We start from the raw sequence: 144,179 nt of genomic DNA on the forward strand, positions 1-144,179 counted from the left end.
GTTTATTTTTACAATGATTCAATTTAACTATTAATAAGACATGTGACATATTGATAACAATGATTTATGCTGAAGTGAAGTGCCTATGAGGAGATATTTATCAGCTGATGAAGTCATTTGGGGTATTATTATGGATTTATTATTATTTTCTTTAAACGAAAAACAATAATGGGGCAAAAACATATTTTTCAAATATATTTTTTATTACGAATTAAGTACTAAATCTGAGGGAGTTAAAAAATTAGATTTCAAAAATCAAGCAACCTCCGAATCATTAAGTTGATAGATTATGGGATAATTAAATACTAAAGAAGAGGTTTATATATACGTTGATCCTTTGTTAGAATTAATTGATGATTCATAAGGTCCTAACAGTTCATCTTGCATTTAAATTAATGAATTTAGACCAAGTTTACTATTCCCGCTGGATGTACAAAAAAGCCCTCAAATAGGGGAATTTTAAGCTTTAAAACCATCGGCGGGCATTTAAGTTGACAATTTAAAAAAATTTGCAAATCCTCATTATACCATACAAAAAGACTTTTAAGAAACACTGTGTATTAAAATTTTGATATGACTACAAAAATGGCCCAGGCTAATATACAGTAGTGTACAAGAGTTTCTAAAATCTTTATAAAAAATTCAAAGTTTTATGTAAAAAAACATATTTATATAATTTTACTGTGCTTATACATTTATAAAGTTTACAAGATATTCTTTAACTTAAATTAATAATAATGGGAAAGTGAATACTATGTTGAGAGATATAGAGACAGGCCAAATATAACTGCAAAACCTCTAAACAGAGTTTTTTTAAGGCAATTTTTTAAGATCCTCACAAAAATAATAATTTTTTATTATTATAATTATAATATGGGAGAGGCCTATTGTTCTATTAAAGTTGGTGAATTAAAATTATTACGTATATGTGGTAAAAGTCACGTAGATAAACGTGATGAAAGTCACGCATTCATTTATGGTTTTTAATGACACTAACATGTTTGCCACCACAGATTTATTCTGCAATAGAAGATCTATGTTTGCGGGCATACCCAGATGTGACTTCAGTGACTTACGAAGACGTGACTTCAGTGACTTACGAAGAGATCGACAGTTGGATGGTTCTGATAATGTGATGGTTGCAGCAACATCGCTACTTCCCCAAACAACTGGTTTTGCCTGAACAAATAAAAAAACATGTTTTAATTGTTTGAAATTTGGACATTATGCACAGGACTGCGAGGTAAAGTGCATGAACTTTTCACACAATCATCAAGCCAAAGATTGCATCAAACGATTGCAAGGTTTAAAAGGAAAAGGGAGAATTTGGAAATAATGGCATCCAGTATTCTTCCTGAAACAGCGTTGCCATCATTAAAAGTTAAAATAAACGGAATGTTCCGAACAGCATTAATTGATTCTGGATGCTCAATTACAGTGGTTCACGCTAAATATACATGTGGACTTGTATCAAAAAGTGAAAAATTCATCACAACTTTGGGAGGAACAGTGCAGGTACTAGGTGAAATGTTAATCAAATTGGAAATTGATGGAATATATCGGATGGTTAATTCGTTAATTGTAAAAAATGCAAATTATATAAGAAGTAAAAAGAACAAAATAAACGAAAAGAACAAAATGAACGAAGATAACGAAATAAACGAAGATAACGAAATAAACGATGAGAAAGAAATAAACAAAAACAACTAAATAAAACATCAGGATTTTACGGCAAAGTTCGACGGAAAAAAGTGGATGGCATCATGGAACTGGAATAAAGAGCCCGCAATTAATAATACGATCCGCGAATACAAGATGAGCGAAGAGCATGAACGTAGTTACCGAAAAGAAATAAATGAATGGATCAACTCTGGCATTCTTGTGCTGTATAATGACCAAGCATTGGGACCACCTAAAGTATTGATATCGTTCATGTGTGTTGTGCAAGAAAATAAAGGTAGAAAGATACGCCCAGTGGGAGACTTCCGAGCTCTCAACGAATTTGTAAATTGTCACACAGCAAATGCCAATGTTTGTCAAGAGAAACTGCATCGTTGGAGGAAAATTGAAAGTGCAAAAATTCTTGATCTTAAGTAAGCCTACCTTCAAATTCACATTGACAAAAAACTGTGGCCGTATCAAACTGGCATTATAAATGGGGAACGGTATTGTTTCACCAGAATGTGTTTTGGCATCAATGTGGCTCCAACAATAATGACAACAATTCTTCGTCATGTGCTCAATATAAATTCTATTGTGAAGAAAGCATGTGATAATTACATTGATGATATATTTGTCGATGTCGGTGTAGAAACAGCTGTAAATGTAGCGAAGCATCTTGAGAAATTTGGGTTGCAGTGTAAACCTCCAGAAAACCTAGAAAAAGGATGTGTTTCAGGTTTGAGAGTCGAACAAAATAAAAATGGGGAACTGATATGGAAGCAGGACAATGTAGTACAATTTAAATCTTCAAATGCAGTCACACGATCACAGCTTTTTAGCAATTTAGGTAAACTTATTGGACATTACCCGGTGGCAGGAAGTTTACGTTTACAAGCTTCATACATCAAACGATTAGCTGGAAATATTCCATGGAATGAGTAAAATATTCCATGGAATGAGTAAAATATTCCATGAAATATTCCATGGAATGTTTCTGAAGATTGCAAAGAAAAAATGAATGAGTTGCTTCACCGTTTGGAAAAAGAGGACTCGGTTGGTGGGAAATGGCTGGTACCAGTGAATGGAAAAGCTGAGCTTTACTGTGATGCATCATTCATAGGACTGGGTGTAGTTCTTCTAATTGGAGGAGTAGTTATTGAAGATGCAGCATGGCTACGACCGATGAGTGATACGCACCATATTAAGTGAACTAGATTCGATACTTCGATTGTTAAATTTAGCCAGTAAATGGGATATAAAAAAACTCACAGTATACAGCACCGTGGGATGGTTAAACGCAGTTGTAAAAGGAGAATATCACGTGAAGACTCTGGGAATTTCTCAATTGTTAGTACAACGATGGCATTGGTCATTTTGGTGTCGATCGAACATTGCAACATTCCAATCACGTAAGGAGGTGTCAACAGTAATTGCAAGTTGTAACCAGTGCAACTCCATCGATCCTTATTCCGTAAAATGGAAGCATGGTCAGCTGAGTGTAAAGCAAAATTGGAATCGGGTTGCCCTAGATGTAACGCATGTCGGTGCAGAACTATACTTATCAATGATTGACTGCGGCCCATCACGGTATACAGTGTGGCGTAAACTGGTAACCAAAACAGCAGCTAAAATTATTGGGAAGAAATATTTTTCTTATTTGGACCGCCTGTTTGCCTTCTAATGGACAATGAATTTCGTTCACACACGCTAACAAGGTTTGCTGACAAATGGGGCGTTGATTTAGAATATCGAGCAGCTTATTGAGCTCAAGGCAATGGTATCATTGAACGCATACATAGAACAATTAAATGAACAGTGGCCCGCTTACGTTGCTCAATCGCTCTGGCAGTATTACTGTACAATAAGACGATATCATCAAACTGTAGTAAAAGTCCATAGCAGCAATTTAAGCAAAAACCAACGTCGTTTATTCCAGGTGTCGATACACGTAAGAAAGCCGAAAAATATGACGTAGACAACATATTCAAGGAAGATGACAATGTTTGGGTAAAACCAGCTCAAGAGACAAAATGTGATCAGTCTTGGATACCTGGTATCGTACGGAAGCAAAATACCTGGTTGTTTGACGTCGAAACCGCAAATAGGGTATTCCCACGACATATCTCACGCTTGCATCGCCATATTCCAGACTCTCATAATAAAAATGACTCATTAAATGATAGTCTTGATATACCAAAAGATGAAGTAGGTAACGGTAAAAAAAGATATAACGAGGATGCCGTTCAAGTTCGAAATGAGTCTCAAGAATGCAACGAACACACAATAACGCGCTCCGGACGAATAATAAGAGCCCCACAATGATTAGACTTAATTCACCAAGAGGGCATGTTCTATTAAAGTTGGTGAATTAAAATTAGTACGTATACGTGGTAAAAGTCACGTAGATAAACTTGATGAAAGTCACGCATTCATTTATGGTTTTTAATGACTATTGTAGTTTTATAATTGTCATGGGAATTATAACTTTGTATTTATACATGATTTTATGTAATAGAAGAGAAGGTTGAAAAAGGATCAGATAGTTGTTTTTAATATATATATATATATATATATATATATATATATATATATATATATATATATATATATATATATATATATATATATATATATATATAAACGAATACAAGAATGCAACACCTATACCTCAAATTTGTGTATCTTACAGGATTCAAGCTATTCATTATGCGATATGCTAAAAAAGCATTGTAAGATAAATCTAAATTGAAAAAAAAAACAATCATGATATGGTAAAAGAAGTAAAGGCATCACATATAAATATTAAAAATCAATTTACCTGTTGCTTTTGTTTTGTTAAAAAGAATAAAAAAATAATATGGTTTACCTATATTAATAAATTACACAGACATTATATGATTAGGTCAAATTATCAATCAAATATAATAAACGCATTTAAATTTAAAAACTAATTAGGCAGATATATGCATATTAATGAAGATATTAAAGAATCCCACAGCATGATATAAGTTGTAAAAGGACATTATAATATAATAAGGCCATGTGCAAGTAGACTCTGTTTAAAACTCTGATAGGGCCTGTAATATAAGTTATTATTAACGGGGGTATGATTGTAAATATGTTAAGGAGGTTTCTATATTAATGCAGAAAAATACCGACACACTTATATTAATTAAAACATTCAAAAGATTTTTTGCAAGATTTTGCAAATTCTCATAAAAATAGAACAAAATCAATATTAGAGAATATATATTTTTTTTTCTAATGCAGTGTTAAAAGTAGTCAAAGCTTGAAAATAAAGACTTATTGCATAGACAACAAACTATTACATATATTAACAAAAAAAAGACTTATTGCATAGACAATAAACTATTACACATAATAATAAAAATATAATTAAAAGTACAAACAAACTTTGTAATGTGACCAGAAAATAAAATTATATTTACCTTGATTGTGACAAGCTAAATTTTTTTAAAACTGTTAGCTATTGATCAACACAGTAAATTTTAAATCATTAGATTTTCTAAATTAAAACCTTTAGACAGAAAAATTTTAGACAGTGGAATAAATAAACTAATGATAATTGGTAGACCACCAAAATTGAACTAAAGAAATAAAATGACAATAATAAAAACTAGACATGTTTGTATTAATCTTTGCAGTAAAACATGAAAGACAACCATTCCATCTTAATTATAATGATTATAACCCTACCATCTTGAGATAACCCTACCATCTATATCATCTACACCGATTATATACTATCTTGAGACAACCCTTCCATCTTAATATAATCCTACCATCTTGAAATAATAAAGGTGTGGAAATAACTGTAAAAATAAAAAAATATATAAAAATAAAAGAGAAAAGAATATAATAAAAAATTAAGTTTTAAATTTGTAAACAAAATATAAAAAAACTTATTATTCAACATAACTAAAAACATAAAAATTTTATAAATTTTATCTCAATAACTTTTTACTCATGCGCTTTTCAAACTTTTTAAATATTTATTGAGGAAAAATGATATATATCAGAAATATTTATAAGTTTAAGTATACTATTAGGAAAAAATCAAACTAATGATGCCTCTATTTGAATCGACCAACTGATAATTCTTTTATTTGAATCGACCAACTGATGATGCCTCTATTTGAATCAACAAAAATATTTTAATTTAACTTAAAAAAAGCAGAAATACATTTATAAGTTTATAATAACAAATCTTATATAACAAGTAATAAAATCATATAAGATTTTCATATCATCAAATGAAATTAAAAACTTTTTATATGTATTTTCATTGGATATGTAGGTTAAAAAATTTATAACGCATTTAAAATGTAATATGCATTGGCAGCTTACTATTGTCATTATTATCTTCATGTCAGACAAAAAAATACAAACTACAACTTCACAACAACTTAGCAACGAATCCAAAAAGTTTTATTTTAAAACATTGCTTAAGTAACTGTATAATATCATAACATTAAATACAAAACATTAAGATAAATTATTAAACTAAAATTAAAGATAAATTGTGAATTAAATTAAAATTTACAACTTGTGAATAACTATAAATAAAAATACAAATTAAAATGTTGTTATTTAATTTTAAACATTTTGAACAAAAAAGTGTGTTGAAATAGAAAAAAAGCATATGTACAGTTTATGATTATTGGGTATTAAATTGATATTAAGTATCCTGAGATTTACATTAGTTTCATATATAGTTTACATTAACATTAACATTAAAAGTAACATTCATAAAAGTAGTGCTAAAAGACTTTTTCTTGCCATTAACTTAGCTTTAATGGTTGCAATGTCTGACATTTGACAATTTCTTGCCACTCAGTTGCCATGTGTCTAACATGCACAAGTGGGTAACAGCATTAAGTTTACTATTGAAATATTAAAGGATAGAATATTGCAGTTGCTGCTCAAACAGCAACTATCTTTAGTATCTCTAAATAAAACTCATTCTTGCTTGACTCGCAAAAGAGTGGATACTGTAAATAAAACTCATTCTTTCTTGACTCGCAAAAGAACAGATACTGTAAACGGATGCAAAGTTGCATATTTTTACTGTGTCTGCTCATTTATGCTCTAAAAATTTTTATTTATCTAGTTTCCTTTCTTGCACATCATTGTTTGGAACTCTCTCCCATTTTATGTATTCCTTTCTATTAAATTGTTTATTTTTTATTATTAAAGTTATAAAAAACCATATCATCTAAAGTTTGCTTTGAGTTTAGGAGTTTTTTTTAATTTGCATTTAGTTTTTTTTTTTTTTTTTATATACATCTTTGCTTCCAACAAGGCTGCAAGCAACCACTAATTAGAGTTGGAAGTTACTGGAAGTGAAAAGATAAAGATTGTAGAGCAAGATAATGATTGGCAGACGACTTAAAGGATTGCAAATTATATGAATCAAGAAAGCAAGATGAAGGAAGGGAATTCCAAAGAACTGGTGTTCGAAGAAAAAAACTAGACAAATAAGAGTTTTTGGAGCACTTATAAATAGTTACAGAAAAAGGATGGGACTTAATTGAATGACGAGTAACACGAGAATAAATTTTAGTAGATGGCACAAGAGACACTAGCTCTTTAGAGCAGTGCCCATTATAGTATCTGTAGAAAAGAGAAAGAGAAACAACATTACAACGTGATATTGGTTGAAGGTTGGCTGCAAGAGCGGGTCCAACTATGTTTACAATGCTTTTGCACCTTATCTAAAAGAGAAATTAAACACTCAAAAACCTTGCTTATGATAGGAAGAAGACTAATGGGGCGGTAGTTAGTCAAATCAGATCGCTCTCCAGAATTTTTGAAAACAGGGATAACAGATGCCGCTTTTCAGCAGGCTGGAAAACAAGACTCTGATAAGCACTTAAAGAGTCTAAGCAGGAAATCAGAAGCTGGAGTGATACGAATGTTAAGCAATGGGTCAACCTGTTTGACAGTTATATCAGGTAAAACGCAACTAATGGAATCAAGAGCTGATATTGATGAAAAGTTTTTAGTAAACAATTCCGCCTTGTCTTTAAGGTGAGGTGAAAAAGTCTGAACCATACAAGAGAGGTGGAATTACAGATTTGCCCTTATAATTACTAATAAAGATTCTCCAGAAGTCATGAGAGCCTAATTTTTGTGATGAAAGAGATTTCATGACCTGCAGACTTTGGCGTTAGACAAAATCTCTTTACAATGATTTCTAGCAGTAATAAACAGATGTCTGTTTTTAGGTGAATTGTTTTGCTGATAGATATGGAAGTAACGGTTTCGATTGGTAATTGCAGCAGCACAATGTGAGGAAAACCATGGAAAGAGTGAAGGTTGATTTGGAATCGTCAAGAGGGAATAAAAGATTCCATGCCTGCACGAATCCACAAAGTTATGTAAGAAGCACATTTGTCAACAGGAAGATGAAAGATTTCTACCCAAGGGCCATCACGAAGAAAATTATGGAAAGAGTCCCAGTCAACTTTAAGGTAGTTGTAATAGGTACAATGATAGCAAGATGCAGATGATGAAGAAGAATGAAATATTAGTTTTAAAGGGATCAAACTGTGATCAGAAGCACCTAAGGGTGAATGTGGAGAAACTGAGCACTGACTAGGATCAGAAACAAGACATAAGTCAAGTAGAGAAGGTAAATGATTTAGGTTGTCTGGAAAGCAAGTTGGAAAGTTGACTATTTGAGTTAGGGATTGAGAAAGACAAAAGTTATGGGCTTTAATGCCTGCAGAGTCACTTACACTAGAGCCAAGTCATTCAGTGTGATGAGCATTTAAGTCATCAGCAACAATATTGGCTGATGGATAAAGAGAGAGGGCTTGGTCAAAATAATCAGAAATAACATCAAAAAGACTGCAGTCTTGAGATGAAGGAGAGCGATATAGAACAAAGAGAAAGGCAATAGAGTGAAGTGGTGCTAAACGAGAGCACATAAAAGAATAGTCTGTAGATTCAAACCTAGTTTCCTGACAAATGGATGAGTTCTTACGAATGTAAATGCCCAGGCCAAGCATGTGACTATTGGAGTCTTTACGAATTAAAGGTAGATAACCATCAACACTAAGATCACAAGTCTAGGTTTAGTGAACTTTGCAAGAGATAAGACTCAACAGAAGAAAAGTTACTTCGAAGACCACGAATATTAGTGAATGATCGGTTTAGATAACTTGGTGATGATGATGGTTTTTTGTGTTTTATTGTTTTTGGTATTTTATTCATTTTTAAATTTGTTAAAGAACTTGACTCAAAGCATAGATAGTACTCAGTACACTGTTTAAAAGCCCAAGCAATTGCCTCATTACTATTAATAAACCCTAAGCGGTAACAAAGGGCTCCAAATGTGGCCTTGACAATACACACCAAAAGTACAAACAGGGACACCATCCATGGGCAACATGGCACTGTTAATACTTTGATATTTTTCAGCTGTTAATGGAATCAGCTTCTCTGAGAGCTACCACAGAGTTCAGGAAGCCTGACTACCAGCCGGCCTCAGAACCATAAAACTGAGTTTTAGAGCTGTACCCTCATTAGGAGATAATAGAATGAATTGCTTTGTCGTAAAAACAGAGACACAAGCAAAATGCATGCATTGAGTCAAGAAGATCCAGCATTCAACATCCTAAACTGGAAACAATGTATTAAAAATACATCTGTGCCAGCCTAATAAATGAAGAAGGGGTGCGAGGCTGGTCAACAGATAGAATCTGGTTACCCCTTAAGTCTTTGCCTAGGAGGACTTCTACAAGACAGTAGCCAGATGCATTTAACACCTGCCCAAGATGAGTATTTTTATAGAGACACCATCTCTAGCCTTTACTCAACCATTAGCCTCAAGGCAGGGGGTGTTTTAACTCGAAGTTGGCATCTCCTGGCCTTTGCCTAAAAAGGTATATCCTACAAGGCAGCAAGACATGAAGCAGATAGTACTGGGTTACATGTTACCAGGAACAGGATAACCTGACCTGACAAAAAAAAAGTGGAATTGTCAACTTTTTAATTGGTGCAACTTTTATCTTCGATTTAATTAATTTTGAAATCCAACAGTCCATAAAACTTTGTTCCTAAATTTGGATCATAAAAATTGGCTCCAACACTCAGTAAATTTCTTTTAGTTAAGGGTAAATTTTAAATTTAAAAGGTAAATCTAGTACAGAAAAGAGGGATTTATGTACAGAGTTTTATTTAATATTATTATTTATCTTGCTTGGACTATTAGTCAAGTTCTTTTACCAATTTAAAAAATAAAGTAATCTAAAACTATAAAGCACAAAAAGCTATCGTCATCACTAAGTTTTCTAAATCTATTGCTAACTAATAGTTGTGTTTTTCAAAGTAACTTTTCTTCTGTTGAGTCTTATCTTTTGTAAATTCACTAGACCTTGTCAGACCAATTTGGGTTCGACTATCTCGTCGTGTGATCGTTGAGTTAATGCTTATCTTCCTTCATAAAGACTCAAATAGTTACATGCTTGGCCTGGGCATTTTCATTTGTAAGAATTCACCAATTTGTAGGGAAACTTTTGAGGTTTTTGAGGAAAAAAGGTTTGAATCCACAGACTATTCTTTTATGTGCTTTTCTTTAGCACCACTTTTTTACTCTATTGCGTTTCTCTTTGTTCTATATCGCTCTCCTTCATCTCAAAACTGCACTCTTTTCAATCTTATTTCTGATCACATTGACCAACTCCTTTCTCTTTATTCTTTAGCCATTGTTGTTGTTGTTGGTGACCTTAATCTTCATCACGCTGAATGGCTTGGTTCTAGTGGCAGTGACTCTGCAGGCGTTAAGGCCCACAACTTTTGCCTTTCTCAATCTTTAACACAAATAGTCAACTTTCCAACTCGCTTTCCAGTCAATCTGAATCATTTATCATCTCTACTTGACTTGTGCCTTGTTTCTAATCCTATTCAGTGCTCAGTTTCTCTACATTCACCCTTAGGTGCTTCTGATCATGGTTTGATCTCTCTAAAGCTATTATCTCATTCTTCTTCATCATCAGAATTCTGCGATCAATGTACCTTTTACAACTACCTTAAAGCTGACAGTAATTCGTAATGACCTCTGGGTTGAAATCTGGGTTGTCTCTCTGCTGACAAATGACTGTCTTATATAACTAATTGGATTCATGGAATCTTTTATTCCCTCTCAACAATTCCAAGCCAAGCCTCACTCTTTTTCCTCTCATTCCAAGCCTTCACTGGTTTTCCTCTCATTGTGCTGCTGCAATTTCCAATCATAACCATTTCTTCCATATCTATCTCCAAAACAATTCTCCAGAAAATAGATATCTGTTTACTATTGCTAGAAACCATTGTAAAAAAGTTTTGTCTAATGCCAAAGCTTGCTATTTGCAGATCACTTTATCGCATATTTCATCTCAAATTGGCTCCAGAGACTTCTGGAGAATTTTTCACGTCTTTAATTAGGGCAAATCTATTATTCTACCTCCCTTGCATGGTTCAGATTTTGTTACATCACGTAATGAAAACGCTGAATTGTTTGCTAAGAACTTTTCATCAATCTCATCTCTTAATTCCACTAATCACATCCTACCTGATATAGCGAACAAACTGGTTGATCCATTGCTTGACATTCTTATCACTCCAGCTTCTGTATCTAAAGTGATTTCCTGCTTAGACTTTTCTACAGCTTGTGATCCGGACAACATACTGTCTTGCAGAAGTGTTCTCTGGAGCTATCGTCTATACTTTCAAAACTATTTAACAAGTGCTTATTAGAGTCTTGTTTTCCAGCCTGCTGGAATTCGGCATTTGTTATCTCTGCTTTCAGAAATTCTGGAGAGCAATCTGACTTGTGTAACTATCATTCCATTAGTCTACTTCCTATCATAAGCAAGGTTTTTGAGTGTTTATTTAAAAAAAAAACTTAATCTCTTATCTTGAATCTTATAACTTACTTTCTGATAATCAATATGGATTTCGTTCTTCTCGTTCTACTGCTGATTTGTTAACTGTAATAACTGATGGGTTTTATTGCGCATTAAATAGATGTAGAGAGGTTAAGACTATTGCTCTCAACATTTCTAAAGTGTTTGATAAAGTTTGGCTTGCTGGTCCTCTCCGTAAGCTTTCTACATTTGGGTAACATCTTTAAGATTATTGAATCCTTTTTTACCAATCATAATATGAAAGTTGTCCACAATGGACACCACTCTTCTTCATTTTCTGTAACTTCAGGAGTTCCTCAAGGTTCTTTCCCCTATATGTATATAAGTATATAAAAGTATAGGCTCTATACTTTTTTAAATTTAGATTAACTTTCTCCGAGAAATTCTCACATCTATGGTGGCCTTGTTTGCTGATGATACTACCATTTATTGGAGGAGACATTTGAAGTTGAAAAATATCTCTTCTGCTACAGCATGGGGCTTCCAGTGGCTGGTGAACTTTATCTCAGATAAAAACTTTTTTCAGCTCATTGTTATTGCAACAATTTAGATCTTCCTATATTTATATATTATTGTACTCGATACGGTATTGTACTCGATGAATCATCTACCCTTCGTCTTCTAGGATTAATTCTTTCTTCCAATCTTTCTTGAAAACCATATATCAAGTCTATTGCAAAATTAGCATCTGCTAAGGTTGCATTTCTTTATCATGCTTGCCACATTCTTACTCCGGATTCATTTCTTAATCTCTATATGTTTCAAATTCGTCCTTGTATGAAATACTGTTGCCGTATCTGGAGTGGATCTTCAAACGATGCCCTTTCTCTTTTAGACAAAAGTTGCAAATTGTAAAACATTATAAACATAGTTGGACCTCCGCTTGCAGCTAACCATCAACCATTATCACATCGTCATAATGTTGTTTCTCTTTCTCTTTTCCACAGATACTATAATGGGCATGGCTCTAAAGAACTAGTGTCTCTTGTGCCATTTACTAAAATTCATTCCCGTGTTACTCATCTTTTAATCAAGTCTCATCTTTTTACTGCGACTGTTGGTTTCTTCAAAAATTCTTATTTGTCTAGTTTTTTTCCTCAAAAAAAAACTCTTATTTGTCTAGTTTTTTTCCTTTTCATCAGCTCTGTGGAATTTGCTCTCTTCTTGTTTTCCTGATACATTTTTTTTTTAATTCCCAATTGCAATTTTTTATGACATAAGTTGCTTGCAGCCTTGTTGAAAGTGAACATGTAAAAAATTAAAATAAGAAAAGAATTGTTGTTCATTTAAAAAATAAATATCTTTCACATTGTCTTTGATTTAGATTATTGTTGCTGTTTTTTTATTTTTTTATTAATTTATGCTGTTGTATAATAGGTTTGGAATTTGGAAAATGGTTGTCTAGTCACTCGATTTAAAGGTCATGAAAGTTTTGTGACGAAATGTGCTTTTTTAAATGAATCCACTAGAGTTGTAACATCTTCGTTTGATGGCAAACTGAAGGTAGTTTTAAAATGTGTAGATATTTTTTTTATTTCTTAGTTTTTTATTAGTAAAAACAAAGCAAAAAATTTAGGATTTTTTTTTCTTAGATTTGGTGTTCTCAAACTGGATCAGTTTTTTCTACTTTACATGAGGACAAAGATGCTGTGATGTCATTCTTTATTTCTGAAGAAAAGAATCTCCTTTGTCTTTGTTCTGCAAATGGTTCATTTAAAGTGTGTTAATGAAAAGCATTTTTTAAGTGAAGAAGAATGAAGTGAATAAGTTGGTTTATTTTGAATTTTTTTTCCTTTTATAAAAAAATTGTTTCAATTAGATGTTTTATAGGTATGGTCAATTTCAGACTGCGTTTTAAAACTAACAGTTAATGATCATAAAGATGTTATTCGGTGTATTGAATGCTCTAATGATGGAACAATGATTGCATCTGGATCTGATGATGGATCAGTGAAGGTTTGTTTATTTTTAGTTACTTTGTTTTGTTCATAGGTTTGATAAAGATTTATTTCATAGGATCTCTAACTTTTTTTTAAATTGATTTCTTTAACCTTGTAATTCTAAAAGTTTTCAAAATGTTTTATTTGGGTTTTCAAAATTTCATTAATTGGGTGCCAATTTGGTTGCAAAGGTAAATTGTTTTAAACTAATTTCAAAAAATTCTGAAATTGAATAACGATGATGATGATGATGATGATGATGATGATGATGATGATGATGATGATGATGATGATGATGATGATGATGATGATGATGATGATGATGATGATGATGATGATGATGATGATGATGGTCATCATCATCATCATCATGATTATGATGATAATGATGATGATGATGATGATGATGATGATGATGATGATGATGATGATGATGATGATGATGATGATGATGATGATGATGATGATGCTGATGATGATGATGATGATGATGATGATGATGATGATGATGATGATGATGATGATGATGATGATGGTAAGATGATAAAATGATGATTTTATCTTCAAAAATTGTGTTATCTCTATTAGATATGGAATATTTCTACTGGAAAATTATGTTGTGAATGTACTCCACATGATTCCTGGGTTACAGATCTTAAATTTAGCAATCATAATGACTTAATCATGACAGTTAGCAACAATCTAAAGGTTGTTTTTTTTTAACATATGTTTAGTAATTTGTAAAAATATATAGAGTAAAAATGTCAATTTTAGCCATAGAAACTATGTTTCTGTTATTCTATTTATTTAGAAACTATGTTTCTGTTATTCTATTTATTTAGAAACTATGTTTCTGTTATTCTATTTAAAATTTGTATTTTAAAAAAGTTAAAAGAATAAACTATGAAAAAAAATACTTTAAAAAGTTTAAAATTAGTGAAATTTGTAAATCAGTAAAAAAGTAATAAAATTTCAGATAATATAAGAAGATATTAAAAAAAGAAAAAAACAGTTTAATAAAAAGTTTTTGTTTAATTTATTTTTGTATATGATAAAGTCTGGAGAATTCTGAATGCTTGAAAACTTTGTTAAAATGTTTTGCTAAGAGCAAAAGGTTTTTTGTTGTTTGTAGTTTTTATTTTGGAAGAACAGTATGCTTTAACTGGTTCATTTCTTATGATGGATGGTTTGGAAGCAAGTTATGATGGATGGTTTGGAAGCAGGTTATGATGGATGGTTTGGAAGCAGGTTATGATGGATGGTTTGGAAGCAGGTTATGATGGATGGTTTGGAAGCAGGTTATGATGGATGGTTTGGAAGCAGGTTATGATGGATGGTTTGGAAGTGAGTTATGATAGGTGGTTTGGAAGCAGGTTATGATGAATGGTTTGGAAGTAGTTAGAGAAATTCTTATCAAGTTTTTCTATTTATACTTTTATTTACAAACAAACACTTTTGATGATTTTCTCAGTTTTCCTGATTATGTGATGAAATAAGCGAAAACATTTTAATGAATGAGCTTTCAACGTGGTCAAGGCAAATTAGTCAAACTTTAATCGAAAATATTTATAAAAACTTCATCTTTGACAAACTATAACTTAGGCTTTAAATGAAATGAAATAAATGAAATTTTATTTTTGTTTTAAACGTTTATTTTTCTCCTTGTGTTTAAAAAAATTTCTTAGGATTTTTGTTGTTGTTGTTTATACAGAATTTAGGACTTTTATAGTCTCTTTTTAAATATCTATTTCCTTGAGGAGTATGCTGTTTTTTAAATATCTTTGCAATAGTTAGAACAGTTCCATATCTTTTTACTAACAACCGACTGATACCAATTCCCTGAAAAGCACTTTAACTACTTTGAACATGGGCACGCTTTTTAAATGATTATTTAGTAAATTAGAGTTATTTAAAAATTTAGGTATCAAACAGAGGAGAAGTTTAATTGAAAGAATTTGACATTTTCAAAAATTAAAATTGCTTTCACTTTATTAAAAGAAATAACATTGTTTATATATCAAAAAATAAACTAATGTCTAAAGAAACTAATCTGCGCAAACCAGACATTATCATCTGAATCATTTTCCAGACACCCTTCATGAAATTGACACTTTCTGTTGCACATTTTTAACTGTCTTTTCTAGCCACGATGAAGAAAGTCAATTTTATAACATCCATATTTATAAACTTTTATTAATTTTTTTTTTCTTTCTTAGTTCCTTTTTATTTTATTATTAACAAATTTAGATAGCTAAAATCTAGTAATTTTATTATTAACAAATTTAGATAGCTAAAATCTAGTAATTTTATTATTAACAAATTTAGATAGCTAAAATCTAGTAATTTTATTATTAACAAATTTAGATAGCTAAAATCTAGTAATTTTATTATTAACAAATTTAGATAGCTAAAATCTAGTAATTTTATTATTAACAAATTTAGATAGCTAAAATCTAGTAATTTTATTATTAACAAATTTAGATAGCTAAAATCTAGTAATTTTATTATTAACAAATTTAGATAGCTAAAATCTAGTAATTTTATTATTAACAAATTTAGATAGCTAAAATCTAGTAATTTTATTATTAACAAATTTAGATAGCTAAAATCTAGTAATTTTATTATTAACAAATTTAGATAGCTAAAATCTAGTAATTTTATTATTAACAAATTTAGATAGCTAAAATCTAGTAATTTTATTATTAACAAATTTAGATAGCTAAAATCTAGTAATTTTATTATTAACAAATTTAGATAGCTAAAATCTAGTAATTTTATTATTAACAAATTTAGATAGCTAAAATCTAGTAATTTTATTATTAACAAATTTAGATAGCTAAAATCTAGTCATTTTATTATTAACAAATTTAGATAGCTAAAATCTAGTAATTTTATTATTAACAAATTTAGATAGCTAAAATCTAGTCATTTTATTATTAACAAATTTAGATAGCTAAAATCTAGTAATTTTATTATTAACAAATTTAGATAGCTAAAATCTAGTCATTTTATTATTAACAAATTTAGATAGCTAAAATCTAGTAATTTTATTATTAACAAATTTAGATAGCTAAAATCTAGTCATTTTATTATTAACAAATTTAGATAGCTAAAATCTAGTAATTTTATTATTAACAAATTTAGATAGCTAAAATCTAGTCATTTTATTATTAACAAATTTAGATAGCTAAAATCTAGTAATTTTATTAGTCATTTCACTCGTTGGAATTCCAAAAACTTTAGAGTATCTCTTTGTTGTTAACGTACAGTAGATAAATCAGGTTATATAAACAAATCAGTAAATTAGAAAGGCTAAATAAGTGGGGTTAGAAATGGAGCGAGATATTTATCTGTAAATGTACCAGTCTAACTAAATTGTGATGTTAAAAGACTAAATTCAGCAGTATTTAAAAATGGTTTCAATGATCATCAGTTAATGAAACAATGCGAAATGTTGCATCTGATTTAAAATTTTTCTTGAAAAGATAAATTCTATTAGTTTTTCACAGCAATTTTATTAATACCTTTTTGAGTTAATTCCTTTAATATTTTTTTAAATTCCTTTAATATTTTAACTCTTTTTTTCAAATTATCAATCGGAACTTAAATTTAAATTGAGAATTTTTTTTCGTTCTTGTAATTTGAAAAAAGTAATTTCTTGGTTCGAGGAAAAGTTCTTTTTTTTATTAGTATTGTTTTTTTGTTGTTGTTGTTGTTTTTGTTTTGTTTTTTTGCTTTTTAGAGTAAACTATATAGTTTAAAAAAATATATAAAATTTTTAATAGAAAAGAATAAAACTTGTTTTGCGTTACCACACTTTAATAGTATGGCTTCTACATTAAGTGGTTAAACGTCCCGAGCATAATTTTTCAATGAATTTAGAAAAGTTGATTTAAAAACAAAATGTTTTGTAATATGTCTTTATTTGATGTGATTATAATTTTTATCAAAACTTAAATCAAATGTTGATGCGAATTATTAAATTGTTTTTACAATAAGTCACGACAAATAGGACTTCTAACTAAAACGCAATCTGATTATTTCGTAAATCACATGCATACAGAACTACAATCGTACAATTTGCGTTGCACATTAAAATCAAAAAGCTTTACTTAATTTTATCGGATTTCCTCTACTTTAAGGTAACAGCGTGCATTCGACGGTTTATTTGCAAACTTTGATTCCTAATAATTCTCGTAAATTTATTAAATTTCAGACTAATATTCCATTTATTTATCTCTATTTTAAACATTTCTATTGTTGGAGTGTTAATTTTAAAGAGTTTTTAACTCATGTTTGCTAAGTGAAAATTTGCAAGGATGGGGTCATATACATTTGATTAAATACGTGTTCTTCGTGTACTTTGATTTTGAAATAAAATACCGCGAATGATAATTACGAATATATTTAAAAAAATCTTTGTTAATACTTTTGAAAAGTGGTTTGCTAGCGAAAACTAGTTTAGAAAGTTAAAATTTTTGCTTTTTTCAGCGCTTTGTTTGAAAAGTCTGAAATTTTAAATGAAGTTGTTAGGCTGTAGTTTTGTTTTATTTATCAAGTCTTTTTGTTTATTGCGTCAGCACAGTCTATTTCTTTAGTCTGTATTTTTACATATTTATTGTTAACATTGAACATGAATAAAGTTTTAACCTTCTTCAATAACAAGTCTATAGTGCAGATATGCGGTATTATCCAATGCTTGTTACGCAGATTTGCACTATCCCGACGATATTTACTTTCCAGTTTTTTCAGTTCAATTATTCCGAGAAACTTCATAAAATGATGTTAAAAACTTTGAAACGTATTCTCTGTTGTAAAAAAAAATTATTATTCTATGTTAAAAACATTTTTTTTTAGTTGTTCAATGTGAAAGGAGTGAGATTGCAAACATTAAACGTTAAAGGAAACTTTTTACAGTATTTCAAAGCGACGCCAGATCTTTGCTGTTGCGTCACTATTGACAATTTAGGATTTCTCTATATTTTGCAACGATTAGAGAAGAGTTGATAATTGAATATTGTCATTATCGATCATTTCTCACCTTGGATTTCAACCCTCCCCCCCCCCTTCCCTTCCCAAGCTAATGGAGCAGTTCCTTCAGGCATTCCTTCCGTTCTAAATTTTTTTTGTGTATTTATATCAATTTCAGTGTTATACGAGTTTTGTTACATACTCAAGTGGTATTTTCAAGCTGCTGCGCTAGTAGCTGCATAACATTTTAAATTAATTAGTCATTCTGTTCTAATTTTATTAAATAATATTTAGTTTTAGATTTAAATTTAATTTGTGTATGAAAATTTAGTATAAAACAAACTTTTCTATTTTTCCTTCGATATATGTATTTTCTTTACTAATGTGTAGAGTGTTCTTTTCTTGTAATATTTTTAATTGAAAATTTATTTGTAAATTGTAAATACTTTTCTTATATTTGTTTTTATTTTTCTTTGACATTTAAACATTGATCATGTTATGATTATTTTTTGAGCAACGTATGATGACGTTTTGGCCACATAAAACTCGTTGGACGGTGGAGAGTTAATTTAAAACATGCTTATAAAAATAATTTATACACTGTAACGTCATAACGTTTCTTTGCGATATATAAATATATAAATAGTTAGGATCCGTGTTTAGAGATTTTGTACAATTTAGGTGCAGGTGAAACCCACGCAAATAATTTTAATGAAAGATAAAAAGAGTGTATTAAAATTTGTCAGAACATCCTGAAATTGGTTAAATTTCCGGCTCAATTTATGGCCAAAAACCTACTGATCTTAAAACCTTTGAGGAGTTTTAACTCATTTTTGAATTTATACATAAATTCAAAGTTGAATTCAATTTTTCATCACTTACATATAAGTGACTTTTATAACTCACTTTTCTCCAACCCTTCTCTCATACTTCTTCCCTTCTCTCATACTTCTTCCCTTCTCTCATACTTCTTCCCTTCTCTCATACTTGTTCCCTCTTCGTCACAATGTGTCCCAAAATCAAAACCTTCTGTGTAGTGCATTTGTGGCAATTACTAATGAATTCCGAGAAATGGTTAGGAAGTTATTACCTTTGAATTGTTTTTTGATACTCTGGGTTTTTATTCGACCCTCCGTCAGTAAGCATTATAACACTGGTTTGGGTTATCATTCAAATTCAATATTTCTCGAAAATGGGTTACCATTCAAATCCAATGTCTCAAAGTAGAAGTATTTCATATAATTTTGCATAATCTCTTGAATGAGAATAAGCCATTGATTTTGAGTGTTTTTGTAATCATTTGTGATGTACCGATGGCAAAGGCTGATTGTGGCTAATAATAGGTTTTAATGTATTTATATAAAGGTATGTAATAATATTAGGAATGTAAATTACATTTATAACAAGTACCTATACATCAACAGTGAATTAACCTACTAGCTTATGTCATTGGTAACTGCAACCAATTTATCGGCTAAAGATATCGTCTGATTAATAGACATTGGCTAATAAACCAAACCAAACTGGTGCATAGGCGCACCTTATATATGCAAATTGCATACCTAATGTTAATATATTACCTTTATACACAGACATTAAACCCTATCATTAGCTTTTGCCATCGGCGCACCACTAGTAACCATGCCAAATCCATCCATATCAATTTTTAGCCTATCATAGGCTGGTTGTGTAAATTTATGCTGTGGAGCAATGGCAAAATTGTGATCAAGTAACCTTACTTTATACTCCATAAACATGATCAAGAGAGCCTGTGAAGTAGCTGCTTCGAAACCACTTTTGCTCTTTCATCTTGGTTCTTTAAGCAACACCTTCTGGTCCCAATAATGAAACTAATTCCTTTAAATTTTTAATCTAAAAAAAAAAAAAAAATTTATTTTATTTTTTGTTAATTAATATCAGTATGTTTTTCATGAAGTCTTTGCCTGATAAGACTTGCATAAATAGTAGTCATCTATTGTGTAAGACTTTTTTGATGGAAGATGATTACCAACTGTTGATCTGCCAACTGTGAAGTCTTTTTTGCAAGACTTCTGTCAACTCATCAAGAAATTTAACTGTTCTGCAGCACCGTGATCGCAATCTAAATATTTGTTGATAGTAATTCCGATTGGCTTTCAATAACAGAATAGCATCCATCTATAACTTTTCAATTCAGCACCAGTCTCAGGATAATTTTTGACTCAAATCTTTCATTATTGAGTTATAACATTGAGATAGCATTCAACATTTCTATCAAAGCAACAGCGTAATAAGTTCTGATTCCAGAATTGGCCGAAAAGCCTTGTTTTGGTTGCAGTGTTTGTTGATCATGATAATACGGTACTCAAAATTTAAGATGTTTAAAGAGTGGAACTATTCATGAGAAACTGGGTTTGATGGTGTTTACAAAACTGAATAGTCTTACAATGATGTTGCTTTGAAACTATTAATGGGATAAGATTATTTTGTTCTAGAAATATAGAGTTCCAGAACCTTGATTCATTTCCAGAACCTTGATTAGAAACAAAAAACTGATCTTTACTTTTTTGGCAAAAAAAAGACAAGATTGTTGTTAATACGAAAATTTGTCTTTAGGTTTTAAACATTAAAGATTTTGTAATACATTTTGTGGCAAATTTTCTCTCCATTTAAAAATGAAACATAAAATACACATATTTAAAAAAAAGTTGCATTAATTTTTTCGATTACTATTTTGGTTTGCTTTGAAGGTGTGCTTCAGTCCTTGTGGTTAAAGATTCTTTTCGCTACAACTTTTTTCCATCAGATTCAAGTTGAAAAATAATAAAAAAGCTTTTAATAACTAATAATATCAAAATATTATATTTAATAGGTATTAAATGTTTAAAAAAAATTAATATAATCATTATACTCAGTTTTACGAGTAGTCAGGACACGTTCGTTAGAATTTAAATTTTTTAATAAGGGTGGAAATCGAAGGACTAAGTGATGAAATGTAGCACCTAGAGATAATTTTTCTGGCATCTATTTTGAACAAACTACTTGAAAGAGTAAATAGAATTGGTATGATCTTGCAACCTGTAATATACTTCAATCAAAAAAGTGAACAGTAACAAATTTCTTAAAAAACTGATTAAATAAAAACTTTAGAAACAGTGTTTTCTAAACCATGCAAAAGTAGGTCGAGGTTGTTGAACGTCATTGAACACCATCAGAATGCAACATTGTTTTGAAACATCATGAAGAGTGCAAATTTTACTCCTATTTCTAAAATATTCTCGGGTGTTCAGCAAGGACAATTTCAAACGTTATAAATATATAAAAGTTGTATAACGAGTTAAAAAACCTAAGACTACCGCGCAGGAAGACCGAAGAATTGCAAACTTTTTAAAAACAAATCATTTTCATCGGCCAAGCAAATCATAAATGATCTAAATTTAAAGATATACGACGTAAAATGTTTTAAAGGTTTTAATTTCACCCCCTTGAAATTATATGGAAATATGATCCCAGTGTAAAACTGACAAATAGATGAATAGAGAGATTAAAATCATCAATAAGTCGAAGCGTTTGAGTTAAGTGTCAAAAATATTGGGAAATGGTTAGAAATGTCAGATTATAAAATGCCTTTTAAAATGTCATTGTTAAAGATGATATTGTCAATTAAAGACGTTGAGTTTTTTGTTACCCTAGTTTAACGATTAAATAAAGGAACAGCTCCAGTTTTAAAAATTGAGTAGAAAGTACATTGACAAAAATTATGTAGAAAGTACATTGGCATGAGCACAAACTTGAGCTTTTTTTTTTAAAAAAAATGCTCAAGTTTGTGCTCATGCCGTCAGGTTGTCAACAGCAGGTGCTTAATAATATATTTTTAGATGTATTGTTTATAATTTCAAAAGTTTAAACTTCTTTATCGCCGTCAGAAACGTTTAAATCATTCCTAACTAGGTACGCAATATTTTTATTTACGTAGATAGAACTCCACAAAAATAAATGTTACATTAAGGTCGATATTTTCATTAGTCGAAAAATTTTCATTAGTTGAAAAATAATTTATTTCAGTAAAACTAGAGCTAAGGTGTTTAAAATTGTTAATTCTAGCCATGTTTGTTATTGAGAATACTTTATTAGCAAGATTTCTTTTTATAGCTATAGCGTTAAAAGAAATCTTTCTAATAAAATATTTTAGAAAACTATCGGTGGTATAGAGTTTCTAAGATCTCTGCAAAAACATTATATCATAATTTAAAATAACATACTTACCTTCTTTGTGAAATTTTGCTTTTACATCTTCAATTTGGGAAACTTTGATCTCATATAGACATATTGGATGCGAGTTTGATGAGCAATACTTTTTTGGTATTCCAATCTTGGACAATAAGTTTATCGTACAAAATTTAAATGTATTTTCCAGCCTGTCGTTCTTTTATACTGTCGCGTAGTTCCATTCGTATTAAATTTGTTTCCGTCCAGTAGTCTGTGGATATGTAGATGTTTTTGCCTTTAGCTTGAAAGAGTTCTTGAGAACTTCGGTTTTGTCTTTGAAATCTAAAAGTTTCAGGACAATTGTTTGGTGTTTTTTGTTTACAATATTCCCTGTTCTATGCGCGTTCAATTTTTATATTATGAACCCGTAAGAAGTTGTTAAACATTTTTTTAACTTTTAGTTTACAATCATTCCAGCTCTCGCAGTTGTTTTTGGGGATACCATCAATTCTAAAGTTGTTCTGCCATGATCGATCTTCAATCTCTCTAAGTTCGTTGTTTATTTTTAAAAGCTCTTTGCAATTGTTATTAGATTTGATACTTGAAATGTTATCTTTTGTAATGGAATCAATCGCGGTTTTATTAAATATTTTTTTATTAAATAGGTCTTCATAAAAGTTTATTATAAATCTGAAATCTTAAAAAGTCAAAATTTAAACGAAAATTTATTTTACTCAAAAAAAAGAAAAGGAATTTTAGATCTTTTAAAAACTGTACATAAAAAAAGCTATATAGGGTAGGTTCGTGTAATTCGTTTCTAAGAAGTGTTTAGTGAGGTTAAGGTGCTTTGTATTTTTTGAATTAAACTTAAGTAGTGATAACAGAAAGCAGGACAATTAATGTTAAATTTTATTTAATAATTAACGGTTCTTATCTAATTAAAACGCTATTCAATTTTTGCTTTGGTAAAATATAATCATTACGCGTAAAAGAATCTGTGGCGCGAAATTTTGATGTTGAAATATAAATATTTAATTTTTTATAAAGAAAAATATGTTTGCTAGAAATCCATTTAATAAGCAATGAACCAATTTTTTTTTTTTTATCAAACCCTCATCGACTCTATATAAAATTCCTTTTTTTTTTTTTTTTTTTTTTTAGAGTTTAATAAATTTTCATGCAGAAAAGCTTTCATTCTTTGCAAAATTATCAAATTTAGACGAAGCAACTGTTTGAACTATAATAAAAAATGAATGAATTTAAAAATGTGATGGGTGGTTATTCGAGAAGTGCAAAGCCTTTTTCCGAAGACGCATAGTGGGGTGTTAATTTAGACGGTCAAACCTCAATTTTTAAAATCAGTTTTTAAAAGTTAAGTTTTGGCTAGGGATGTACCGGATTGGAAATTTTTAAATCCGGTTGGAACCGGATTTGTCGGAATTGTTAAAAAATTCCGACCGAAATTCCTACCGGAACGAGAAATATATTTATGCAATTTTTTACCTTCAAGATTGAAAGTGAAAGCCTGCACCTAATAATATTTATAACCTATAATATATATAACCTATTTCGTTAATTTGATTCTTGTTTCATTTAAATCGAATATGTTGTTTTTATTTGCTTCTTATAATTTTATTTATTGAAAGTTTTAACCTGCATAATATTTATATTTAAAATTATTTCTTTGTTTTCTATTTTCCCATTTAGGTTAAAATTAAACTATTTGCTGCATTAGGCCCCCTTTCACTTTTTAATTATTTAAAATTTTAATAACATTTAAAATGAAACTATTCTCAGAGGCAGATAATATTTTAGATGAAAATAGAGCTAGTTTATTGCCGATAACTGGATAGCTACTCCTTTTGCACCACACTATTCCAAAACTTATAGAAATCCTTAACATAATTGCGAATAAAATTACATTGTGTTTTTTAAGAATTTTTTTTTACCTAGGTTTACCTATAGTTCTTCATTACAGTCAGACAATTATTTTTTATTTAATTTACACAGTCTGTGTCACATGTCTTAAAAAAAAGGTAAAAATAAATTCCGACATTCAGGCATGAAATATTGTTATTCCGGCCGGAACCGGAATGATCTTTGTTTATATGAAAGTCATAAATTCCGGCTGGAATTTATGACATATATACAAAGTTGATTGTTTATGAGTTTTATTTCGGTCGCGCTTTTTTTTTTTTTTTTAAACAAATATCAAAAACGAATATAGTTTAGGGTTAATAAGAATTAATTTCCTAACTTCCTAAAGAGTAAAGATAAAAAATATATTCATATTTGAAAAGTTTTAATAAATTTTAATACTATATGAGTGGTTTTTGTAAAAATTCTTTTTTTTCCTCTTGTTTATCGCAATTTTCTCTCAAGTTTTTATTTTATTTTTTATAATTAAGACATGGAACTGAATTTTTAATGTCACGTAAATCTCACGAGAGCCTTATCGTAAATTTACAAATGAAAGGGCTTGATGATAAGACTGCAGTCTTCAACTACAATACAAATAAATTTGTATTGTAGTTGTAATTTGTATACAAATAAATATACTTTGTATACAAATATACAAATAAATATACTTTGTATACAAATATACAAATAAATATACTTTGTATACAAATAAATATAATTTGTATACAAATAAATATACAATACAAATAAATTTGTATTGTAGTTGTAAATTTGTATACAAACAAATATACTTGTATTTATAAATGTATGTAAAATATATGGTGACGAAATAGGTTCCATATCAATTCAGTGCACGGACAATTCAGTACGTGGGCAATTCAGTACACGGGCAATTCAGTACATGGGCAATTCAGTGCATGCTTTTTTGTAACAATTTTTTCAATTGACAAAAAATTCAAGAGAAACTTATCATTTTCATATTGAGATAATTCTTAAAACCCTTAAAAGTAGCAGGCCTGATAATGTGCAACCACCACCATTATTATCTAAGACACATCTAGCATGAACAAAATGTTTACAGTTATTAGATATCACCAAATTTCCCTAAATTTTTTTATTTGCTGACATTCTGAGTCTCCAGTTATCTGGTAACGGAGGTATAACCTTAATGTCCTACCCATACATTCTGTTACACAGGCACTCCCACATATTCTTCCGGGGAGAAATTAGTTTGGAAATAAAACCAATTCCTCTTCCACACTTTTTTTTTCCTGAATAAAATGTTGCCTTCCTTTACTGCTGCTCAGGCAGAATTAAGTGTGGGAACGAAAAGTAATTCCTCTCTCACCCACTTTTCTGCCTGAATAGAAGGATGTTTTCTTTTACTCCTGCTCAGGCAGAATTAAACGTGGGAAAAGAAAGCATTTACTCTCCCACACTCTTTTCTGCCTGAGCAGAAAAGAGTGTGGGAGAGTAAATGCAAGCAAGCAAGGGAAGAGGGTAAACTTTTTTCTCCCACACTACAACCCTCCCAGTTATACAGGCAAGTGATTTTTTTCTCACATACATTTCTTCTATACTCTTTCTATTTGTACAGCGGGGAGATGACCTTGGTGAAACAGCCCACCTTCTGCTATAAAAGGAGGACTAAAATTTTAGTCAGTCTCATTCTTCTTAAATATTTTGACCAGTCTCATTCTTCTTAAATATTTTGACCTTCTTAAATATTTTGACCTATCTAATTAAGGTCCAAAGTTTAGAATTTAAATAAAAATATCATATTCATTTACAAAGTCAGAGAAGAACAAGGATGTTTTACAGCTTGATGGTTATGACTACCTGCTTCACAGGTCACATACCACTGGTGACATTAAGGTATGGCGCTGTCAAAAGTATGAAACTTGTCCTTCAAGAATGTCCGCAACTGGAAATCAGATTGTAAAGCCTCGAACTGAGCACACTCATCCTGGTGACCCAATACAGTCAAAAGCTAGAGCTGTCATAGCAAACCTGAGATAGGAAGCTTCAACATCCCAGGCGTGTACAAGGAATATTGTGGGGCAATATCTTTAGGGGCAGTTTAATGATGTTCTTGCCAGACTACCGAAACGAACTGATGTTAAGAGAAATGTTAGGCGGATCAGACAATATGCAAAAACCATTTTACCTTCTCCAAAATCAATGAATTTTGATATTCCCCCAGAATTTAATGACATTGTTTTAAATGATTCTGGAAAGTCATATCCCCCCTGCATCTACTTCTTGCTGCCAAACAAAACTGGAGGAACCTATCACAGAATGATTGTAACACTCAAAGGGCTTGTGCCAAATCTTAATCCACTCAAAATTCTTCTAGATTTTGAGCAAGCATCTATCTCCAGTTTTCGAGATGAGTTTGCAGCAGCAAGCATTTCTGGTTGTTTTTTCCACTTTTCTCAATCAATTATACGAAAGGTTGGAGAACTTAGTTTAAAGAGGGAATTTGAAACAAATGAGAACTTCAACATTTTAGTGAAATCACTAGCTTCCTGTCATTTGTGCCACTTGCTGAGCTTAATGAAAGATTTGAAGAATTGGCTGCAATGTTTCCAGACAATCACCCAACAAATGACTTACTTTCTTATTTTGAGACTACTTATGTCAGAGGTCCAAGGGTAGGTGGGGTGTTCTGGAGTTCCAGATTCTCACCTGCAATTTGGAATCATTATGCTGATGCATTAGTCTGTGCACCAAAAATGACTAACTGCTGCCAAGGATTTCATAATGCACTGCAGGCACTATTTATGTGTTCACACCCAACCATCTGGACACTTTTCAATGGACTCATCAGGACATGACAAATCATCGTTTAACTGCTCAGAATACAGAAGAGCTATTTCTGGAGAACCAAAGAAACAAGTATGTGCAGTTGGCAGAAAGAGTGGCATCCAAAGTTGCTGGTTATCAAAATAAAGGTAACAAGCTTTGCTACCTAAGATCAATCAGCAATATGCAAGTCAGATAGATGTGACAGCAATAAGAAAAAATAGCTAATCATAAATTTCATTAGAAAACATTTCAGAAAAGTAACCAGTTTATGTATAAGTATGTAAAATAGTTATTTTTAAAGAGAAGGTATATTAAACTGTAGCTTCAGAAGCTTTATTTTAAATTATGTGTTTCATTTAAACCAAAGAAAATTGGATCTTAATGAAGGGGATACATTTAAATGGTACATATAGTAGGTCATATAGGTTTGGTTCTCTTTTGCACCAACTCTGCTCGCTGTTCTTGAAGTTAGTTGTATATATCTTTAGGATGTAAAAGAGAACAATCTTCAAAAAGTAGTAGTAATTAGTGAAAAGTTTTAATACTGAGAATATTGCTAATTTGCTACCTTTGTGCCTAATGTATTATGAAAAACTATAACAAAGTAGAAAAGGGTAATAAGACCGTAAGAGGTAAAAAGGAAATTTTTTTGTACCTATATATAAATTACAGTACTTATTATCCATGTACTGAATTGCCCTGAACTGAATTGTCCTGTACTGAATTGCCCGTGTACTGAATTGCCCGTGTTCTGAACTGACCGTGTACTGAATTGCCCGTGTACTGAATTGCCCTGTCACCTAAAAATTTATAAGTAAAAATAAAATAATTTAATAAGTTGTTAGTAATATTTAATAAGTTGCTAGTAGTATTTAATAACTTAATAAGTTTTGAGTAATATTTCCAAGCATATCCAGGCTTTTTTTTTTAAAGTAACAGATAGGCTAAGGTTAAGACTTAATGATGCGTAAATCATTTGTCATTTTTTGCCCGTACTTGTTTTTTTATTTATCGTATTTTTAAGAGTACAATAGGAACAGACCAGGAGGTTGTTGTCTGCGTTGTTTTTATTTTATTTTATTTTTTTTTTTTTGCTTCTTCCTATGTTTTGATGAAAACTTACCATTATCAATAAACTATAAAGTATTTTTTTTAGTTATTACCTTAAAATAAACCTAAACTTTATGTTCATTTTTTATTTTTAAACGGAGTTTATCTCAGGTTTAAAAATAAAAAGGTCAAATGTCAGAAAAATGACCCGAAGAATGCTTTTTGATCTAATGCAGAGTCAAATAATATCAAATACTAATGAAAAATCAGAATTCTTAAAACACTACGTATTAGCAAAACATAATTACTCAGACGAACAAATAAAAGAAGCATAGTTTATTGCAAGTTCCAAAATGAAACAACGATGGGCAATAGCAAACAGAGATGGAAAAATTTATTTAATAAAAAATAGTATTTGGCTTGAAGAATTTATTGAAATGTCTGCAGTATTGCATCAAGGGGGTAGGCCAGCAAAGAGTTATAAAGAAATTAGCGAGAGACGCAAAAGAAGAAAAATAGAAGACATATGTAGTACCACAAACACTGATTTGTGCCGCTCAGGTGGAATTTAGTGATAAAGGAAAAAATATTGCTTCAAGAATTCTAATTATTGACTCTCCAAAGCGGGCAAAAATGTATAAGATTTTAACGTTTTACGGGAAAACAAAGCACAGCTATCGGTTTTAAGTACACTGGTCAACAAAGTGCAGCTTTTTAATTGAAAAATGGGGTTTCGACGGATCACTGGAAGAGAAAAGATCAAGTTTATAGAGCAAGATAAAGATTGACAGACGACTTAAATACTGCAAATTACACGAGTTAGAAAACAAAATGAAGGAAGCGAAATCCAAAGAACTGATGTTTGAGGAAAAAAACAAGACAAATAAGAATTTTTGGAGCACTTAGGAACAATCACAGTAAAAGGATGAGACTGAATGACGAGTAACACGAGAATAAATTTTAGTAGATGGCACAAGAGACGCAAGCTCTTAGAGTAGTGCCCATTGTAGTATTTATAAAAAAGAGAAAGAGAAGCAACATTACGATAATGTTATAATGGTTGGAGGTTGGCTGCAAGAGCAGGTCAAAATATGTTTACAATTTATTTTTGCACCTTGTTTAATAGAGAAAGGCATCATTGGAATATCCATCGCAGAGATGGCCACAGTAATCCATACAAGGACGGATTTAAGATTTATAGAGATAAAGAATAGAATCCCAGAGTATGAAAATGGTGAGCAAGATAAAGAGATGCAATCTTAGCGGATACTAATTTTGCAATCAATTTGATAAAGGTTTTCAAGAAAGATCAGTGGTAAGAGTGAATCCTAGAAGATGATGGGTAGATGACTTATCAAATACAATACCGTTTATAAATAAAGGACAATATTGATTATCGCGATAACCATTAGCTGAAAAATTGAGTTTTCTTTAAGTTAAAGTTCACCAGCCATTGAGAGCTCCATGCTGTAGCAGAAGTGAGATCTTTTTCAAACTGAGGCTTAACTTGGAATCTTTGGAAGAGAATAAGAGATTCCATGCCAGCCTGAATCCAAGAAGTTACGTTAAAAGTACATGTGTTAGCAGGAGGATAAAAGATTTTTACCCAAGGGCCATCACGAAGAAAATCACGGAAAGAGTTCCAATCAGCTTTAAGGTAGTTGTAAAAGGTAGATAATGAACAAACCGTGATCAGAAGCACCTAAGGATAAATGTGGAGAAATTGAGCACTGGCTAGGATCAGAGACAAGACATAAGTCGAGTAGAGAAGGTAAATTATTTGGATTGTCTGGAAAGCAAATTGAAAGTTGACTATTTGAGTAAGAAATTGAGAAAGGCAAAAGCTGTGGGCCTTAACGCCTGCAGAGTCACTGCCACTAGAGCCAAGCCATTCAGTGAGATAAGCATTAAAGTCTTCAATAACAATAATAATGGCTGAAGGATAGAGAGAAAAGGCTTGGTCAATTTGATCAGAAACAACATTAAAAAGAGTACAGTCTTGAAATAAAGGAGAGTAATATAGAGCAAAGAGAAAGGCAATAGAGTGAAGTGGTGCTAAACGAAAGCACATAAAAGAATAGTCTGTTGATTCAAACCTAGTATACTGACGTATAGTGAATTCTTACGAATGTAAATGTACAGGCCAAGCATGTGACTATTGGAATCTTTTCGAATTAAAGGAAAATAACAATTAATACTAAGTAGACAAGATGAAACAGCCGAACTCAAATTAGTCTCACAAAGAGCAAGTAGGTCTGGTGAACTTTGCAAGAGATAAGATTAAACAAAAAAAAAGTTATTTCAAAGACCACGAATGATAGAGTTAGAGAACTTGGTGATGACAATGGTTTTTTGAATTTTATAGTTTTTGGTACTTTAGCCATTTTTAAATTTCAAAGAACTTGACTTAAAGCACAGATAGTACTCAGTACACTATTTAATAGCCCAAGCAATTGCCTAAATACTAATTTCTTATCGTTCATAAATGGCAACAAAGGAAAGTTTGAAACCCCCTCTATTTGAGGGGGTTGTCATCTTTACGAGGTCATCACTTTAAAACGTTGAAATAGTTTTTTACTAAATGAGAATTTTATCGATGAAGCTTAGTCAAGTTTATAATGATAACGCTTTTTTTTAAGTGCAATTATTTTCCCCCTCCTTAACACATACTTGGATCTATGAGGCCCAAATCTTATTGAAAATTTTAAACAATACGTTAATTACGGTAAAAAAGCGTTTCCATTACAAGTTAAATGCATAGACAACATTCCTCTGTTTTGTATACTTCCTTGTGGTATACCGCAAAAAAAAAATTTATTAATAGATTCTGTGAACTTTTTTATCTGCTGCAATAATTAATTAAAAATTTTTAAAAATTGATTAAAATTTCTTATATCGTTTTAAAATGCCAAACATTAAAAACTCTCAAAAAGATAATAAGCTTTAGTCTGCCTAATTTGTTTATTTAAAATTTTCAGGAATGACAAAAGTTAAAGAAGGAAGTGTGACATTGAACAGAATACATAACTTCTTTTTACAATCATTTGATTTGAACAATGAAAACTTTTCAAATGGTATTTTTACTAAATGTAGAAAAGCATTAGAAAGAATTGAAAAAGGAGATAAAAACATTATTCTGAGTGAATCGTATGAGTTCTCGAATATCAAAGTAAGTATTCTTACCAGAAACCAATCATTCTGTGTTTGTGACATTTGTGAAATTGCTCGAACTACAATTACTTCAAGAACAACATCTGAAAATAGAGGAGGATCAAGTTGAGAAGAGTAAAAGGCATCATCACTTGGAAAAATAAAAATATGCAAAAGTTGTAGGGTTATCATTGGAAGAGGATTACCCCACCCTTGCACTCTCACAACGAGATATAAAAATTTAACAGAAGAACTTGACAAAGGTAGGACGAACCTATCATTTTTGATTTAATATTTTAAATTTCAAATGAAGAGATTTATATAAAATATTTGAAATATAAAAACTGAAAATATGGAATTAAATTTCTTTTGATATTAAGATATTAAGACGAGGTGCCGAAATTTAATGCTCAAAAGTATTGAAAAGAAAAGTTAAGGAGGAGGGTGATAAAATCAAGGTTGCTGCTAAAGGTAAAGTCATTGTCGTTGAACAAACATAAGCTCTTCAAAAGCGCTTTTTCCAGTTGAAAAAATCCTAATTTTGGAAATAAACAAATTTAAAAACACTTGTAGATTTAGTAATACACAGGGAGCCAAAGTTCTTTGTATATTTAGAAGCTGGAGAGGAAGAGAATTATTTCAAAGCAATGTAAGAGAGAAAATAAGTGAAGACTTTTAAATAATAATTTGAATGTTAAAGAAATGATTTTTGAAAAAGATTGCAGACAGTTGGTTTATCGTAAAAACATTAAAGCACTTGTTGAGACAGTAATAAAGGAAGAAAAATGTCAAAAGATTGCATTTTAAAGGTGGTCATTGATGTTGGAGGCGGAATTTTAAAAGTTTATATAAATGTTATAGAAAAAGTGACAGAATGTAATGTCAAAAATATTTTTTTAGCTATTAGGAAGGAACAGGTAATGAAAAATACAAAGATGGTGGCGTAAACAAATTGTTTACTATTGGCTTAAAACAGAAAACGTGGCTGAATCTCATTCAACTCTTGAGAAAATTATCGCTATTTCAAAGTAAATAGTTTAAAATACTTTTTGTGCATTTGATATGAACATTGGCCGATATTTTTTGGAAAGTGCAGCACCAACACATCCTTGCCTTTGGTGTAACAGCAAAAAAAAAATGCAAGATTTTCAAAATTATTATGAGCTCAGAACTCTAGGAAGTATCCGTTTATTAGCTAATGCTTACAAAGCTTTCTGTAAAGATTTTTCAAAGATCCAAGTTTTCAGCTTCATCTTATATTGATTGCGTTAACCTTCCACTGGTTGGTCTGCCTGATGACATAAAAGATATTGAAATTCTTGTTTCAACGGAGCTTCATTTACTTTATGGAAATGCAAACAGATTTTACGATAATCTTGAAAAACATTTGTAATCTATGGATAATACCTTATCGGCAAACCAGTGGAGCCAAATTTTAAGTTTTCAAAGGCCTAAGCTGCACAATAATCAATTTAAAGGTGGAGATTGTTCAAAGTTGCTAAAATATATGCATGCCGTAAAAAGAATCAATAAAATCTTCTAAACTGGAAAGAGATTAAGATATTATTTCTATAGTTAATTCCTTTAAATGTTTAAAATCTGTTAAAGTTGCATGACTTGGTTTAGTTTGCTACCTGAATATGTGTCTACCATTAACGAATACAAAGATGCTTATACTAAACTTGGTCTACGAGTATCACTGAAAATGCATGCTCTTATCAAGCTTACATGTGGATTTCTTTCACTTATGTAAAATTCCAATCCAAATAAAGGATTATGTTTTTGTTCTAGGCAGACCTCTGAATCTGTTCATTATGATTTTGAAACAGTTTTGGGAGAGTGAATACAAAGTTTCTAGTAGCCTTAAAGACTATCCACAAACTACCAAACAACTACCTAAATACCTTCTTTAACAGTTTTACTTTAATATTAAACATCTTATAATATATATGCGTATCTTTTATAAACTTTTATCGATTGTAAATGGGAATAAATATAAACTTAAGCATTAATTTATGTCGTTTAAACCATTCTCTAATTAAAAAACAATTGAATATATACTAAAGATGAATTTCAAGATTTTTTATTTTTTTAAATAAGTAGCCTCCAGATATGCATTTTCATATTAACACAAATAATATGTTAAAAAAAAAATTAAGGTGATCAGAGTTTGCGAAAAATATTATCCCCAAATAAGGGCCCTAAATTCCAAATATTTTTTAGGGAAGGGGGCAATAATAGCACTTAAAAAAAAACTCTACTATTATGAACTCGAATAAAATTCATCTGTAAAATTTGCGTTTAGTAAAAAATTCAACGTTCTAAAGTTATGACCTCGTAAAGTTGACAACCCCTCAAATAGAGGGGGTTTCATACTTTCCTATGTCGCCATTTATGTACGATAAGAAATTTTTTTAGGTGAATATTGTTCCCAGGCTCCTATCATTGTAATTTTTTGTAAAACATTATTTTTTGATACCAGTATCAATATTACAAAACTTAAAGTTTGCACCATCTCTGGAAGTTACCCATTTTGAATACCAAAAATTCATGACCAGTCCGTTTAACCCCCTTTTTTTTGAAAGACGTCGACAGAATATTTTTAAAATCTAGGCCTTAATAGAACAAAATACAATGGTTTTGAAAATGTAATCCGTTTCTGGTGTCCTTTTTTTTTCGTAAGAAATATTTCCACTATGGTTGCAATAATGAGATGATTAGTTGTGTTGAAAATAACGCAATTTTCGGAATAATAATTTTTTTTTAATGTACTATAATGTTCGATACAATATATTTCCATAATTTATATTGTTATACACGTACAATTAAAAAATAACGAAAATATTTTTTTAAATAAATATTAAAAAAAGGTCGTAAAGCACTGTTTCAATATAACTTTACCAAATATTCGTGTTAAAAGAGGGTCATCTATATTTTGATAACGCGCGTTTGTACTAAAACATATTTTGTAATCAGAAATTTTTTGTACAAAGCATTTTTTTGTTCTAAAAAATCTCATTAAAATTGTTTTTTAGTATTTATTGATTATCTCTAAAATTTGATTATAAAATTAACTAAAAAGATTTTCCTCTTTTTTTACCATCTTTACGCGCGGTTATAAATAAAAAAAAAAGCGCAAATACTAAAACTTATGCTTTAAAATCATTGAAAGTTTTATCTATTTTTTTTTTAAATATCTTTCAAACCACAATCCTCAAACGTCATAACATTCAAAAGGATATTAAACTAATTTAGTTTTCCGTAATAATACTTAGATTAAACTCCTATTCCGGAAACTTACTTAAGAATTGCAGCGCTGATCAAAACAACTCTAATATTTATGATTTTTTTGCAGGTAGGCTGGCGCTTACTTTTAAATCTTTAAAACTTTTAACTTTAATATAAGAGTATTGTTAAGTATAAAAAAAAGCGTTCAATTTCTATAACTTGACTTCTGTTTTTCTATTTGCAGAGTTTAGATGGCCAAATGTTCCAAAATAAAAAACTTTAGAAATCTTTTATTTGTTTCTACTTCCAAAAGAATGTCATTGTTTTATTACAAGCTTTTCTTGTAAAAATCAAATAGAAATAAAGACTGCTTATATTTTTTATTACGTGATTTATTTTAAACTTCTTGAAAGCTATCGTAAATTACAAATGGGATTCATAATGTACTTCCTGTGTATAAACTGTTTTGCCGCCTGAATGTAATGCAAGACGATGTATCCGGTTTCAAACTCACATACATATTTTGTACGGTTTCCGTTTGTAACCAAGAAACAATGTAAATCAATAACCGCCCTAATTTATAAAATCTAATATTAAAATCAGTAAAAGACTGGAGGAGTTTTGTTCAGTAATTATAATTAATAGCGATTATAAATATCGCATCAAACATTTCAGAAACTATGAAATCTTAAAACACTTTTTACATAAGAAAGAAAAAATAGTAGTTTTTTTTTTTTGTGCATCGTGTATCTGGAAGCTTCACTATTTAATGCGTGTTTGGTAGAGACGTAATTTCCGAACTATTAGCAAAATTAGTTAGTAACGACCGTAAGGTTCGTTTCTATGGATTTTTTAAAACTTTTTTCTTGGTATCAATGTTTATAATTTTCCCCGAATAACTATTTCTCTTCCAAACAATGTTTTGAATTTTGTGTTAAAGTTTGATTACGTTATATTTTGTTTTTTTATTGACATTTGACTTTAGTTTACTATTTATCTTAAAAGTTTATTATTGAAATCGAACAAAGGATTAAAACCAACAGAGCGTGGTAATCAGTCGGAAGACTTATATTATCTCTAATAAGGCAACGGAAGTAGAGTTAAAAAATTTAAGCGTTCATTTCAAAAATATATGTTCGAATAAATAAACAAGAGATTGCTGTCTTTAACGTTGCTTTTTTAAACGAAAATTTATTTTAAGAGAAACTAAAATGGTTGACACTATTGAAACGGATGAAACAGAGTATAAGCATGGAAACACAGAGGTGGAAGGAACATTGTCAGGTAAACCTACGTTATTTTCCTTATATTGATAAATACTAATAATATCATTTATAAAACTAACACCAGCCGAGTAAATGGTCGTGAAACATAGTGCGGCATTAATATGTTTTAATGTTTTTTATTTTTAAGTTGTTACGAAATAAGAAAATCAAAAGTATTAAGAAATGGAATTTACACAAAAAATTAGGAGAAAATGAGTTCTAACGGCAACTTTCAAGAGTTATAAAAAATGTAAACAACGCAAAAGTATTTTCTTAATATTATTATTTATTTTCATTTTCAATAAACAATTCAATAAATAATAATTTTTTTTATAAAATTTGCTATTTGAAGTTTTTTTTCTAAGTTAATTATAAAATAATACACACCATAATTATTTCTAACTTATATACACTAATACTTGCATAATTTACTTGCTCCAAGTTAGATTGTAAATTTATTGTAAATACTAAATATTAAAAAAGGTGAGTTTTAACATTACACATTTGTCAATGTGTCATACTTAACTGTCGTTAATAAAAAATTTTTTTTTGCTAAGTTATTTATATTTCCATATAATTCAATAATTTGTAAAAACGTAACTAATTATTTTTGATTTGGATCGCCATTCAGTGAATTTCGGGATGTGATCTTTAGGCCCGCTATTTAAACCTTGGGAAGAAGGAGTTGGGTATTGACAATTATTGTCTCAAGCCGTTAATTTAAATTTAGTAACATGTAATATATCATAATGTAATTACCAGAGTGACTGCTTCGACCTTTTATGTTTAAGTAAGTCAAAAAAACAAACAAGCTAAATTTGTTTTTTGAATATTATTAGTGCTTTTGAAAAAATTAACTACATTTCTTCATTTACGTCAAATCGCATTTTTGTATTTGACATGATTTTTCAGTCTTGCACAACTTTATATAAGATGACATCACAGCTATTTACGTTTATTTATTATTTGGAATTGATTGAAATGTTTTAAAAATGGAACAAAGTTACTATACTTTACAGTGTTGTTTTATTTGTGTTGGCATTCAAAATATCAGATCTGACCTTTATTATTATTATTTTTTTTTTTTTTGTAATGCTTATATGGTTTATTTACATTAAATAGATGTAAAACAAACTTTTTTAAAAATTAATTCAACTGTAAATATCCTTCTATTTTTTTATTTTTTTGTACAACAAAACGTGTGCTCGGCAAAAGTAGGTACTATAATAAATTTAAACAAAAATAATTTGGGCACCTAGAAATTTGAATATACAACAGTGGCAAAGAATTTAAATTCGGTATTTTTCAATTTACGGACATATTAACCCGGGGCTCAACCACCCAAGTGTCTTGTGTTTCGAAACGAATGTTGCTTCCAATTATACTATCTATTTATTTGTTGCTATTATTTATTCTGACTTAGGCACTCAACAACAGAACTTTAAATAAATGGCTTTTTTTCTTTTAATTATTTTTGTTTAACAAAGATCCTGAGCAATAAAAATTAAACACCGACAATAAAAAAATTTAAATTGCTGTTAACCAAGCATTAAGTTTGGCAAAAATAATAAAAAGACTACTTAATTCTTTTACCAGGTTGTTGTTTTTTTAACGTCAGTATTTAATTACTTTTTTCAAAAGATATCCGTTAAATAGAAAAATTATTAGCCCAATCCTATCCGAACTCAAATTTCTGCCGAAAACATGGTGCAAACTTGCATTTTTATACAAAAATTACGTCGAAATTATGAAAGTCTCCTAAAATATTTATCCTTAAATTCAAATAAACCGGAATTGTTTTTAAAAAACTTTAAAAAGATAGATTAATTTATGCACAAATGTATTAGCTTGTTTCACACACAATTATGTGAATTTCAAAAAATCTTCTATAAAATATAAATTAAATGCGTTGGCTTAATTTAAAAATAAATCAAATCTTATCTTTTCGGCCATTCAAAACGATCTCAAAGTTAGTTTTAGTGTTAAGAGAGAAAAAGTATTTCGGTTCGAGCGTTGCAAATTTTTTAACCAATCAAAATTAAATACGGGAATGTTAAAAATGTCGTTTGAAAAAATATCGGAAGCGGAAAAGAGGAAGCGGTTTTTGTTATGTACGTCAAATTAAATGTTTTAAAATGCCTTTTTAGTTTTTAATTTTAGCTTGTACCAAAATTGTTTTTATTCTTTAAAAACACGTTTAAAAATCTTTACAAGAGCTTTTATTTTTTGTAGAGAGATCTTATAATTTTTTGGAAATTTTAAATGTAAGATATTTAAGGTTGCTCTTATTTTAAAGATCTAAATATAACATTATAATTATAATGATAAACCGGGTTTAAATTTTTTTTCTAACTTTTTACTCGTTAAACTATGGGCTTCTTTTGCGCCACTTTTAATGGTAATTCTGCTCTTAATTCCTCTACTCCACACCATGCTGTTGTTGCAACCCGAAGTGTTTAAAAAATGGTTTAACCGCTTTGATGTGTGTGCGTACACGCACATTTTAAATCAAGTTTTTTTTTTTAATATTATAGTTTTAGTTTTTGATGTTATAGTTTTATACACACACTAAACTATAATATTAACACTAAATTATTTTGACTATATGTAATAGCCCGGTTTAACTTTTAATATAAAAAAGATATTACATAGATAAAGTTATTTTTGAGTTGTTTTTTTTGGTAAAATATCTCGCAGAGATTTTCAAAAAAATCTTTTACTTTTTGTACTAAAACAAACAAAAAGTGAAGAAATATTCACGAACTTTTTTTTAATTAACAAGTATACTCAAATAGCAAATTCTGTAAACATTTTTTTTATTTATTCAATTAATTTTCTACCAAGTTTGCGATAACTTTGAATAGGGGTAAAATGTATTCAACCGAATAATCGATAAAACAACAGTAACAGCAACAACAAAAAACAAAAAAAAAACAGCTTTAGAAATAAAGATTGAAATCACCCAAACAATTCAGATTTATTGCAAACGATCAAAGTTTTAGACTTAAGTGAATTATTCGCGAGAGAAAAAAAAAAGTTAAATTTAAGTTATTAGACAATGATAAAAAAGTATTATTCACATCGTTATCATTAAAGTAATTACTTTACATTAGTTGTTAACACTATTTATAAACATCCTTGAAATGAAAAAATATTGTTTCAAAAATATTTATATTGATTCATATTATTAATATGAACCAATATAAATATGTACCATGCGACAGTTTTTCTAACATTTTTGTTGATTTAAACGTTACATATTGTTGATTTTAACAAAATTTATTAAGTTAAAGAAGCAAAAAAAAAAGAAAAAATTGTGTGGGTGGGGGGAGTTTACATTCTGAACCACCCTTTTGGGTACTGCATTAGAATAACTATAAAAATAAAGGAAGCTATCAGAATCGATTTTTTTTAAAATTTTTCTCCATCAATCTAGTTTTTTAAAATCAGTTCTCAAAATAAAGATATCGACCTAAACTTATCATTTTTATGTTTCTACTAGAAAGCTGAATTTAAAACAGATCGCCTAAAGCAGTCTAAATATTTTAATATTTTTTTAAATTGAAGACATTTTTTTAAATGAAAATTTTTAATGAAACTAACTTTCTAATAAGATAATGTTCCTTTAGGTATTGCTTTTAAATTTTTAGATTCTTCAAAATTTCTGTCAACAAAATTCTTTACTTTTCCTGAAGACTTTTTTGAATACTTTTTTTGAGAGTGGACTAGCTGTTATGGTTTTGACAATACGGCCATCCAAGAAGTGAAAAGTTTTCACAACAGTAGATATGGGAATATTTGATACAATTTTCTTTATTACATCAGTTATTGGTGAAAGTGATTTTACATTAATAGGAGATTGAGTTGGGTGGCTGTTTTTGGAAATGGCTAATGGTTTAGGGTTTACTAATTTTTCTTTATGCTATCGAAGCATCTAGATTTAAACTTTACTTATAAATAAAAACACAAAGATACTATGGTAACAGACATATATCAAATAAATTTTGAGTAAAGTAGTTTACTGTGAGTAATCTACTTTTATAAATGTATGACAAAGTTAGTTAATTGTATATATTATACAGTATGTATAAATCCTTTTTATTGTATTGCTCATACTGGTAGTTTCAAAGAAATTAATATGACTATACCAGCTGACTTATTTTGTATATCTCTGAATGATACACCAAATAAATGAGAAATTTTTTATTTCTTTTGCAATACCAGTTGCTTGTGACATCAAAAATAATGTTCAGAATATGTGAAATGCAGCCATAACAATGAGGATGAGGTCTTTTAACAAACTTTTAAACGAATTAATGTGTTTTTTATGTTTATAGCATTGTCAGTCAATGGTTAAAAATGCTATAAAAATTCATAATAAAGTTTTTAAGTTTAAACGATCCTAATAAAGTTTTGAGCAATGTGACTAAATTGTCATAATGCTCAAAACTTTATAAGGATCAACTTTATAAAACTTTATTTATTTCATCTGCCGTTTATTCATCAGAATGACTTGATGTTCCTGTAAAATATTTAATATAGGCTATATATTATTTATATATATTGTACTATATAAATAAGTATAACAAACCTTGATTAATTGCTGGTATATATTATTTCTGATTTCTGAAATAGTTTCTAATGTCAGATGTTATATATTTAATAAGAAAGTTTGATCTCCACCATGTCTCTGGTAGTTCTGCACTCAACTTTTTTCTCTGTGCAGCAACTTTGTCGAGATTTGTGTTTCAGAGTTATAGAGTTGAGAGAGAGTTGTAACCACAAAAGTAGCCTCCTTGACTGTAGTGGCCTTCTTATCCTTGGGGAAGAGAATAAAAAAATTTAAAAAAATTTATTATATATATTTGGGTGTCCAAAAAAACAACATTTTTGAAAAATATATGCAGAGACCCCCTTAATGTGTTCTATCTAATACAAAAACACTAGATTTAAAATTTTTTTGAATAAAAAATATTTAAGGGGTCCCTCAAGACCCTCGAATATTTAATGGGTCCCTAATATTTTCTAAAAAAAATTTTTTTTAAATATGTCATTCTGGTACTCAAATGAAGCGAAGTTATATAAAAATTTCAAAAATAATATAGATTTCAAATATAGAATTGTTATTTTTGGTTTTATTACATGAAAAATTACGTTTTTTAACAAAAAACAAAAAAAATGCATTTTTTATGTATTTTATGACAATTTTGATAAATAAGTTAAAATTTTTCCAAATCAAATATTATTTTTGAAATTTTAATATAGTTTTGCTTCATTTGAGTACCAGGTTGACTAACTTTTAAAAAACTTTTTTTTTGAAAATATTAGGGACCCATTAAATATTCGAGGGTCTTGAGGGACCCCTTAAAATATTTTTTATTCAAAAAAATTTTAAATCGAGTGTTTTTGTATTAGATAGAACACATTAAGGGGGTCTCTGCATATATTTTTCAAAAATGTTGTTTTTTGGGACACCCTAATGTATATATTTCATATATATTTTAGAAATATACCAGTAAAGTAAATACATAATTTGTATAAAGTACTAGTAATATGGTTTTGCCTGTAGGCAACATCTTTGATAAAATGGGTGAAGAAGAAAGCAATGTCAATGCAAAGTTAAGTTTTTTTATGTTCCACCCACATTCCAAGAAAATATATCTATATATCTATCTATCTATCTATCTGTATATATATATATATATATATATATATATATATATATATATATATATATATATATATATATATATATATATATATATATATATGTATATAAATATATGTATATATATATGTATATATATATATATATATATATATATATATATATATATATATATATATATATATATATATATATATATATGTATGTATATGTATATATATATATATGTGTGTGTGTGTGTGTGTGTGTTTTTGGTTAGGACAGTTTCAACATTTTTCAATGTGCTATCTCATTTGAGTTTCATTTTTAAACATGTCATAACAAAAGCAACACTAAACTGTTTCCATTTTGCTAATTTAGCCTATAGGTTAAAATGAATGGGCAACAAAGGTTTTAATTCTGCCCTCTATATGGCCTGTTTTACTTATTATATCAATCAAAATATCTTCATAAATATCTGTTAATAATTATAATATCAAGCAAAATATCTTCTAAATATTTCCATCGACTAGTTTTTAGTTATATGAGTGGCACCAAACCTAATTTTATAAATAATAATCAAGTTTGTAATTTTTAATTTTATGGTTAAATAAATGGATTAAAAAAAAAATCTGAAGTTTAAATTAAATTAACTACAAATTTGCATTTTACAGCAAGGTTGGTGAAAATTAAAATAATAGTAATTTTAAAATCTTTTTTTGATTATCTACTATGATCATGTGTTATTTAATATATTACAGCAGCTAGGCCTAAATAATTTTTAATAAGATCAAGATATTCTATGTTTGCAAATCAAAGTTTGAAAAGTACGGTAGTATATATATATATATATATATATATATATATATATATATATATATATATATATATATATATATATATATATATATATATATATATATTTATATATTTTTATATATATATATATATATATATATAAATTAAAAATTAAAACATACCAAAACAATAAGATTATTAGTCAATTTGAATCAAATTGAGTCTCCTGTTTGTTTATGAAATTTTAATATAATTAAAAATATTATTGTAGTTAACTTATATTATTGTAGTTAACACTATTTTAATAGTGAATTTTTCACTTTTTTGAAAAAAAGTACTCTTTACCTGCTACCACTTTATGGGTATTTTTTAAAAATGTATTCTCTGATTGTGCAAACTATTGACAAACTTTGTTGTTGAGTCAACATAAGTGAAAACTGGCATAAGTTTGAATGAAGTTGGAGTAAAAACATACCGAGTGCAAATCTGCATAAATACATTAAAGAATATTAGAAACACCTTGCATTAGTGGAAACATCCAGAGGTACAATCTGTCATATTTTATGAAAAAATTGTAGGTAGACTCGTGTTAATGATTGCTCCTACAAAAATGTTAATTCACTTGCAGCAAAATATACATACATCTACTGTTGGGTTTTGGTTAAAGTAGGCTGTATTTTTTTTAAATATGTATTTATCGAAATAAATATTAGGACTTTTTTTCCAGTTCGACCTATTTGCTTGCATGCAAATTTGCAAAAAAAGTTTGCACATATGCAAATTTGTACTTATCCAGATTTACACTCTTGACTTTCACATATACACTTGTTTGCAGTTCACAGTTAGTCTTGACTGATGGAACCTAGAATTTGTAATATTAATACAATAGTTTAATGGGCTGTGAGAAATGACATTTTATTTTTTGATAATTTTTTGTTAAAAATATTTTGATTATTCTTCTTTTATTCTTCTGCTTTTATTATGTCACTTGTATTTCCTAATATGAAATTGTTTACAATTTTTATAGCTTCCAGACGTTCAGTTCATCTATGGGAGTTTTTGTTGGAACTGCTAATGGATGATTCATTTATATCTATGATTGAATGGACAGACGAAATTAATGGAGAGTTTAAACTAAAAAATAGCGAAGCTGTTGCGAAGAAATGGGGAGAGCGCAAACAGAAAGAAGGGATGAACTATGACAAATTAAGCAGAGCATTACGATATTATTACAGTAAAGATATTATTCAAAAGGTAGTTTTTGAGGCAATTTATTAAAATTAAAAGTTTGATCATTTACATTATTATCAAGTATTGTGCATATTTCTAACAATAGGTTGGTAAAACTTTTATCTTTCTCTAATTCTAACCTTTACTTCAGTAAATTTATACATGGATGCTAAATATTTTGTACCTGGACTTAAGGCTGGGGGGGGATTTTTTCATACTATTGTGTGGCCAACAATAAAATGAGGGGGGTGGGGGGAGGACAGAAAGAAAGGGATTAGGAATGTGATATTTTTCAAATTTTGTTCCTTATAACAATATTTTTATTTGCACAAAAAAAAAAAAAAAGGAAAATCTTTTAATATTTTCCTAATTTTGTCATGCCTGTAAGTTAAGTGCGTTAGTAATTGACCATGTGCCCCTAGTTGACCATTTAGAAGGAAAATTGTTGAAATAAACCTGTATCTGGTAGAATGATTTTAAAAAAAGGTAGAAACTACTCTCTTACCATTTGGCTGTACACACGTAAATGCTACAAATATTTGGCTGCTTTAAACAAGGATGGCAAAACGTTAATGTGCTATGCTCTTGCCAAATTTTTAGTCTTCCACAATTTGCTAAGGACACATCTCAAATAAGGTTAATTTAAAAAGATAAGTACCCTTTTTTTAAATTTAAATCATTAAATTTTGAAATAGATATGTTTGATATGGTTGATCACTAATTAAAAGTTATTTATTGTCTGTTTACTCTCAGTTACGAGGGTGGTCAAGTAATGGATCAGAGATTTTCAAATATTTAGTAATTGACCAGGGTGGTCAATTACTCAGTAATTCCTTTGCTCATCTTAAATCATGGTAATATGCATGGTTCATGTTTTTGATTTATTAGATCACCAATTTTCATAATTTTTTTAACAAGAAAGAGCAGCTAAAATATCAATAAAGCAAGAAGAGAAAATGAAAGGGAACCAGAAGGAAAAACAAAAAAAAAGTAAACTAAAAATTAAGAAAACATTATGAAGAGTCAGACTCATCAATTTTTTATTTCTGAGCTTAACAATGGTAAAGATTCTGACTGGTATAAAGATTCTTCAGATGAAGATACAATTACTCTGTAAATAGATTACTTTGTAACTGTAGAGTATGAAGGGAGCCATTTTTAGAAAATAAAATAAAAAGTTCTTGATGGCTACGAGAACCACAACTGTTAATGATGGCGAGTACAAGGGAATAAATACAAAGGAAAATCCGCTATTCAAATTTATGTTCTCGATGTCGGTCACACCTTGTATCAGAAATTAACGCCTTATTCATCATTTCATTTAATAAAAATGTATCTGTGTTGCATCACTTCAAAAGTATTTAATGTGTCTTTGCAATTTTTTAAAGAAATTAAACAATTAAATTATTACTGCTTTCATTTATCTCTCATTGAACATATAGTCAACTACTCTCATTGAACAGTCAACTGCTCTCATTGAACATATAGTCAACTACTCTCATTAAACAGTCAACTACTCTCATTGAACATTCAACTACTTAAGCAAAGGATGGCCAAGAACTGAAAGTAAATTTGAGGCTCAATTACTAACATAAAATCATGCTTTAAAAAAACTGCTAAAAAAACAAAGATAGTACCTTGTAAAATATTGCTTAACAGTTTGCTATAAGGTTATATATATTATAATAGTAAGCTCTTTTAACTATTTGAATCATATAATTTATATAAGACTATATAATTTGCAAAGCTATCTGACAGTCATGGAATTTTTTCTCTTAAGAGGTCACTTACTGGTACATTTACCTTGAGAGTAAAGTGTTTTTTTTTTTAATATTTACAATTTTACTTAATTTTGAAGTCATAAAACATTTCTTTAGAGGCCTCATACAACAAAAGTTAAAAAAAAAAAATTATTTATAAAAGCTAATTTTGTTGAAAAGGACAAATATTATTTTTTTAAGTATTAAGCTTTAATCCAAATGCAGGAATGGATTTCTTTTATTATAATATTTTTAAATACTTTTATTTCCTCATTATTATTTCTTTGCTAGATTTTGATTTTGTAATGTTGTAAATATTAATTTCCTGTTACTGTGCAGAAGTTTAATATTTACTTAACCAATCAATCAATGTTATACTATATGATTGGTAAATTTAATTTAATTACTTTTCAATCATGTATAAAAGGAAGTCAAATAATATGACACATCCAAACTAAAGAAGCATATAATTCATTTTTTACTAAATAGTGTGAAAAATGTTTCCAAAAAACACAGTTTTTATTTAGTTTTGTTAATCTCCTAAAAGAGATTTTTTTTAATAAATTATGGAAAAGTTATTGGATTATATTGTTGGCTGCCAAAAGAAATGTTTAACGAGAATACAAGGTCTTTTAAACCCATTAACATTTTCAAGTAACAAAAAATAATTTATAATCAAGAACTGGTTTCTTTGGTTGTGGAATTTTTTTGATTTGTTTACAACAGTTTGCTTTTACCAAAGAGAATACTTTGGAGTTACATTAAAAAGAAAGTTTTTTAAAGCAGGTAAATAGAGAGAAGAAGAAAAGCTTAACAAAAAGAAAAAGGCAATTTTTATACTATTTAACACTGGACTAATAATGATTCAAATAGTTATATTTTAAAGAAATAACAAGACAAATTAATGGTTCTCAAAAATACAACAAAAAATTTTTTATGAATTTAGAATAAATTTATAAACTAATGTTATACTCATATGTTCTTTACAATGATGCAGACTTGATATTAATTTTTAGAAATGATTGTTCCTTTTTTTATAGAAATGTGAAGATATCACTATCAATGGCAATAATTTTAAAAACATGAGATATTCTCTCGCTTATGAATATCGCTCTACTTATGAAAATTATGTAGTAGTTGTTACAAAAGCTTACAGAATATATGTAAAGAAATAGGATCAAATAATCAAAGCTACAGACAGATTGTATCTGAAAAAGAATAATATGCTTCTCTTAATAAAAGTCTTGAATCTATAAGCGTGTCACCTACTAAGGTTGAATCAGTGACAAAACACATTAACAATTACCGTTTGCCAAAAGCAAACTTAATCAACTTATTGAAGCAACAGCAACAAAATTAAATTATGATCCTATTATTACATTGACACTCATACAACTAACTTCTACAATTGATAAACGAAACAATTTAAACTAAATAATGTGATATCATACTCCCTAAAAATACGGATGTTTAACTAAAGCTAAAAAAATTAAGGAATTTTGTATAAATCATAATCAAAAAATAAAATGTTGTTTTCCCTCGAAACAATTGATCTTGTTCATAGCTTTTAATAAAGTAACAAGTACAGATGAATGATGCTTGGAAAGAATAGACTTATTCACTTTAGGGTATAGGCAGCACATACAAAAAGACTGGTATTGATAAATTTAAAAAAAGTTGATATAGTATTTACATTCGAGCACTTAAATTTTTTGTAGCCTTTGTTCAAGATGGTATATAACCACAAATTTGTCTGCATCTCACAGAGTTTGTTTTTGTTACCAGAATGTTAAGCTGTTAGCTGATACTCTTAAAATTGCCAAAGACTATAGAGATTTGATGGGAATGATTGCTTGCATTATGGAAAATGCAGAATGCATGTTATGTTAATGTCTATTATGTCCTATTATTAATGATTTAAATGAATTCTCAACAGTAAAGTTTGACAATATCAATAAAGAAATAATGATTATTCAATTGCAACATACAGATACAACTAAACAGATCAATCAAAAAACTATTATCGAAGACTTTATTATTTCATATAAGTTGAACTTATATGAAATAAAGTACATGAACTAAAAAATAATTCACTAATAGCTAAAAGTGAAGCCAAGTACATATAAAAACTGTAAAGAGTTATCACAATGAGTGTATATTAACTAAGTGAATAAGTTAACTTCCAATATGTCGTTCTGAATAATGTGCAAAGTCGGAATAAATAGATATGTTCATTTCATCCTATTATTATATACTATAAATCAAATAGTTTACAAATATATGTGTTGTTTTGCTTCCTTTCTGGTGATGCTGAGCTTGATGTATACTTGATATATATATATATATATATATATATATATATATATATATATATATATATATATGTATATATATATATATATATATATATATATATATATATATATATATATATATATATATATATATATATATATATATATATATATATATATATATATATATATATATATATTATAAAACAGTTTATTAGCAATTTCATCAAGGCAAACATTCTACAAATTAATAGTACTTTACTGATGGATGTGCAGCATGAAATAAAAACTTTATTAATCTCTACGATCACAAAAAAGACTTTCATATTGATGCTGAATGGTTGTTTTTTTTTTTCTTACAAACCATGGTAAGTCTATTTGTCGACACAGTAAAAAATAAATGCACCAGCCAGTTTAAAAAGAATTGTGACTGAACAAATTTTAGATGAAGCTATATATTTATTAATTTGGTATGAAATGATGAAAGTGTTACGTTCCTGGCAAGATTCCTCCCATTGTAAATTATTTATGTTTTTTGTCATGTCAACAATAGATATTTAGTGTTAAAATTATTAATACTCAATTATAGTAGCTAATGTTAGTTACACGGATTTGCACTATCCCTGATGATATATATCGCTTTTAAATTTTGTGAAATATAAAAAACATTTAGTTTATAATGGTTTATAAAACATAAATAAACTTCAATCATCATTACAACCAAGGTTTACAATGGGAGGAATCTTGCCAGGAACATAATGCTTTCATCATTTCATACCAATTAATAAATCTACAGCTTCTTTTAAAAGAATGAGTTAAAAAAAATGTTTACACATTTAACCTTGTGCAGATATCAAATATGGATTATGTAGCTTGCAAGTATGATAACTTTTGATAAAATATAATTAAAACCAAGAAAGATGAAGGAGATTATAAATTTCAATTTATGCATCCACATTTTTTTTCATCCAAATTTTTCTTGGTCCACATGAGAAGATATGTGTTGGGTGCCATTGAATCATGTCTTATATACAATCAATGTTTTATGTCATTTATGCAAGATTTCCAAAATTCAGTTAGTAAAAGTTATTAAATAAAATAATCAAGATTTACAGAAAAAACTTCTATTGCATAGTTGTTTTTAATTTTATATTTTATTTTTTCAAATGTAACTGTATATATATATATATATATATATATATATATATATATATATATATATATATATATATATATATATATATATATATATATATATATATATATATATATATATATATATATATATATATATATATATATATATATTATATATATATATATATAGGTGCAATTATCTAGTACAATATAGAGTAAAAAATTTGAACCACAAAAAAATCCTTTTAGCCACTTTATGAGTTTAAAATTTAGCAAAAAAAGTTTTTTGTTAATTTTGACCCTCTAACCATAAGTTTACCTCAGGTACAAAATAGTTATTGATGCATAAATTTATTATTGACCTCAAAACTAAGTTTTTACTACTTAAAATTAAGATATAGCTAATTTTGTTAAAAATAAATTAGCAATTAATTATATGCTAAATAAGCTTTACAGTCAGTTTTTAGAACAGACTGCAGTATTATTGTTTTTAATGTTAATAAAATATTAATAATAAAATTATTAATATTATTAATATTACTGTTTTTACTATATTTATCTTAAATTAGGTCAGTGGACGTAGATTTGTGTATAAATTTATTCCATCGACTGAAATGCATACAGCAGTTGACTCAATTAAGGCATGTATGGTTCGTCAAGGACGAAGAAACGTATCTACTGGACCATTTCCAAATCAACAAGCTTTAGCTCAAATAAGGTCTAGAACTATTCGGAATAATCCTGATATGAAAGGTTATATTCATTACCAGCCTTTAAGACAAGGTAGCGTATCTCCACCACACAAACAGTCTCGCGATTCCTTCAATTCATCTTCACCTTTGTCTCCACGCCGCGAATCTAACGATGTTTTCAATAGTAGAGATACAAATGAGGTTTTTGTTGAAGATAAAATGGATAATCCTAACTCACATAAAGATTTAATGTCTAGAAATGTTTACAGCAGAAACGGTTTTCACGAAGAACAAAATAAACAATCTAGACCACGGTTTTATTCCGACATAGAACATGCTTTACATGACAATAAAAGACGAATTATTCAATATAATAGTAATTATGGTTCATCTGTTGATGAGCGATCATATAATACCTTAATAAAAGGAGCTTTTGACAGTAACAACGATTTAACCATGCGGTTACACAGTCGGTCAGGCGAGAGGGATGTTTCACCTGAGCATTATGCTTTTCATAGTCGCGATCAACTTTTAAAAGATTATGAAGGAGTTCGTCGAAATGTTTCATTACCATGTGAAACAAAGGTAAAAAACTCTTCAGATGACCAATGTGATTCTTATTCTAATAACAGAAAAAGACCTCATATTTCACATGAGTACGTTATTCAAACTAATCAACAAACTCTATATGAAAGACGAAAAATTCCTTCCCTTGATATCGATATCGAAACAAAACCAAAACCTGTTAACTCAACAAATGAATATATTGACTTAAATGCGCATTCAAAGTTTTATGCGTCATCACCTCTTATAAAGCCTGCAATTATAAAACTGAGCGAAGCCCTAGGCTCACTTAGTGACGCTAAACTTGAGTCAGAACAAAACAAAAAGTATTATTCCCCTGGATTAACTAAATGCGAAGGGCGTTATTTTACTTTTCCCGAAAAAGATTGCCTAAGATCAGAGCACAAGTCCTTATCTCATTCATGTTCACCACCGCGTGTTTCACCGGATCCATCTACATATCAACCTCCTCCCGGCTATGTACTTCGCAAATACGTTTCTTTAGTTGACGTTTGGACTCAAACCACGCAGACAACTGAAGTCTGTACTTCTTCAGTTATTACATCTAGAAAAGAATTACTGAAAGCTTCAAATACAAATTTCAGAAACGGATTGTTAAGTAGTAGTGAGGGGGAAAAAACAATACAGAGCAAATTAGAAAATATCGAAAACGATATAAGTGCGACGCAGAAGACAAAAGATTTTTTTTCTATAGAGTCGTTAAACGCAGATAGTTCACCTGCTGTAAATGGAGATAAAACACACGATGATATTGTTCAAAGTTGCAATTGTGGATGCATGGACATACAAAATAAAGTTCATTTTCAAAACGGAAGTTCTGTTGTATATAAACATGAGATATATTAAATGCGTTAAAAGCATTTTGTTTTCTTTGTTAGTCACTGCGTATCGAATACGTGCAGTTTTTTGTCTGTAGTTATTATAATTATATTTATATATCTAACTTACGACATACAAAAGAAATATGTATAAAATAAAAAACAAATCGAAATTTATTAAATGTAAATGATCTTTGGATTTTTCGAGTCGATTATAAATAGGTAAAACTGTGGCTAGTTAGATTATAAGCAAAATTTACACTGATGCTTATTTTTTAGTTTTTTTCAGAAAACGGCTGCGATTGTTTTATACTTTTTGAGTTGTTTTGCTATAGGAATTTTAAATAAATGTTTTCGAATTCCAATGTTTTAAAATTAAAAGCTAACAGAAGTTAAATTTAATATGCTTGATAAAGCTATTTTCAACAGCTTGCGTTTTTTTTAATTTTTATTATTCAGTGATCAAATACAAATACAATTATCTATTTATAATTTGATGAAGAGGTGCTACACCAGGCTCCTCTATGCTGACGAACATGGAGATACAGACGCTACAGACAAAGCAGCAATTGTATCTATAAAGTTACTTTCTTATGTTGTTTTTGAAAGCGTAGATGGATTGAGCGTTCACTGCTTCTTGCGAAAGCGCATTCCATGGGACGACAATTCTATTTGAAAAAAGTTATATCGCTCCTCGCGGTTTTTTACCATCTGACGTTCTAGTTTATGGTTATGGCTTCTTAGAATATACTTATCTTTACTTTTTCAAATTTTTTGCGGGACGACAAAAATAACAAGCTTGAGTTTACGAGTGATTTTGAATTACTCGATAAGATCTGCTCTTTTGCGGCGTTCTTCAAGAGTTGTTAAACCGAGCCGTTGGAGTCGATCTTCATAGGTCATGTGTTTAATAGTCGATATTGTTTTTGTTGCTCGATGTTGGACTTGCTCGAGAATAACAATGTCTGATTTTAAATGCGGTGACCAGGCTTGTACAGCAAACTCAAGATGGGGGCGAATGTAAGTGAGATACAGAGTGCGCCATAAATAAAACTGCGACTGCGAAATGTTTTTTTGAGTCGCCCTAGCATTCTATTTGCTACTGATGCGGCTGGCTCTATTTGCGGTCTAACGTTAAGGTCATTCGAGACCATCACACCAATGTCTCTTTCGACTGCGGTTTTTTCGCGAGGACGACGGGTGCCGTCGACGTTAGACATTGAGTATTTGTACGTTGACTTGTTACATCCGCGCCCAACATGCATTACTTTGCATTTCTCAACGTTGAAATGCAAGAGCCAAATATGTGACTGTTCCACTGCTCTGTCAACGTCATCTTGGAGAGTGATGTTGTCCGACTCCTTTTTAATTATCCCTATTATTTTGCTGTCGAGTTATTCTGATTACGAATAAAAGATTACGAATAGCAATGGGCCCAAGACCGAGCCTTGAGGCACTCCACTAGTGACTGCTTTCCATTCAGAAGTAATGCCATTTATAACCACTCGTTGACATCGATTGCTTAGCCAAGCTGCGATCCAGTCAACAAGAGCGCCTTGAATACCGTACGCTCTCAGCTTATGAAGAAGGCGTTTATGTGGTACTTTGTCAAACGCCTTTGCAAAGTCTGTGTAAATGACGTCTACTGCGTGTCTGCAGTGAGTTGCTTCCGTCATGATATCCTGAGTTTCTAAAAGGTTTGATACGCATCCCTTACGATGAACAAAGCCATGCTGATTTGGAGAAATTAGACCATTGGTAGCGCAGTGTTCCATTATTCTTTTTTGAAAAATACTTTCCATAATTTTGCAAGGTTTGGAAGTGAGCGAGACTGGCCGGTAGTTGGATGCTTTAAGCCTACTTCTTAAAAATAGGTGTTACATTCAATTTTTTCCACAAGTCAGGAACTACACCAGTTGCAATCGAGCACTTATAGATAAGCGAAAGTGGCTTGGCAAAGGTAGCTGAACATTTACTAAGGATCCTTGGATGTAATCCATCGTAGCCGGTTGATTTTCTTTCATCAAGGTTGTTTAGGCATTGTTGTAGTATATCGATAGATAAACTTGCTAGATCGATGACACAAACTGCTTCAGTACGACTTTCAAAGCCTGGCATTGAACCTTCGGGCTCTAAAACAAAGACTGATTGAAAATAGTTATTTAACGATGGGCTCATATCGCCGGTATCAGTTGCGATGTTGCAATTGACTGTTTCAAGCGATGTAATGTTGTTACTGATGCTCTGCTTGCTTCTTACATATGCATGTAAGCGTTTAGGGTTGTTTTCGGAATCCCTGACGAGTAGCTCTTCGTATTTCTGCCTTCCAGCTTTGACCATTTTTTTAACTTTTTTGCTGGCAGTGCGATGCAATATTTTGAGAAATTTGTGCGTATTTCGACCTGCATTAATGTACTTGGCCCAAGAGGTGCGTTTAGCTTTGACTGCCTCAAAGTTCTGATGTTACCCATCGCTCCTATTTTTCTATAAAGGGAGTGGTAGTTGACGGAATGTGTAGGTTAGTGAAGCCATTATACCCGTTTGCTAGAAGCTGGTACTGATCCTTTGCTTTTAGTCCAGTGAATACTGTTTCCCATTCAACAGCTGCAATATTGCTGCGTAGTTTGCTCGACTCCAAATGAGCCGAGGTTTTAGCGGCAAAGTAGGCGAGTTGTTGAGGTATGCAACAGCAAATTGACCTTCGATGAAGCAGTGTGCTTGGCCCAAAAGAATCGCTTTGTTTAATGAAGATTACACGGTCTGGCTCATTTGTTATAATAAGATTGAGTGTGCTAGTAGGCTCGACGTGTCGACTACAACGGTAGATTGGGAATGTGATAAGCTGAGTTAAGTGACATTCATCAAGGCACTTCTGGAACCTGATGTCGCCTTGACGCTCACCTCTCACGTGAGCAACAGTTGCAATTCCGCCGTTAACTTCGATAGACTCATAAGATGTATGGCTAAAATTGAAGTCGCCATACAGTAGCATTGCAGAGCAGTTTATATCAGGCAGTATCTGTTGAGCGGTAGTGATTGATGTGATACACTGAGTAAGAACTTGATTATTTTCGTCGTGTGGACGATATAAGCAGCCGAGGAAAAATGATTCTTGACCAAGTTTCATTTTTCGCCAGATTTGCTCAATTGATGTTGAGTTGAGCTGAGTAGAACTAACTTCGCTGACTATGATATCGTCTCTCGTGTAAATTGCAACTCCACCGCCCCTCTAGTCTCTTTCTTTGCAATGTGGTTGGTAGCCGGGTACGGTAACGTCTGATATATCTGTGAAACAAGTTTCCGCAAAAAATATGACGTGTGGCCGGCTGAATATATGTAGAGGTGATAGTCTAACAAAGAGCTCTTGGCGTTTTTTATTGTTGAGTGAACATGGATATTTGCCCAGTAACATAGATGGCTAGGTGAGACTGTAGAAGCGTCGGGTTGTATCGATTTTATTTTTGCTTTAGTTTTTGGTCTAGGACGTCTAGTTGGCAGTGGAGATTTCTGAGTTAGGAGCGGCTGTGTGGTTAGCGTAGTCTGACAGAGCTCTGGCTAGGGATGAAAAATGTAGCACTGATTGGACGTTGATTCGATGACATCGATGCAACAGATGCGACCTGTTCTTCGATGTATAACATTCCGAAACGGATTATTGAGAATGTTAGCAGCGGCAAGTTTGTCGTAAAGCTTTTTGAGTTGGGTGCGTGTGGTGTTAATCTCGGTTTGTTGCTCTGGCGTTCTGTCTTCGCGTACGTAGACACCCTTGTATATCTCTTGTTTGTGATGCGCGCATTTTTTGAGTATTTCCGCTCGAGATGAAAGATTTGATAACGAAACCTGAATAATGTTCGAGTTTGTTAATTTTGTTTTGCTTTTGCTCGATTTGAGGCGGTTAACACGTGCGATAGCAGTAGCATCCTCCAATCCTGTTGCTACAAAAAAAAATCCTCAATAAGCTTTTTATCGTCTACAGTACTAGACTTATTAAGACCGACTACAATGACATTTAACTCGCGACTTCGAATATTTTTATTTTAAGCAGCGGTAAAATTACATAGCTGCTGCCGTTGCTGCATGCTCTCATCCGATTTGTCCTTAAGCAAAGATGCAAACGATAGTGTGGCTGTTGATTTTATTTCTTTCAACTCATTAATTTGTTTTACCAGTAAATCAATTTTGTCTTTCAGGGCTTTTTCTCTTAATTCACTAGATCGTTTCTCTTCCGCTAGTGCAACAAATAGAGCTGCCTTGATCATAAGAGCAATATCGTTCTGATAACTTTTCATGAGAGTAGCATTCAAATCCTTTAGATCTACTGCCGGTTTAAAAGCGTTGGTAGCTATTTCTTCGATTGCTGACATAATTAGCAATGAAATGCAATTAATAATTGCAAGTTTTTAAATTTTTAATATTTGATACAATTTATTACAAATTTTAAAAATTTAATTTTAAATTTAATAAATTCCGTTAGGAAATGGTTTATATGTTTTTGCTAGCATATGGGTTACCTTGAATGCTGCATTATCATCGGGTTCTTAACTAAGCTTTAATGTCTCCAATTTTAATTCTTGAAAATATTTGAAAATATAATGTTTCATATTTTTTTCTCTTTGGTGCTTAATATACGGTGAGGTCTTAAAAAAAGTGGAAAGTTTTACTTTTATAAATAAGTTATTTATTTTTAAAACCGGCCTATACTGAAAGTGTTTTTATTGATGAGATTAGTTTGCGCATAACAAAAAATAAAGGAAGGAAGGAGTCTTTATAAACTTGAAGTAGATAGGAGAGTTTTCCGAAAATTAATAAACGTCTCCTCCCGTGTGTTAAGATTATTTGAGGTTAAAAAATTTCTTTTTAAGTTACTCTTTTTAGTAATGGTAGTGATGGATTACGTATTAAGCAACAACATTAATCATTTACTACAATAAAAACAATTTTTTTATAAAAATTGTTTTTATTGTAGGGCGGATCTAGCATTTTAAATGGGTGATGCGAAATTTTTTTAATCAAAATTTATCCCCCTCCATCCTCCCTCCTCGTCCAAGCTCCTTAGGGTTTAAGTATAGTCAATTTAAAAAGTAGATGTCATTGAATAATAACTAAATTTGTTTTGTATTGCTTTGTAGTATCTATTTTTATCAGAAATTTTTACAATAACTATAAAATTATGAACGAAATTGCCAAGGCAACAACTATTGTTGCCTTGGCAATTTCGTTTATAAAATAGACATGTAATTGTAAGCCTAATTTACTTAGCAAAGTGCACCAACGAAAAGGTAAGCCATAGGACTTTGCACTTTATCTGTATGCTGTCATTTTGCCTATGGTTAGCCCTCCATTTCTGGATTCTGATAGAAATTTTCTTATTTTCCATTTTGAATTGCAATTTTTTTTTAAATAATCTTTGTTACATTTTTTTATTGAAGTTCAGTTAATATAAAGTAAATATATGCTAATAGTCTGTCTATATATATGCAAATACACACACACACACACACACACACACACACACACACACACACACACACACACGCACACACACACACACACACACACACACACGCACATAATATTAGTAGAAATTAAATTAGAGATAAGAAAAAAGTAAAATAAAAGCCATTATACTACTAAATAAAAAGCCAAGGCGTCTTTCGTATATGCGTCTTTCACCTGGCTTTGAAAGAATGGCAATGACTCTTTCAACATGTAGAAAAATTTTATACATATAGACATTGAGTGTTAAAACGAGACTCAATCAGATTACTTCAGGAGTATGTTTTTAGCCTACGTATGACTGAAATACTTCTTTCACATTCACGTTGTTATTGGAATTGTTTCTAATATTATAAACACTGCCCTTATATTTGAAAAACTTCTCATGTCAATGGCCTTTAAAGTACCAGCAACAGTTGAAGGAATATTTGTCTGTTTTTTCCAAAATAATTTCCGTAAATCTAACTCAGCCTGTACTGAAGTAAAATGAGGCATATCCGATTAAAAGAAATTTAAAAATTCATAAAAATAAAATTTCCATGGTTACCATCAGTGCCTGAAGAAATTCGGACAGATAATGATTCCGTATTCAGAAGTGAAGAGATCGTAAAATTTTTAGAGAAATGGGGTGTACGTTAAAGGCATCAAGCAACGTATTGTTCGTCGGGAAATGGTATTATTTAAAGACATAACCGCACTATTAAACAGACAGTGGAGCTATCAAGAATCTCTATAGTGGAGGCCATACATTGGTATAACTTCTTGACTAACAAAACAGGATTGAACTTAATTGACGAACTGCTTAACTATGAGGGAAGATTCAAAAGATTGGAACAAAAAATCAACATTTCAGCGAGGTAACAAAAAACTTCTCAAGTTAGCTAACGTGTGTGGCTTTAGCTATATTATTATAATAACATCTTAAACAATGTAGCTGTATATAACTTGTACTATAATTGGAATTTCTAGAGCTTTTGATATTTAAGTCGTACGATTTTTTCTTTACTTTAAGAACATTGGAAAAAAGACAGGTGTTAATCATATTTTAGCTGGTATAGTTATTTGTCCAATATATCATAATTTTAACTTAAAGATATAGTAAATTTAGTAAATTTCATGATTTGAAATTTACAACATTGATTATTACTTTATTGATTATTAGCGTCATGAAGCCATTTTTAGCGTCATGAAGCCATTTTCACCGAGCCGCTAACAAACCGATTTTAACAAGCACGTCAGATTCTACAGTTTCCAGTAAACTTTCTACTCAACATCTACAAGATATGAAGGACGCAAGAAATGCTCTCAACCATATACTTTCTAGTCTGATTTTTCTCGGCTGTCAAAACTTGGTCATTAGAGGCAAAACAAAGGAGTCTTCAAATCTATTTCCAGCTCTTATAAACTGAGGTCTATGGATGTATCGGTTTTGAAAAAACTGATTAATCGACCAGACAAGTACAAGTAGATATCTCCAGATGTCACAAATGAAATTTTGTTGGATATTTCGTTAGTTATTCAACGTGAATTATCAAACACAATAAAAAAAGGGATTTCACAGGAAAAGAGCAGGTACTATCAGCCGAACCAACAATTCATTGAACCTTTATTTTCCTTTAATAATTTTTATGAATTTTTAAAATGTATAGGTATATGTATCCTTCCGTACTGTGGACAATGAGTTTCAAATTAATGAGAATTTTTGTCGATTTTATGAGACAGCCACAACTAAAAGCAAGGATCTGTTTTCAATTATGAAACAATTACGTCCTGAGTTATAAAAGGATTACGTTATGAAACGATTACGTCCTTCTTCGTTTCAGCTTAAAGCTCGAGAACTGTTGGGGACAATGCAATGATGGAACTGCTGCCATGTCTTCTGAAATAGCTGGTTTGCAAAAACTTGTTCTTCAACAAGAAAGCAGGAAAGCAGAGCTTTATGTTTATTGCAGAGCTCACAATTTAAATTTGGTTGTACAAGATGAAATAAAAAACATAGCTAATAAGGAAAACATCACTCGTTCAAAAGTTCATCGTTGTCACTCGTTCAAAAGTTCATCGCTTTTACCAGAGGCTCACCAAAGAGGCTCGCTTGGTTTTCAAGCCTAAAAGACCAAAATAAAAGCGAAGATAAACAATACAATGGAACATCATTTAGACATTTTTGCCCAACCAGATGGATAATGCGCAAGCCATCTTTAGTATCTATTACCAGTAATTATAGATCACTTCTGGTCTGGCTGGAAGACCTTACCACTTTACCAAATGCCGAGTGGAAGCATTGGCTTTTTTGTTTTCTTTACAGGTTTCTGACTTGGAATTTCTTCGAATCATTTTTACCATCCTAGAAAATTCAAGCATTCAACATCAGGGAAGTCAACTCAACTTATGTAAGGCTGAATCCATCATTCCGACCCTGAAACAAATTTTAAGATCTTTGCGTACTGAGTCACTTTAAAACACTTTTCGCTGCGGCAACTGAATCTGCTAAAACGATGGATTTAGACAAACCAGCTCTATCCAGGAAGAAAAAAATACTTGCAAGATTTGGGGATACTTATTATCAGCCAAATGACCCAAATGAGATCTACAAGCAGTTATACTTTACTAGTTTAGATGCAGTTTTAGTTGGCCTCACCGATAGATTTGAATTAACTGAAACAACTTGTCATTTAACAAGATTCGAAGAGTTTGTGATTGAATCAAATAAGACTGAATGCTTTATATACTACATAAAAAATTTATACAAGGACAATTTTTCTAACTATCAAAGCGTGCAGCTTCACCGGGACATTTTCATTGACGAAGCTAAGAATAAAAAGTTTAACTAAAAGATTTTCAATCAGCTCTAGATTTCATCCGCGCTTAAGAACAAATTGGGTTAAAAAGCATTGCCTCCGAAATCGTCTGTTTTATTAAAATAATTCTGGTCTATAGCTATATTATTATAATAACATTTTAAATAATTTATTTAAGATGTTACTATAATAATATAGCTTTAGGAAAGTCTGAGCGCTGTTCCTATAATGAATACCCATAAAGAAATTAATCGGAGTCTTGAAATAGATTTTTTTTTAGATATGTTTATTGAAAAATTGAAACGCGCTGTAGAATGTTTTATTTCGAAACCAAGTAAAATTCCATTTCTACTTGTTTTACTTTAATTTTTAGATGCTAGTTATCCAAAATCAAAGTTGTTATTTTTTTATTACTATATCAAAAATAATAAACACTGGACAGTAGACATACATTGCTCAAAAAAATCTTAGCATTTTTGAAATTCCTCTGTCAGTGAATGAAGTATTCCTCTGAATAATTCCTCTGTCAGTGAATGAAGTATACAAGACTTAGCTACAAGTTTATTTGGTAATGCGGTAATGCCAATGCATATTTTGGTACCAATTTTGCAGTAAATTCATATATTTTGATGCGAAATCAGGGGCGATTAATTACGGATGTGATATTTAGTTAGGTAACTGCATTATTTTCATAGAGCGATTCGCTGGGCGATTTATTGTGAGCCAACTTTTGTTGAAAAAGTGCATGTGATTCGATGGAGTTTTTTATCTCTTTTAATAGCATAATCAAAAAAAAATTTGCTTTTCTGCAAACCGCCAGTTGAGTAACCTCTTTGCTTAGTAGTGATCCCCCTATGCCTAAAAAAAAGTTGAACAGCATTATAAAAATCTTTGAGATTGGTGCATTGCTTTATCTGTTTAAAAATAGCAACTGTAATCAAGTTAACTCATTAAATTTATATTATTGTTGACAGAGACGAACTTAGACCTTTATTTGTACCACTGAAGCGGTATGGGCGCCCAAAAGTAAGCGCCCAAAAAAATAATTTTTCAAAAAAAAATTTCCTATTTCTTTTTCATTGAATATAGGAAAAAAGCTTTCGCCTTCAAATGCAGTACTATATAACTAATTTTCTGATTATTTAAGCTACTTCATTTTTTCTTCAGAACAATAAAATGAATTAAAAAGTAATTACGCAACGTAACTCGTTTGACGTTTAAAACTCGCCAGCCGAAAACCAAGAGGCCGTACATCCAGTTTTGACGTTTTTTCTGTTTATTACTAAAAAATGTTCTCTATGACGAAGTCTGTGTTTTGAGTAATTCTAGTCCCAAAAATCATAAAACTTATGGTAAAATTAAAAGAACCAGAAGGCCGTATGTACAAAAGAGATTGTTATTAGCTGACCGTATGTCTTTTGACCTTGTTTAGGCTGTTAAACAACCGCTAAAACTCTATTTGTTATCAATAAAATGATGTACCATGAAACTACTACGAGTGGCTATTTCCTGAGATCAGCTTCCTGTTTTGATTGGATGAAAAACATGACTTTACGCTTCGTCCGAATAAAATTTCTCGTTAGCCGGATTTTTATAGGTTTTGCAATAAGCACGTGTTTGCGGTAAGCCCAATATTTTTTGTGGTTAAAAACAAAGCTTGACAAATTTAGTTTAACTTGTTAAACGTTTTTAAAATGTTGAATCAAACAATCAACAATGAAAACCGTTCAAGGATAATTGAATCTTACTTAAATGCAAATCACTCACCATCAGAAATTGCAAATACTCTTGTATTTGTTTACGCGGTACTCTTTCCACGGAAAGAGTGCTACGCAATTATTAGTGACGAATAAGCGGTCAAGAAATATTTTCGTCTGTTGTGCAATGAACAAAAATGGAATTTTGAAATATAACACAAACAAGAGTATTTAATACAGAAAACTTTTTATATTTTATTCGTCTAGTATTAGCATAACTAGCTGTTAATGAAATAGTTAGAGCTACCTTAATTTAAGGCAATGTTCGTTTTCATAAAGCTTGTTCAAGATAAGATAGTACGTGCTGAGCATTCTTTGATATTTTTACCTCCATATTTTTCCTTTTTAAATCCAATTGAAAATGTGTTTTCTGAATGGAAAAAGTTTATCAGAAGATGTTCGTCTAGAACTGAAGAGGAACTTCTTGCAAATATACAAACTGTAACAACTATTTTTGTCACGTGCTCAGGTATATGATTCCGTGTTCAAGAAGAGTGTTTAAAACTATAGTATACATAAAAACGTTCTTAAAAAAAATAAAAATTTTTCAAAATTAGTTTGAGTAAATGGTTGCTAAATTAAGTTATCATTCCTTAAAATATATTTTTTCTATCTCTTTGTAAGTACAAGTTACGAAAAGAAACAGGTGATAAGTGGATTTTACATTCATAGGGGAGAGTGGGGAAAAGTGGGACACGTAAATTATTTTTTAAGGCAATTGCAATATCTTTTTTATTTGATGTATAAACTGACCCAAGCAAGTTTTTACGAATAAACCTTCTTTTTAGGCGCCAATTCAATCCCCTTTGGTTTCCAGTCAATTATAACTAAGTACATAAATTTTTGCTTTTAGAGAAACCGTGTCATTGGGGTAAAGTGGAACAAATGTGAGTAGAAGTGGGACAAATAAATTTAAAACAACATCTTAACACAAATTATTAAATAGTAACTAATAAAATTATAAAATCACCTAATAGATATAAAAATGTTCAAGACCTTTCACCAATCGAAATAATCAAATGGCAAAAGGATGAAGCGCGGCATAATTATTTCTTTTTTCTGTCCCACTTCACCCTTCATGTAAACACATTTTTAAGGTACATTTCGAAATTAGGGTTTGCAGCACACGCAGGAAAACAAAGCAATATCTGCTAAATAGAGGGGAAGAAATTTAATTGTTTACATTAAATAACAGTATTTAGGCACTACTCCTAATTAAAAATATCTGGCTGTCCCACTTCTCCCGCGTACCACTTCTCCCCACACTTCCCTACTGATATATAAACACATCTAACTGATATATATTACCCAGTAGGCACAGCAACGTGACAAAAACGTGAGTTTCACGTTATTTTGGCACGTGACAATTAGGTGACTTTTTGGTCCCCATGAAATGACCAATTCACGTGATTTATGGACGTGTTTTTCACGTTACTTTTGGCACGTGATGTTTAGGTGACTTTTTGGTCCTCATGAAATGACCAATTCACGTGATTTATGGAAGCGTTTTTCACGTTACTTTTGGCACGTGATATTTAGGTGATTTTTTGGTCCCCATAAACTGTCCAAAAGACGTGCTTTTTACGTTAATTTTGGCACGTAATATTTAAGCAATAATTATGCTTTATAATTACAATTATAAGTGTTTGGATTCGTGTAAAGAAAAAAAACTCATCGTCGAGGAAATATTTAATACGTATTAAAATACATGGTTTTATTAGTCAGTATATTAGTTCTTGACATAAAAATTTTTAATTTGTAATAAAAGCTGCACTTTTGTTAAAATATCCTCCTTATATCCAATAAGTAATAAGTACGAAGTCGTAGATCTGCAACTTACGAAGAGCACGCTTCAAACTTATATATCTATTCTCCCATAAAAGCACGCTTCAAACATAATCTAACGAATCAGTCGATATTTTCTTCTATAAGAGCACGCATCAAACTTTATCTAATGAATCAGATTTAGCTGAAAAGAAACGAATAAAATCTTAAATAATAATATGATTATTTAATAATTATCTTAAATCACAAACTTTTAAAACAAATCTTACTTTAAGAGTTGCTAACTACTTTTGGCAACAAGATTTTCTAGTGTGTTATTTGTTTTCTTTAATCTAAATCATTAAATAATTTTAAGAAAACAATACTACATACAGTGTAAAAAAATAAAAGTCATTTGCCTTCTAATTTTATACTCTGATTGCTAAAAAAGTAAATAAGTATTTAATAAAAAAAGATGTAACAAAAAAGTCGACAGATGATTAAAAAAAAAGAATTACATAATAAAAAATACAAGTTTAAAAAAATATTTTTTATCTATATATATCTATATCTAATATCTATCTATAGATTTATCTATATCTATATCTATATAAAGTTAATAACTGATGGGCGTGATTAGAAAAAGACCTGTACTCACCTTATGTGATAACATCTGTGTACTATGTGATAACATGATAATTTGTTTCCTTAGTTTTCCATCTTCTTATATTTGCATCTGTTTCTGCATTAACTTGTTCATACATTAACTCACTAGATGCAAAGGTGACAGCCCACAAAGTTGCTTTGAATGAGTAATCCACAAAGTTGCTTTAAATGAGTAATCTACAAAGTTTTGAACAGCATTAAATGTCATTTTAGAATGCACACAAAAATTAAAACAATTTATAAAAATGTAATAGTTATCACATAACCACAAAGCATTATAGTGGGGATTTTATATCATGATTTTCCTTATCCATGGTCAGATTTTCACCTTGAGGCTTCTTTTGCTGTGGAAATATTCACCACGGCTAAGGAGCCTCATCTACCCCTAATTATATATAATATATTAAGTATAAAACTAAAAATATGTATAATAAAGTATTATCAAATTAGGTCACCAATAAATACAGAGTGCTGAAAATTCAACTCAGAATCAAGTTGCATTCTCCAACAAGATATGAATTAAATCAAATTCTTACTACAGAGTGCGATCACAAAAGAAGACAAAGAGAGGGAAAAGTGAAATTTAAAGTCAAACTTTAAAAGTTAAAAGGTTATTGGGTCTTACTACAGAATGATATTCCTTGGCAATAACATAACAATACCATTGGGTCTTCCTAGTCAATAATATTTTATGCAGAACTTATCATTTGTCATGTAGCTTAATAAATTTAATATTAAATAAGTTATAATAACTTATTTATTATCAAATTAATTACATTGACAAATTTGACAGTCTAAAATAATATACAATATGGTAGAAAAAAAAGTATACCTTTTAGTAGGGTTTGATCTTTTGCGTGTTGCAATATGATAATTATCTGCCATAACGTTACACAATTTTGAACTAAGCTTTATAATATATTTATTAAACCTAAATTGATAAAACTTAGTTATAAGATAATATGTTTGGATAAAATATTATATGTGACATTTTATTTTTGTCAAAAATGCATTGCGAAGTTATAAGATATCTTACGCCCTACTTTTTAAGTTAATTATTATAAAATTACAAGGCAAAATAATTACATTATTATAAAAGTAAAATAAAAAGTAATTTCAATAATGAATATATAAACTACATATTTCATGTAATCATTATATTTAAAATATCCTGAAAAAATTTACGGAAAATATCCTGAAAAAATTCAGAATATTTCCCCCTCATTTTTCCCTTAATTTTGCATTCAGCCAAGTTGTTTCTCAATTTTTTAAAAACTTTTCTTAATTTTTGTATGAATGATGACTAAAACAACATAAAAACAAATAGATGAATAATATATACTTGTTATATGTTGTAATATAAGTTGTATGTATGGAACTTGTAATATAAGTTGTATGTATGGAAAACTTTTCAGATATTTGGAAAAAGATAAATTTCAGAAAAATATCTGGTATTCCAGGAATATCCCGAATAAGATAATCCCTGAAACTAAATTATAAATAAATAGTAAATAAAGAATATCTTTCCAAGTTTCTAATCACAGGTTTTTATTATGAATAAAAAAAGTTCCAAAATACACAATATTTTGGCAGCGTAACATTCACGTTTTAGTCAAGTAAAATTGTCACCTGGACAAGGTCACCTAAAATATACATGATTGAAACATGAAGAAGGAAACGGGGTAAGAGCAGGCATCAAACTTTATCTAATGAATAAGTCGATATTTTCTCCAATAATAGCTCACAACACCAAATTTAGCTCAAAAGAAACAAATAAAAACTTAAATAATAATATGAATATTAAATAATCATCTTAAATCACAAATTTTTAACACAAATCTTACATGGTGAGTCACCAACTGTTTTGGCAACAAGATTTTCTGGTGTTGCTATTTCTTTGATCTAAATCATTAAACAATTTTTAAAAAAGCAATGCTATACTTGAGAGAAACTTGCTTTACATATTGGAAGGTCGTCAACATTGAAAGATAAGTAAAATGCAGTTTCAAATACAATAGCATCATAATTATCTTTTTGTGGGGAAAACATCGAACAAATCCGCGTTAATAACCTGTTTTATATTGTACATAATAACAATAGTAATAAAAGTCATATAATATATATAATAATAATTTCATATAACCAAATATATATATATATTAATCATATAATATTCAAATAATATAAAAAAAGGAAATAAATAAGTATTAACCCTTATTAACTAGTAAAGCACAAAATCAAGATTTCATATATTATAAAAAGATAAAGTATTTAATAATAATATATACATATATCAATAATAAATAACATAACACATTTATTTATTGATATTATCTTGGATAAATTTTTTACCCTTGTTGATAAAAACCAAATAATAGAAGAAAATCTATTTTGGGTTTTTATCTAAACGACTCTTGAGTAATAATGTATGCAGAAGTTCTAGAGACATTATTATTGCTCAAGAATCAAGAATAAGTTCTGCTAGAACTTATAATTTGTCCATATAGCTTACTTAATTTGATATTAAATTCGTTATAACATAACTTATTTTGTACTAAATTAAGTAAGCAAAATGGACAAATTCGCCAGTCTAAAAAATTATATCATAAATTAGAAAAAAAGCATACCTTGTATTTGAGTTTAATCTTATTTGTGTGGCAAATAGGGACGCTTGGTACTAATTTATTTAACTTAATTTGATGAAATTTGGATATTAGATATTACAACTTAAAATATATTGGACTATTTAGTTTTGTTTTAAATGCATTGCGTTATAAGATATTATATAGACCAATTTTTTTTTTTAATTATGATTAAACTACAATAAAAATTAATTATATCATCATAAAAGTAAAATAATTATAACTAATATAATGAATACAAAAACTATACTATAAAAAAATAAATAATATAATAAAAAAAATAATTTTATATTTCTTATCACAGGTTTTTATTAAGAACAAAAAAAGTTCCGTTAGACGCGATATTTTGGCACGTAACTTTCACGTAACTTTCACGTAAAATAGTAACCTGGACGAAGTCACCTAAAATACACGTGATTGAAACGTGAATAAAACGTTGCGTGCCTACTGGGTAAGAGCTTTTATTTCAAATTAGGTTATTTTATTAAAAAAAAATATTTCCTTTGAAACCACCTTAATTTAAAATAATTTGTAGAAATGTTATAAAAAAACAATTTCGAAAAAAAAAAAATCAAGAAGTAAAAAATTTTCAATACTAAGATTTTTTTAGGTTTCAACTTACTTTTTACTATTGTTATTAACCATGAGCGAGATCTCGTCTCGTTCTCGTTTTTGGTGAGAAATGGGACTTCTCGTGAGAAACGAGAAATAGAAAATTCTCGCGAGAAGTAGAACGAGACTTAAATATCATATTACTTTCCAAATTAAAAATTATTATAATTTACAAAATGCTTAATAATTTGTTTTTTTTAATTAATTAATATTTGGACTCCGTGATTTTAATAAATCTAATTAAAAATTTAATTTGTTTTTGACAAAAACAAATTAAGTTTTTAATTAGATTTTTAATTAGATTTTTTAATTAGATTTTTTTTAAAAATCTAATTAAAAAATTTTAATTAGATTTTAAATATTTTAAATTAGATTTTAAATACAAAAACTTTTTGTATAAAATGGTGCACTTTCGACTTAATTTCATTAGTTTACCAGTGTAATTCAGCTTGACACATATTGTTCATATTGAAAAGAAATATTCTTGCCTCATTTCAACGATTAAAAATGTCACCAAGAAAAAACAAAATCTGGAGATATTTTCAAAAAACAAGTGACGGTGCTGAATGCAAGGCGTGCAAAAAGTCTTTGTAAACAAAAGATGGAAACACAAGCGCCGCTTGTTTTTTTTCGAGGTGACGATGAAGTCCGCTTGTCAAGTGGACTTTATCGTCACCTCGAAAAAAAACACAGCCAAGATTACGTTAAGTATTCTGAAAAAATCCTAAGAAGAAACAACGAACCATGGTCGAAATGCTTGAAACAAAGTCCAAATATGACAAAGACAATTCCATTCAAAAACAGTTTGACTCTGCAATGCTGGATTACTTTTGCACTGACCTGGCATCCTTTTCAGCAGTCGAAGGAAGAGGTTTCAAGAAATTGTTTGACATTGCAAACCCTAAACTGAGCCTTCATCACAGAACAAATTATTCAAGAAAGCTTTCAATTCGGTCAAGAGAAGTTCAAGCTGGAATGAAGAGCATAATAATTGAGATTACGCAAAATCTAAAAAGTGCTGCATTTACTTCTGACCTTTTGACTTCTGACCATTTTTGGACTTATTGATGTGTTTTTTTTTACTTGGATTTTAATAAATTTGTTTTCAAAAATTGTTAAATTTCTCGTCTCGTTCTCGGTCTCACGAGAAGTACTAACTTCTCGTCTCGGTCTCGTCTCGGTTTGGAAAAACCTAGTCTCGCTCATGGTTAATTGTTTATAGTGTTATTTTTTTTTTTTTTACAGGATATACAAATATTGCCATAGCTACATTATAATGTAGTTATGGCAATATTTGCATATATACGCTTCTTAGTGAACCGTTTCTAAGTTAAACATAAAAACCATAATCATAACAATGACTTTTTATAACTAAAGTTTTTTGTTTAACTTGGAAATGGTTTACTAAGAAGTGTAAATATAAAACGGCAATCGAAAATTTACAATAATAGTTGTATAATTAAGTTCCCTTTTTTAATAATTTCATAAATATTTTTATAATAACCCTACTATTTACAGTAATGGTTTTCTTTTTTTTTTAATATTAAAAAGTGGAAACTATTTGTAAAGAAATTGTCCCCAAATCATTTAATTATTATTTGTACCCTATACGCGCCCTTAAAATCTTTTGGAAATGTAACTCTAGCCTCTTAATTAATTCTTGTCAGAAGCGTTAGAAAAAAGCATCTGTCTCTAACTTCATCAAATATTTTCAAAATACAGTACTGGCAAAAAAAACAAAAAAACATTGATATAATTTCATATCATGTTAAACAATGATTAAATGTTATCAAACAAAACTTTGTTCAGTACGACGCACTATGCATCGCTTAGCGGAAATAGGACTTTGTACATATTTTTCGTGTCGCATAGCTCAACCTACAAAAATCTGCTCCAACAAATTTGATCTAAAAAATAAAACATCTACTAAAAAGTGAAAATAATTTTTAGATGTCCTACTGAGGCTACTGAGGTTACTGAGGTTACTGAGGTCTGAGGTTACTGAGGCCTAAATTGTTTTCAACCCATTATAGTCCTTTTTTAATTCGACCGATTTATGACGTTTTCATTTTGGACCGATTTTTTCTCAACCAATTTTAGAGACGTATTTTCAACCGATGTGAGCTAATTTAATTTTCAACCGATTATAGCAAATATTCATTTCAATCTACTAGTCTATGTTTTTACCATTCTCCCCCTCCCCACTCCCCCACCTTGTATTAAGGGCTCGAGAGTAATTTATAAAAAAAGAGGTCAGACAAGCGATGTACGAGAGGAAGCTTAAACATCCTTTTTAAATGTTCTTCTGTTTTCTACTATAAACTGTTAAGTCTCCTTGGAGAGTAAAATACTGCCATTTACATCAAATGTTAGAAAATAATTTTTTTTCTTTTTCTTCTAATTATTAAGATCCAAACAAGACCTAACGGTTTTGTCGTAGAGCTGCGCGGAAGAGCATTTAAAGAGAAATATCACACTGCCTTACATACCTAGATCAGGCATCAAACCTTGGACCTCTCAATTATAAGCCATTAGGGTGCTCCAAATATTTTTCTCTCAAAATTGCTTTGCTCCCCGGGTGTTTTCCCATTCCTTTCAGTATTTAAAGTGAAAAAAATCATACTTCAAGATTTTAAAATAACTCTAAACCTTGCCACCATGACAAAAATGTTTGTCACATTGTTTAACATTGAAAAAGTAACATAAATTGTTCGAAGTGAACTAGAGTTATTAAAAGTTGAATTTAAGCAATCAAAATTTAGGTGAAAAAAATGATCTAGCCTAGCTACCATGATATGGTAATGTTAGGCCTAAGAAAAGTACTGATCCAGCCATATTCGGAAAAACAATTATGTAAGTTTTTTCATAGATTTTTTAGTGTTTTTTTTTCCTGAAATCTGGTACATTGTGCCAGTGTTGTTCCACCACTTGTAACATTTATTGTTTTTGTGCTTCGTCTTTTATTAAAGTATTTGCAAAGTCTGTGATCAGCTTCATTGCCCTATTGGCTAAATCATTGACAACCTTTGCATGACGTATAAAAATTGCCGCTTTTTGAAAGTTATTGTCGGTTTCCCACTGCTTTGGAGGCAAGTGCAACCAGGCTGTTTCAATTCCAAGTAAATTGAACAGGAGCCATGATTTCTTGCCAATCAGATATATCAATTTTGTTGAGGATATTAGCTGTGGGAAGACAGGAACACCTTTATCTAGTAGTTTGTCTTTTTTGCTTTGATAAGTTGTCTGGCAATTTGTTTTTTACCGAATCTTACACCAAATTTGAAAAGTTCGAAAATGTGACCGTTTCTTCTGCCAGATACCACATATGCCTGTTCAATGCTGAAATTGTCGCTCCAACTACCTCGGGGTCAATTTTCTTGAACAAATGTAGATCATGCCAAAACTGAAGATCATTTGATGGTGCATCGGCTGCAGAAGGGCGGCAATGCACGCTTTCACATAAAATAGGGCATTGAATGTGCAAATGCGACGCAACTTTTCCATTTTTTCAGGATCATATTCAGCTGATCACCAAAAGCATACATTTTAGCACTGCATATAACAGTTGCCATCCAGCGTGCATGATGGTGTGCACCAGGCTTGAACAAGTACACTCCACGAGGAGGTGTTTCTCCTAGAAGTATGAGCACAAGTTCTGCACATTCTCTGTAGTCATCACGAGGCATGTTCTGAGGCCAAGACGTCAATCAGTAATATTAAAAATTTTGAAATTCAATTGTTGTTTTATTGTATCCCAAGAATTTTTACATTTCAAGAATTCAGGGGTGTCTGGACTGGATGTTGGACCAAAATCTGTTGCGGAACACAAAATTCTCTCTATCACATGATGACGACAAGCAAAATATAATACTTTCTTGTTTAGCATCAATTCCAACAGTACACATGCACCATTTTTCCATCCTGAATTTGATGCAGTAGTATCGAAAACAAGACCAACAATGGACTGTTCTACTTTACACTACTTTTGACTACAAGAGAATAGCTACTATTAGCCATTGTAGCACCAATTCCATCCGAGATAACTGGAACCCCAAGAAGTTTACCTTCTTTATAGTTTGGCATCCCAACCACAAGAACACCTAGCCGTTCAGCATCCTCAGGAACAATTTTCCCATCCCAATGTGATGTTACGTACTTCGGGGAAACAAACGTAGTTTCAACCTGCTTTGCATTCTCTATTCAAAGCTTTTTAGCAGCCGTCCTACTGCTTGTTTTCGATAAAGTCACACACTTCAAATCATCTCCACCCTCTGCGAGTATAGTCACCATAAAGGTTGTTTTATTTACCAGCTGATAAATTCAAGCGGTCCGCCATTGTTGAAATTTTGTCACTGTTGAAAGGATTTCTTGGAAGATCCAGTGTAATTTTGTCTTCTCTGTCAGGTTTGGTTTTCCTTGTTACAGTATCAGCTTCCTGACATTCAAAATCTTCATGTTCATATTCGTCTGAACTACATGTAACACTAATATCCTCTTCTGATTCCATGTCTGACTCGGGGGAGTCAACACTTGTCGTTTCAGGATGGTCATTGTTGCTGCCAGATTATTTTGACTTCTCAGTTCTTCAGCCATTTTACTTGCCAATTAAATTCTTGCTCTCTGTATTTTTTGAGAAACTTTTTGTTTGTACTTCTGGTTTTCTGATCCCAAAATAACTCTTTCTTGAGATGTAACTGCTGTAAGAAATTCAACAACTTCTTTTTTTTTGCTCATTATCACGAAGCCGTTTCCATTTTGTTTTGAGCATCTTGGTAAAAAATATATAAGTATTTTTTCATATCTTCAATAAACCGTTTTTCCTTTGCTTCATTTGATTGACATCCTTTTTTCATCTGGAGTGTTCTATAAATATTATAGAGATCCAATATTTTAGCTTTAACTTTGTCTTTGCGTTGTATTGCAGTTCCAGCTTTATCCCAATGATTTTGAATTTCCACTACAACTTTTTCAGTTATAGCACCATTACAACTGACATGTTTGGTTTGTTTCATCGGCTCGTCCTTCAAAAAGAAAAAGAAACGCAGCACATCTCCCTTCGAAGGAATTCTTGTTGGTACTAATTCAGTTAATGGTTTTCCTAATAACCAGATGTCAATATCTTTCCTGAGGACAGGTCTATTCATAATCGTTTTTAACAGTTCCTTCAAAACTAATGATTCCGTATTATTGTGTAATATATACACTATACATAAAGATGGTCGGACATGGGCCAAATTGTGTCCGATGTGCGACCGAGTAAAAAAATTTTACAAGATGATTGATCGGTTTGAATTGAAAAATTTTCAACGGTGTCCGTAATCAAAATGTTCGGTTCTGATTGAAGAATGTTTTGTCCGATGTCCGCCATTGTTAGACTTTTTTATGGCCGCCATGTTCGGCGTCCGACCGGGCCGGCATTTCTGGGCCAAATCGATTAAAATTGATTGACTTTTCCGAAAGTGTTCGACTGTTCAGTTGTACGACTTGTTCAGCATTATTATCTCTCTTGAATTTATTCCATTTTAATCCAAATTATTCAGCACATCTTTAAATTATTTCAAGACTTTTGCTATTGTTTTGCAGTGGAAGCTATTAAAGTTCCACCACTTATTTGGAACACATCAGGCCGTTGTAGTTCTGAGGGAAGAGAAGAGATATTTTACATAAGTGCTAGAGAGTGCAAGGTAAATTACCATATTCGGACAGCTGTCCAGTATTGAGAAGTGAATTTCAGAGGGGAATATGATTCAGTGTCCAGTTCTGTGTACAGTAAGTGTCCTTTAAGTGTTCTGTACGTTGTTTTGATTATTGTGTTTTGACGTTTCTGGGGTGATTATTTAGTTGACGTTTACCGGAAAATAAATGCGCTACAATTAATAGTTAATTGTTATAATGGAAATATTCATTTTTTCTGGAGATTCTAAGTTATGGTTACTGTATATTTTAGTTTATAGTTGATATCGTTTTAACCTTTGTTTTATCCTAGTTTAAGTTTTTTTATTAAAAATCACGATGTATGCGAAACTATGCTACGGTTGTACTCTTGTTGCTTGTGAACAGATATCTGAAGAGCATGAAACGTGCGCACATATAAACGTTAAATATTTTGTTTATTTCGATTCTATTGTTATCTTGTTGTAAACTTTTAATGGTCTATTGTTCTATATACGCATCATAGCTTTGTATGTGACCGCAGAAAAGTTGAGTAATTCTCCAGGTATGTTTTTCATGCTTTTTTTCATGGGAATTATTTTTTGTTTGTGGTTTTATTTTCGATTATTCACCACAGCTTTAAATTATTTCAAGAATTTTAAAAGTTTCATTCTCCTTGGACTACAGGATTTTGGTGAATATTAGTTTCACATTTTCGAGAAATTATTACACAAAAATACAAAATGGCGCATGTTATAAAAGATATCTATGAGACTTCAGATGAAGTCATTGAACTTAATGCAATTTTAAATGAAAAAATTTCCAGTGGTTCTGTTCTTTTGAAAGCGAAAACTATTGGTGTAGGCAAGTTAGAAGTTTGGAGGAATTTTTCTTTGCTCCTCAAATTACATGCCACCAAACCTGTCAAAAATATTGCAGTTTGTAACACTTGTAAAAAAGCTGTTCACCAAAAGCTAAGTAGCACTACTTTGATCAGACATTTAAAAACACATGCCCCAACAGCTTAAGATCTTTCACAGTCTATTTTTCCAGTAATAAAAAAGGAAAATTCTACCTTCAAAACATCTGTGCAAGTTCATAAAAACCACAAGAATGCGATGTTGAATAGTTGTCTTGCGTTATTTAGTACTGATCTTCGTCCATTTGTAACAATTTATGGGGAAGGATTTGAATCTGTCATAAACACTGTATTCATCTGGGTGCTACTTATTGGGGATATATTACTGCTAAAGACATTCTTCCTTCCAAACACAAAGTTGCTGAAGCCATGAAAACTAGTGTTTCAAAGTCTAGAATCACAATCAGCCGAATACTCAAAGCGAAACTAGAAAGAAGTGGTGTAGGCATAACTACTGACATTTGGACTGATGATTTTCACAGAAACGCATATCTATTGATGACGCTGCATTGGATTGAAAATAATCAAGTACAGGAGGCGGCAATGGGTTTTTCTGTGTTACCTCCTATTTCAAAAACTGCCACTGTCGTCTCTCGATACCTCATTGACAATTTTAAAAAGGTAGATGCCTATACTGCTGGCGGACTGAGACGAATAATTTTCACTACTGATCAAGGTTCTAATATTTTGAGTGCTTTCAAAGATAGTGGGTTTGTAGTAGCAATAGAAGATATAGACATTCGTCCAGAAATCTTGCAATCGACAAGAATTTCATGTAGCAGCCACATCTTGAACAATGTTTTGACAAAACTTTTTAAACCATCTGAACTGAAAATTCACTGCTTATCTTTGCATGATCTTCTTCACAATTGTTATCAAGTTGTTACATTCGTGAAGAGTGGAAATGTGAATGCAAAATTAAGCCGGACTCTAAAAAAATATGTAGCTACGCGTTGGAATTCACATCTGGCACTCTTTAAAGGAGTCCTTCTAATGTATGATGAATTGTCGATTCATTTACGAGGAACTAATAAAATGGTAGCAATTGAGGCAATCGACAAAAATCAGTTGGAGGTTTTGGTTAAATTTTTAAAAGTTTTCAAAACTGCAAGTGATGATTTGGAAGGGTCAACCTATCCAACAATTTATATGCCAATTTTGTTAAATTTTAGTATGCAAGATTATTTCAAGTCATTTCTCCTCATCTTTTGCACAGATTCCTTTGAACATTACTCCTGAATCAGACAATCCTGAATCTTATGTAATTGATGATGACACTGAAAAACCAAAAAGATTTTATTACGTACTTGTCAAGTTTTGCAACTGACATTTTGTCTGATAAATTCAAAATAAATCATATTCATTGCATTGGTTTGTTTCTTATTCCTTTTTGCAAGTCTTTCAAAGTTTTCGGACAAAATGCTTCTACCAACCTGGACGTCTTATACAATATTGTAATTTTGAAAAGACAAACTCATCATCGACCAATTCTCCACCTCAGAAAAAGCAGCACTCCTCTACCAAGCCTTTTTCTAACCACATTTTGTCTTCACTTTCTTCCTTTATTGACTCAACAGCCCCTGTTGAGAATAATGAAATTGAACAATATAGTAGAACTGAAGTTGTGGCACCAAATGTTCAAGATTTAAAAAATTTGGGGAATGAAGCACTAAAGTGGTGGGAAAAAAATAAAGAGACATTTCCAGTATTGTTCATTGTATCTAGCTTTGTTCTTGCTATTCCTGTTACCTCAGCCCCAAGTGAACGAATGAATTCCATTGCAAAGCTGATTACTAATGACAGGAGAGCCAATCTTGCACCAGAAACAATTGAAGTCTTGATGCTACTTCGAATGGACAAGGAACTGCAAAATTCCCATTTCAATGCCAAGGACAAACACTAAGAAAACTTATTGAAAACTTACTCAACTTTATTTTTAAATTTACTACCGGTATATACTTCACTTAAATTTGTACTAGAAATTACTACGAACCTGTAAATATGAAATACCAATAAATATGAAGAATTACAACAACAACAAAAAATTGTCCAATTCTTGTGACATTTTTTATTTTTCATTTATTTGCATGTTCGACGTCCGACCGCGTTCGAGATTTTTAGTTCAATGACTGTTCGGTGATCGATCGATGTTCGGTTCGACATTAGTTTTTCTGTCCGGTGTTTGGGGTGTCCGAGTTGTCCGGGTTGTTTGACAAAATTATTGTTGCTCGTGTTCGACCGGCTCGGTGGTTCGGACCGTACGAACACGGGCGAACAGAAAAACGTCAATCAGTCCGAACATCTCTAACTATACAGCGCTACAAAATTTCACATAATATGTTTTAATCAAATCTGTTTGTCATATATTTTGTTGAAAAATTTTAAAATAAACAAAATGTTTTTCAAGCAAATAATACAGTCTGATGAGTAATTCTTGTTTAACTTCTTTCATTAAATTTTTTTTTTTAAATAAAATTTAGAAAAAGTTTAGAAAAATATTTAGATTAGTTTAGAAAAAGGACTAACATAACTTTTAATAAGAAAATTCAGGGAGCTGGTGGCAAGGCTTAAACATGACTAAACAACTTGATATTTTGTATTTTATCACAAAATAGATGAACGAATGGGAAAATTGTCTGGGAGCAAAATTCTGAGAGAAATATTTTTTCACCATGCTTCTCTAGAGCGCCCTAACAAACCATCACTCCAGTTACTGTGCCACGGCTGATTAAACTCAACTTTGATTCAAATCACCGACAAAGAAATAAAATACATACCGTAAAAGACGCAGTTATAAAGTTGATCGAAAGAAAAATTGGTCGAAAATACAGTAGGTTAAAAATACAGTAGGTTGAAATTTCAGGTTGAAAATACAGCAGGTTGAAAATTCAGTAGGCTGAATTTGCAGTTGGCTTAAAAATTAGTAGTTCATATTTTAATTAGTAAGTATGAAAAATCAAAAGTTGAAAATCAAAATTGTCATATTCTATGATTTTAGAAATTTCAAAATTCGGTCCAGTTATAGGCCACCATATTTTTTAGTGATTTTTCATATTAAAACTTTTTAAGTTTATTTTTTTGCATTCAGTTTTTAATTCTATATAAAAAAAAAAAAAATTATTTTTAGTTTTTTTAAACTTTTGATATATAAGGGTTTTTTCAAGGTTTTAAAAAACTCGCATTTTTGTTAAAAACCTTTCAAAGTATACGATAAGTGTTAAGCTTCTATACTATTTGCGAAATTAAAATAATCATATATTTAATTGAATGTAAAACTAGAAATAGAAAAAAAAAGGTTTTTGCATAGCATATTTTTGCTGATTTTTTGATTTCTTAAACATTGATTGATTTGAGCATGTAGTCACAGAGGTCGCCTAGTTTTTTTGAATAAAATATAGCTACTGCGAATCGACTTTACTGTCGAGCAAAAATATTCAGGCGATCTCTGTGACCTCATGTTTTAAAATCATTATTACTACTGTGAGTTTTATTCAAAAACCGACTTGACACTTTGTTTTTGTTTTTTTTAAACATCTTTGCTTTTAACAAGGCTGCAAGCAACCACTAATTAAAGTTGGAAGTTACTGTAAGAGAAAAGATAAAGATTGTAGAGCAAGATAACGATTGACGGACGACTTAAAGGATTGCAAACTATATGAATCAAGAAAACAAGATGAAGGAAGCAAATTTCAAAGAGCTGATGTTTAAGGAAAAAAACTAGACAAATAAGAGTTTTTGGAGCACTTAGGAACAGTCATAAAAAAAGATGACACTTAATTGAATGACGAGTAACACGAGAATGAATTTAAGTAGATGGCACAAGAGACGTTAGCTCTTATATATTTTATATATATTTTATATATTATATATATATATATATATATATATATATATATATATATATATATATATATATATATATATACATATTTATATATATATATATATATATATATATATATATACACACATATATATACATATATATATATATAATATATATATATATATATATATATATATATATATATATATATATATATATATAATATATAAAATATATATATAGATATATGTAAATATATGCATATATATATATATATATATATATATATACATATATATATGTATATATATACATATAAATATACATATATATATATACATATATATATATATATATACATATATATATATATATATATATATATATATATATATATTTATATATATATATATATATATATATATATATTTATATATACATATATATATTTATATATATATATATATTTGAGATTTATAGAGATAGAGAATAGAATCCAAAGTAAGAAAGTGTTGAGCTCGATAAAGAGATGTAACCTTAGCAGATGCTAACTTTGCAACTGATTTGAGATATGCTTTCCAAGAAAGATTAGAAGTAAGAGTTAATCCTAGAAGATGAAGAGTAGATGACTCATTGAGTACATCACCGTTCATAAACATAAAAAGGTCTAACTTATTGCGATAACAATTGGCTAAAAAAATTGAGTTTTATCTGCATTGAAGTTCACCAGCCACTGTAAGCCCCATGCTGTAGCAGAAGTGAGATTCTTTTCAAGCTCAAATGCCCCCTCCAAGCAATCAGAGAGTGTTGGTTTCTTATCACGACAAGAATAAATAGTAGTATCATCAGCAAACAATGCCACCTTAGATGTGAGAGTATCTGGAAGATCATTAATTAAATTAAAAAGAGTAAAGGGCCAAGGATAGAACCTTGAGGAACACCCCTGAAGTTACAGAATAAGAAGAAGAGTGCTGTCCATCGAGGACAACTTTTATACTACGATTGGAAAGGAAGGATTTAATAATCTTAAAGATTTTGCCAGATACACCATAACAAGAAAGCTTATGGTGAAGACCAGTATGCCAAACTTTATCAAAAGTTTTTGAAATGTCAAAAGCGAAGGCCTTTACCTCTCCACCTTTATCTAATGCACGACAAAACCTATCGGTTATTACTGTTGGCAAATCAGCTATAGAACGAGAAGATCGAAATCCATATTTATGGACAGAAAGTAAATTATTAGATTCAAGGTGAGAAATTAAGTGTTTGTTAATTGAAGATTCAAAAACCTTGCTTATGATAGGAAGAAGACTAATGGGACAGTTGTTAGACAAATCAGATTGTTCTCCAGAATTTTTGAAGAAAAGGATAACAGATGTCGCTTTCCAGCAGGCTGGAAAACAAGACTCTGATAACCACTTGTTGATTTGTTTTGAGAGTATAGACGACAGCTCCGGGAAACACTTCTGCAAGACAACAACAGGTATGTTGTCCGGACCACGAGCTGTAAAAAAGTCTTGGCAGGAAATCACTTTAGATACAGAAGCTGGAGTGATACGAATGTCAAGCAATGGATCAACCTGTTTGACGGCTATATCTGGTAGAACCCAACTAGTGCAATCAAGAGATGATATTGATGAAAAGTTTTTAGCAAACAGTTCAGCTTTGTCTTTAGGTGAGGTGACAAATTCTGAACCATACAAGAGAGGTGGAATTAAAGATTTGCCCTTATTATTAATACTATTAAAGATTCTCCAGAAGAAGTGAGAGCCTATATTTTAAGATGAGATACAAGATTTCATGACCTGAGAATAGCGGGCTTTGGCGTCAGACAAAACCTTTTTACAATGGTTTCTAGTAGTAATAAACAGACGTTTGTTTTCTGGAGAACTGTTTTGCTGATAGATATGGAAGTGACGGTTTTTATTGGCAATCGCAGCAGCACAATGTGCGGAAAACCATGGAGGAGAGTGAGGCTTGACCTGGAATCATCGAGAGGGAACAAAAGATTCCACGCCAGCCTGAATCCACAAAGTTATGTAAGAAGCATACTTTTCGACAGGAAGACGAAAGATTTCTACCCAAAGGCCATCACGAAGAAAATCACGGAAAGAGTCCCAATAAGCTTTTAGGTAGTTGTAAGAGGTACGATTAGAGGGGAGATTCAGGTGATGAAGAAGAATGAGATATTAGTTTTAGAGGGATCAAACTGTGGTCAGAAGCACCTAAAAGTGAATGTGGAGAAACTGAGCACTGATTTGGATTAGAAACAAGACATAAGTCAAGTAGAGAAGGTAAATGATTCGGGTTGTCTGGAAAGCAAGTTGTAAAGTTGACTATTTGAGTTAGGGATTGAGAAAGGTAAAAGTTATGGGCTTTAATGCCTGCAGATTCACTGACACTAGAGCCAAGTCATTCAGTGTGGTAAGCATTAAAGTCACAGACAACGACTATATTAGCTGATGGATAAAGAGAGAGGACTTGGTCAATATGATCAGAAATAATATCAAAAAGAGTGCAGTCTTGAGATGAAGGAGAGCGATATAGAACAAAGAGAAAGACGATAGGGTGAAGTGGTGCTAAACGAAAGCGCATGAAAGAATAATCTGTGGATTCAAACCTAGTTTCACGACAAATGCATGAATTCTTACGAATGTAAATGCCAAGACCAAGCATGTGACTATTGGAGTCTTTACAAATTAAAGGAAGATAACCATCAACACTAAGATTGCAAGATGAGACAGCTGAACTTAAATTAATCTCAAAAAGAGCAAGTAGGTCTGGTGAACTTTGCAAGAGATAAGACTCAATAGAAGAAAAGTTACTTCGAAGACCACAAATATTAGTGAATGGTTTAGAGAACATAGTGATGACAATGGTTTTTTGTGTTATATAGTTTTTGGTACTTTTTGTTTTTATCTTAAATTTTTAAAATTTTAAAGAACTTGACTACCAGCCGGCCTTGGAACCATAAAACTGAGTTTTAGAGCTGTACCCTCATTAGGAGATAATAGAATGAGTTGCCTAGTCATAAAAACAGAGACACAAGCAAAACCCATACATTGAGTCAAGAAGATTCAGGATTTAACATCCTAAACTGGAAACAATGTATTAAAAATACATCTGTCCCAGCCTAATAGATGAAGAAGGGGTGCGAGGCTGGTCAACAAATAGAATCTGTTTACCCTTTAAGTCTTTACCTAGGAGGTTTTCTACAAGACAGTAGCCGGTGGTATCAAAAATGCTTAAAAAATTTAGCTCCTCAGTACTGTCATGTATGTCAAGCACGTCCTAAGGAGTTTAATTTGGAAACTATTTGGAATAAAGATAAAATTGTAAAAAAGACTATATTGAAATTTGGAACTTGCAGTCTTCATTTGTGGATATGCAGCATGGAGTGGGTCTTCAATATGAAATTACTTATATTTCAATTATATCTACTACAGTGAATACAGTTTTTTTCTTGAATGTATAATTATTAGAATTAGAATTTGATAATAGATAATTTCTATAATCTTAAACTATACTATTTATTACAATAATGAAACTTTTTAAAATTTTGATGTTTGTTGTTAAATAATTTTAGGAAGTCAAAGAGTAATGGTTCGTATTAAGAAAAGAAACCAAGGAAGTATCATTAAACCGTGCAACTGTAATTGATTAGCAAGTTTTAAAAAACGGTTATTTTCACAGCCATATATTGTTAAAAACCTATTTTAGCATCAGAAACTTTATTCTGCAATTGAAGGGAATGGAACTTCTGGAGTATTTATTTTATTTTTATTTGTTATAAAATACTTATGTTATTTCCTTTTTTATTTAACATGAAAATATAAGTAGGAGACAAAAAATGCCTGTAACCCTTAAAAAAGATAAATTGATATATCAGACTTAGAGTTTTAAATATCAAAAACTATCGGTTTTGTATCTTTTTAATCAAAAATCCGGATAAACCGCCTAAAAAACCGGAATGAAACCGGTTTTAAAAAAGACCGGACTTTTTTATAAATATATATATATATAAACAAACAATATCTCATAGTTGATGCTTTGTTAAAAAAATTACTTCAAAGTGTTAAACAGTTCTCTAGTTATAAGACTATTTCCTTTTTTTTCTATCAGCGCGACGCATACTGCGATGTTGGCAAAAGTTAGTAGGCAATTAAATGTTTTGCGTAACTTTTCAAAATTACGTAAGTTACATATTACGTAAACTAAAATATTAATGAGTTTAAACGTATATTGTATCAAAATATTTAATTGTTAATAGTTAAAAGTTGTACTAACTTCTCTCTTTTTGTTCATAAATCCGTTATATTGTATTAATCCTTTATCCGCATTTTTATGAAAATCCTTTAACGTTAAAACCTGCCACTTTATCAGAGAACGCAGTATATTGTCTTACTTTGCATTCAATATAATGCATATCTCATATGAAAAGAGTATAAATTAGGATTTTAACTTATTATTTGTGCCAAAAAAAAAGAGGTGTTAGGAAAAAAAAAAAGATAGAAGAGGGTTTTTTTTAACAAAAAACAACTTAAGCGCTTATAAATTTATCACGCCGTACAAAGTTAAAACTGTAATTATTATTTAAATTTTGTTACTTAATATGTTGGTCAACATTTTTGCCATTATCATTGGTTTTTTGACAAGTATTGAATATATTCAAGCACTTGAGATTCGTGAAACAAAAATAAAGTTCCCAGCAATTGAAAAAATAATACTTTCATCAGCTGCAACAGAAATCCTTCCAAAACTTGCAACAGGAGTTCTTCCAATGAAAGAGTTTCGGTAAGTTAAACTAATTAAGATGATTGCCATTACCTTTTACATACCTTTTTTATCAAGTAGAAAGTTACGATAAGTAACAAATAAAATTAAGGAATCCAAAAAAAATTGTACGAATCTTTAAAAACGTATAGATGACGTCACGATGTTTTTGACGTGTTGCTTTGATTTAGTTTACTTTGTTATTGTTCGACAGTTATAACTAATTTTATTCTTAAATATAAATTTATATAAATAATAGTTTTTGAATTATTTTATGAAATATATACTAATTTCTAAAAATTATTGGTGGTGTCAATTAAGTATAGTTCTATTCTTATAGAGTTTTATTCTAACGCTAAAAAAATACTTTCCTTCGAGATTTTTCACTGCAAACAATTAAAACTTTTGTTAGCTTCTTGACTGCTACAACTTATAAAATTTTTATTATTTACTAATAAAGCAAAAAATATTTTTATTTTTTACTTATTTTGTCATTAAAAAAAAAGAGTAAAATTCCGTGTTATATAAATAAAATCTACATGACGTGGGCTAAAAGTAGACAATATTTGCCTTATCACTACGCCCCGAAGTGCTTTGCAAGCGTGTACAACCATTAAAAGGTAAACATAGAATTACTTTGTACCATTTAAAAATTATATACAAATATTTACAAGTATGTTATGATCAGTTATTAATTTAAAATTAAAAGAAAATCGTAAAAAGAAAAGAAAAAATAATCACACTTAAAATACTAAAAATTTAAAGAAAATTTAAAGAAAATTTAAATTAGAGACAAGTTAATAATTAATAAAGTTAATAAGAATTTAATTAATTATCTAACATTAATTAATTATTTAATTAATTAACATCGTTTTTTCATTAATTAACATAAGAAGTTTTGGTTTGAATAGAGAAAGTGAAGAACAATTTTTCAGCTGGTTATTTAATAAAGTGTTCCATAATTTAGGACCTCTGATGGCAATAGAAAATTTAGTAACCAGTAACAGTACATTTTAGGTTGCTCATAATTGTAATTTAAAAATTTGTGGGTACACGTTACTAATTTTATTGAAAAGTGTATTAAGTATTATAGGAGTTATTTTATTATGAAGTTTTTGATAAAATTTTTTGATTAAGAAGAGTTTGATAAAGGTTTAACTGAAAAACGTTGATTATGTGATGATTTATAAATAGTTCTTTAGAATGTGTGAATCGACATGCACTTGAAATAGTTCTGACAGCGTGTTTTTGTCTACTATTTTTTAATTTTACTTACATTAAAGCTGCACCATGCAATATTTGCATAGTTTATATAACAATGCACGAGGGAGAAATATAAGATTTTCAAGCAGTTTTGGTTTAATTGGCTTAGGTTTGTATAGGTAAGCCAATATTTTTCGAAATTTTATCTTCTATTGTTCTTATGTCTTCTCTCCAGGTCAAGTTTTCATCAAGTATCGATCCTTAAAACTTTAGTGATGACTCTCTAATTATTTTAAAGATGCCAATTATGCATCTTTAAAATAATTACAAATAATGGAATATTTTCTTTATCGTGAATTCTATGTAAAAAGTATTCTTAGTTTTATTTAAATTTAAAGACAATTTGTTTGCCTTAAACTATTCCGCTAGATTTAAAAATATCTTGTTTACTATTTTAAATAAAAGGTTGATACCTCCATTAGAATAAAATAAATTCGTGTCATCTGCTAATAAAACTGGGCTTAAAATGTTTGGAAACTTATGGATATTGTTTACATAAATAAGAAATTAAAGTGGACCCAGAGTTGAGCCTTATGGAACACTGCAAGTTATAGTCATGTAATCAGTTATTCCTTCTTCATGTGATATGTATTGTTTTCTATTGTTTAGATAACTTTTGAGCCATTCAAAATATGTGCTTTTAGTACCATAACCTTTGAGTTTTTTTTTTATAAGAATGATATGGTCTACTGTAAGGCTTTGCTAAGATCTATAAAAACTCCGAGGGTTAACTTACTTTCGTCAAGTGCTTTAAATATATCGTGAACAATATTAATAATGACATGGTCAGTTAAATACCCTGGCTGAAATCCAAACTGTTTATTATATAGAATATTATTTATATTTAGAAAAGTCAAAATTCGATTATACATAATCCGCTTTAAGATTTTAGAGAAGCAATGGAGAATTGAAATCGGTCTGTAATTTTCAGGATTAGAAATGTCTCTTTTTTTGTAAATGACCCTCGCAACTTAATTGCTCGCAATTTAATTACTTGTAATTTAATTGCAATTTAAATCGCAAAATAAAATATAAAAAAAAGTAAGCACACTATAATATAGAGATAAATACAGAAAAACTCTATCAAAGAGAAAATACTCTGTCTTGATAGTTTATAATTTATAAATCCAAACTAATACTTTTTACGACGATTTTTAAAGCCGATTTTTATACTGAAAGTTTTTGTTTTTATCAATGACTGAAACAATTATTTTTTTGTTTAACTTCGTTCGTTTTCCGTTGACTTCTTTCGAAGTTTTCCATAAAGAACTCAAACTTGCTTAAGTGTAATAATAGCCACAGAGTAATCTGTTACCTTCCACTTTTAATGGTTTCGGGTCTTTGATTGTGTTGTCCGATAGTAAAACTAAATTACCAAATGATACCTCTTTATTGAATTGTATTTTAGAGCTTAGTAACTTGACCTTCCATTATTAACTTTTAAAAAAATCTAGATATCTTGTTCAGAGATCTTTTATTTTTGGAACTTATAATTCTTTTGGTAAATTTTGAACTTCTTGAAAATAATGAATGTATATGAGATAAGTATATTTCAGCACAAGATCTTCATGTATAATGGTATTGAAAATTTCACGCCAAAAAAGTTTAACAAAATTTAAGATAAAAACAATTGCGATTCAGTAATCAATTATTGATAAAGTCGTCATTAACAATCAATTCATCAATTACGATCTATCGATCAATTATCAATTAGTTTATCATGTCAATCAACTCATCAAATATCCATCAACTATCAATCAATTACAGATCTAAACAATTACGGCTCCCTGAGATCAAATGAGGAACTCACATATACACCGTCGCATATAAACTAACTAAATATAAAGAATAAAATATTAATATATAAAGAACCTAAGATATGGAACAGCTTTTAAAGTAATCATTTCAACATGGCGAAATCATTTTAGAAAAAAAAATTAAAATAAAAATAAAAAAATAGATGACCGCCCTAAAACTTAGTACAATGTATAATTGTTATTTTTCTATGCTTAATTTCTTAGAAGTTAATTCAATTAATATTATTCTTTATATTTAACTGAAAACATAATGATTAAAAAAAATAATTCAACTTTTTTTTCTTCTATTTTACTTTGATTTTATTTTTCTCAGTTTAATGTAAATGTTTATTTAGGTTTTTATTTTTTCATATTTTAACAGAGTTTTATATAGTTTTTATTTCTTCATATTTCAACAGATTTTTATATAATTCTTATTACAGTTTTGTCTTATAACTTGTTAAAGCCCGCATTTTCTATGAAAAGATTGTGATGACTGTAATCACCCGTATCTTCTTTGAGCCCCTGTCAGAGGGGTTCAATGAAAAAATTGTTTTTTATCTTTACGAAAGAAGAAGAAAAAAGAAAGAAGAAGCTAATTATCTAACGTTTAAATTCTATGTAGATATTTCTATGCAAATATTTTTGAAGTAAACATTACTTTGCTTAAGATAATAGCTATATTTAAAGCAAAACTATTTACTCCCTTAATAGTATATTTTTTAAACTTTTAATAAAAAAATTTGGCTAGTTTTTAAATTATAAATAAAAATATTTAATGTATTATTATATTGTATATTCTATGTTTTATTGGAGAAGTTTAACTAGTTTTGAGGCAAATATAAATATATTATGCATATATTAACATTTTTGAACTAGTTGCTAAAAATAAACTTTGTCTGATAGGAAACTCGGTTGCTGGAAAGACACAGCCAATCGAACTCTATTTGAGTTAGAAGAAAGGTTTTCGTTACTAGACGGATTACCTAACCTACGTTTAGATTCCTTAACCAAATGTTATGAAGCTGCCAAAGTATATGGCTATAAAATTTTTTCTTTACAAAACGGAGGGCATTGTTTTGGAGGAAATGGAATATCTTACCAAAAGTATGGAAAATCAAATGATTGCCAACCAAATGGAAAAGGTGGATTATGGGCAAATGAAGTTTACACAGAAAACGATCGAAGCATAAAAGTAGAAAAAATAGTGGAATTTAGGTAATTATTATTACTTAGGTATTTTTTCTATTTCTATATTAATTTTTATGAAACAAACAGAGATAGTATAACATTAATTATTTCTATTTAATGTACATTATATAGAGTTATACTTATACAACAGGTATGATACTAAGGTTTTTATAGTTGACTAAAAAACATTAATAAAGTGATATTTATATCAATTTTTAAAAAGGAACTTTTTACCTATTCATTGTTATCAAAATAAACTTTTTGATAGTATTTAGTGGTTCTTCTAGCGTGATTTAAAAATTGATTAGATTTATGGCGTGATTTGAAGGCAAAAATATTTGGTATTTTTGGTTACAGCAATAAAATGCAAATTATTTAAATTGTCAGGAGATGGTGTCTCAAACAAATTTGATAATATTAAAGCAACCATACTAATAATAGACCAGCCTTCCTCCAATCCTCAATCTTTTTCAATTTTTCAATAAGTTTACTAATAGTCTTTTTAAAATTATTTTTTTTCTATCTATAACATATTTTCAATTTTATTTAAAAAACTCTTACTGCTGAAAGTTGTAAATGAAAACATTATCAACTTTAATTTGATCATTGATGTTTTTTAAAAATAGAACTGAAAAAAAATTTAAAATACAATAAAATATGAATCACTTAAATATTCTAAATATATTTGTTATTAAGTAATCGTAGTTAAATTTTTTTTGTTCAAATAAAATAAACCCATATTTATTTATATAAGATTGTGTGAGATATGTAAAAAAAAAACAATACTTTATAGGAAACTTGGTTGCTGGAAAGACACACCTATTCGAGCTTTGTTTGATTTGGAAGGAAAATCTCAGTTACTTGATGGATCACCACAGCAACGTTTAGATCCGTTAATAAAATGCTACAAAGCTGCAAAAGCTAACGGATATTTAATATTTGCTTTACAATACGGTGGACAATGTTTTGCAGGAAACGGACTTGCTTATCAAAAGTACGGAACTTCAAATGCGTGCAATGTGGATGGAAGAGGAGGTGCTTGGTCAAATGCAGTTTACCAAGAAGACTTTAAATATGGAAATTATTCTGAAACACTTGAGTTTAAGTTAGAAAATTTGAATATATATATACATACATATATATACATACATATATATATACATACATATATATATATATATATATATATATATATATATATATGTATATATATATATATTTATACATATATATATATGTGTTTATGTATATAATATATATATTTATATATATATATATATACATACATATATATATATATATATACATATGTGTATATGTATATAATATATATATATATATATATATATATATATATATATATATATATATATATATATATATATATATGTATATATGTATATATATATATATATATATATATATATATATATATATATATATATATGTATATATGTATATATATATATATATATATATATATATATATATATATATATATATATATATATATATATATATATACATATATATTTGTCAGTAATTAATAACTTGTTTGTTTATAGAAAACTTGGGTGTTGGAAAGACACACCTGAAAGAACTTTAGTTGAACTTGAAGCTAAGTCCTCTATTCTAGATGGATCACCTCAGCAACGTAGTGGTTCTTTATTAAAATGTTACATAGCTGCAAGAGAACGTGGATTTAAAATTTTTTCTTTGCAATACGGCGGACAGTGTTTTGCAGGAAATGGAGTATCTTATCAAAAATTTGGAAAATCTAACGATTGTAATCAAAACGGAAAAGGTGGCACATGGGCAAATGAAGTATACACATTAAACGAACAGAGTTTAAAAGAACAAGTCGTTGTTAATTTTAAGTAATAATATTTTTCTATTTGATTATGCTAATAATGAAATGCGTCACTCATAATTACTGAAAATTTGGAATAAAATATAGATAAAACTTTTTTTGCCAGAAAAGATTTTTTTTCATATAATCATGTGACAATAAATTTTATAATCATGTGACAATAAATTTTATAATCATGTGACAATAAATTTTATAATCATGTGACAATAAATTTTATAATCATGTGACAATAAATTTTATAATCATGTGACAATTAATTTTTTAATCATGTGACAATAAATTTTATAATCATGTGACAATAAATTTTATAATCATGTGACAATAAATTTTATAATCATGTGACAATAAATTTTATGATCATGTGACAATAAATTTTCAGTATTTCACTAAAAAAATTAAAAACTTTTACGATACTTTTTTTCGAAACTTCGTAAAAATTTTTTAATTTTTTTAAACTTTTTTTCGAGCAATCCCCTTGATTAATCGTCCAACAAGAGTAACAAAAAATCCAGCGTCTTTGATTAATAATATCATTACAACAGATGTATCCGACAATGATATCCAATCAGGTATCCTAAAATCGGATATATCTGATCATTTTCCAATTTTTTTTTTGCTTAAATCAAACTCTGAAAATATAACCAAATCAGTATTCCAGTAATAAAATGAAATTTTGTTGAAGAATTAATTCAAGAGGATTAGGTCAGGTGATAAAGAACTTTTGTTTGTTTAGTATTTAAGTAATGCAATTATAAGTGACGCTTTTTTAACGTTTTATGTACATTAAATGCAATTATAAGTGACGCTTTTTTTACGTTTTATGTACATTAAATAGAAAAAAAGTAAAATTAACTCCAAACTTAAACTCCAAGTAACTTGAATATTTAATATCTATAATTGTTTTCAAAGTTTTATCTTTAAAATTACAATTACCTTGCTAACTTGAGTAAGACTTTTTAAGATTCATTTCAGATCTTTAAGATATCTTTTTAGAATCTTTAAAATGTTTTTTGGCAGAACTTAATATTTTTAAATAACTACAACTTTAGAATAATAAAAATAATATATTTTAAAGGAAACTTGGTTGTTGGAAAGACACTCCAAGCCGAACTCTATTTGAGTTAGAAGGAAAGTCTTCATTACTTGATGGATCGCCTCAGCTACGTTTAGATCCTTTAATTAAATGTTACGAAGCCGCAAAAGCTAATGGGTATTCAATTTTTTCGCTACAATATGGTGGACAGTGTTTTGCAGGAAATGGAACAAGTTACAAAAAGTATGGACGCTCAAGCAAATGTAACGTAGATGGAAGAGGTGGAACATGGGCAAATGAAGTTTACAAAAAAGATTTCCTTTTTCGTATTAATCGCAGAAATCTTATGTTCACGTGAGCGATTAAGTTTTTAACTAAATAAAGCTTTTATCTACCTTATATTTTATCTACCTTATGTTTTTATCTAACTTATGTTTTTATCTACCTTATGAAGTTTGAAACGTGTGTATTGAAAAACATTTGTTATCATTTATAATATGTAACGTAGTTAACATGTTTGCATACATTAATCATTAATTAACATGTTTGCATACATAAATCTATAACATTATCAGTAATATAACTTCAAATTTTTAGTAATCTTGGCTGTTGGAAAGACACACCTAAAAGATCTTTAGTTGAACTTGAAGGCAAATCTTCTATTCTTGATGGAATACCCCAACAGCGTGCTGATCCTTTAGGTAAATGTTACAGAGCTGCAACTGAACGTGGATTTACAGTCTTTTCTTTACAATACGGTGGACAATGTTTTGCTGGGAACGGGGTGTCATATAAAAAGTTTGGAAAATCAACAAATTGCAATGCAGATGGTAGAGGTGGAACGTGGGCAAATGAAGTTTATGTATTTGGTGTTTCAAAAATTGTTGCAGCATTTTTATTACTTCCGCAACCTTACTGATAAACATTTTTGAATTCGTACTTATTTAAATAATAATAATAAATAACTATAACCTGCTAGATTTTTGACATATTGACGACCATTATTAGTATAATAACTGTGATGCAAAATCAAATATGATAATATTTGAATCTTATTTGTTTTATTTATTTGTGGATAAAAATTTAAGTGCTATATCAGCACTTAAATTTTTATCTACAACCTACTAATGCAAATTACACAATGTGAAAAAAGGTTTTTCCCGCTTAGATTTTTCAATATTTATTTATGTAACTTTGTCATTGAATTCAACTATCATTAGCCCCCCGAAATTTTAAAAAATCTTCCATTATTAGATATTACAAAAAAAAAGCTCCGTAAGGGCCCGAATTTCGGAGTAGTGTTGAATATATTAAAAAAGGCATAATGTCGCAACAAAAAAAAAAGTAATAGTGTCGCAAATAGTAAAATGAATAATGTCGCAAACATTAAAATCAGAATAGTGTCGAAAGAAAAATAAAAGAATAGTGAAAAAAGAAAAAAGGAAAAGTGTTGCAAATAATAAAAGGAATAGCGTCGCAAAGAGTAAAATCTGAATAGTGTCGAAAACATAAAAAAGGAATTGTGTCGCAAATAGTTAAAATGAAATAGTGTCGCAAATAGTAAAAACGGAATTGTGGTCGAATAGAATTAGAAAAAAATAAGGTCAAACCCAGACAAAAATAGTATAATGCTGAAATTTAACAGAGAGAATGTGCACAGTCTTTAGGTGGGGGTAAAAAAAATTCAGATCATTGTGCTGCGTAAAATATCCCTTATGGGGCAATTTTAGGAACAAGAAAGGGTCCATTTAAACACCTCTAAATTTTATAAACTTTGTACGGTTAAATAGAAAATTTTATCTTGATCAATATTTTTATAAGAACTAAGACTTATAAGCAATTAATTGATAAACTATTCACGTTTAAAAGTGTAAAAGTTTTATTCGACGTTATTGCTGCGATAAACGTTTTCTCATGGTGTTGTCAAAATATTGTTAACATTTTTGTTTGATATACTACTGTGATCAAAAAGTGTGAATTTTTAATTTAAACTTCCCGCCTTATTCGAATCGTCCAATCTTTTTTATTTTTAAGTTGGTAGGAATGTCATTAACATTTGCGCCAAATTACATGTCAAACTCATAATTATTTTTTTTTTGTTTACGCTTGTTTCTGAAGTACCAAAAGTGCATTCGGCGATTTTCACGATGTCTAATTTTGTTGAGCAAAGAAGTGCTACTAAATTTTGTTTGCGCAATGGTATTTCTGCTGCTGAAACGTATCGAATGTTGCAAAAGGCCTTCGGTGAAGAGACTATGTCTCAAAAAAATGTTTACAAGTGGTACAAAGACTTCAAATAAGGCCGAGAACGTGTTGATGACTTGGAACGCTCCGGACGACCATCGACTTCGATTGATGATCGCCACATCAACAAAATCAAAGAATTGGTGCTTGCAAATTGTCGGTTAACCATTCGAGACCTTGTTGACATGGTTGGAATATCATTTGGGTCGGTGCAAGCGATTTTGAAGGATCATTTGGGCCTCAAAAGACTCAAATCACGTTTGGTGCCGAAATTTCTCAATTTCTTTGAAAAAGAGCGTCGCGTTAAAACGTGTGAAGCAATGCTTTTTGACTATCAAGACGTCTACAAACAAATTATTACTGGCGATGAGACTTGGGTCTACGCATACGACCCTGAAACAACCGACCAATCGAGTGAATACCGTGAAAAAGGCGAGCCGAGACCGAAGCAACCACGTCAAAGTCGCTCAAAAATCAAGGTCATGTTGACTGTTTTCTTTGATTATTGTGGTGTCGTGCACTACGAATTCCTTCCAACTGGCCAAACTGTCAACAAGGAATATTATTTAAGCGTTATGCGACGTTTGCGTGAAGCTATTTGCAAAAAGAGACCGGAATTATGGGCCAATAACTCTTGGATTTTGCACCACGATAATGCGCCTTCGCACACAGCACTGGTTCTTCGTGAGTTTTTCGCCAAAAACTCTACCCATGTTGCTCCATAACCACCGTATTCGCCCGACTTAGCACCGTGTGACTTCTGGCTGTTCCCAAAGCTCAAGAGACCACTCCGGGGAAATCGTTTTAAGTCCATTGAAGAGATCCAACGTGAATCGGCACGCGCATTGAAGGCTATCCCTACCGAGGACTTTTCGGCATGCTTCGAAGACTGGAAAAAACGTTGGCAAAAGTGCATTGGGGCCGGGGGGGATTATTTTGAGGGGGACGATACAGATTTGGAAGAATAAATAAAAAATTTTCATTTTATAAAAAAATTCACCTTACTTTTTGATCATAGTAGTATGTATATATATATATATATATATATATATATATATATATATATATATATATATATATATATATATATATATATATATATATTTATATTTATATATATATATATATATATATATATATATATATATATATATAAATATATATATGTATATATATATATATATATATATATATATATATATATATGTGTGTGTGTGTGTGTGTGTGTGTGTATATATAATTGAAAACATTTAATACAAATATATATTTATTTTAATTTTATTTTTATTATACCTATTGTTTCCTAAAAACGGTAACTTTGATTCCTTTTTTTTGTTTTCGACACTATTCATTAAACTCATTTGCTATATTATTCCTTATTCTGTTAATCGACAAGTCATGCGACAATATGCGACACTATTCCTTTTTCACATTTTTGAATTGTGAAATTATTGCATTATATATCCATTTTTATTTTTGTGTTATGATATTAGGATAATATATTTTTTTAAGTTCAAAAAATATATTATCTTAATATTATAAGTTTACATTTCACTATCTGAGTCATCGTTGTCAAAAAAATCATTTAAACTTTCAAAAAGGTTTAAGTTTACTTTTAACAATGAGCGACTGATAATCAGATCAGCATTCATATTGCCAGAAGTACTAAAGCATCTCTCTAAAAAAGCTGCTGCTGATGGAATACTTGGTAAGATGACAAATAGCTTTCGTAAAGTTGTCGTTTTAGAATTTTCTAACCAAAAATCATAAGAACACAGATATAGCAAGTCCTTTATCTTCGATTTGCTTAAAAAACTGAATTTTTTTCTTTTTCGATTTCAAGTAAATAAAGTTGTAAACTAGGTTGCCGAGCTTCTGGGTAATAGTTGTCATCTAGCATAAATCCGCTGAGCGAATCAGTTTGCTGATCATTTAAAGACAATCGTTCTTTCGTTTGTGGAAGCTCATATCCTGGTTGCAATTCTGAAGCCCTTTGATCAATAATACTTGGCGTAAAGAATATTAGGACATCGTGCAGCTTTTCTAATGCTCCTAAACAATTTTGGGTTGTAATTCAAACTAAAATATAATAAATAAATATATTAAAATAATTAAATTTATAAATTAGGTTTTGAAGAACTATTTTTTAAACTAAATTTTAAAACTTTTTTTTTTGTTTTAATTAAATAAAATTACTTAGTAACTAAATACCTTTAACAATAAATTGACAATCAGATCTAAAGAACCACAATTGAAGCTTAGAGATATTCAATAGTGATGCTACTTGATAAATTTCTAAATTAAGTTCGTACTGAATCTTTAATTTAAAAGATGAAATTAACAAGTTAGCAAATTTTTTTCCATTTCTTTGTAATTCCATTTTGCCCAATTTTGAAATCATAAAAAGTCAATGCAGGCAAAACCTCAGCAATCAATGAAAAAATTCTGTTGTAAAATTGAGTTGAACTGATATGCGGAAGAAGGATTTGTAGGTATAGTTTAATCTTATCTAATTCGATTGAACCTTTGTTTTCCGGATCGAATGCATTTCTTTTATAAGCACTTTGAAAACATTGTAACATTAGGAAAGCAGCAGACTAACGAATTCCATCACAACATGTTTGTAATTTAGCTTTATTTTTTTTGTGGTATTGAACGCTATTTATAGATTGGTTTGTGCTTTTAGCGTACTTTCATAGCGTTGGAAGTAGGGATGGCTCTTTTACTTAAACGTTTTATGTAAATTTACATTTCCGTATAAGTAATTAATTTTTTTGAAACAACTTTTACTTTAAAAGCTTTTTTCACTTTCAAAAGCAAGTTATATAAAAGAAGATTACATCAAAAAGTATTTACTTTTACATCTAAAAGTAAGTCGTGTTTACTTTTACATTTAAAAGTTAATTACTTTTTAAAATTACATTACATAATATAAAAGCTCCTCAAACTATAATTTACATTTGCCTATATAAGCAAATAATTTAAAAAAAAACTATATTAAAAAATAACTTGCATATGAAAGTAAATTACATAAAAGTAATATGTTACCCAATGTAAATTAAATTTACAAATAAAATAACATTTTATAAGTAGGAAATTTTTATTTTAAAAGTAATAACAAATCTTTATTAAAAATAAATTATATAAAATAAAATTTAAATTAAATAAGCTTACATTTTATATAATTTGTAAAGTAAATTAAAAGTAATTTATATAAAGTAAGTAAATAAATTTACTTATACAATAACTTTGACAGCATCTTGTACAAAAGTAATGCAAAAAAGTTAAACTTTAAGTTTAAGCAGTAACATTTAGTTTGCCGCAACATTTGATTTGCGCGGTTTTAGGTATTTCTTCCCTGTAAAGTTTGAAAATATCAAAAAAAGTTTTCTCCCCATGATTAAAACCCTCTCTAGTTCCGGTCCATGAGTTTTAGCTATAATACCCATTCTCTGAATCAAACCGTCTCAAAAATATTCACTCTCTGGCCAACCATTCGAAAGGTCTGGAACTTAGACAAAGCTGAAACAAGGTAGTTAACAGAAGGCGCATGTACCCATGGGAGACTCAAAGAGGGAAGTTTATTTGAAAGTAAAATAATTGGCATAATTTTTAGTTTTTTTCACAAGTTTTTTGCGTAAATGTTTTTATTAAACTATTGGTTTTTCATAATTATGTTAAGATTATATCTCAGAATTTACGCAAGTAGACATCATTATATTATTGGTTACCATAAAGTCTTTAAATGAGTTTAATATGCTTTTTAATAACACATTAAAAGACCTCATTTGTACGTAACTATTAATATATGATTAGTTAAAGATGTTGTTGGCTAAGTAATTCTAATCGGTTTGGTGAAAAAAGGAATCGCCGCATTTTAAAATTATGAAACCTTTTTACATTGCTTTTAACGTGGTATAATACCACACAATACGTGTATTTAAATCAACTTAAAACTAAATCTTGCATTTTGTTTTATTTATATTTTCATGGATAACATTTTTTTAAATCATTTTATTTATATGTTAAAAAAATAAAATTATTCAAAATTTTTGTTATTTATGCAATACTTCTTCTGTTTTAGTATGTTATTTTAGAAAAAGATTTCACTTTTTCTAAGATAACTTACTAATACAGAGAATTTGGTTGGTTTTTTATGTACATTCCCAAAAAATACAAAATACAACTACAGCTAAAATAAACATATTAAACTCAAACTTCAGAAAAACACACAATCATCAGTTTTTAATGACTTTATTATGTACGGATATTTAGGGCTTGGTTATAAGACTATTTTTGTCTTCTTCTTGCCACACTATTTGTATATTTTACAAAAGAAAAGTAATTATTTTGTAACGGAAACTTTAGAAAAATTAGTAATTAATAAATATTGAAAATCAGCCCCTGCATTAAAGAATGTCTTTATGTCATAAAAAACAATAATCAATGGCCAAATTAAATTAAAAAAAAAATTAATTTGATATTGTTTGAAAAATACAAATGATCTTGTAGACTAAAGTCGCACGATTTATGAATGTTTGGAGTTTGCTTCAACCAGTTACATAAAGTTAAATTCTCAAACAAAAACAAAAAGCTTAATACGGGCCTGATTTTAAATATATGATTGGAATCTGCTTGTTTAAATATTGTGGTTTGCAACTTTTTTACTTTAAATTTTTGAAAATTTAAAGTTAAAAAAGTAACAAAAATTTACGGAAAAAAAAGTACTTGATGTTATTTCATCTATATGATAAAATAACATCAAGACACTTTTCTTCACAATCGACCGTATAATTTTAAATTTGAAAGTATGCTTTTTTGAACCATCCTACTAAATTCGCTATATTAAATAAATTAAAATAGGCGGTTGTAGTGGTTATGAAAAGTTATAAATTTTTTTTAAGTTAAGGTAGTAGGGCACAATTAAAATACTAACTTTTGATCAAAATATGAAAATACGTTTTTTAAATTTATCTTATTCAGAATTTTATCCTTTTTCGTTTGATGTATGTATGAAATAGAATTCATTTTTGAAAATGTGATAAAAATCTACAATTGCAATATTATTTACCTTAGAAATGCCGTAGCAACTACAAACATACCTTCGTTTATTATATGATGAGCAAAACTTGCTAACTAATTTGGCTTTTTTGTTGTGTCTACCATGCTTTTAATTGTTTATTTATCAACTTTGCTAATAAAGAAATTTGAATGTGAAGAATTTTGTTAAAATACAATTCAAAGATTCATGTTGTAGCTGTTGTATTAAACCCTTTTTGTATTGGATTAAAGATTTATTATTGATTAGTATTAAATTATAAGATCTATTATAAACAATAAATAAGAAAGAAAATAAACTTTAAAATACTAAATAAACAAAAAAAGAAAGCTGTTTTTGCAATAGTTTTTCTTTTTACAGATATTGCAAATACTGAACGACACAATTTATTTTAAATATTTGCATCAAAATGATTCATTTTGATGCAAATATTGGACTCATAAACTTATAAACCAAATATATCTGTTCCTCTATCAATTAAAAACCAAATATATCTGTTCAATCAAAAATCTCATTATACCCATTTTTATGAATTTACAGATTTACTGTTGAAATGTTTGCATGGTCAAACACAAAGTTCGAATGAAGCGCTCAACTTATTTATATGGTCCAAGGTACCTAAAATCGCATTTGTTAGTAAAGATGTTGTTAAAATGGGTGTAATCTCTGCTATTTTGTAAAAGGTCATATCTTTACATATAAAAGGACTAATTAAAAATCTATCAGTCAAATGGAGTAAAATAATGTCATCAACAGATCTGCAAAGTTTGATTCATGGTTCTTAAGTCTAACTTAAGATAACGTGTCTTAAAAGCATAAGAATTAGGTCTTTATTTACACTGTTTTTGCGCCATTATCGATCTTTCGTAAAGTTTTTCAAAAAGTTTTCTGCAAAAAACATTTCATTTTTCTTAGTGAAGCATTTCTGCATATTTTAAAAACTTTTTTGTGCTCTAATTACTTTTATTTTTACTTTTTTAACTTTAACTTTTTTTTTCAACTAATCTTGATGTTGTTTACGTCAGCTATTTAATCTTGATGTTATTTACGTCAGCTATTTAAAAGTTGTCTGGTTTATTGTTATAGAAGACTGTCTGGTTTATTGTTCTTGCTTTGGAAATGGTTCTGCATTTTGCAACTTTATTACAAGTTTTGTATTTTGGCTTCTTTTATTCAGCGTGGTTGTTGTTAAAAATCAATCTAACCAAAATGAAAGTTATTTCTGGAAATGACTAACTAGAATAATTGTTAGATAATAGAATAATAAAGGAATAATTGTTGTCTGGAATAGACTAATTGAAATTGAATCATTCCAGACAACAGTTTTATAAATAGCTATAAATAAATAAACAAACAAAAAAATAATTTTCATTTCTGTTAGAGTGGTTGTTACAACCAGGGCTGACCAGGGCCGTCCCGAACGGGAGGTGAAGGGAGTATCCCCCCTTCCCACAGCTGATGTATATGCATTTGAATTAGCACATTTGTACATTTAGTATTTCAGTTGGCAAGTTTTGAAGTATAGTTGGCAAATGTCAAATATTAAGGACCCTTTTTTTGTGTATGTGCGTGTGTCTGGCAAAAAACACATACGAAGCCCCCTCCCAAATAAGAGACCTCTTCGAAACGGCTCTAACATCAGCCACGCGGATTAAGAGAACAAATATGTCCGGCTCCTTTACGGTAAATTTTTATCAGGGCCACTAACTTATTTCCTTACGACAAAAAAATTAATACTAAAACAAATAAATCAAAAAAATGCCTTTTTAAAGCTTTTTTGCAAAATATCTTTCTTTCTAAAAAGTTATAAACCCCAACTTTAAAGAAAAGTAAAATATTAAAGAAAAAAAATAAGGGTACATCCCCCCTTGCCCAGGAAACTAGTTTAACATGAATATTCATCGGGACTACACAAATGCTGTCAAGATAAAGTAAAATCAAAGTAAAGTCTAAAAGATAAAGTAAAATCAAAAAAAAAAGAGATTTAAAAAAGTGGAGTTCTCCAGTTGCTTCTGAAAACAGAAGCAACTGGAGAACGGGTTGGACACCAACGAAACAAAAAGAAGGTTATTAGGGTGCCCACAACCTATAGTAGAAGATTGAGCAGCTTTGCTTACCGTCTTTTTTCAAATAGACTATAATGATAAAACGCATTAAAAGATTATATCTGATAAACACATATCATAAGATCATATAAATTATATCAGATAATTTAAATGACTTATAATTTTTTGAAAATTGTTTTAGCAGTCGATGTCCTTGGGATACAAAAAAATGTTATATTGCATCATATTACCATAACAAAATACTTGATTGAAAAGGCAAATACAAAGAAAAAATACTGGACAAAAAGTGCTCTCTAACAAATAGTAACGAAAAGTGCACAGTAACGAATAGTAACGAATAGTCAACTGTTATCCATAGCTTAGAAATTATGCCCCCTTCCCCCTTTCCTCCCTCGACAAGTTTCATTAACTGCCACTAACTTGTTTCTGCTCAACAAAAAAAAGAAGTAAAAAATCAATGATTATTTAGTAGCCCCTATTAGCACTCATGCGGTAAGGAGCCCGTCTCTACACTACTGATATACCCGCAAGTTGACTATATTTGCCACTAATAATAATAGAACTATCCTTTATGATATACGTAAAAAAAAATCATTTCCCAATGCCCCACCACAACCACTGTCCACATACATCAGAGTATTACCTAAAGTATCACTTTGTAAAGTAAGTGTTATGTTTTTTTAATATTATATTTACGTAAGTTTACTTCATATATAACTTTTTTTACATATAAAAAGTAAATTACATTTTGATGTAAATTTTTTACATAATTATAACCAAAATTACTTTTCAAATTACTTTACACGACTTACCATTAAAAGTAAGTTACATTTACAAGTAAAAGTAAAAATGCAAATAACTTTTACTTGTAAATGTAAATTACTTTTTTTAAGTAACAGTTACTCATTTAAAAAACTTAAGTTTTACATGTTGTATAATTTATGTAAAAAAAACAAAAACGAATTACTTTTAAATGTAAGTAAATTATATATTTTTATATGAGTTATGTAAAGTAATTTATACTTAAAAGTAATTCGCGCCTTTATATCAAAATAAGTATAAGTGTCATCCCTAGTTGCAAGTAAACGAAACAAATATTGTTATTTCTTAATAGCGATTCGTACAGCGATGTTTGTTTTTTGAGCTGCGCAATAAAATCGCGGTAGTTTCGATGTTCCCAACTCCATTTCGATATCTTTATTAGCCTCAGCACTATGAAAATTGTATTCATAATCTTCGTTAACGTCATAAGTAATGTTTACTTCCACAGCTGTTTTGGCTAACTGAATAACATTTGTAAACGTAAGCTTCCTTGATTCAATTAAACGCACCTCAAGAAGTTCATCAAAGGTTCGAGTTTCAATATTTAAGAATTCATGTTCACCAATTTTTAACTGCTCATTATCTGCTTCTTCAATATAAAGGACAACCTCTTGGTTCAGCAAATGGATCATCTTTCTATGCACTATTGCCGCCTTTCGTCTTTCATCTCTTCCTTCTTGAGACTTTTCAAACAATTGCTTAAACAGTCTGAAGAATGAGCTCCCATCATCACATGCTTTTAAATAGAATATAACTAATGTAATCAATAAATTTATTGTGATTCCAGTAATTAAAGCTATAAGATTAAAAAAAAGTACCAATATTTTGGATTTATTAAAAGTATTGATAACCTTTTTAACTCAGAATTTAATATTTTAACATTGTGAAGTCATCTGTTCTATACCAATAATGATGATTTCTTTTTTTAAATCACTGTTCGTTAATGTTGTACCAACCGCAATAAAGTCCAACATTTCAGGAGATGTCCATATATCACTAAATAAAGTAACAACCAGGGCATCATCTAATTTTTCGTTAATTATGTTTGATAATTTTGCCATTGTTTCTGGTATCAAGCTTTCTCTAAAACTTTTTGCACAAGGAAGTGTAACTTTGACTATTTTCCTCAGAAAGGAATTATTAAATGCATTAATCGAGCAGCTCAATGTAACAAAGAACTTGATAGCGTTCAAAGTATCGGTATCTACCACTTTTATTTGATTTGTTTAGTGTGTCATATATTAGTCAAACCACTTACCCAAAATGTTGTGACGTTTTTTTTTTGTGAATGCTTCTTAATGTTGGATGTTAGACCAATACGAGCTGTGAACTTTTGATTAAAAAATATGCAGAAAAACTCGACATCATCTTGTAATTTATTTATTCGAATATCAGATGTAACGAAATGAAGATATGAATTATAATCCTAAAATATATGAAAATCATACGCTACATTGTACTTAACAATATTTTAAATCTAAGAAAAAGTAGTTTAAAAAGCCGTTCAATTAAGTTCATGATAAACTTCTTTTTTGGAAAAATATTTCTTTGACCAAAATCTTGCATTTTATTTATCAAATTAAACGAGACTTCTGATAAGTTTGGCGAAAGACTACAACTCTGAAACTTTAATCTCGGGTCTTGGTCTTGGGTCTTGTTGAATAGGAGGAATTGAAATACTGGAAGTTGAAGTATTATTCGAAGGCTTTACCGATAATGATGTCAACGCTGCACTTGCTGCCTACATAAAAGATTTTGTCGTTTTTGTTGGATTTACAAATCTTGTTCTTTTTGAAATTGTTTCTCCAGATTTAGATGCAGACGAACTTTGAGATAAATAAGGTTGTAATTGCAACTGTTGTGATTGTGAAGTTTCTTCATGTCGCTTTTTTGAACTTTGGGATATTCTCATAATAGATCTTACTCTTGCGACATTGATGAGTCATATTAGATTAGATATTTATGAAAAAATTTGGTTAGTTTAGGAAGTAAAACTTGGTTTTATTTCCAAAACTAATTTTTTTATATTATATGTATATGCTGCATATACTTATATCATAAGGAAATGCCTATATGAACTGCCTTTTGCTATATGGAAATGCCATTAGACATATCCTTTAAAAAAAATGATTACCTAATTTAATATGATTCAGGTCATTTTATAACAAATCAAAAAGTAATTATTGATTAACCTTGTTAAAAATGATACTTAATTTATCATTATAATAATTTCTTTTAAAATGAGTGTATAATGAGTTTAAATTCAGTGAATATTGTCAGATTTTTTATAATAATTGTATTAAGCCTACTAATTATAGATATTTTTTTTATAATTATTTATATGTTTCGTATTAATTAAAAATTAATTCGCGAACAAATTTTTAATTGCATCTTCTAACACCGCGTGCAATCCTGTCCGTTGTCTTTATGTTATCTTTCTAAATCGACTACTTCTATCTTTCACTCTAACATATCTTCGTTCTTCCTAAAATCACTTTACTCTTGGTCCGTAGAGCGGGTTATGCGGTCCTTGGTAATGTGGCCTCTATATGGCAATTAGCCGGAGGAGGATAAACCACAGTACCAATTATAGATATTAAGTAATACTTTTTTCTAAAAATTGTTTTGGTTAAAATTATAGTAACTTAAACAACTGAGTATTATTGTGTTCATTTTGTGAGCGGAAAATAAATTTTTTCTTTATTCTAAACAATTTTTAAAATGTGCGTGTGCGCTGACCAATCACATAGTATTTTTGTGGTTGATTGCTCGTTTTAAGTAATCCTTTTTATATGTAAAAAGATAGTTTAAAAAGATCGACGCTCGCTCATACTTTATGCATAAAGTACCCGCGTGCGTTCATCGCTCCTAAAATAAATTTTTAAACAGTTAAATTATGAATTCGATCTCAAATTATGTGGGGTAATAAGTTTGTGACATTTGGAGAATGTAGTGGGAAATTTGTGACCTCACAGCTAATTTGATCAAGTTCTAAAACTATTTATAGCTCTAAATTATGGCAAGCTTAATTTTACGTATGCATTGTTAATGTAATGGGATTGCATTGCACTGCATGTTTTTGAAAAAAAATCAACAAGTAAATAATGAACGGTAAGAAAAAAAAAAAAAAGAAAACAATAAGAATTTTTAAAAGCGGAAAAAAAGACAATGAAAAGAGAAACAAACAATTTTATTTAATAAGTAGGCTATTGTGGGCATGATGCCCATCTTCCTTATAAAACTTAATTGCGCACAACAAATAAAAGTTAAAAGAACGAAAAACACACTACGGTACAATTATACAAAGGAATTAATGGAATCTCAAAAAAAAAATTTGAAGAAATAGAATCACCTAGTATTTATGAAAAAGAGGAAAATGCAGGGCCGTACCAATTAAAAAACAATAATCAGTTTATGAAACAAATTTTCACGGAGTTGCTGCTGTTGATAAGAAAATTAATTAAACTTCCGCCCCTTGACACAAACTCCTAAATATTAAAGATAATTTTTTAACACAGGGATATATATATATATATATATATATATATATATATATATATATATATATATATATATATATATATATATATATATATATATATATACATACGTTGACCATCTTATTAAAGGGAAACATTGACACAAGATGGACTGCCAAAAAAAAAGCAATCACACTATTGCACAGACAAATCAAAGACGTTCTTCAAGTTTTTGGAATCCATTATCCACAATCCCATGACAAATGCTGTCACAGTTAGCAGTGAAAAAGAACTTATCATTCAAATTGATTTCAGTTTTTTGTGTTTGTTGGATTTCTGGTGTCAAATTCTTTCTCTAATTGACCGGGAAAACAAACTGCTTAAGTCAAAAACCGTTTCAATTTACATTTCCGCAAAAAAATGAAAGGATTGAACGCTTCCATTCAGAATCTTTGAGATGTTAGGGTGGACAACATTATAAAAGATGCCATAGAAAATTTTTTCACTTTCTTGGCGCTGTTTTTTATTCTTCTTAAATTCAGCACCAGATAACTTTTGGGTTTGACCCCTAATAGAATTATAATGCTCAAAAGTTATCAAAGGTATATTAGTGTTATAGGGCGCTTTTTTGTTCAGTATATGAGCTTTAATATTTAAGAGTTTGCGTCAAGAGGCGGAATTTTAATTAATTTTCTTATCAACAGCAGCGACGCCGTGAAAATTAGTTTCATAAATTGATTATTGTTTTTTTAATTTATCAAAGTTTGCGCCCTCCCAATTTTGGCGCCTCAGGCCGCGGCCCGGCCGGCCACGCTCTTGGTGCGGCTCTGGTTAACATATCGAAAAATAATTAGTAATTCATACAAGTGTTTATATTTTATGTAACTGCAAAAAATGAAGACAATTGTAGTTGCGAAAGAAACTGATCGTGAGATCTTGGTCTTTTAAGTCATGGTCTTCATTTTTTAATAATGAAATAGAGTTAAAGAATAATGAAACAGTCTAAGGATTTGACGATAGCAAAGTTAAACAATAAATTCGGGATGAAAAAAATTTCAATTACACATTAGAAAATGTTTTTAAATTACATAAAGCATTTTATGGACATTTTGACCTCCTCTTTCACTCTTATTACAAATTATAACAAACCTAGATCTCCTCACTGACCGCCACGTTTACAATATCAATAAAAAAGTCCAGAGAGAAAATTCTATATTTACATTTAAATCATTGAAATTTAACAAACAAACAAAAAACATGATGAACTTGATGCTCTTGTTATCAATAATCTAAACAGGACAGACGGCTAACGTTTTTAAATTTCTTATGTAAAAAATAAAAATAATAATAACTTTCAAAAGTTAGCAACCTGCCTTGCTCACTCCAATTATCGCGTGAAATTATTTGGGGAAAAAAACAAATTTGAAAAATGTCAATTTAAAAAACATTATCACCCTGGCTTGTTTTGAATACGTCTTCTCTTTTAATCTTTTTTTATTGCAAACTATCTTTATTGAATTAAGATTAATGTTAATCTAAATAAAAATTTTAAAATAATGTTTTCCAAATAAAAATAGAGAATCTATAAATTACAAAATCGACTAGTTTTTCAAAATAGACTTTAATTAAATTGACATTAAGGTGCAAAAACGTGCGCCGAAGCACAACAATTTAAAGACAGACACATTATAATATAAAGTATTTGTAACATTTCAAAAACTCTTATTTTAATGAAGTTTATTTTATTTGTTTATTTATTTATTTCGTCATTAAAAAAGAATACAATGTCGTTTTATATAAATAAAATCTACGTAACCGAGCCTAAAAGAAGACCATATTTGCCTTACCACTACGCCCCAACGTGTTTTCATCAGCAAGCAAGTACAACAATTAAAAAATAAAGATTACTTTTTACCAATTTAAAATTAAATACAAATAATTTATGATTACAAAAATTTACAAGTAACTTAAGATTAAATAGATCAATAATCAAAAGAAGTAGGATAATTTAAAGAAAATTTAGAGACAAGTTAATAAGATAGTTGTATAGAAACAGAAAAAATAGGAAAAAATATTTTAATTAAGTTTAATAAACGTTTAAATTTCAGTTTATTTCAAAATAATAGCAAAGTTTAAAAAAAGGATCATTAATGAAGTTAAAGAATCAGTTGAAGTGTTATGAAGTTTTGGACAGGAGTGCACCGTAGGGGTGATCATTTAACTAGCAGCTATGACAAGTTTAAGAAAACAAGACTTAATCCTCCATTAGAAGTAATAAGTAAAATTCAATCAACATTTAAATAACAAACTAAAACCAGAATATACTTAAAGCTATTCCATGTTTTATCTGAGAGACATAAGCAGTTTAGATACAAGCCATTAATGGGCGGAAGCCAATGAGGTTATTTATGCACTTGCAATAAAAATAAGCAAAGATAAAACTAATATAAAGATATCATCAAACAGGTTGTCCAAAAGTATTGAGAGCAGTAAAAAGTAATAAGTATTTTTTTTCTGAAAAGCATTAGCAAGTTAGACCAGGGCGAAAAGACTGTAAATAAATGTAAACAAAGCAAAATCATAGGTTATTAATAAAAAATGGTAACGACATTTTTTGAGGCTTACAAGAACTGCTATCTTATTAAATACTTCATAACTATTACTGATAACATAGTTAAAAATAGATCAGAATTATTCGTTTCTGAATAATGCTGATCTATTATATAACTGACTTGTATCCAAAATAGTTTAATGAGCATCATTAACTATTTTGGATTAGATCGCATCGTAGGCGTCGAAACTCAAGTGATGGTAGATGTAATCTTCTTTGTCTTTCGGAACATTGAAGATGTCTCAAACTGAAAGTGCAATTGGAAAGAGCTAAAAGCTATTTTTTAGTCCAATTGGAAAGAGCTGAAGTTTTTTTTAGTCACTTCACACAGTATAACTGGTACTGATTTGAGTAAGTTTACTATTTTTTTATTTATTTTTATTTCAATTTTTTAAAAATATTTTATAAAATCTACATAATCTTTTTTCTGTTTTTCATTAACGAAATCTTTAATCAATAAATCTATAATAATTGACTTCATTTTTTCTGTGTTGCTTGATAATAATGCAAAATTGTTTAAAGTTTTTTGTGACATAGTTGATCGCAAATCATTTTTTGTTAATTTTAATTTTGAAAATGACCTTTCTCCGGAGCAACTTGATATCATGAAACATTTGAAAATCTTAAAAAGGATTTCAGTATTTAGAAATGTAGCCTCCATTTGTTTTTCCTTTATAAGTTTGTACAAAAACAAATAGGATAATTCAGGAGCTTGAGTATTAAAATATTCTTTCAAATACAGATGTAGATTTTCAATTTCTGCATATAAATTATCATCAATATCTTCCGTGTAGTCTTCCATCAGACGATTAATGCCTGTCTTCAGCTTATGTTGAATATTGTTGAATCTCGTGTCTATTAGAAATACAAATTTGTCATTCAGTTCCTGATAGCAATAAGCTTTTTCTTTTAAATTTGTAGTAAGATTATTGATAGTTTTTAGAAAAACGTTTGTCTTAAACTCTTCACTTGGACTTAATTAAGGTTCTTCTGATCGGTTTTCACCTAGTAGCGCTTTCTTATTACGGTGTCTCTTTTGTAAATAATCTATGTCTGGTAACAGTAATTTTGTATCTTGTTCTATTAAATCGAATGTGATAGTTAATCCAAGAAGATAATCTTCAAGAGATGAATAAAGAGTGTGAAAGTTTTGAAACATAAAACAAGAGCTGCGGCTGGAAATATACTATCGAAAATGGAAACTTTTGAATTTGCTTTACAAACAATAATATGGGATCAAATTTTGAAACGAATGAATGCTGCTTCCAAATCATTGCAAAGTGCAACTATTACTCTAGAATCATGAGCTGAACATTGATTTTGACCAATCCTTCCATTAATTTATTGTAGTTCTGGTGAATGGTTTTGACCGAGTCAGCATGAGCGCTCCACCGAGTATTCGATAGTGATTTCAATAAACTACTTGCAAACTGTTCCAAAATACTCCATAACTTTGTAGAAGCAGAGAAAAAATTGTACAGTTCTTAAACAAAACCAAAAAAATTGATTCCCTCGATGCAGCAATCTACAGCAGCATCTCCTACCAAGTTAAGAGAATGACCTGAACATGGTAAGAATTTTGCCAGCTTATTGAACTCCAAAATTCTAGTTTTCATTCCTTTATATTCTCCAGTCATGTTGCTTGAGTTATCATACGACTGGCTTCTGCAGTTGCTGATTTCCAAGTTTAATTTTACGTTTAAAAAATCCATGGTTGCATTTGTTAAATTTTCCCCTGTGTGATTATCGATGTGAATGAAGTTAACAAATCTTTCAATAGGCTTTGTGACTCGCATCAGGTGTTGAATCTACTGATAATCCATAATACTTAGATTTAAAAAAATTATCGCTAATTGATTGTAAAACTTTTCTTGCCATTAATTCAAAACATGTATTCTTTGAGAGGTAGTTTGCTTTTCCAGAACCACTGTCACCATAATTTTTTATGTGTTTGGCCAATAAAGGATCAAACTGAGCAATCGACTCAAGCAGACCAATAAAATTCCCGTTGCTCTCAGATCCAAACTTTTCATTTGAACCTCTAAAAGCGAAGTTTCTTTCTATCAATGTGCAAATTACAGCTATAACTCTTCTTACAACCTCTCTCCAGTTGTTTTTTTTCTTGGCAAATTTTGTTAAGAAATTGATCATTTAAAAAAACCTTGTTATTTTTTCTGTGAAAGTATGCTAATGAAGCTTTTCTGTGGTCTGATGAGTGTTCATGCCCCTGAATTGATGCCAATCTTTATATCCTGTTGAAGCCAAAGCACATTTTGAGGGTTCAAAAAGCTTTCAGACAAAACAGAATACACAACCTGATGCTGGGGAATATAAAAGCCATTCTCTATTAAACGTTTCACCATTTATTTTTTCCCCATTAACAAGCTTTTTGAGCAACATCGATTGCGATCTTGATACATCATTTTAGAGGATTCAAAGTCATAATCTGCATTTTGACATTTTAACGGACCGTTCTCTATCCAAAATTGTATATCCTCAGCAGAAAGAATTTCCTAAAGCCCTGGATCTTTTCCTATTCAATGGCAAATCGATAGGGAAACATGCTCTCTCCTTATTGAGTTCCGATTGCTTGTTTAAAGTTTGAGCTTCATTAATTGAGTCCTCTACAAAATCCAATATTTTACCTCTTACTTTTTTTGCAGCTTCACTTTCATAGCTTCTTCCCAAATCTGTCAAAAGGTTCTGAAAATGAACACATTTAATTAATTTAATTGCTATTGGTTACGAGGACTGATTTTACTAATAGATAACACTCAACTATTTTTTATTATAAAAATTAAGTAAAACAGCCTACATAAATTAGCGAAAGTTTGTTAAAAATAAACAGGAAAACAAAGGTTAAAAATTTATGATTACTTTTTTCCCAGCGCACTTATTTACTTTACTTAAAAGTGTCTAAAATATCGCTTCAGTTTAATGCAATTTAAAGTTTAAAATCATTACTTTCTTCAACTACTAAGATATTTTACTTAAAAGCGTGCAAAATTTTTCTTCAAATAAACGCATTCATTTTATTTTAAATAGAATTTTTTTAAACAATATGCACAAATAATAAAAAAACAAATTTATTAAATACCGTTTTTAATATCAATCTGGAAAATTAATCAGGTTGTTTTGCAAATAAATAATGCTTACTACTATTGTAAACCTTAATTAATTAGAAAAACAGCCCTAATTATAATTATTTTCTTGGTTTGATAAGTTGAACAAAGTAGTTCTAGAAAATAATATTTTAGAAGATTCTTGGTTGAACTTTTAATTAAAAAACGTAATGTTATTAAAAAAATGTTAAATGTTAAATAAAATTGTTGAGTTGATTGTTCGTTAAAGTTATTATTTATACTAATCAACAAAATGTTGCAAAATGCTTTTTGTTTAATTTTCGTCTTAAAATATTTTATTTTTCTTTAATCATGAAAATAAAAAAGTAAAATTTTTTACACATTTACTTTCTAATGAAAATGTATGCACTTTCCAAAAATTAAAATTTAATTTTGTTGCAATTTGATTTTGGGGCCCCTTTTTTGCAGGGCCCCTAGGCCATAACGTATTTGGTTACTGGCAGTATGTTTAATGATAATAGTGAAATTGAAGTGGATAATATTAGGCTCAAAGAAGTTGTTAATGTAAATATTAATTGGCAACTTGAAAATAGTTGTATTTAAGTATAAGAGATAGGTCTAGGCAAGATGAAATTAATCGTTGTGGAAATGTAAGAAATAAAAAATCTGGCAAGTGAGTTTTCTACTCAGCGAGCAGAAAACTTACCAGAATTAAGTGTCAAGCAGTGTTAATGTCTGTTAATTTGATTTTACTTTAGACAATTTAGAGCAAAGCAAAGTATGAATTTTACTATTTATAGTAACAATAACAGTTTTGAATTTAAATTTTTTTATAATTTCAAACATAATTGTGTTCTTTTTTTTTTTTAGTTGCCTTTGTCATCACTTGATTAGTTTGCTTACTGTTGAAACATGGTTTTAATTTTGTAAATTTAATATGATGTGAAATTTACTCTATTAGTCATTAGTCAACAGTTAAAGAGAAGCTGAAGCTTAATTAAGAAATGCTGGAAATTAAAACAAAAGTAAAAATAATTTTGTTTACTGGTAACATAATAAAACCAGTTACTACTATTTAATGCGTGTTTCTTTCCTTTTTTTAACATGCTGCTTTGGAAACACTTTCTTTCTCTCCCTCTCTCTCTCTTAGATGAGAGGGAGAATTAATAAAAAAAATTTTAATTACTCGGGAAACAGTATTGTGTGCTTACAAATATTTTATGCTACGCGCTATTGTTGCTATGTTTTGTGTTGATAGACCTAGGCTGTTTTAGCTATTTTTTATTCTTTATATTTTCTGTTATATTATTATCCTAATTCTACTAACAATAAAATGCAAATAATACTTTTTTAATTAAAAATTGTAACTTTTTTTTAATTTCTTTTTTTAGGTTTTTGCAGACTTTACTTGACTTCCTTTTTCTGGTACCTGTGTTGTGACATTTAAAAAAAAACTTGAGTTAATGCGGTCTTTATGTCGTTAACTATAAGCAATGATATTGCTGATAGGGAGTCAAATAAAATATTATTTATAGATAAATTTGTATTTAATTTTTTAAATAATATATCAAGTTATTAATGTGTTTTTGTTATTAATGACTTAAATACTCATAACCCCTATTAAGGGTTGCTTACTGCTAGTTTTTTTTATTATTGCTACTGTTGTAAATTTTTACTGTTATAATTATAGTTGTAGTTGTTATTGTTATTACTACTGTTATTATTACAATTATTATTACTGTATTATTACACAGGTCAACAAAAAAAAATTTTTTTTGGTGCCTAGCAAACAATTTGTTTTTTGTATAGCATTTCTCATTTTGATTTCGAATATGCAACTCATTTTTTACCATCACCTCAAGTTGTAAAAATAGTTATAATATTTATAACATTTGCACGTAAATTAAAGTGCAAAAGCGATTTTAAAAAATCGCGAAAAAAATCATATAGTTGGGCCAGTAATGGTACGAACTGTTAGCCAACTGTTTTATTACTGATGGGCCGTTAATGTACCATTAACGGCCCAACACTTAGCCAACAGTTTATAAAACAGTTGGCTAAGTGTTGGTAAAAGCGTTATGTTTTTTTCACGGTACCAACTAAATAGCCAACTGTTGGCCCAACTGTAGCTAATAGTTGGTTATTAGGATCGGGCCAACTATTTACCAACTGTTCAATGTTTACTGGGTAACTAACAAAAGAAACTCATCACAAAAGATAAAAAAGGGAAGAAGTTAAAAACTAAAGAAATTGCAGCTTCACGACTTGACTTTTTATATTATCATCATTTGTTACAAATGATGATAATATAAAAAGATAATTTTGTAAACTTTAGTCTTAATAAAAGTCTTGTATGAATCTTATACATTTTTTGTAAACAAAAGTATTGTATTCTTATAGACTTTATAAGCTTCAAGTTTTGTAAAACTTTACTCATATATTAGTAGTATATAACGGGCTTACAAGAAGAACGACCACAATTGTATACATATAATTGTATACATACAATTTATTTTAAAACTTTATTCACTGGTGTGTAATAGGTTGTAATGACATATATTTTTTAATAATAATTTTGCTTTTTTTTAGATGTGTTGTATAATATACACTGATATCCTTCAACTAAAGCATTTATAGCACTTAGGTATACAGTGCTGGTCAAAAAAATCCGACCACTAAGGCTTTTAGACAGGAACGTAATACCACTTCAATTTAATGATAATATGATTGAATTAAACGCAACAAACAACATTCACATAAGTCAATGATACACTTTCGAAGAAACCAACAAGTAGTTCACATCAGAAAAGAGTTTCTTGTACCTCGAATATCTTCCTCCGGCTTTGAGGACAGCTTCTATTCTTCGAGGAATAAAGGCAACGAGAGAGTCACAGTAATCAGGCGTTATTTTTTGGGACTACGCCTCCAGTATAGCCTCCTTCAAAGTTGACGCCGACGTCGAGTTTGCTTTTGCCACTTTTGCTTTCAATTTTACCCAGCAATTTTCAATTGGGTTTAAATCTGGCGACAAGACAGGCCACGGAGCAAGAACATTGATGAAATTGTTTTGAAACCATGTCTTGACAATCTTTGCCTGATGACATGGCGCGCCGTCATGCATAAAGATGTCACAGTTGCGAGTTCTGAGCCAAATAGGAACATTTTCCTTTATTACTTGCAAATAACTAACAGCTTTGATAGTTTCACCTGGCGGCATGAGATGGATTCTCGCTCAACCTCTGGCAGTAATTGTTCCCCAAATCATAATTGCAGGGCAATGTTTTACCGCTGGAGTAACATAACGGACATTGTAGCGTGTGTTTGGTGGCCGTCGAACATTCACTTTATGCGTAGCAAAATGTTTCACCTGCAATTCGTCTGAGAACATGACACGTCACCACATTGCCACGGTCCAATTTTTATGTGCTTTACAAAATATGAGGTGGTCACGAATATTTTTCTGAGTCGTGGTTTTAATGCAGCGCGATAGGATCGAAGACTGAAATTGTCTACAAGACGTCGCCAAATGGTACTCACATTCACATCAGGAGGCAGTTCGTTGAGAATTTGTGAAGATGATGCCAGTGGGTCCTTCGTGGCTGCACGGCGGATCATAGCATCAGTTTTGATGTGTTACATCTCAGTCTGCCACTGGATCTTCCTGCAGCGCTGGTGCCTGTTGACTTGATGTGCTGATGACGTCGTGAACAGTTGTCTTAGGCATTTGTAAACGTACGGCAATCGCACGTTCAGATTTCTCGTCTTCCATCAAAAGTTGTATTTTAGCACGTTTGCCAGGTGATGTTGTCGCCATAGTCAAATGCAAATAGCAATTCACAGCCACGCATGCGATGGTATATATAAGAATGGTACAACTGTTTTGATTGGCTGATAACTAGTCAATCACGCATGCAAAGCGTGATGGTAAAATTCCGAGGAAAGCGCCTACACTACAATGTATATACTGTATATATAGATAAACAATGCGTGGTCGGATCTTTTTGCCCAGCACTGTAGCAGTATTAAACATGTAAATAATGTTACTTATATATAAGATCAAAGCGCCCTAAGTCTGAGATCATAGTACCCCCATTGCATAGGGTGCATTGATCTTTTGCAAAGGTTGTTGTAATGTTGAAATATTTCATATTTATCAATTTTTTAAATTAAAACATTTATTTTTACTTAAAGACAGATTGTTCTAGTTTAGTTTAGTAAATACGGCAACCAATGCACCCCCATCTCCCCTTCAACGGATAACTTCTACGGGTAGCATATTTACTATACAGCTCTAGTTTATATATTGAGCACTCTTTTAAGTATACAATAATGTATATGATAGTATAAAGATATCTTTTTTATTTACATATATACGTATATATATATATATATATATATATATATATATATATATATATATGTGTGTGTGTGTGTTCAACAGAACCACTGAATGACTTCAGAAGAAACGTCACTAAACCATAAAAGAAATAGTCATTCGCCCATTTTCTTACGTCAGTTTTGATGTTACCTAAAAATAAGAGTAATTTAGCAAAAGTTTTGAACCAGGGAATTCTAGTATACAAGAGGTTGACAATACTCATAGTCAAATTGATAGAGCACTCTATTGATCCAAAGAAATTTCCTTTGATTAAACCAACGGTTTAATCAAAACAACTCCTGCTCTTCAAAAAAGAAATTATTTTCCTGTCTACCAAAGGAAATTGGATTTCTATCATTTTTCGGCTATTGCAGGCTATTTTAATTTTAAACTTGTTTCCTATATCTAGATAAAGCATTCAGACCATGTATACTACAGACAGAAAGTCATTTTCTGGTGTTTGTTTACAAATATGAGTAAAACCTCTAAAAATTTACAATCTTTATCATATTTGATAACAAGGCCTCTGGTAGTTATACTAATGGGTTCTGCCATGAATCAGTGTGCTCAAATTTCAAATAATAAAGCCAATGTCCTTTAAAGTATGTTCAAGTATGTCTGCTGTAGACATTGCCTTTTATAAGAGTATTTTAAAATAATTTATTTTATTGTCAAAATATTTATGTTTTATATGTCATGTTGTGAAATGGGCTTCTTGCTGAAATTTTATGTTTTTAATAGATTAACCAAAGGTGCTTGACCTGCTTAATTTGTTCTTTGAGATATCTTTTTACTGTGCAATGTATTTTAGTTGTTATGGTATTGGAATTTATAAATAAGGTTTTATTTCAATGTGAAGATCTTGGTACATACTTTAGGTAATATATTATTTATCTTCTCTTTTGAATTTAATTTTTGACAAAGTAGCGTGGTTTGTTCACTAGCGTAAAATAATATTTTTTTCAAATAAAACAGATATGTACCTTACAGTACTTTAATTGCCAAAATATACATTTAGTCGGCCAAGAACCAAAAGGTTGTATGTCCACATTTAGTGTTTTTCTGTTTATTATCAATAAATATTCAACAATCGATGGAGTATGTGTCCAAAAAATCTATTTTCTAGAATGATACAACTTTTAAAAATATTTAATAAACAAGTCGGACATTTTGGCAATAAGTCTTAACAAATTAAATTTTTTAAACTTGATTTTCTTGGAAACACAAAAAAAGGACATACGGCCTCTTGGTTCTCGGCTGACGATTTATCTTGCCGCAATTTATATAAAAAATATTAGTTTTTATTATGTTTTTTAACAGAAAATTGAGATAAAACAAAATAATATTGTATTTTAAAAGCGCTTATCACATTGTTCTACCTCCAAATTAAGGTGTAGTAATTCAGACACCTGCGTTTTAAGCATTTAAAAATAATTTATTTTGAAATGTGGTATCCTGTATAGAAAATAAATACAAATTAGTTTTGTTTGCGTTTTTTATTTGGTCTGCAAGTCCATTTAAAACTTTGAACTTGATTTTCTCAGTTCGGAAAAACATGGAGATTTAACAAAATAATTTTAACTTTGCAATATTTCATAGTTAAACATGTCTATAAGATGTGTCGAAAAAATTAAGTTATCAACTTTATTGAATTACCTTGCGCCTAATGCATTTTAAAATTTAAGCAAAAATAGCGCGCGCTTAACCAAGCAACATCTAAAAAGTGTCGATTATGTTGCAAAGTGTTGTGACTGCCATAGAGACCTAAAACTTTTTATGCAAACTTCTTTAGAATATGTAAGATATAAAACATACGTATTTTAATTCTTTATCACAGGGGCCTAACTCCCCGGCCACATTTTATAAGAGTAAGGTCTCATACTTAATACATCTTGTAACTCCAATATTTTTATGTTTTGCAAATAATATTGGAGTTATTCAGAAATAAAACTTCAATTTTCTAGTCAGTTTATTAAAGTGAAGTGGCCATGAGATTCTTATTATTTAAAGGGTATTTGACAATAATAAGTATCACTGGATAGGGGTAACTAAATTTTCTCAAAACGTTCTTTCTTATTGATAAGATTAAGTTTTTATGCTGATGATAGCTGTTCAGTAACCTTCCTTTATGTTGCTTTAGTTTGAGAAATTGGTTTATTAATTTTGCTGTTGACGAGCATCTTTAATAGCTATTTTATCTTGACATGTCATTAAGAACGCTTGTTGGACGGACTACGCAGCTCTCTCGGCAACATCGTTGACAACCACCAGGATTTTTAAAAAAAGTTGAAAAGCTATGAAGTCAGAATCAACTTTTTATGTGAAAGAAGGGAATAAGAGCCAATTGATTTGCTGCTTATGATCACACGACCTACGAAATCCGCAAAGGTAAATGGCATTTCGAAACAAACTCTTACTTAATTCTTATAAACCCAGGATCGTTTTTCCTTACAAAATTGTAGGTTTTGGGTTAAGGGTATTGCAACAGTTTTGTTAGAATCTCTTTTTTCATACTGTTGGTACAGGCTCATCAGAGTTGGCCGGAGTTAAAATAACTATTGTAAGATCTAAGACCAACTACGTTTTTCCCATCTGCTCAAGACTACTGCTACAGCAGGTTCGATTCTCTCCTGATGGGTTAACTGCTAGTGAAGTGCTGGTGCTGAAAAAATAAATGTTAAAAAGTCTATACTATTATGCAGTATATAAAAAGTGATTTTTTTATATTTGAAACAATCTGGATTTCAGCAGCGTCTGATTTTACATAAAAACTTAGGAGCATGAAAGTTTGACATAAAACACACAATCTACCTATGTAATCCTCTCCTAGTTCAAAAGCTCCTTAATCTGATTGAGAAAAAGTATTATTTTAAAGTAAGATATACTCTTAGCCATTAACCGTGCGTGATGAGCTACATCGAGCTTATTAATGAAGATTGCTTTAACTTTTCGATCTAAGAACAAAAAAGCTAATTTGGATAGTTCATGATAATTAGCTCTTTTATTTAGACACAACATTTTAATATTATAGTCTATTATTTATTTTCCTAATACCTTTTCTTAATTATTCTTTTTACCTCAACTTTACTCATTAAAGAAAAAACTTACTAAAGAAAAAATAACTGACCAGAAATAAAAACTCCAGTTTTGACACCATTTGTTGATTTATTACTTTCTCAGTTTTTCTAACCAAGATCCATGGTTAGATTGCAACTTAACCAAGATCCACGGTTAGATTGCAAATTAACCAAGATCCACGGTTAGATTGCAACTTAAAGTGGGCGGTGACACAGTTTGCAGTATCAAATCATGCCAGTTTTCCTTTAGACCCTAGAGGAGAGATTTGTGGAACTTTGGTCTGTTCAATAATTTCAGTCATCAAAAAATATTTAATAATTATTTCTATCACCTTTCTTAACCTAATTTAACTAGAGGCTTAAAATTTCAATCCATATCAAAGCTACCTGTATATTCCGCCCCGAATCACACCAGCGTTATTTGCAGTAGTATCAAAGCAAACAATTCTAAAATGATCTGTAACATCAATTGTTCTACTTCAGGAGCACCTAGTAAACGACCTTGCTACCCTGTTTTAAAAACAATGTAGATGTGTTAACTACTTTTTCAGCTGCAGTTTTTCCATTACCCCGCCAAAAATATTTACCAGGTTAATGGGTAGTTTTAAATTCATCTGTATTAGTATTACCATACTTGGGTAAGTATTACCATACTTGGGTATTACCCAGATAATTTTATCTATTAGATGTTTACCCAGATAATTTTATCTACTAGATGCAATCATTAAATAACCTATGGGGTGTAAATTTAGCCAACTTCAATAAAAAAAAAACAAGTTTTTGAAAAAAATGAAGAAGTTTTATAACTTTTATCTTTAAAATACATTTTTCTAATAAGTTTTTTGTAGAACTGACGCGTTAAAATCAATGCATCAAGGGTATCATCTCCCAATTTATTTCTTATTTTCGTGGCAAAAAAATCTATGGCTTTAAAAGCTCGTTCTGGCTCCACTTTTGAAAAGCTCGTTCTGGCTCCACTTTTGAAAAGCTCGTTCTGGCTCCACTTTTGAAAAGCTCGTTCAGGCTCCACTTATGTTGGTTTAATAGTTAATAAAGCTTTAAAAAGTTTTTAAAATTTTTAGGCCTTGAACGTGTAGCTTCAAATAAACTCATTTTTTCAAAATCTTAGATCCAATCTCATCTAAGGTGATAGCTTCATGCTTTATTTTTTTGTTGAATAAATGAAGCAAGTTCATCAGAAAGAGATTTTTTTTCATCAGTTTTTAATGTTTAATTAGCTGCACTATCAACTTCAAAATAACTGATAGCTCTTCACCTGCTTTATGTGGACAAGTCTGTTTAAAAGTGAAGTAGCTAGAGATATTATTTTACGTTTTTTTATTTTTAGACCAAACTGATCTTTTTGTTCTTCCAAAGTGTCCGGTGATTTTAAATGTTGTGTTAAATGTACAAGATCGGAGTTTTTTTTCTCTTGAATTCGGACTTCAAATATTTCTATGAGAGCAAGGCTTATTGATGTCCCTTGATCTTTCAGCTTCTCAGCAGCAAATTCAGTAATTTTTTCAGCAAGCAAAAGATTAGCATATTCTTTGCATAAATATTATATACAGTCATTTAAATGGGAGTAAGAGCATTGCATAGTTCTTTGTTCTTCTCCAATTCTTTATCGGAAGCACCAAGTTCTTGTTTAAGTTGAATTATTGCCACTTTAACTTCTTTGCGAACTTTATAAAATCTTTGTAGCATTTTAATAAGGCTATTCCATTGCGTTTTACAATGCAAAAATCCATTCCATCGCGTTTTACAATGCAAAAATAAAGCTTTTTCTTTTCCAAAACACCGAGTATTTTGAGGTTGAAGATTGTTATCATTTCTGACCGGGGACTTTGTGAAGACTTTAACAATTTTTACGAATTTTAGCAACAATAGCACCAATATCAGAGACTAAGTTTGTCTCATTGCATTAAGCAAATTATTCATCATGAATTAATCATCACATTTCTCTATTGTTTCTTCATAATCCTCTCCCTCTTTTTTATCATAAATTAAATCATCGTTTATCTTATGAGGTTTATAAAGAATATTGCAAACACAAAAATGGATTGCATTTGCAAGACAGCCAACATGAATGGGATTGGTCTTTTTTCCGAATTTCATTTAAACACTCGCACCATTAGGGATTGTTACTACAAAGTTGTTGTCCAAATCCACCTGGAATTCAGGCAATCTTGACTTAACAAGCTTAATAGCTTTATCAGTGGTCATGCTTTCGTTGACACGGATCATTCCAAGTGATTGAAAACTATCTAAACCATGTAAGTTCAGATTCATAAAACGGCGGTTTCTGACTGAAATGGATTCGTTAAACCTAATAAAAAAACGACCTTCTTCTTTATGAATTTTTCGAATGTCTTGTTTAATTATGGTGGTATTGATGTATAATGATGGTTTTACCATATTTTGCCATCAATTGATTTCTGGTATTTTGAGGGCTTTTTGACAAAGTGTAACCATCTGGTTTAAATGTGATCAATTTGCTTATCACTTCACCAAGAGTTTCAAAGCTTGTCTTAAAGAAAGTATCAATGCGAGAAACTTTTGATGGTGTTGATGATTGTTTTTCTGGTGACAGATCTTTCTCAAGTCAAAATTTACTTTGAATCTTAAACTTTGCTTGAAAGCGGTATATAAAGCTTTTGTTCCATACACTTTCAAATCTGATGAACTAATTTAGCACTTTGCACTACCTTCTGTTTTGCTATACAAAAAATACTCCCAAACACGCGATTTTCTTTAAGAAAATCACGTGTTTGGGAGTCTTTAAAATCGGACATTTATTAAAAAACTATTTTCCTCTATTAAATATAGTGACAAATAATGACAAAAAGTAATATGTTAAATAATAACTATGTATATTTAAAAAAATATTTACGCTTTATTAGACATGACAAAAAATAATACGTTTTATTTGACATGACAAAAAATAATTACGCTTTATTTGACAAATAATTACGCTTTATTTGACAAATAATTACGCTTTATTTGACACTAATGGCGAACAAAAATATGTTAAATAATAACTATGTATATTTAAAAAAATAATTACTCTTTATTTTATTAGAAACCAAGAAAATTAAGTATTACTTAAAAGTGTCTCATTTTAAGCCCTCTATTTTCATGATCTGATACTAAAAATTTATTAGAGCTTATTAAGAGTTCTATTGCAATATAAAATATTTAAATTTGTATTTCCGTAAATTATTTATCTTATGTGTTTTCATATGAAACAATGCCTTTTATTGTTATTATTTTTTGTTGTTGTTGTTATAATTTAAAGTATTATTTTTGTCATAATAATATTTTAGAATTTTGAACGTTGACTGGTTTTTATTAACATTATATTGAGGCATAAGCAAAACATATTATCGCTAGCACTGCATATAGAAAGAATATTAATTAAATTTATTTAAAATGCTAAAAATAGTATTTAAAGAGAGAAAAAATATTTGTAAAAAATCCCAAAGAAATTTACTAAACAGGAAATATGATTTAGTCTTTCGTAATACCTAATAAATAGTTTTTTCTTTTAGTTTCGCGTAGTTTAAATATTTTTATATCAAAGTTTTTGTTGCTTTGAAATATAAACAAAAGGCTTTTAAATCGATGGTTCTCTTACAACAAACTGATTGGTTTGAACTAATCCGATTTTTTGACTGATTATGAAAAATTATTTATATATATAGGATTTTCATTCATTGATTGTATGAGTGGGAACTATTGCATTATTAATAATACCGTATGAATAAATTCGAGTTAATTGGTTTTGATTGTTTGATTCACCATTAATCAGATTTAATAAGCTTTTTTTCTAATTTAAATATTTTTATCTTTTTCATTCATTACACATCTAAACTACTGAAGTTTACACGTTTATTATTAGAGATGTCAACGTTAGCATCAGTATTGAAACGTAAGTATTGAAAAATCTATATTTTTAGTTAGTTGTTTGTTTCTCTTAAATTTTAGATCGAGTAAAGGAATTAATCCAGAATTCAACAAAAAAGCCTTTAAATATTGTTTCGGACAGATTTTATATGTCATTTACCTTTTTTTTTAGACTCGCATGAATTGGATTTGCAGATAGAGGGATTTTGGTAACGCAAACATGTACCCATTTCCTTAAAAACAACACAAATTAAATAATGCAAAGAAGATTTTTACATTAAACTTACGTTAGAAGCTTTTTAAATATAAAGTAAGATTTTTTGTTCATGATAGTTTATGATTTAAATAAAAATTCGTCTAAAAGTTTTCATTTAAATGTCGTTTGTTTGCTGGCGTAGGTAATAAAAATTTAAATTATAAATTTAGTTTTAAAGGTATAATATTTGACTAAAATAAATTCTAAAGAGCCATAGCTATAACCCAGATCACAGTTTTAAATGTAAATTTTTCATAAAACTTTTCTCCACTAAAATAATGTAATACAAATTTTTTTTATTTTACCAAAATATGTTGACAGTCAGTTATAGTTTAAACATTCTGCTTTTTACTACAAATTCATAAATACAAATACCACGATTTTAGCAAAGCACTTTGTGCTTCAGGTGTATCGTTGTGTTCTTTTTTTATTTTAATATAAAACTTGTGCATACCATTAACCATTTTAAATATACATTGAATGACTTATATGATTAGCCATAAATAAAGCAAGCTTTTTGACTGATTTTTTCAAGTATATGCGCAGTATACACACACACACACACACACACACACACACACACACACACACACACACACACACACACACACACACACAAACACACAAGCATACACATATAATTATATATATATTTAATCTCTCAAAATCTTTGTATATATATATATATGTATATATATATATATATATATATATATATATATATATATGTATATATATATATATATATATATATATATATATATATATATATATATATATATATATATATACATATATATATATATACTAAAGACAAAATGCCTCGAGGAAGGATGTTTTAGAAGGACAATGACCCAAAGCACACTTCAACCCTTGTGAAAAACTTTTTCAAAACCAATGAAATTCGATTAATCGAATAGCTTTAGGAAAGTCCTGACCTTAATTCTATTGAAAGTCTATGTAACTCATCGATCAACAAATTTAAGGTCAAAAACTAACAAGTTAACGTGATTTATTGAATACTCTGAAAAAAGAATGGGAAAAATTAAAATTATTGTGATTATGAAGCTTGTGGACTCAATGCCTTGTCACTATAAAACAGTAACTAATGCTAAGGGCTACCCAACAAAGTAGTAAAGTAATACTTTAAAATAAAGCATTTTCAATTTTAAAAATGTTTAAAAAAAAAATCTTATTCAAGTTTTTTTATTTTGTCCGGATACTTTTTTACGCGCATATTTTAATTAAATGAACATTTAAGATTAAATTGGTAAAATTTAGTAAAAATTCATTTGTTTTAAGATTTGTAATCAACTTTTTGACATTTCAGTGAAAATATGAAAGAAATTGGACTTTTTATTCAAAAGTTATGCTCTTTTCCGGTTACTTTTGCACGCTACTGTATATAGATATATATATATATAGATATATATATATATATATATATATATATATATATATATATATATATATATATATATATATATATATATATATATATATATATATATATATATATATATTTAAAAAGTTTTCGTAATATTTCTTACACTAAGGAGTGTTTGATTGCAGTATGAAAAAATACAGCATATATACAGTAGTTGTTAACATTTTAAAGTGTTTTAGTTTTCAAAGTAATTTTTGAATAAAATATAAATAGCAACAACTTTTGGCTACTATTTCTGCACCCGTTTTTTGCCACACTCTTTTGCATAACATATTTTATAAACTCCCTTTTTGTTAAGAGAATATTTTTGCTTTGTAAAAGTTAAGTAATTTTCAAAGTAATTAATTATAGTATATTCATTAGTTGTGGAGATGTAACCCTAACCCAAAACAAACATTTTATGATGAAGTTAAACCATTTAGCAAGAGCTATTGCAAATTTTAAAATAATTGTTCAGAAGAATCCGTCAAAAATATTGTCTATTTCTTATTACAGAAGAAAAGAGTATCCAAAATTAAAGAGTTCACTATTTTATAAGTTCGCAAAAAACAAGAGAAAAATTTCTTGAAAATGCTTTAAAAATAATTAATAACAATACTTTTAAATATAAATATATATTTCTGTACTGCGAACATGAACTACATGTTCTTGTTAGGTTACGTTTAGTGTATTTAATATATATTAAAATTACTTTAGGTAAAAAATATTTATTCTATAGAAAATTTTAGTAAGAAATATTTAATATATAGAAAAGTTATTAATAACTCATGCCGGAAATCGGTTGACGTTAATCACAGAAGTTTTAACGATTTATCATATTAATGTTGTAATAAATGCGTAGAATATAAACTTTTCTTAATGATATGATAATACCCTAATCATAAAGTTACCTAATGCGATAAGTTTTTAATACTAATATCAATCGGTTTGTTTAATTATTTTCTAGATGTAATAACCGAAGTTGTGTACTGTTCAGATACATGTGTTGTTTGAGTAGAGGCATCAATTAGAGGAACGTGTTTGCGAAGAACATATCCAGGAGGAAGTTGGTAAGCAGAAATATCCGGCGAAACACGAGGCGATGCACTAGATTGAGCGTTTACATCTTTTGATTGCAACAAACGATTTATTACAGGGTAAGTAAAAAAGAGTTCATCGCTTTTAGTTATTTTGGTAGAATCATATTTTTTGTTTTGGTCTGATTCATGTTGAGCGTCATTTAGCGATTGTAAAACTTCGCTTAGTCTTATTACTGAAGGTTTAACGATTGAAGAGCTGACTGATTTAGGTACATAAATTTTTGAGCGTGTGTTAAATTTGAATTCATTTGCAGTTTCAATAGGTTTTAGTTTCTTTATTGTATCATAATTTTCAAAAAATGGTCTATTGTATTGAAAGTGTTGATTTGCTTGAACAGAATGTTCGAGTGAAAAACAAGAATAATTATTTTTGTTCTCTTTATAATAATTGTTTTCCAAAAGGTTTGTATCATTAAATGTTTTACTTTTTAAAGCACTTTTTTGACGCATTTCGTTATAATCATTCATAATCTGGTCTTGAAACCTAAACTGTTCTGATGAAACATCACTTTTACTTAATATAGGATTGTCAGATTTATTTTCTCGACAAAAAGCTTTATTATGCGAACTTTCATTCATAGTAGAGGTGTTGCTGTAATCTAAAAGTTGTTTTTCATTGTCATATGAAGGTGGGTGCAAAGTACGTTCTACATCTGAAGCAATACTGAGATCGAAAAAGCTACTTTTCTCTTCACGATAATTATTTTTGATGTAATTATTGCTAAACAATAAACTGTTGGGTGTTTCAAAAATATTCAGCTTTTTGTCTGTGTTGAAAAACACTTCTGGTTCATTGGGCGGCGGAGAAGGTGAAGATGACTGATAGGATTCGGATGACTGTTGGGATGACGGAGAAGACTGGTAGAAGATATTTTCATTGGTATATGAATTACTTTGTTTCAATATAGTTGTTTTTTCCGTTGATATTTGATGACTTGGGAATGGACCTACAGATACATTCCTTCGACCTTGACGTATCATACTCGTTTTGATTGTATCAACCGCTCTTCTCATTTCAGAGTTTTGAATAAATTTATAAACAAATCTACGTCCACTAACCTAATAAGAAATAAAAAAAGTATATTATTAAATTTAAAAAAATTGACTTTCCATGCATAAAAATTATGAATTATAAAAATATCTTAAAATATTAAAAAAATCTATTTTAATTGAATTACTGCAGAAAGAGAAAAGGAGCAAGAATTGTGTACAGTGATTATGACCGATTGTGTTCATCGCTTTTAGTTATTCTGGTAGAGTGCTACTTTTCATTTTGATTTGATTCATTTTGATTTTTTGCGTCGAATATGAAAATTAGTTTAATCCTTTTACTGCAGCTTTTAGTATTTGCTTTTTTGGAAATATTTTAAAAGTTATTTTCAAATGAGTAGCGTATCTTTATTTATTTACTCCTTTATCATACGTGATCTTTAGGGTTTTTTAGAAACTTTAACATGTTGGTGTTAAGGTTTCCAAAATTGATGTTTTATTATATCTATGCTATACTTACTTTATAGTTATAAATTTTATGTTTTAGATTTGAATATTATCATGTGTTGCGTGTTTTACTTCATGTGTTCATATGGCAGATTTTACAAATGTAGCAGATTCTAAAGATGTTGCAAATCATCTACAGAATACAATAAATTGTTGTTAATAAATTTATTGTATTCTAATTAATTTTATGCAAAGTGATATTCAGTATCAGTTAATTGATCAATTAATTGATTTTCTGCAAGTATTCGCATCCTAATAATTTGATATGTTTGTAAATTATATTGTACTACGAAAATTATTACTAATTTTGTAATATAAACCATTATTTTAATAATGAAAAAAAAAAATTATAAAAAAAAAAATAGTGTTTAGAAAAATAGTTTTTAATTAAAAAAATTCTAACAGTTGTTTATCTACCATACGTTATTGCGTGGCTAGCGAGTTAAGATTAATTAGGGGAAAGGCGCCTATGATGGCATACCGGTCATATTTCCATTAAAATTGGTTTTGGTAAAAAAATGATTCGACCTACATAACTATACTGACTTTACATTAGTTTTAGTGAAAAAACGTCCCTTGTACACAAGTATTGTTTTTATAATCAACAAAAATCGATTTTGGGATGTGCTGTTGTAGTTTTATTTCCTTCATATATTTAAGATTGTGATTTTACTATTAACTGTGCTGAAATGAAATTTTCATGCATTTTATATTCAAGTTTTGTGCATTTAGTGGAATAGTTACTTTAATTTTATCTTTTGAACAAAGCAGACACAGCTTGTTTTAATGAAAATGATGAATTTTACCCATGATGGCATACTGACGAGTTGGGGGTGTTGAAACATTGACGAGTTGGGAAAACCTTTTTTTTTTATAAGAAAAACTTATTTTTAAGTAAAGTTAAAAGAAAGCGATGCTCCAAAATTTTTTTTTGGTCCAAAAAATACGTAAAACGCAATAAATTCTATGCGCATGCGCAAAATTTTACAATGCTGGTGTGTAGCATGAAATGGTAAATTAGGATGGTTTCGAGTAATTTCTGGCTTTTCTGAGGGAAGACTCTAAGGTTAAATGAAATCATTAAGTTACCCTCGATCCTAACTAGCCCCATCCTCCTTTATGCCATCATCGGAGCAGTGATTGCGAATGATGGCATACTTGTGCTTTTTTTACAATAAGAATAACTTATAAAAAAATAAAACTGATGAAAACTCCCAGGGTAATTATTGTTTTTGATGTAACAAGGAATGTATCCATATCAAAACTTTTATTATTGGTCTTCAGGATACTGAATAATGAAGCTTCAAAGTTAAGTATGCCATCATAGGCGCCTTTCCCCTATTTTAAAAACGGTACAATTTTAAACTATGGTGGAGATAAATATTGTATCTAGCTTGATGCATCATACTTGTTCTAAAGACATTTTTGTTTATCATTTGTCAAAAGGCAAAAAACATAACTCCAAAAATGGTTAACAAACCGTGAAATTATACATGTGACAAGATGTATTTATTATACATGCTTAAAAAAGATATTAGGAAAAATTTCATTTATGTCACATGATTTGCCGAAGAAGAATAAAAAAATTGTTTATCATTGTTTTTCCAAATACAAGAGGGAAGTCTTACCTTACCCCACCAACTTAATTTGCCAAAACAATAATATTATCTGTAATAAAAAAGGTCTTAAAACCACACAGAGTTTTGACCAAAAGGAAACATTATCTAATATAGTTTTATAATGTAAAAAGTCTGAGAATTACACCGAATGGTCAGATTAAACTCGATGTTTAATTACATTTAAACTCCTGTGTTAACGCCAAACGACGATTAATTAGTATTGACGATACAAAAAAACATTGAATACATCTGCCGAATATTTTGATTGTTTAATGCACTGTACTAACCTGGAAGCAATGCTAGCGGATTAGATACCAGTTTTTTGAACGTTGTTCGTAGAAAACTTTTTTTTGTAGGAACAACGTCCGTACAAAAAAAAATTTGAGCAAAGCGCCAAAATAATGGATGTATTCAATTAAATATTTTTAGTGAGTATGAACAATAAAGAGAAAGTTTACAATTTGCAAAATAGTTCACAATTTATTGATTAAAATGATTATTTAGATGCTTTTACTGAATTATTACCATTAACAAATAGAGCATTGCACATAATCAGCCAATAGAAGAACCTCTAGTCGCAGGAAATGATCTGTGTTTCCCTGTAAAATTTGTTTAGGGGAACGCAAATGATCTTGCATTCCCCTAATCAAGTTTTGTTGCTGCAATCAAATCTTAGAGAATTTTTGTGTTTCTTCTAATCATTATCATTTTGAACGTCTTCCCAAGAAACTGTTTGAGCATTAAATTTGATTACAAATTTTTGAATCCATTATTGTGACGTTAGCGGAAAAAATGGAAACAGAAATGAAATCACTTACGGCCAATCCAATACTATTTCTTACCTTCGACGTACTTCTTTAGATTATATGCGCAGTATTGAACCCGCCGCTGATACTACGCATCTACTTGCGTACAGCAAGTCTTCTTCAGTAATGTAGGTACTACGGGGATAATTCAACTCAAAACAAATGTTTGTAAGCATAATTTCAAAAAATAAAATATTAATTTATAATATAAACATTTTATTTAAATAATTAAGTACGCTTATCACCACCAGTGTTTTAGCACTAAAAAAAAAAAAATTACTAATGATAAAAAAAAAGAAAATCAAAACAAGATTTGAAATGAAAATATATTATAATACAAATAAAAAAGTTTGGGTGGGGTGCGGGGTGATAAGATATAGAAAACAAACATTTGCACAGAACCTCAGCAGCTCAAAAGAGCTACATCAAAAGTCGTTTCATAAAATATTTTATTTTACGATTAATATTAAAATTAAAAAGGCATTGTCTTTTTAACTTCAATTGTAAAATGTTGAAATAAAAAAAAATTAATTTCAAAACCACTATATTAACCAATTTTAAAAAATAATTACCACTCATAGATTTTTAAAATTAAAATAAATACAAGATAATGATGATGTAAGGATGACTACGCAATATATCACACATTTAGAAAGGTAAAACAAGACATTTACCATATATTTCTTAAAGTGTTAAAGTCACAAGTTTCAAATATAATTTAGACGAACTTAAAGTGCTGACGTCAATTGGTAAGTAATATTCTATTTACTTTTATATCAAAAGTCAATTAGTCATCATAGAGGGCACACTTTAAAATATGGTACATTTTTACTTAAATTTTGGGTTAACATAAGACGTACTTATGCGAAATAAAATACAAGCAGGAAAATGAAACGTAATTTAAACTAACCTAAGATCAGTTATTAAAGTTATTAACTATATTAATTTTTTTTTATAGTACCCATTCTCCCGATTTTTTATAGTATCCATTCTCCCGATTTTTTATAGTATCCATTCTCCCGATTTTTTATAGTAGGGGAACATGGGGTAAGATGGCGAATGGGGCAAGATGACTTTCCATAAAGCAACTCAACAAAAAAACTTAAAAAAGGGTGTAAACGAAACTATATTTCCATCTTGTATTTTAAAACGCCAATTGGTTTTTTAAAATATTATTAACGCAATTTTATGCGCATAAGTTTACTTTTTGCGCTAAAAAAAATACCTTGCTTCCGGTTTTTCAATATGAATGGTGTCCTTCAGGTGAAACTTTTTTAGAAATATTTTTTTGTGGAGCGTGTTTATTTTGTGTTACTTTAGTTAGAGTAGTAAGTATTTTTCAAATTTTTATAAAATTGGAGGTAGAATTTGCAAAATAAGTCATCTTGCCCCGGTCACGTGACCAAATAACAAATTTATGAACTTATTATTTTAAATGGTATCATGAACAGACTGACAAAGCATTATTGTGTAATGACTAATAATTTTACAATAACTCAGGCTTTTCAAAACGTTCGCCATCTTCCCCCATGTTCCCCTATCCATTCTCCCGATTTTTTTGAAAGAAAATATTTTTTGTCTTTTTAAAGTGTTATAAGCAATATACTTAAATAACTACAAATAACTTATATTTATTTTACAAATATTATTCATTTATTCCAAATATAATTTTATGCTCTGATTTTAAAAACACTTTCCAACATTTAAAAAATGTTTGATAATAATAATAAAAAAATATATCTTATTTTTATTTAATCTTTTATTTCTGATAAAATAATTTAAAATTTGATAATGCTTGCTTAATGAGATATATCCATTTTTTTTTAAATCAAATCGTTTATTCTACGATTAAATTTTGGGGAAAATTTACTCATAAATAAAAAGGCTTCGATTTGATTTTTGGTTAATTTTTTTAAATCAAAAAAAATAACCGATAATCAAATCGAAGAAACACTAACATGGATTGAAAATGACTGTCAGTTGACATTGGTGGCCATTAAAACAAGGATATTAAGACAATTTGATATTAGCGTCAGCACAACCACAATTGCCAATTACCTCAAAGGCAGAATATTTTCATTAAAAAAAAAAGTGCATAAGAAGCTTACTACAATGAATAGTAACGAAAACAAACAAAAAAGAGCTGGATATGTTAGGAACATTAATGAACACATTACGAATGGTCATCAGATAGTTTAGTTGGATGAAACAAATTTTAATCTTTTTTGTAGAAAAACGAAAGGACGTGCCAAACAGGGGAAAAGAGCAATAATGAAAATACCTTCTTCAAAAGGTAAAAACACACATTTGATTGCAGCTATATCAACAACAAATGTCGTCATGATGGAAACTCGCAGAGGATCATTTAAAGAGGATTCTTGTAACGAGTGGATGTTGGCTTTGTTTAACTAGTGGGTCACATCCAGGAACCGTTTAGAGGATTTGGTTGTCGTAACAGACAATACTCTGTGTCACGCTCGTTTGGAAAGGGTGTTTGAAAATTCACCGACTCAGTTGTTACGATAAGGACTCTACGGCCCAATGTTAAACCCAGTATCTGGTCCAAAATAAAAATAAACGTTTAAAATGTTATTCGCATTCCACCTGTATTCGGTGCTGGGATTATGGAACAACGAATGCAGTATTTAGAAAGAATTGTTGTAAACTGCGCTAAAAAATATATTAATCGGAGGTGATTGTACACGCGCTGTACAACGTACGACCACGCATTACGCAACGATTTTAAATATGGAAGACGTCCAAGTTGGTGCTTAACTGAATATTGCAATAATTTTTAATGACGTTGTTTAAATTTAAATTTTAAATTTTTATGTAAATAAATTATTTGTTTTTTATTTATTATTCATCTGAAATTTCAATCAAATTTTTCACAAACAAAAATAAAAGAAAATTTTAATTGACACCCAATAGGATTTTTCCAGTTACCGCCTAAACTTCAAATGCCTTTTTCATGACTTTTTATATTTATTGATATTATATTATTATTTCCAGCCTTAAATTACAAAGTATATTAGGACTACAAAATTCAAAATACAAAGAACTTTATATTCTTTATACTTTTCTCAATTTCAACTTTTATCTTCTAAATTACATCTTATATTTCTTAATTACATCTTTCATGTTCTAAATTACATATTACGTTTCTTAGTTACAACTTTCAAGTTCTTAATTACATCTTGAAAAGGTGTAGTTCTCGAAGTAACAAAATTAATATAATCAGCTCGCGTAACCTGATGGAAGCATGAGGACTCAATGATGAATGTAACTGGTGGAAGCATGAGAACTCAATGATGAAATTAATTTATGGAAGTGCGAGTACACAAAAGTGTAACTAATTGTTGGAAACATGAAGGTCCATGATGGAATTAGTTGATGGAAGCATGAGGACCCAATGATGAAATTAATTAAAAGAACCATGAGCACACAATGATGAAATTAATTGATGGAAGCGCGAGCAACCAACAATGAAATTATTTAATGGAAGCACCAATAAAATATTGTAATTAGAACAAATTGAAAAAATATAGAAGAGGAATTATAAGCAAGTGTAGAAGAGAAATTATAAGCAAGAGACAGTTAATGTCTCATTTATATGTCACAATTATAATTTTCAGGCATAAATATTGGGCGAAGCCAAAAAATATAAAAGTTTGTTTTTAAAATCGTATATATTAGAGTATAAAGAAATAAGTGTTTAAATAAATTTTAGAGTTATATTTAAAATTAATGGACTCCTTTTAAACATGTGGAATAAAAATCAACATTAATAAAAAATATCTATCATGAGCGTTTTTCAATTTAAGATTGACTTCTACTTAGTGATAAAGTTTGTACTGTTTTGGTTGTTTATCTTATTGAGCATTACTTTGCATGTTATGTTGTATGTTATGTTGCATGTTATGTTGCATGAGGCTTTTACAAAGTAACTAATACTTAAATAAGTTTTTTCTGTGCAGGAAAAACGAAAATATGGCAAAAATAATAAAAACAACAACAACAAAAGAAAATTAGAAAACCTTTTCCTTTGCTGTTGTTTTTTCTTATTTTTACAATACTTTCTTTTTAAGTGAAACAACACCTCTTTTTTAATTTGTTTGAGAAACAATATTTTTACAAGGTTGTTAAAGAATTCCAAAAAAAGACCTAACTCAAGCTAACTCCAATGAAAGTTTATGATTTTGATATACTGCAATCGCTTTTGTTTGATATAAACAACGTAATTAAATATTTTGCCAAATTTTGACTGACAACTACTTAACAACAAATCATTGAAAAGTGTTTAAATTACAAAGTTAATACAGCTAAAAAATCATAAACAAAAATTATAAACAATCTCTAATAGAAACCTACATAGGCAAAATACTTTTGGTTTTTTGATTATAACATAAGATCAATTATAAATTGTAAATTTGTGAATATATCGTAAAGAGAATATAATATATTCTAATACTAATAATAATAATAATGTATTTGTGAATATAATATATTTGATATTATCATAAAGTAACTTTGAGCATGTTTTTTTAAAAGTAAAGTTAATTGAATTATTGAAAAATATTACGCCACCGTAAAAGCGAAATATTGCACTGAGACAATATATCCCAGCAAACATTGTTTTAGTGAATTTTCAACTGACCTATATAGGCATATTTTAGCTGTTTATTGGAGTTCATTTCATCGGTTACTTAGTGGACCATTAGTGACAGCCGCTTTAGATGGCAAGCCAACAACTTTCCAAAACGTTGATAGTGGCTAGTCAAAGGCTAGCCAATTTTGACGGCTACAACTTAAAGTCCACAAAGTTACTGATTAGCAATACTCCAAGGGACCGCTCAAAATGCCTATATAAGTCCACTGAATTTCCGATATAAAATGTTTACTGGAAAGCTTGCTTTCTGGGATCATCTACAAAATAATTATTTCTTGAGGAAAATATCTTGTAAAATATATTTTTTACTTTTATTTCAACAGGTTGATTTAACTAAAATTATTAATATAGAGAGCACTGATTTTAAGGATAAATAAAGGAAGGGAGCAAGGCTGTGTAACGCAAAAGGGCGGCCAAGAAAGTTATAATATCTGTAAAATATTTTGCAATTGTATATTGAAAACAATATTAAAAACTAAATTTTATAAATAACATTGGAAGTTTTTGAACCTGTTAGTTTATTATTTCCCATGTATTTTATCAGCATATATATATATACATATATATATGTTTTATAAAGTATACATTAAGTATATATATTTTTTCCTCTTATGAACTTCAAGATGCAAAGACGCATTTGTTTGTTCAACCTGTTTTTTTTTGTTGAAAAACTTTTTAGAGTATTGTCAATTTTGTAAGAGGGTGGAAAGAAGGTTAATGCTAATTCTTTTGTCATAACCATTTTGCTTATAAAAAAGAACTTAATAATAATGGTTATCAGGTTTGAAATAAACAATAGATTTAGATAGAACTAAAATCAAATGCCATTAATTTTTAACCCAGTGGGCACGGTACATTTTTTAAACGTTCTTTGGTTTTTTTTATTATATTTAAACCTAATAAAAACGTCCTAAAAACGTTTTAAAAACGCACCGTGCCAACTGGCAATGTCTTTCCTATAGTCTAGTGGCCATAGATACCTTTAGTATCCTTGAAACTTTAAACATTATTCAAAAATGCTGGCTTTAACGCTGCTTTTAAACCCAATCCAAGATTAAAAACTTAATTGAGGTCTGAAACAAATCTAAACTAACTAGCAACAATCAACTGTTTGAATGCAAAACAAAACCTTGAGCCCTGTTTTCAGTTTTAAAGTAAAAAAGGCATTAAGCACTGACGTTACAGTTTTAATTTTATTGATTTTATTTTTGCTATTGTTAGCTCGTCATCTTGCCCCGTCCTCTTGCCCCGAACTCCCTGTTCTTGAATATTCGTTTTTATTGCCATGAAGGAAAGCAATTAATTGACATTTATTCATGATAATAGATAGTATTAGAATTAATTAAGTTCAAAATATGAGCGATAGACAAAATATCTTACCTATTTTTGCAGCAGAGCTTATTTACATATGCATAAAAGTTATAACGTGTCAGCGGTAAATAAACAAAGCTTCACAACTAAAACAAAAATGGAGGTTTCGGCGTTTTACACTGTTGTTAAACGAACGTTTCGGCGTTTTACACTGTTGTTAAACGAACGTTTCGGCGTTTTACACTGTTGTTAAACGAACGGCTGATAAGGGAGTGTGCATTGTTTTGTTTGTGCTGCCACCAATTGAAAAACCGAAAAATTAGGACATTTTTCATTTTGCCCCGCTCTTCATCTTGCCCCGGTCTCCCCTATGCTTTATTGTATAGTTATTTTGTCAGATTTTTATGTATGATAAAGAGCTGTCAAAGTTTGTAAAAATGTTTGCCCGTGTATCTGTCGAATGAACGAGGGGCTACCAGGGTACCCGTTAAAAACAATTTTTTTGTAAAAGTTGTACTTTTAAAAAAATCAATCTTTTCATATAATGTCATTTATTTAGAGTTGTTCTATTTTATTTATATATAAACTTTATTATACTTTAAGTGCCCAGGTTGCACAAGTTAAAAATAAATAAACAAGTTAAAGAAGTTCTGATTTACGTAAAGGAAATCATTGTACATAGGAATAATAATAAAATCATTGAGGAACAATAAGTGTGTACATGAATCCGAAACTCAAATAACTTTCAGAATGTTATGTTTAATGTTTTCACAAATTCTGATTGAGATAAAGTTATTGCAACTATTGAAGTTTGTAACAACAAGATCTTCAAAATCTACTGTCACATCACAATTTAAAATTATAAAATTGCTATAATATGATTAATGATTTTAATCATAATCATTGCAACAAAATAAAATGTATAAGTATACAATTTATTTTGTTAAAGGTTTCCTATATAAAATGGAAAGAACTTGTATTATTCATGTTTTGGAACAAGTTTGATGTATATACATACATACATACATACATACATACATACATACATACATACATACATACATACATACATACATACATACATACATACATACATACATACATACATACATACATACATACATACATACATACATACATACATACATACATACATACATACATACATACATACATACATACATACATATACATGTAACTTCAGACTCTTTTCAGACTATTAAAAATACACTACATTGCTTTTAGACAATCTAAATTAGTTTCTAATATCTTTGTAAATCGAATCGTAGTAATTAAAAATCCTTTATGGGTGGCATTACGTATCTTATTGTTTTTAATCCGACTTTATACTGCAATACGATTGGTTAGCCTCTCACAGTTGATTGGCAAGTATTTAAAAGTTTTCAATAACTTTTTTTAAAATATTGAGAAAAAAGTGTATATTAAATAACAACACGGTTATTTATTTGTTGATAAAAAATAGACTAAGCATTTATATTATAGTTTCTTTTATAAAAATATAATATCACATTATATGCAATCTTATTTGTGACATCACTTTAAAAATTAGCCGCGAAAGATTACGTTAAATATTTGATAAAAATGTGTAATCAATACCTTTTGAATGATATCTTTTTTATAATAATATCGCAACGATCTGCTCAGCTTGTCGTAGTTCATGTTATACTTCTGTTTTCTTTTGCCCCATTTTTTTGCAATAACTTCACAGTTTTTTATTTTGAACTCGCCGTTTTTTTCGTCTGTCCATTCAATTATCGATGTAAACGAATCATCCATTAACATTTCAAGTAAAAACTCCCATAAATGAACCAAACATCTTGGAGCTAGGTATAATTAAAAATAGGTTGTAACAAGCAAATATGGTACAAACTTTTGTAATTAGCCGATAGTTCAATATTAAGACTAAACACTTACACAATTGAATAGGTTTAGAATAAAAAGTTTTATTTATGTAAATTTATTGAACGCAATGGGCGCTTGTACAAATATGAGAGCTTGCAACTAAGAAATTAAAACAAAATTAAATAAAGTTTTAAAATCTTTTTAAATTCTAATATTGAAAAAAACTATTTTTTTGTAATCAAATTTTTAAAAATTTTGCTTTTTGACAACTTGAAAAAATTGCAAGCTGTAAAAAAGGTTGGATTAATTGCGCTTGTATGTGTACATACCTATTTTCATTATATGTATACATTCAGTTCTATGTGTTGGGCAAGTTTATTCCTTATGTATACGTATAGATATATACAAATGAGAAAAAGGTATCTTTAGGATACAGACTTTATGCTCCAAAACCTATACTAATTATCTAAGCTTAAATTTTTAGTTGTTAGATCATTGCACCTGCTACTTCCTCATATTCAACTGAATTCTTTTTCTAGCTACCTAAAGAATCCAGTCGACTAACAGAAACTTATATTTATTATTAAAAAAAATTCAAACAAAATTAAAAGACATGCTAAATTACAAGCAGTTTGTAAAATAACAAGCAAAAACACTTACGTTTTTTTAAAACTTGGTCATCTGGTTTCGAAAACATATCTGACTGAATAAATTGCTAGATAAAAATCTACTATGGTTAAGCTTAACAATATTACACAAGAACTTTTTTTTACTTTTTCTGGTAATGTGCACATACAACTCGTTTTATATTTCGAATAACTTGAGGGATATCTGAGAATTTATTTGTTAAATATTAAAATTTGAAACTACTCCTATACCTTACAATATATACGACACTCCCACGCATAACTTTAATCTCTTTATAATAGAGAATGATGATGGCGAAAGAATTTAAAATGACAAGGGAATTTTAACGTCACAAAGAAATTTAGTTAAAATATGTTAATTTCTAATTGTTAATGGACAGTTAATCTTCTTTTTCAACAAGCGTATTAAGTTATAATTTAAACGATTTGAATTCAATAAAACAACATTCTCAAGACAAAGTCAGTTATCATTTTTTTATTCAAAAAAAGCTTATCAGTAGTAGCAATCATTGAAATTAAAAACAACAAGATTCAATACAATGGGAGGGGTTTTTGGAGTACAAAGTTTGTACCTCAAAAATACCTCTCTACTATATCAATCCTTATTTCTTATTAATCCTTTTACCTGTTTCATATTTTTATAGATAGTCTGGACTACATACAAAGATGCGCATGAGAGTTTACATTAACATACTCAGAAGTTAAAAGACTTTTTCAGAAGCCTTCTTTTTTTGAGGTTTCTCTTTTTTAATTTCTAATTCTAAATTCTTTTAGATAATAGCCATAACATGAAGCTACTAAGTAATTTCTTTTCTTGATTTAATTTGTGAACAGATCCTTAAAGTTCAGTTGAAACAAATCAACTAGAAACAAAAAAGAGTTTAAACTATGAATAATTACAGTTTTTCAAAAAGTTTACAAAAAACTATGTTTTGTTCCATAAGTTAAAAATGTAAGTGAAACTGAGACGTTCGGCTTGTACTTTGACGATTGCCTTATATACAGGATGCCCCCCCCCCTTCCACTTTAAAACCCGTGTCGTTGGCCCTGTATATACACGATGTTTTGATGCAACATAAACAAATAGTAGTTTTAAAAAGTTATATGAGAAAAAGTTACAAAAAAAAACAACATTGGCAATTATAATTATTTTATACACCGTCTCCGAAAGTTTTTTATTTTCCAAATCTTATATTAAAATTCAAAAAGTTGAGGATAGAACAAAATAATTTTGATTTCTCAATATATTTTTTGAATATTTATTTTTTTACATTTGTTCAATTAAGTTTTGATATACCTTTTAGTCATTTAATCTATTAATTTAAATTTAATTTATTTATTTATTAAATGACTCAAAGGTAAATAAAATTTAATTTAATTTTTTAATTTAGAGTTAAGATTTTTTTCGCTCACGTTTTTCAAAAAAAATAAATTGTTACGTATATTGTTTGTCTCTGAGTCTTCTTTTATCGTTTAATCTTCCTTTGATGAGACTTGCGTTGCATGTTAATATATATTGTAATCTTCTAATTATTTGTAAATACCGACAAAAGCGCAAGAAATGCTTCAAGAATTTTATTGTTTTTTATTTATCTGCCTTTAATTTGGAGGTACTACCGGTTTTTTAAAGACCTTTTTATTAAAAACCATAAAACATTTAATAAAAAAAAAATATTTAGAAATCTTTTATCAATCAAAGCTTAATTAAATTTTAAAAATTATGCACGTGTTGTTAATACATAGCGCAGAAATTGTGCACCTTATATATATCTTTTTATTTTATAACTACATTTTTATTATTTGGTTAAATATTTCTAAAAATATGGCAAATATGAACTTCTATATCATAAGTTAAAAATCAAACTTCTTGACTGATGTTTATCTTTGAGATTTGTAGCTTCAAGGTACGTGTATGTGTACAAGGTACATGGTACAAGGTACAATGTACGTGTACAAGGTACGTGTACGTGTACAAGGTACGTGTAACAAAGCTTGTTTTTATGTTCATGTTTGTATGAAAGGTTGTTTTTTTAATAGTACAATTGATTTAGAGCAAGTGAGTAAGAACAAAAAAAGTAAAATCTAAATGTGAAAATTATGTTTATGAAATTTTTGTGGACGCTAAAAAAACGCGAAAGTTGTATGTTTCATTGAAAACTGTATTTTTCAATCACACAATAAAAATAAACCTTAAAACAACAAGCCCAAAACTGACTGAACATCAAAACTGGACTTATTTTAATGTTAGGCTTAAAGCCCAAACAAAAGTTTGACACAAAAACATTTGTGTCAAACTTTTGTTTGATACAAATGTTTTTGTGTCAAACAAAAGTTTTTGAAAAGAAACAACAACAAGCTTGTTTTTGATTGTTTGAAAAGAAACAACAACAAACTTGTTTTTTAAGTTTAAGAAATTATCGACAACTTACTTTTCAGTTATATATCTTATTATCTAAATCAAATAAAGACATTACTGTCACGGCGTCAATTAATGATATATATATTTTCTATCTTTGTACTTCAATTTTATACTTCTCAGCTAGCACACCACGTTGAGCCAGCATCGGAACAATGTTGGTCTAATGCTTCTAACGTTGTTTCAACATTGGCCCAACGTAGTGTGCTAGCTTTTTTTGGTAGCCAAGTAAATTTCATTATAGGTTAAATTAGTTCTCAAAAGAAAATTAAATTCATGAACTTACACTTTAAAAGGCAGTTAGTTTTGTATTGGAACATAGGTTATGCTGTACACAAAATAAAAACAACTTTCTTATTTTATTATTTTAAAACTTTCTCATATTTTTAAATATATCTGAATACAAAAATCCTAAGCTAAGAAGTAATTTATTGTTTACAAAGGTAAAATTAGAATTTGCATTAAATTTATTTATAAAGAGTTTTGGTACCAATATTTATAATAACGAGCTCTATAAATTATAGAGGTAAAAGTGTTATATAAAACTCAGATGTAAAAATAAAGTCTTTACACTATGTAAAAGGTTAACTTAACTTTTAGAGTTTGTTGTGCGTAGGTGATAATAAAAGCTGTTTTATAGAAGATGTCGTTTGTCACCAGACAGGTTGCCAGATTAGTTAAAACCATATTGGTTTTCAAAATTGAAAAATTCCTTAACTTTCATAAAATAATTAGTTATGCAGTAAAAACTTAGTAGCGCAAAATAGATCTTAATGAAATTTATTTTGAAATACTTTATACAAGTAATGTAGGTAATTAAATAATAATAAAATCGCCTGGGTATCCGTTTTCAAACGTTAGTACATAATTTTTTCTTTTTTGTAATAATCTATAAACTCTAAAATCGAATGTGCAATATAGTTAGTGACAATATAATTTTTCAAAACATATTGAGCTAGTTCTTTTAATCAGGGCTGTCCTGAAAAGGTCTTCTATGGGTGGTGTTTTATGTATTTTTTTTGCCAACTAGAGACCTCAATATTTGCAATATGCCAACTATAGCTCAAAACTTGCTCAATGTGCCAACTCAAATGCTTATATGACAGCTTTGGGGGGTACAACACCCCCGTTTGGGACGGCTCTGCTATTAATCATGCTCGTTCCCTATTTTTTTTTATATCTTACGCTCGAGCCACTATCCCATCGTTGTGCGGTTGCGTCTTTTTCTCTTTTCAACAAATACTATCATGGACGCAGCTCAAAGGAGACTTTCATCTCTAGTTCATCCATTAACCTTAATTCATTCTCGCTTTACTAGCCATTCAGCAATATATAGATAGATAGATTGATAGATAGTTCTAGGAATCTTTATAGATCTATCAAAAGCATTCGATACTGTTGATCATGCCATCCTGTTCAAAAAATTGGAAAAATACGGCGTAAAAAATGTTGCATTATTCTGGTTTACAAACTTTTTGCTAAACAGGCAGCAATATGTTAATACTGATGAAAATATCTGTTCAAAAATGCTTAAGATTAAATGTGGCGTTGCCCAAGGTTCCATTCTAACTCCATTGTTCTTAGTATACATTAATTATCTTCCGAAAGTCTTAAACAAACTTGATGTCATAATATTTGCAGATGCTACAAATTTATTTTATTCATCTCAGTCTATTAAAGAATTCTTTGAAACAACGAATATTGAACTTGAAAAACTTAACATCCGGCTAAAATCTAAAAAATTATCTTTAAACACAGAAAAAACCAATAACATCTTATTCCATCCCAACCAAAAAAGAAAAAAAAATACCAAATATTTTACCATTGCTAAAAATAGAAAACAAAAATATTGAAAGAACCTCAACAACTAAATTTCTAGGCTTACTAATTGACAAAAATATTTCATGGAAAGCACACATTGATTATTTAAATACTAAAATAACCAAAAACATTGACGTGCTATACAAAGCTAGACCAATGTTATCCCAAGAAAATCTATAACATCTTTATTTCTCATTTATACAGACCTATTATACATATGGTAATATAGCATGGGCAAGTAATAATAAACCCAATTTAAAATCACTTTATTGACATCAAAAACATGCTGTTAAAATTGTCTATAAAAAAGATAAATTCACTAATGCTGAACCTTTGTTAAAACTCCTTAATGCACTAAGCGTCCATAGAATAAACATTTATTAAAACTTATTGTTTCTGCTGAAATATAAACTCGGGCTTGTCCGATCACATTTCTCAAATGATTTCTTTAAAAGCAATAGAATTAGATATGACACTCGAGAAGTTGGAAACTTTAATACATCGTTTAGAAAAACAAAATTATCACATTTCACAATTTCATATCGCGGTCCCTATCTCTATAATAAACTGATATCCAGAAATGCCATAATTACAAAATTAGATAACCTAAATTGTTTGAAAATCTTACTAAAAAAAATTCGTTTTAAATATAAACAATTATATGAACTTACACTAAGCTAATACTGAAACTAGAACCAAAATTAACGTTAAAACCAAAATCCCAAAAAACTTTAATAACAAATATCAATATAAAAAATATATAAATCAATAATAATTTTATTTATGCCTAATCAAATAGTTATGTGTACAAAATCTAGCATTTATCAAATATTTTATTATATGTGAATCCAATATTAAATGAACTACCATTATATTTTGTGAAACTAGAAACATGTAAAACGAAAATACAAAAAATATTACTAGTGCAAGCAGTTTCTTGATGACAAGACCATCTGGTCTTCTGCAAGTTTCCCGCGTTCTTTTAATATTAATGATACCCTGCAGTTATATTTTTTTGCATTCTATAAAATTGTGAGATTTTTTTTTTTTTTCTCTTACCATTATATATTTTATAAACATTGTAAATTTGTATCAGTTATATAGAATCACAACATTGTAAAGATAAAAGAACGATATATATATATATATATATATATATATATATATATATATATATATATATATATATATATATATATATATATATTATATATACATATAGGAGCAAATTTAAAAACTAATTTCTGCAATTTATAAATTAATGCAGTAAAATAGTGCATAAATGTTCCTAATGAACTAATCAATAGGTATTGTGACGTTAGATAAACGTTATAATCTTATCTCAAAGTTTATTATATAAAAATTTTCCACAGCGTCACTTTAATTAAACGGTCAATTTGTTTCATGTTAAGCAAGGTTAGATAGATTAATGACGTGTTAAGCAAGATTTAATTAAAAAATAACAAGGCGGAGAGAAATCACGGATTTGTATTATCTTTTATTGTAACGTCACATAATGCATGTTTTTATGACGTAGAGTCACGGCTGAATAAAGGTAATTTGTATTTTCTTTTATGAATTTTTACAAAAAATTTTGTTTATACGGTTTTGTTAACAATAAGTATCTGCAATGATGGAAGACTCTAAAAAACGATAGATAATATTAAACTAAAAAAAATGGTCCTATCTTAAAAAAAGTAAAGGCTGAGATTAAATTTATTTTGCAATTTATTTGTATTTACTTCGATAAATTTATTATCTATATATTTTACTTATATTGGGTTGCAAGGTAAGAACATTATTTGCCGTGTTAATTATTAATGTGAGCGTACAAATATTTTAAATCATTTGTTTTTAATATATATTTCTATACTTTTTTTATTTATAAATTATTCAAGTAAGCAAATATATAAAGTATAACTAAATATAAATACAAACAAATGAATGTATAAAAAAACATATATAAATCAACTTATTAAATATAAATTAATGTGTCAATAAAATAGACAAGTAATAAAAATTATTTTAAATTTATGAAAATAAAAAGTAATAAAAGTATGTGTCAACAAAAAATTAATGTCTTTGTAAATAATTAATTTGGAATAGATATATATATTTATATATATATATATATATATATATATATATATATATATATATATATATATATATATATAAAGAGAGAGAGAGAGAGGGGAGGGAGAGAGAGAGGGAGAGAGAGAGAGAGAGAAGAGAGAGAGAGAGAGAGAGAGAGAGAGAGAGAGAGAGAGAGAGAGAGAGAGAGAGAGAGAGAGAGAGAGAGAGAGAGAGAGAAAAGCAATACATACTGTCTACCTTTTAAAGTTATAAAAAATAAAAATTTATAATATAGTTAATTTTAAAATTTTTTTAATGCTTCGTAGCCGTTGCGCAAACCGCTATTTATTAGCGGTTCGGATATTTGTACCCGTCTAAATAATATTTAGAATACCCCCGCTTCAAATGTGTTGATTAATTCAATCGGTATAAAATGTTTAAAAAACATGTGGAATTAAGTTTAAAAATATGTGAAATAATTGAAAACTTTATTATACGAGTCATGATAAGTCTATTCCACGCAGACCATTTCTATTCTTATTCTTTATATGGTCGTTTTATATCAATAATTTTTAGTAAGTGGTAGAAAATAAAAATCTGCCAAATCTTTGTTTTTAGCTAATATTCAATACTTTATAACTTCTTATTGTAAAATTGTAAACTTTTATAAAAAAAAAAACGGATATGAGATTATAAATTTGTTTTTTTTTTAAGTTTTTATTAAGTTTTTTATTAAATCATTTTCCGTTCATGACTTTCCCTACCATGACTACCTACCACGACTACGTACCATGACTACCTACCATGACTTTAAGAAAACTTTAACTTTAAAACTTCATAACTGCAAAATCGTAACAGATTTAAATTTAGGGTTTTCGAATTAATAATTTATACTCAATTATTAACTAATTTTTATTATTCAAATTTGAGTAAAATTATTTTTTTATTGTTACTTTTAATTTTTTGCAAGATCTAGCACGTTTCTTAACCTTCCGTGAAATATAACATCAAAAAATCGTACGTATTGATTTTAATTTTATTTATTTACCTTAAGAAAAAAATGCATAAATTTAATATGATTACTAAATAAAAGAAATATTGGTTTTTTAGTTTTATAAAAATTATGAATTAAAGATTTTCTCTGAATTAGAATTCTTCTTAAGTATCTTTTTTTCATGCGTTTTTTTTTTTTTTTTTTTTTTTTTGTCGCTTAATTCTTTGTCATAATTTATAGCTTTAAGTGCTCCTGCAGTTGTTTGTCGGAATATATCAACTTTTATAACTTTTTCCAAATATTTTTTTTAAACAAAGATAAAATTTAAAATGTTCAATGTTTTTACGAGTATTTTATGCTTTTAGCAACAACAACAAAAAAAAATATATATATATATTTATTTTTAGCCATAAAAAAACATATAAACTTTTTTTTGACTGTAAAAGATTTTCTTAAGAAAGCAATAAAAATCATTCGCGGATAAAAAACGTCTCAAAACTATAAAAATAAATCGTTTTAAAAATATATTATTACTGAAATAAGTAAGTTTTGTATAAAACAATACTAAAATAATATATGAAAAAACTTCAAAAATTTACTTTTTTTTTTTAAAAAACCACGGGGCTTCTTTACGGTAGGGAAAGACATGACCTTACAATCTTTTTTTCCAATAGGAAAGAAAGTTGTCTAGTTAATGTGCACATTAACTAGACAACTTTCTTTCCTATAGGAAACGCCCAGACTTAACTAATTACCTAAGCTCTTTAATAACTTAAGTAATTCTATTTTGACCTATGTGCGAATTATTTTTTAAAAAAACTATTTCGCTGTTTTGATGTTCATTGAAATTTTTAGTTTTTTAAAAATTCTCTTCCTTTTGTTCGTTATAGTATATAATAGTTTTATATATATTATGTATATAACATTAATAAAACTTTAAAAGTGCTTTATTTTGTAATTTAGATAATTGAAAAAGAAAAAAGGAAAAAAAAAAACTAAATTTGCAAGCGACAGGGTTTGAACCCTGTGTTGTACTTCGGAAGTGCAGCGAGTTGACCGCTTCGGCAACTAAGGCACACTAATCTAATAATTTTTTACACTATTTAATAAACACTAAATGGTATAACTTTATAAAACGGCAAATAAATGCTATTAATTGAAATTAAGTAGATATTGTCGCACTGCGATTTTCAAGTAAAAGTAAAACTATGAAACTTGATATAATTTTTAACATTACATAATTTAAATTTAACAATCTCCAAAAATAATTTAAAGAAATTATGAAATATAAGTAATCATGAAGTAATAAAATATAAGTAATTATGAAACATAAGTAATCTAATTAGTAAATGAAATAAAAGGAAAATTCTTCTTAGAAAATGCTGCTATGAAAATTATTTTAAATTGGCTTGTAGTTGAAGGTCTTTTTATTTCGTTACAGTAAGCTAAGTCGTCAAGTACAGCCGGCCAATACCTAAAAAACAAAAATAAAAAATTACTACTGTCCTATCAATTTATCATACATGTTCTATTTTCATTCAATTTGTAAATTCTATTTCATAAATCTGCACACACTGTAATTTGCATAGCTTGTTGAACAGCCTAGCTTTAGATATGTTGTGGATTAAATAACTAACCTTAACTTAATCTTAAACAAATAAAATAATTTAATCTTTAACCAATATAATAACTTTACCTTAAATCAATAGAACGACTATATACATCTTAATTTATTCCAAAAACAAATTATAACAGGTAATATTCATCAAAACTAATAGAAATAAATTATTTTCATATTTTGAATATGATATCTTTTTTAT

At 29.3% G+C, this 144,179-nt stretch overlaps 5 protein-coding genes and 2 long non-coding RNA genes across 11 annotated transcripts in view; 4 read left to right on the top strand and 3 right to left on the bottom strand.

Moving 5' to 3' along the window:
* LOC100210403 (apoptotic protease-activating factor 1) overlaps window positions 1–18,959 on the top strand; it is a 100,588-nt gene extending 81,629 nt beyond the window's left edge. Inside the window, 5 exon segments of the mRNA XM_065791134.1 lie at window positions 12,972–13,097; window positions 13,187–13,312; window positions 13,425–13,550; window positions 14,123–14,242; window positions 18,392–18,959. Of these exon segments, the coding sequence (XP_065647206.1) occupies window positions 12,972–13,097; window positions 13,187–13,312; window positions 13,425–13,550; window positions 14,123–14,242; window positions 18,392–18,541 (648 nt within the window). The 3' untranslated portion in view covers window positions 18,542–18,959.
* Window positions 18,960–34,920: 15,961 nt separating this feature from the next.
* On the top strand, window positions 34,921–51,117 carry LOC100212612 (uncharacterized). Of its 2 annotated transcripts, XM_065791135.1 has the most exons (4): window positions 34,921–34,976; window positions 35,094–36,133; window positions 43,587–43,813; window positions 49,550–51,117. In XM_065791135.1, the coding sequence occupies exons 2-4, from the start codon at window positions 36,061–36,063 to the stop codon at window positions 51,101–51,103; spliced, it is 1,854 nt and encodes a 617-aa protein (XP_065647207.1). In that variant the 5' UTR covers window positions 34,921–34,976; window positions 35,094–36,060; the 3' UTR covers window positions 51,104–51,117. The 2 variants fall into 2 exon arrangements, with proteins under 2 accessions (XP_065647207.1, XP_065647208.1); XM_065791136.1 differs by lacking the exons at window positions 34,921–34,976; window positions 35,094–36,133 and adding an exon at window positions 38,956–39,209.
* Window positions 51,118–52,932: 1,815 nt separating this feature from the next.
* LOC136076102 (uncharacterized) lies at window positions 52,933–53,415 on the bottom strand. The gene has a single exon (XM_065789567.1). The coding sequence runs from the start codon at window positions 53,413–53,415 to the stop codon at window positions 52,933–52,935; it is 483 nt and encodes a 160-aa protein (XP_065645639.1).
* Window positions 53,416–62,803: 9,388 nt separating this feature from the next.
* LOC136076993 (uncharacterized) lies at window positions 62,804–65,715 on the bottom strand. Of its 4 annotated transcripts, none has more exons than XR_010636757.1 (5): window positions 65,186–65,715; window positions 64,389–64,487; window positions 63,549–63,733; window positions 63,181–63,332; window positions 62,804–63,095 (listed from the first exon to the last, which is right to left on the bottom strand). It is a non-coding gene; the product is annotated as an uncharacterized LOC136076993 (long non-coding RNA). The 4 variants fall into 4 exon arrangements; XR_010636758.1 differs by having other exon boundaries at window positions 63,284–63,332; window positions 65,186–65,714; XR_010636756.1 differs by having other exon boundaries at window positions 63,181–63,243; window positions 65,186–65,713.
* Window positions 65,716–81,577: 15,862 nt separating this feature from the next.
* On the top strand, window positions 81,578–90,183 carry LOC101241784 (uncharacterized). Its single transcript, XM_065791137.1, has 6 exons — window positions 81,578–82,001; window positions 85,946–86,257; window positions 87,024–87,335; window positions 87,796–88,107; window positions 89,176–89,487; window positions 89,731–90,183. The coding sequence occupies exons 1-6, from the start codon at window positions 81,820–81,822 to the stop codon at window positions 90,050–90,052; spliced, it is 1,752 nt and encodes a 583-aa protein (XP_065647209.1). The 5' UTR covers window positions 81,578–81,819; the 3' UTR covers window positions 90,053–90,183.
* Window positions 90,184–119,742: 29,559 nt separating this feature from the next.
* Window positions 119,743–124,352, top strand: LOC136076995 (uncharacterized). The gene is made up of 4 exons (XR_010636760.1): window positions 119,743–119,883; window positions 120,031–120,168; window positions 122,508–122,697; window positions 124,178–124,352. It is a non-coding gene; the product is annotated as an uncharacterized LOC136076995 (long non-coding RNA).
* Window positions 122,160–135,267, bottom strand: LOC136076994 (ETS domain-containing protein Elk-3-like). Its single transcript, XM_065791138.1, has 3 exons — window positions 135,066–135,267; window positions 134,160–134,386; window positions 122,160–123,699 (listed from the first exon to the last, which is right to left on the bottom strand). The coding sequence occupies exons 1-3, from the start codon at window positions 135,100–135,102 to the stop codon at window positions 122,497–122,499; spliced, it is 1,467 nt and encodes a 488-aa protein (XP_065647210.1). The 5' UTR covers window positions 135,103–135,267; the 3' UTR covers window positions 122,160–122,496.
* Between the last annotated feature and the right edge of the window lie 8,912 nt (window positions 135,268–144,179).

This window comes from Hydra vulgaris, chromosome 02 (genome assembly GCF_038396675.1).
Source record: "Hydra vulgaris chromosome 02, alternate assembly HydraT2T_AEP".
In the NCBI taxonomy this organism is placed as follows: Eukaryota; Metazoa; Cnidaria; class Hydrozoa; order Anthoathecata; family Hydridae; genus Hydra; species Hydra vulgaris.

What these genes read in the sequence shown, in the direction of transcription:
- LOC101241784 (XM_065791137.1), top strand. Translation starts at nt 81,820, where the DNA reads ATGTTGGTCAACATTTTTGCCATTATCATTGGTTTTTTGACAAGTATT. An exon ending in GAAAAAATAGTGGAATTTAG is followed by an intron (nt 86,258 to 87,023) that starts GTAATTATTATT and finishes AATACTTTATAG; the next exon opens with GAAACTTGGTTGCTGGAAAG. An exon ending in TCTGAAACACTTGAGTTTAA is followed by an intron (nt 87,336 to 87,795) that starts GTTAGAAAATTT and finishes GTTTGTTTATAG; the next exon opens with AAAACTTGGGTGTTGGAAAG.
- LOC136076102 (XM_065789567.1), bottom strand. Translation starts at nt 53,415, where the DNA reads ATGGTCAAAGCTGGAAGGCAGAAATACGAAGAGCTACTCGTCAGGGAT.
- LOC136076994 (XM_065791138.1), bottom strand. Translation starts at nt 135,102, where the DNA reads ATGTTTTCGAAACCAGATGACCAAGTTTTAAAAAAAC. An exon ending in TGACCAAGTTTTAAAAAAAC is followed by an intron (nt 134,387 to 135,065) that starts GTAAGTGTTTTT and finishes AATTATACCTAG; the next exon opens with CTCCAAGATGTTTGGTTCAT. An exon ending in AAAAAGATATCATTCAAAAG is followed by an intron (nt 123,700 to 134,159) that starts GTATTGATTACA and finishes ATTTCTTATTAG; the next exon opens with GTTAGTGGACGTAGATTTGT.
- LOC100212612 (XM_065791135.1), top strand. Translation starts at nt 36,061, where the DNA reads ATGGTTGACACTATTGAAACGGATGAAACAGAGTATAAGCATGGAAAC. An exon ending in GGTGGAAGGAACATTGTCAG is followed by an intron (nt 36,134 to 43,586) that starts GTAAACCTACGT and finishes CAATTTTTATAG; the next exon opens with CTTCCAGACGTTCAGTTCAT. An exon ending in GTAAAGATATTATTCAAAAG is followed by an intron (nt 43,814 to 49,549) that starts GTAGTTTTTGAG and finishes ATCTTAAATTAG; the next exon opens with GTCAGTGGACGTAGATTTGT.